This window comes from Lutjanus erythropterus, chromosome 6 (assembly GCF_056507025.1).
Source record: "Lutjanus erythropterus isolate fLutEry1 chromosome 6, fLutEry1.hap2, whole genome shotgun sequence".
In the NCBI taxonomy this organism is placed as follows: Eukaryota; Metazoa; Chordata; class Actinopteri; order Lutjaniformes; family Lutjanidae; genus Lutjanus; species Lutjanus erythropterus.
In genome coordinates, this window is record NC_139322.1 from 40,401,416 (window position 1) to 40,544,677 (window position 143,262).

Here is a 143,262-nt window from a genome sequence, read left to right on the forward strand (position 1 = left end):
GACAAATGAACTGTGTGAACCTGACTGGTGCACGGCTCACAGATCTTGTGTAATGATCCCGGTGTTGTGTTCAGAGGCAGCAGCAGCAGAAGCAGACCCGTCCTCCTCCGCCCTGTGCCAGAGGCCCGGGGCGCTGTCCGCTGTGCTGAAAGCCAGCACGCCGTAGTGCTGAAGAACAAAGAACCATGCATACATTGCATGCAGCCCCCCCCCTTGCCAATACACACACCAGCCGCACCCCCCCACCACCACCCCCCGTCCACATGCATGGCTATACCCAACTGCCTACTGTCAAAGCTTGTTATGCAGCGAGCCAGTGTGAGGAGAAAGAGGAGAAATGTATTTATAGATGAATCAGATGAACTTATTAATAGATATCCTCTACACTGCGGGGAGATGGACCGCAGACTTACCCGTCCATGCAGGCACACACACACATATACACACACACACACACACACGTCTTGATGAAAAGCTTTGTTGCTGATTTTATCTTTCGCTCTTCTTATCTTTAACTGTTCCACACCATCTCCCAGAGGCACATACAAGAAAAAATCTGACATACTTTCTTTGTGGATGAGCACTAATCTGTTTTATTATTTCTGCAAATACACACAAAAAATCTCCTCCTTCTTTCAAACACCTCATCTGGAAAAAAAAGTGTAATTTTCTAAGAATAGGATTTCTGACTGATAAACAGCCATATCATAAATTATTATATTGTACCAGTAGAAGAGACATTAGGCCCATTTTGTCACTGTACTTAAAGTGGAACTTGAAGATTAAATTTCTCAATGAAATTTATATGTAACCTTGTGTAAAATTTTAAAACTTAATTTAAGACTTTTTGGACACAAGGACAAAAATTCAGAGGAAACAGTGGTCTGTTTGAGCAAGGCTCTTAAAAACACTTTTTTTTTTTCAAATGTTGCATCATATTACGTAGGAAGAGGAAGTGGTTGTGCCTGAATCTGCCTCTGACCAACGTGCAAAAGTAGGCAGTGTTGAGTCTGAGTCTATCTTAGTCTATCTAGTCTAGTCTATCTTATTGTGTAGCTACAGGTGCACAAACTCCTGCCTGTCAGGACATCAGGTGTTCCTGACAGGAGAAGAGCGGGCACTGGCTCTCGCTCCTGGGTGTGTTACGTGCAGGTGAAGAGGCAGGACATCACTGCTGCCTCCGTAACTAAAATGGCGGTCTGACTGCCTGCTGACACCGACCACACAAGCACCTAACAAACAAAATGCTTATCAGGGAACTGTTGTTCTGCAAGTTACACTTTAAGTACAGTTTTCAGGTATCAGTTTACTTGAGTTTTTATTTTTTGGTGTATCCATTAGTGCATATCACACATGACGGATGTAACGATGAAAAGCAAGAAAAGATACTTAAAACACTCTTTCCATTTTTCTCATTCGCTTTAGTTCTATTCTCAAATGACAGTTACATTTTCCAAAACTGTCAGTTCAATTCTCTGAACAAGTAGTTTTTTGTTCACAGCAGATTGGAGTTTCTCCTTCGTTCAAGCACACGTCTCACTCGTGTGCAAAAGAATCAGCACAGTTTTCTACAATTTTGCGCTTGCACACGGCTCCTTGATCAAACCTGATGAGGTGATTCTCAGAGAAACTGCCAAACTCTTCACAACTTCTAAACATTCTTTCATCGTTTGAGTTGTCACATGCAAAATATTCCAATTCCATAAATATAAATTCTGCAAATTCAGCCAATCCTCGTGAATTCTGCACGACTTTGCAATTTCGTCAAATTACCACAACTTTTCCACAAATTTGACCAATCATTGTAGTTTCCTGCGAGTTCCAGCAATCATAGCAGTTCCCACAATAAAATTATACATGAATGAACCGACGCAGTTTTTTATTATTTACTGTTTTATTGTATTATTTTATTTTTTCACGGCTACTGAAGAGATTTATCGTTGTTACTGACATTTATCAACATTCTGTGGTCTTTTATATTTTTTCTGGTTTTGTTCTGATTTTGAGTTTGAGCTCTAAATAGATTTTACACGTGCTGATGAGGATAGGCTGAAATGTCTGCATCCTTTTTCTTTGTATAACTACAGAGTCTAACAAACTCAGTGTGATACACAACAGCTTAACAAATCTTGAGTTGAATGCTGTTGTGTATCAGTCAGTGTTGACAAAGAAGTAAAAGAAAAACAGAGATTTGTGTCTATAAAACATTTGCAGGGTTGACTGTCACGGTGAAAAAAAGAACATTCTGAGCAGCTCACATGGTGAGAAAACAACTTTTCATTTTGGTGCCACTGGCCAATTTACCGATACAAAAACTCGGTTACATACATATATATATATATATATATATATGTATGTATATATATATATATATATATATATATATATATATATATATATATATATATATATATATATATATAAATATATATATATATATATATATATATATATATACATATGAGAAAACCTGTAAGAAGCAGCAGTTTGTGTTAACTGGACTCACACAAAGTGAAACTGCTTTCACACCCCCACCTTAGAATCATTCAGGACTTCCTTGATTGGTACTGATCCATAACGTCCATTCAAACTCAGTCTGATTTTCATATATTCAGAATTCAGTCTGGAAACGTCAAAACCCCATCAGATTAACTTGTATCTTCATGCAGCATGGAAATCCCTTCTGTGCTTCTATAATTCATTCAATCCAACAAGTATGGAATTAAAATAATGATAAATAGACACAACCAGCTGTGTGGATTTGACTTGACTTGACAAAATTCAAAAAAGACTTGCAACTCAACTTGAACTTTAACACTGGTGACTTCACTTTGACTTGAAAATACTTGATACCTTCCTGTAAGCACAGAAATTAAAAGCCCTGTTCAGTATTTAAAAAGTGTGAATCCATGAATCAGTTAATTCTCTTCATTTCCTGACTCACACAACACTATTCATTCTCAGCAAGTCGACTCGTAATAATCCCCTTGAATCAATCCCACCGATCTAGAGAACTACTAAGAACTAACGTTACGTTACTGAGCTCCAGTTGTAAAAAAAAACAAAAAAAAAAATGATAATGTCGTTAGCATACAAAAACTGTGAGCTGATCAACAAAAATGACTTGGAATATCCAAGACAAAAAAACTATCCAGATATAACAACACTAAAAACTATGTTAAGATGTAACAAAGTGAAGGCAGTGTACCATGATGTTCCAGTAATATGTAGTTTCAGTTAACTAATTTTCCGTTGTGGATAGGAGCCCCAAAGTGATTTCATAAGTTAGTTAGCTACCTCACGTGATTGAGCGATGATTCATGGTGGCAGTGGTTAGCTTTCTGTCAGTGTTGTAAATTGAATGTTTAGGGTTTGGTTGTTTTTTTGTTTTGTTTTTTTGTTTGTTTTTACAAATAAGTGAATTTGTCTTTGCTAATAATGTGATAGTTTGATAGATTCATGTTGTGTTCAGACATTTGAATAAAAAAAAAAACTGTCAACGAACGATCAAACAATAATTTTGCGTCTCCCCTGCAGTAACTGTGAGGATGCACTGAGGATGCTGAAGACAGCGAACGTCTGCACAAAATGTAATGACAATCCGTCTAATAATTGTTGAGATGTTTCCCCAAAAGTCAACCTCATGCTGGCACTAACACAAAAATAAAAGGACCAGCAAAATATATAGCCTGCATCATCTGTAAATTATGAGTGTCGGCACCAAAATTTGTGCCAGTCCATCCAACTGATGTTGATATATTTCACAGGAAGAGTCAATACTATATATACATGTAGTTAAAAACATACACTATATTTCTGGCCCCAGTCTGACAAAGTCTGCAGTCTGAGTGTGACCTCAGCCTGAGACCAACACCCGTATCATTTTAGACTCTGTTTCATGCGTGCTGGCATAACACACACACACACACACTTCTGAGAGGTAAATTGTATAATATGTATGTGTAAAATTTATAATTTAATCAATATAACAATGTTTCATACAGTGTGCTGCATATACAGGCACAATGAAAGTACAGAGGTTAACTGAGCCGGAGTCTGAGTCCGTCCTGAATCGACTCAGCATGTCGGGTCACGAGAATGATGATCGTCCCCACTGAGCACCATCCACAGGTACAATATGCATAAATCTCACATCTGACATTGTTATCAGTATAACTCCAAATGGGAGAGAAACAGTTCTCATAGCCCATCACAAACCTCTTATCTCTTAGTCTGTATGTAACCTGTTCATACTGTATGAAGCCATTTTACACATCAGTTCAGTTCTTTACTTGGGGTCAACAAGGAACGTTTCCTATTATGATAATTAGGATTATGCTTATTTTTAAGATTATCAAAAGCTCTTCATCCTATTGATCAAAGCTGGGACTGGGACCTGTGCAGAACTGAGAAATGCAAGCCAGCACCCAGGAGACACAGACGCAGTCAGCACGGTTCCACAGCTGATTGTTTTTAACAAGTTAATGTTAATTTATAACCTGTCAAAATAAAAACTGTGTCTTACCTCATGTCATGTTTAGCAGCCCTCTTCCCTGTGCCTGGCTGTGGCACGTAGAATCCATCCTCCTGCCAAGAAAGTTGGTCAAGTCCATCCAGGTTTTCTGTGATTCCACACATGGTACTTCCATCATGATCTGATCATAGTTCGGTCTTCCACTCAGGTATTACACAGACCCAAAACCCAACCTGGACCTGACTGACTGCATAAAACAGGGATCTGAACCCACACAGGAGAAGTAAGGGACTTAACATCAGACTTAAGCTACAAATTTAAGGACTTGGGACTTGTTTGATTAACTCTGATGAAAGACTCGACTTGGCATTCATGTCTTGAGACTAGAGTTAAGTAAAATTACAAAGTGTCTCAAAAACTGAGTATTAGTTAATTTTTAACCATTGATAAGTACATCATCAATAGCAGCAATATCCTTAATCAGCAGTAAATTTTAACAATTGATTAATCATTAATAATCTGATTTTTTTTTTTTTTCATTTGTTTTTCTTCCCCCTTATTTAAAGTTTAAATTTCTTTCATCAACAAATGGCTCCACCAGACAAAACTATTTAAAATGAGGTGCAATTACTGCCATTTCTAAACTATTGATTAATTATCTACGATATTGGTTAAATTCATATCATCTGTTCTCCAAACCTCTGCTGCTGCAGTGTTTAGTTTTTCATCCATATCTCCTGGTTTTGATTGGCCTGTTTAAATTAATATCCAAACTTTTTCTCTGCATTGTAGCCAGTAAGGTGATCTGATCACAAATTGTACTCAGCACTAAATGATGATTTTAAAAGTAACTAAGTAGATTACATTGTGTAATGTATACTTAAGTAGAGACTTGAAAATCTGCTCATAAAAGTACAAGAATCAAAAAAACTATTTAATAAACAGTAATTTGAGTATTTGTAGTTAATTACTTCCACCTCTGCAGACCAGCAGAGGCCAGCACATGATAGGAGAGCTCATCAGAATTTCTTATGACTTGACTTGTTTGTCCTGAGCGATGACTCGACTTGACTTGCTTGATTCGCAGCACAGTAACTTGGGAGTTGCTTTAGACTTACAAGGTAAGACTTCACACCTTTTTAATCTGTGAAACAAGAGAAGAAAAACATCATTTTTGCAAATATCTGTAATAATAATGATGCTGAAGTGCACCTTTACAGAACAGAGAACAAGTTAGATCAGAATGTCTCACTTGCCTCTTGGGCTTCCGTACATAGAAGATATAATGTAGAATAACAAACAACAACCTTCATTTTGGACATCAGTGCTGCTGATGCTTTACTTTCATCTTAGTCATGATAAATTCACAGCATAACAATTTTAAATACCTGAAAATAGAGGAGGCTCTTACAGCATAGAATATTCTCTCTGAAGTAGCCAATCAGAGCGAAGCTTTTTTCATTGTGCCACTCCACCTGACATCACTCTTGACCTCACTAAGGCAGCCGTACAGTGCTCAGTGCTAGGAACTACTTTCTCTATGCAGTAGAATCTACCAGAACTATTTTCTTTCGACTAGAAAGAAAGAGTCAAACCGTGCTCCTCCAATTTACATCCATGACCACTTTTAACACACAGAGAGAGTCCAGAGTCCAGAGTTGAAGCCAAGATGGATCGTCTCTGGAGTGATCCTAAAGTGAGACCAAACCCACCTCCAAGTTTTTTAAGTTTCTCTTCAGTGACACCATGGTTAAAGGGATAGTTCACATAAAAATGATAATTCAGTCATTATCTACTCACTTTCATGCTGATTGAAGGTTAATTTCTGTTTTTTAATCCACAAAACACTGCTGGAGTTTCACAGGAAAACAGTGTTGCACAATCTCCCAAACAATGGAAGTGAATGGAGACCAGTTTTCAAATGTAAAAAACAACCAAAGAAAAATATAAAATGCCTCTTTACTGCTCATCTGGTGTAATCCAAGTCTCCTAAAGTCCCAACATGCTGTTCTCTTTTGCATGCACACCACACACACTCGGTTCAGACAGTATGCATGTGTGGCTCCAAGCTAAGGCTCTACAGTGAAGATTCAGGCCAATAACATGGTGTAAATGACGTCTTTCAAGTCAACTTGGCATGTAAGTTACTTCCACAGAGAACAAAACCGCACTCTGTGCTGAACGGTTTAAGTAACCTCACTAAAAAGGCTCAGGATTATAAAAGTCTATTATTCTAAAAAGTGCACAGGGCATTAATAAATGTCAATAACAGACCTGTGCAAAATGTGGCCTGGGGGCCAGATACGGCCCTCTGAAAGGTTTCATGTGGCCTGCAAAGTCATCATGGAAATACAAAAAAATTTAAAATCTGGCAAAGACAGTCCAAAGCATTTTTCTTACCATTAAACTGACTTCAGACCTTTATTTTGAAAGGGGTCAGTGCTGTGTTCAATGGTAATGATAATGAACTGCATCTTTTATGTTAAACTGTAACTTTATTCACTCAGTGCTGCACATCCATGTTGTTTATGTTCCTCTTCTACTTTTGCTGTTACTATTGTTGCAGCCTGTACGCAGCCTGCATGCTTCACTGTGAAACATCAAATTCTGGACATTGCCAACAAAATATTAGCCAACAATTCACATTGCAATTCAGAAAGGTTGACGAACAGTAGAAGAACACTTCTGACCATTCCACTGTTAGAGCTCTGGACATTATTAGGAGCTTATAACATCTGTGTCGGGCCCACAGCAGTCTGATCAATTTCTCATGTGGCCCCACATGAAAAATAATTACCCACCCCTGGTCAGTAACAATGACAAATCTTTTGTTCTTTGTAGTAAAAAATAAAAAATAAGTAACAATAAAACATAAACCTACGACTTGTGTGGAGCCACCATGATTGTTTAAATTTGCAAAACATTTGCAGAGTTTGGACAAAATTGCAAGGTCATGCAGAATTCAGAGGGATCTGTTGAATTTGCGTGAATTATCGTGTTTGCAACATCGCAACGTCCTGGAGGAACATACAGTCACGTTACAGTGAAACTAGTTTTTTCTGGGCTTTAACAGTCAGTGTTTGCATTAATGTTTCCAGTAACAAAGTTGCATCAGGAAAGGTCTTGACAGACTTCTGACTGCTGCTCTGATGGCTTCGTCTGTCTGCTGACCCATCCATCTTTTCATCTCTCTGTTTACACGGACGATGAATCATGCAGACTGTTCACACACATACACACACACTCGCTCCCTTAAATCTATTGTCTATGCATTAGGCATTTAGAGTGTTTAGGAGTGCTCGCTTGATGTCTAATAGGTCTGAGGCTGAAGGCTGCAGAGCTTTTATCAGTTCAAGGGCACTCAGCTCGCTGGCTGCCGGCCTGATGTAACATTAACATCCCAAACTGTCATTTGGATATAAACACACATGCACACGGAGACGTACACACACACAGCCGCTCATGTGTGTGTGACCTCCTGACTTCCCCTCCGGCCCCGTGTAAAGGCTGAAGTGATGTGTAAGCAGATCAGAGGCGTGCGGCGGAGAGGACCAACGTGTTGAAGTGTGATCCAAAGGCAAGCTCGCCGTTTTCCCCTCTCCTCACCTCTTCCTCCTCTCATCCATCCATGTCACTCTCTTTTTCCCTACTCCTCGGACTCCTTCCCTCAGTACTCCTTCCCATCTGATGGTTAATTCATGAAGTCTGGCTGAACATGCACCCTCTCCATTATTAATATAACATTAGGGAGACAGAGGGAGGAGGAGAAGGGGTTGGATGGAAGAAGAGAGAGGAAAGATGTGGGAGAGACAAGGAAGAGTGTGAGAAGTAAAGGAGAGGAGGGAGGATGAGGAAATTCAGGAGATGGAGAGAAAGGAGAAAAAAAAAGGTGGAGAAGGGACGACGGGAATGGAGCGAAGTGAAGAGCCGGGTGGAGAAATACAGGCAGATTTTTCCCCCAGCAGCTTACATGAGGGAGTTGGAGGAGAGTGACAGATGAGGAAGGAGAGAATGTGTCAGGAAGAGGAATATCGTGTGACACGTGACGTGATCGGGATGCACGCAATGTCTCTTGTCCCGTGAAGAGAGGCAGAACACACGAGGAAGAGAGCAAGAAGGCAGAGGGCAAAAGACAGAAAGGCTCAGATGTGTCAGAGTTGATCATGTGACTATGACTCCTCCATCCTGGACACACACACACACACACAAGTCAGACAAATATGAAAAGGTAAGAAAGCACTCTTCTTCTACAGATATCCAGCATGAGATGTTTTGCACAATAAAGATAGGGAAATTAAAGGGACAATTCACCCTAAAATCAAAAATACATATTTTCCCCTGGCCTGTAGTGCTATTAATCCATTTAGTTTTTTGGGGTTTTTTGGTGTGAGTTACAGAGTTTTGGAGACAGAGGTGGCTAAAGCTCTGATTTAACTTCTTTACTCAAGTAAAAGTGAAAAGGTGCAGGCTCTGAAATGTACTCAGAGTATCAAAATAAAAAGTAACTAACTGAATCTCACCCTTTTCCCTTCCGAGCCTCCCATTTTTGTTGCATCTTCTTACATCATTTTCATCTTGATACATTGCTTTTGTCTTGGTAGATGTTTTACGTAGTTTTCAGTGTCGTTACATCTTTTTTTGTCTCATTAAGTCTTGTGATGTTTCATCTTATGTCTTCTTACATACTTTACGTTGTTTTCCTTCCTGTTCCGTATTTTTTGTGTTGTCATACCACACAGATCATTTTTAGTCATTATGTCTTGTCTTTTTACATCTCTCACGCTGTTTTTGTCTTGTTATGTCTTTCTTTTACATTGTTTTCTGTCTTGCTACATCTTTTTCATCTTGTCACATCATTTTCATCTTTTTATGTCTGTGGTGCTTGATATGCACTGATGGGTAACACCAAGAAATTCCCCTGAAATGCATTCAAAATAGAGTAGAAAGTACAGATATTTGTGTTTAAATGTAGGGAGTAATAGTAAAACATCTAAAAAAAAAACAAAACAAAAAAAAACACTCAAGTAAAGTACAGATACCTGAAAAGTCTACTGAAGTGCAGTATTTGTACTTACGTCCCACCTCTGTCTGTAGAGATGTCTGCCTTCTGTCCAGTATAATGTAATTAGATGTCACTCAGTTTGTGGTGCTCAAAACACACACAAAACAATACATTTGAAAATATCAAATCCTGTCTCTCTTCCCAAAAATCATGACCCAGTTACCTGGTTACTTTATAATACGTTATATTAGATCCAGTAGATTCTTTTGCAGAAACAAAGTAGTTCCTACATTAAACTGCTCACAACAGGGTCTGTGGATTATCTTGAGTAACCAGGTCATGATTTTTGGAGACACTGGCTTTGAATTTTTCAAATGAGAAGACAGACATCTCTATGGCCAATATCTCCAAAACTCTGCAACTCACACCAAGAAATTATCTAGAAGGAGAAATAGCACTACAGGCCAGGGGGACAATGTGTATTTTTTGGGTGAACTGTCCCTTTAAAGTACCCTTTTCTGTGGACAAAACAGCACGAACAGCAGTGCGTGCTGACGTTTCACCACTCATCCAGCTGGCAGTGTTACATATCTCTGTTTCTTAACATTCCCCCCAAACATTAAAAAATCAGGGCAGCGTGTCCTCAGGTTACCTCAGCACTCACTTTGTATTCACACTCCACTTCAGCCAATCATACGACAGGGCCGGGGCTACCTCTCGGGCTTTTACCCTTGGGCTGTCACACTGGTGTGTTCACAGATGGGCTAATTCTGAGTCAACCTCAAACTGATTCTACATTTTTCATACTGCCAACACGTCACACGCTTTAGAGCAGTGCCTCCCAAGCTTTCCTTAAAGCACCCACAAGGAGCATTCATATTATGTTGATTTTGGAGCCCCCTGTGGACAAAAGCGGTAGTGTTCCCTCATATATAACAAGAATGTGAAACCTCAAAACTAGAAAGAGAGACATTTTTGGCCACAGAAGAAGGGAAAAATCAGTCTGGAGCTGCAACTATTACATTCTCCATTTTCCTCAGAAACTTCTCTCTTTTTTAGGATTTGGCTTGCATATCAAGCCGAAGGGGACTCAAAACTAACCATTGGCAAAATTTAGAGGAAAAGGTGCAGAGCCGTAGCCATCAGCTATGATGCACATTTTACTTCACAACATATATATATATATATATATATTTAAAATTTAGTGTACAGTAGAGTGTGACACAGGAGTGGATTTTACCTCCTGTCCAATCCCATTCCTGTCGATCCAGAGTCCACACACATTATGCAATGGTCAAGTGCCTGCAAAAAATGAACTTATTGTTGTTATGATTCCAACCAGCTCCCACTGACTTTTTTCCTGTCCTGGGATGAATAGTGAAGTTGACTCCTGTCCACTGAGAATACCAGGGGAATCAGGTGTCCTGCGGGACTCCCAAAGAACGTCAGCCTCTGCATTTTTACAACTGGAGAATAAAAGAATCACTTTAGGCAGTGAGTGAGTTGTTGTCTTCATTGTTAAATAAACACAATTGCAGATGACAATCTATTTGATGAGACTTGAACTCTGCAACTGACACTAAAAAAAAATCTAGATGAACAAACAGCACTACATGCCATACATACTACATTTTTGATTTTATTGTGAACTGTCCCTTTAAAGCAGTGGTTCAGTGGAAAGTCAGGGTGGTGTTTCTGGAGCTTGGTGGGAGGAGTTTTTTTGTGTGTTTAGAGTAGGTGGTTTATGTTGGTAATGATCATTTTTGTGCTGGTTTATAGTTTGAAGCATTAGTGAGGTGACATTACTTGACTCCAGCTGTATTTTGCATATTTTTAAACGCTTGTCACTTATGTTGACTGTCATTCAGGGACTGATGTCGCCGAGAGCTGTTTCCTGGCTCTCATTCTGTGTTTCTTGTCATAATATTTTATTTTATTCACCATAACTGACCCCCAGAAGAGGCCCTAGATAAGAGCAAGTGTTTGGTTTGTCCGCTCTGGGCTACCGTAGAAACCTCCAGCCTCCAAGGAAGATATAAAGGGCTCATTCTAAGGTAAGGAAAACACAATGATTTTTAATTTTAGCTGATTACGCACAAATGAAAACATACTTATGAATATTATAATCATTTCTGCCAATAAATCCCTGCACATCTTGCACACTGGACCTTTAGGTTACACACAAGAGGAAATATACCATGTTAACTTAAAGGAGGATCATAGTGAACAATACAAGAAACACAAAACACAAGTTTCTTTTTCCATAAATATTTGATAACCTTTTGGCCTGCCTAAAAACCCTAAAATGTATAAAATTATTAATACCAACACTCTAATTCCAATTTTTTGAAGTGAAAATGTATTCTTTAAGGATTTATATATAAATATGAAATATATGTAATTTATGAAATGTTTTGGTTTGCTTTAATTTTTTTAATTTCTAAACTTGTGTCAGAAAACAACCTTCAAACAATTTAAAAATGTTGTCAAACCCTTCTAAATCTAAAACTAACAATACCTACTGATAACATACATATAAAAAAAATATTATAATCGTTTTTATTTTAAAATCAATGTTTTATGAAAAATGTCCCTTTAATCAGGCATAAAAAAGGGTCAGCTATAGCCTTAGGACCCCGTCTCACTTCCTGGTTTAAAAAGGCAGGAATACTGTTCAAGTGCTGATAAACTTTCCATTTTTAGACAAATTCATTAAATAATATTTCTATCAGTTGTGTCTCAACCATAACATGTTGACTCTGTAGTCCTTCTAAATCTAAGATAAATAAGAATTATGGTTTAAAAATGTGTATTTTGATTAACATTAAGAGAACTCTGAGACACTTTAAAAAATAAATGGTGTGAAATGAAAAAATGGAACATTTTGTCAAATCTGTTAAATTTTCTGACAGTTGATGCCCACATTTAACAAAAAATTTTAGCACTATGAGGTTGGCCTGTTACAAAGTTTAATAACCAACAGTTAGATCTTTTAAAATATAGCATAATTGAAGAGTAAAAGTCAAAATCCCTTCAAAATCTATTTTTGTCCCAATTCACAAAAATGAGTGATGTATTTTATGTTTTGGAGAAAAAAAGGCTCAGTATTTTCTGAAAACTTCACTGGGAGCTCTTGTGAGTATTTGTGGCAGCAGGACTGTGTATATGGGATTGAGTCAAAGTAAACTACAATGTGTGTGTTCATTGTTCAACACTGGAACTCCACAGCACACAAGAATGAGATACATCAGACTTTGATACACAAACCAAATCTGTAAGTATTTTTAATTCACTGTTTGTTTTGGTTTTTCATACAATTTAGTGAAAGAAAATACAGGATATCACCAGACATGTCCTTGAAACAGGATCGAGAAGGCTTTATAGCGTTCATTTTGAACAATACAGTCCCAATTAATTTTAACAGCAGCAACATTCACCTACAACATGCAGCAGATCACATCCCCACGTGTTTTTATCTGCTTGGTCCTCTGCCAAATATGACAAATTGTCTTTTAAGTAATTAATGAAAAGATGTGTGGGAATGGCAGCACTGCAAAAACACACAAGACAACATTTAATAAACCAAGAGGCACTGGAGCTGCCACTATAATCACCATAATACATACACACTTATGATGAAAAAGTCATTAAGTCTTTTATAGAATCATATCAGCACCAAGATGAGTTCTACGTCTTAAAAATTGAGGACATACATTAATATCTAGCACAGGAAGTCAAATGTTCCTTGTTGAATGCAGATTCATGGAGCATGGTGGTTTGGATGTATGGAAGTCCATTTCCAACCACTTGATGAAAAACAAAAAGAAAATCCTCTAAGGCATTATAATGATGAAATGGAAATAACTTAATATCTCAAAAAAGTATGTAGTATCAAAGTCATTATTTTGAGATACGAGGAGCTATTTGGACGATCTATAGCGGACAGTCTAAGGTACATGACATGTGCATTTAGAGCACGTCTAACTTTACTTCATTATTTAAATGGCGTATAATCTAGGTGTAAAGTAAGGCACATGGCACAAAGGGTTTACATTTAGTCTCTTAATTAATCACGGGTGTGTTTTTGGTGTAACATGAATGAAACCAATCAGAGTTTCATCTCACATCTCCTGTCAGAGCCTGGTGCGCCTGCCTGTGCTACTTAAATGACAGATCCATCAGGTAGGAGAAGTAAACAGAAATGTTGAAAGGACCCACATGTAGTTACTGGGGCACTGTGCTTAATCTGCGGGTCGGGTGGGCTGGGTCATAAAAATCATAATCATAATTAACAATGAATGGGCTGCAGGTGGATGAAAGAGGCTTAATTGTTTTTCCCTGTACTAACTGTGTGTGCACTTTACAAAGCACAGAGGAATGATTGTTGTGACAGCACAGCACACATTAAAATGTTACTACAGTAGGTTAATTACTGGAAGCAGCCTCTGTGATTATTAGAATAAATCATTAAAATAAACACTCATATATCAATACTACAGAATTGGCTGAAAAGCTCAAACTGCTCAACATCAATTAAAATATGATTTAGTGATCAGAGGCTGCTTTCAGTTTTGTTTCCATGTGCGCAATAATGTCACTGCAGCAAATATTGTTAATATTTAAGCAGCAAAACTAAAAACGTGGCTGTGTGTGAGACCTTCTGCATGTGTAGAACACAGAACATTAATGATCAGATCCTGATGATTCTGTCAGGTTTAAACAATCAATAAAGTTACAGCTGCTGTACGTAAATGGAACAGTGTCTCTTATGCGCACACACCATCTTATTTCACCCACGTGCAATTATCTGCTACTAATCAGAATGTTCATTTTTATGATCCGTGGATTGACTGCAGTTAGCAGAGTGTGAACTTGTCTATGTAGGCGCATCGCTATCTGATTAATGCATTCTTTAAATAGCAGGAAAATACTGCGTTGTTGACTGTACACCAGGATTTTCTTGGTCAATGGCATAGTCTTTTTCTGCTGCCTCAAGATAGCAAAACGCCAGCAATGTGCCTGACTACACCTCACCAACACTCACATGGACGCACCGATGAGCGCAAGTACAACTGCTGCTTACACAATGTGGGCACCGGGTGAGACAATTACAACTATGTCAATCAGAGAGAAAGTCTTTCATTTGAGATACTAAATCATTATTTTGAAGAATTTAAGTAATCAAATTGAAGAATGACGTCATTAATTTGAGATACTAAGTCATTAAGAATGATACTAAATCATTATTTTTAGATACTAACACTTTGTCTCGAGAGCGTCTTCTTTTTTTCATCATATTAGCAGAAATGTATACTTAGAGTCATCTACATATTTGTTACTAGGATTCCTGTCCAGAAATGTGTCAGGATAATGGCACTCAATAATAAGTATCTCATTGCAGTCACCATTCCCATGCATGGATTTGGATATGGAATTATTAACTTGAATCCTCTATAATGACAAGGTGATGAACATTGAATCCACACAGTGGTCTTTGTTCTTATTTAATATGTCATGTGTGGAGTGTGGAGGAATTTGTGGTGCTGAGGGCTGGGATGTTTTGTTGCTGATGATATATTCCAGAGCACATCAGTATTCTGCAGGCCTGACACATCTGAGACCAGAAAGCAAGAAATGTCTCCCCACGGTGGCAGGAATCAGTAGTGCAGGTGTGTTTTTGTCACAGCTCACAGACTAACTGGGGCAATACAGAGTGTTCCTCTCTCTCACACACAGACACATGAATGCAGACGCACCTGAACCCTGACACTTACAAGCAGAAAATAACATACACACACACACACACACACATATTCATACCGCACAGACACACACACACACACAACAGCTCTCGTGTGTCTCCCATGTGTGGCTCTTGTAGGCGTGTCCTTCAGATACACTTGGCCTCCATGTCGTAGAGCTGAAGAAGGTCTGAGATCACAGCGTCGATGTCTGCTTTGGTCACGTCCTCACACAGCACCTACACACACACAGACACACAAACACACAGACTTGAGCTCCACACCTGGCCTCAATAAACAGTGGACATCAAAGGTCCACACAGTGTTTCAAACGACCCACATTTTATTGCCTCGAGGACTGAAGTGGAAAAGCAGAACAAATCCTGACTCTTTCCATTTGCATTTAGATAAAGTGACTTATAAAATCAAAGCTCCAACAAAAAAAGGCATCTCATTTGTAGAATTGTTTGACAATGGAAAACTGTAATTGACACCACCCTTCAACTAATACTTAACAGTTACAAGAAGGACTTGTGCTTTGAAGACTGGCTGGAGCTGGATGGTCGGGTGCTAATGTCACTTTGGTTAAAGTGCACAGTGATACAAAGCTGGAGGGCTGCTGTCAGCATGACCCTATAAGCAGGGGACACCTGCACAAGACTACAGCTCCTGTTTACCCTCATGCAGTGCTGGACTCGGGCTGTGTGGGGGGTGGGGCCGAAAACAATAAAAAGGGCACCACCTTATCAGTGTGGCAAAAATTGTTGTGCACTGAAGGTGAAACAGTTCTAATTCCTGGTTTAGATTAAAACTGTTTTATTATATAACAGCTACTACAATTGTAATAAAAACATACAGGGGACAATTTTAATATTTAAAGGCAGATAGAGGCAAAAAAATGTTCTAGTATGTAGTGCAGCCGATACACTGCATTTTGTTTTTTCCACTAGAAGGTCCACTTTAGTGGACACTTCACCACTTTTTGTCTGCTAGAATGACATTTATTACATTTTGTCCAAAAGGAGGACACCCTGGAGGGCACTTTATCGTGGTTTGTCCACTAGAGGGAGACTTTAGAGGTCATGTTTCCACATTTTGTCCACTAGAAGAGCATCCTTGATGGCACTTTATCATGTTTTGTCCACTAGAAGAGCAGTTTAGAGGCTACCTCGCCACATTCTGTCCACTAGAAGGGAGCGTTACTACATTTTGTCCAGTAGACAGGCACCCTAGAGGGCACTTTAACACGTTTTATCCACTAGAAGGCCACTTTATATGGCACCTTAATCATGCTTTGTCCATTCAAAGGGCACTTCAGAGGGCACTTTACCACAGTTTATCTACCATAAGGGCATCCAACAGGGCACATTTGGGTTGTGATTTTGAACATGGGGATACCAGGGGTCCACCAGTGTCCTTTTGGACTGAATTTCAGTCCAGTTCTGCCCTATTTCATGTAGGAACTATTTTCTTTTTAGTAGAAAGAAAGTAGTTGCAGTAGATTCTAATGCAGAAGGAAAGTAGTTCCTACATGAAACTGCTCACGACAAGGTCTGTGGATTATCTTCAGTAACAAGGTCATGATTTTGGAAAGAGACACTGGTTTTGAATTTTTCAAATGTATTTTTTGTGCTTTGAGCACCACAAGGTGAGTGCCATTTAGTCCCATTATAATGAGGTGAAGGCAGACATCTAGATGGCAAAACTATCTAGATGGATAAATGCCACTACAGGCCAGAGGAAAAATACACATTTTTGATTTCTTTAAATGACCAATTAATTCCCTTTTCTCTTACACTTAAAACTGCTTTCCATGCGTACAAATTACATTCAGCTGAGTGAATTTTGGAATTGCTTTCATGAAAATGAATGGTAATGTTGCACCATATATTATAAGGTGATAATAATGTGTCACATTTATACACTAATTAATAATTCCATAAACACACTTTTACACACACTCTCTCTCACTCTCACATGTGCAGTCAGTGTGTAATTATGAACACACACCTGCCACCACTCCTTCTCCCCGACTGGCAGCTCCACTCCATAGCTGTTTAGAGCCAGGTACAGTGTTGCTATGGCAATGTGTTGGGGTATGTGGTGGATGCACATGGCTCCATGGTAACAGTCTCTAAGCAGCGCCCAGGAAGTCTCAGCGACGGGGGTTCGAGACCAAGCATGGCGGTTGATGAGCAACTTCACAGACAGCAGGTAGTGGAGTAAATACTGCAGAGACAAAAATGAAATATCATCCCGTTTGTTACCATTTATGCAACAAATTCATGTGTGCAAAGTGATCAGCCAATCACGGAGTGACTTCAGAATCACTTCAACCAAGATCGTAGAGCAGCTGTACACACAAACACATCGGGACAACCATGACAGCATCAGACAGTAACAGCAAGAGACAAGCAGACTCAACACTGAACAGGGGGGACAGAAATACACACACACACACACACACACACACACACACACACACACACATACATACATACACACACACATACACACACACACATACATACATACACACACACACACACGCACCTTGTGAGGGTGTTCAAAGGAGACATGGAAGTTGAGCTGTCGGAGGATGAGGAGCTCACACTGCACCACGCTGTCCCTCAGGTCCCAGAACTCCTTGTCACATTCTAGAGGAGCACTGCCACTGTTGAAATACCTATGAGGGAGGTGGAGGTGGAGAGCACTCAAGGTGACCACTTTGAACGATGACGAAAAAAGTGATTCTTTTCAAAACACCCTGTGGTAAAACTCTCGACTCACTGTTCCAGGTACTCTGAGCCGCTTGACTGTATTTAACTGTATTGCCATGTCCAGTGTCCAACAATGTGAGAAATGTCCATCACAACTTCCCAAGATCCAATATGACATGTTAAATATCCTCATTTAGACATCAGCCCAAAACCCAAAAGATAATCAAATTACAATTACAACCCTTAGATCAAAAAAAAGTTGGGATGTTGTGTAAATGTAAATAAAAACAGAGTGCAAAGATTTGAAAAAAAGTTCTGACCTATATTCAGTTGAATACAGTCCGAAGATATTTAATGTTCAAACTGATAAACTTAACTGATTTTGTAAATAAACACTCATTCTGAATTTGATGTCTGCAACATGTTCCAAACGGTTGTGACAGGATCATGTTTACCACTGTGATACATCATCTTTTCTTTCAGCAACACTCAGTCAGTGTTTGTGAACTGAGGACACTGATAGTTGAAGTTTTAAAAGTAAAATTCTTTCTCATTCTTGTTTGATATATGACTTCAGCTGCTCAACAGTCCGGGGTCTCTGTTGTCTATCTTGTGCTTCATAATGCACCACAAATTTTTAATAGGAGACAGGTCTGGACTGCAGGCAGGTGAGTCTAGTACCTGAACTCTTTTACTACGAAGACACACTGTTGGATCACGTGTCTCGTTGTTGTCTCACTGAAAAAAGCAGGGACGTCTCTGAATAAGACATCGTCTGGATGGCAGCGTATTTTCAGTCTTTTGAAGTTAGCGCTGGTAACTATATCTGGATGGCCCTTTTCCTCTTTAGCCCGCAGGACACGACGTCTATGATTTCTGAAAACAATCATTGCGTCAGTCCATCTCAGATGAGCTCGGGCTCAGAGAAGTCTGCAGTGTTTCTGGATGTTGATGTTGATATATGTCTTTCTCTTTGCATGGTAGAGTCTTAACTTGTATTTTCAGATGCAGAGACAAACTGTGTTTACTGACAACAGTTTTCCAAAGTGTTCCTGAGTCCATGTAGTATCCTTTATACAATGATGATGTGTGACTGAGCCTTTCGAGGACGCCACTTTAACCAAATCACGGTACTGTCACCTGTTACCAACTCACCTGTTTATGTGTGAAATGTTCCAAACAGGTGTTTTGTGACCACTTCACAACTTTCATAGTCTTTTGTTACCTCTGTCCAAATTGTTTTGGAACATGATGCAGTCATCAAATTCAGAATGAGTGTATGTTTACAAAAAACAAAGTTTGTTAGTTTGAACATTAAATATCTTGTCTTTGTACAGTATTCAATAGAATACAAGTTGAAAAGAATTTGCAAATCATTGCATTAATTTTACACAGCAAGCTGACTTTTTTCCCCTGACTCTTTAGAAGGTTTTCAGGACAGGGCAGTGTGCACACTGTAAAGATTGTAAAGCCCCCTGAGGCAAATTGTAATTTGTGATTTTGGCTACATAAATAAAATTTGATTGACTGACTGATCAAAAGAATGTGAAACTGCTTTTATGATGTGCACAAGTGACTAGATGATGAGGTCAAACAAGTAGTTTTGAGAATTTAAATTCTGACCTGAGAACCAAGACAATGGAGAAAAACTGTAATATACAACAGTTATGATTCTGTACAAATGCCAGAAAAACTTCACTGGCTCCAGCTTCTCCAATGTGAATATCTGCTGCTTTTCTTTGTCTTCGGTGACATCAAATTGAATATATTTGGATTTGAGAGTGCTGGTTGAACAAGACACATATTTTGAAAAAGTCAACTCAGCTCAGGAAAACTGTGATAGATATTTTTCACTATTTTCTGACAATAACATTCTACAGACTAATCAATAATAAAAATCTATTTGTTAGTTCTATGTGATGAAAAGGAATTCTTTTGTTGGTTTTAATGAAATGTCCGCACTGCTGACAGAAGAGTTCAGAAAGAAAATGTTTTACTCTCAGCAGAATGATTTCAATGTGGCTTCTTTTGACTGAGCTCATTACCTGTGGCTTACGTTGATGATGTCACGGGTCCTGATGTGCTGCTCCTCCACTTTTCCAGCCAGGTACACACAGCTCATGGCCACCAGGTAGGGTTCATACGCATGCATGCTGACGCGTTCAAAGAAGCGGTGGTACAACACACACGCTGTGGCCACGGGCACAGAGCGCATACCCAGCTTCACTCCTGTGGAAGGAAGGAAGAGTACACTCATCTCTGACAGATTCATTTATGGGAATTAAATTAATACTTATTTAACAAGTTTGATAACCATACTTAATGGCCATTTCATCTGATATCTGGCCAATTCAGAGTTGTAGGCTATGGCTAGAATGATTACAACTCAAAGTGGGAATTTCTAACTTGCTTGATATGATCACAATCTTCTTCCACCAAAATACTATTAATTAATCAATCAAATCATTTGATCTGTTTCCCAAAGCCCATGGTGACGTCCTCAAATGTTTTCTCCACAACCTAAAGATGTTCAGTTTACTGTCAGAGAGGAGTAAAGAAACCAGAAAATATTCACATTTGAGAAGCTAAAAACAGACTCAAACCCATTAATCAGTTATCAAAATAATTGCTAATCAATTTAAAAGTCAATTAATAATCCGCTAACTGATCAGTTGCTGCAATAGTGTAGAGGTAAAAGCTAAAGGCAGAATAACTGCTGAGTGGTGGATCAGATGAGTGGTGAATTTAAAGGGGTAATTCACCAAAAATGAAAATTCAGTCATTATTTCCTCTCCCTCATACTGATTGAAGGTCAGGTTTAGTTTTTTAGTCCACAAAACACTGCTGGAGTTTCACAGGAAAACAGTGTTGCAGAATCTCCCAAACAATGGAAGTGAATGGTGACCAGTTTTCAAATGTAATCCAAGTCTCCTAAAGTCCTGACATGCGGTTTGCACACTGTCACACCACACACATACCCAGTTCATACAGTGTGCATGTGAACGCGGCTCCAAGCTTAATATCTACAGTGAAGATTCAGGGCTAAAAACAAGGTGTAAATAACATGTTTTTAGTTAACGTGGCATATTTGGATTACACCAGATGAGCAGTATGGAGGCATTTTATGTTCTTATTCTGTTGTTTTTTTCCGTTTGAAAACTGGTCACGATTCACTTCCATTGTCAAAGCATTTAATCTGAATTTTTAGGCAAAATGATCTTTTAAAGTCAAAGAATTTTTGTGAAGTTTTTAAATGAACTTTATTAGAAAAAACTGAACATTTGAAGATTCAGAACTGTGTCAGTTAGATTTGATTCAGTCAGAGATGTGGAATATTAAGCCATCCATCTTTATTCTCTGCATGTTGGCCTTTCTTACCTTCAGGTGTGCATAAATGAAAAGTTCTGAGCTTCTTCTTAGGGCTGGGCCATATGTCAATATTATTTCATATCATGATATGAGATTAGATATTCTGATAGATTTTGGATTCAATTACATCATGATATGGCACATGTGTTGTCTTTTCTTGTTTTTAAAGGCTACATTACAATAAACTGATGTATCTGATTTTATCAGACTGTTCCAGCTGTTCTATTATTTGCCTTTACCTTCTCAGTCTTCATAGTCAATAATTATCAAAAAATATCATTGGGTTAATATTTTGGGAGAGCACCGATAATCATCCCTATAACACTGCCGTAATATCAAGGTATGTGATCAAAACATTGTGATTTTTACTAATTTTATCATTTCAGACACTTCTACTCCTTGGAATACAAAACATGCAGCCAGTCTCAACCTACACGATCAATAATTATTGATATCAACTGATATGAAACTTCACAATCGGGATAGGTTTTTTTCATCTATATTGCCCGGGCCTACTTCTCTTAGAACAGAATAGAAAATGTGAAAGTTATCTGTATCCGCCATGAAAAAAGATAAATATCAGTTATTATATCAGCTGAAAAGAAATCGTGCATCGTTGCAATCTCATTTTTAATTCAGAATTTTACTGTTTATTATTGTTATTATTTTAAATCCTGGATAACTTTTCATCTTTGTCTTCTATTCCTGGCAAAAACTGTCTTCCACGGTGCACTACTCCAGAGAAGATGAACTGTTGACACAGACACACAGAGACACAGCTCCATGTTACCTGTCTCCATAATGAAGCGACAGACCCGAAAGTGTGTCTTTATGTCCCGGGCAGGGTCAGTCTCTCCAGCCCCGTCGGAGTCTCTCCTTGCCGCAAGCCACGACGGTCCGTCTGCACTGACGGGGGAACGAGAGGACGGACCCTCCATGGCTCATGGACCATCAGGAGGAGAATCAAATGAAGCTATCTGATACCAGAACAGGGTACGACGGTCTACGAGGGTCGACAAGCGGGCAACTTTCTACTGATATGACTACCTGACAGTTTAGTTGTAACTTAACGTAAACTCAATCACCCGGAGCTGCAAAATTATGCCTCGGTAGGGCTGGTGTATGTTTGTAAAAAAAAGTGGTGGAATGCTCAAGTTAGCTTCTATCTAATGTGCTAGTAACATGGTGGCTAACAAACGAGTAACACCGGAAGAAAAACAGATGGACTTCCGATCAAGGATATCAAAATAAAGGTCATATCTAAATGAGAGCCCAGAAAAACTGCAAACTGCAAATTGCAAACCTCGCGATATTTAATCATTTTTCAATTGCGCACATTGAGCGAGCTAATTATGTTTTATGACGTGGCAACGCTGTCAATGAAATCTGGATATGTTAGAGACAAAAATCGCTCGGCTGGGGTTAGGGAGAGATCGTGGTTTGAGTTAAATGATCACTCTCGCGAGATCTTTCGCCACTCTGGGGTTCCCATCCAGACACGACCTTCAAAATAAAAGCCGCTTACGAATCTCACCTTTCAAGAGTAGACTACATGCAAGGTGCAGAAACAAACAGAAGTTGAGCTGTGTAATAAAAATGAGAGAATACTTATATTCGATGTCTAAACACGATATTGTTTTTCCTAACATAGTCTGTCAAATTAAAACTTTTACATTTTTTCCAAAGTCAAAGTCTAATTAGAGGACATATGAAGCAAATAGAAGGCAATAAACGCAGTCTGTTGGTAGGAATTACAAAAAACACAGATTCGATGTGGCCTTGAACAACATGTATCAGTTTACAAACTAATTTCATTAGTTTTTTCCCATTAGTATTTAAATTATTTCATTTCAATTGGCTTTACTGGCATTATCGTAATTAGCAAGAATAAACAAAAGAATCAACAAACAATAATAATACAAATACATTTTCTGTCGAGGAAAAGTCTAGAAAGACGTCAGCTGGATTGTGTTGCTATGCAACGAGTCAACAAACCAGACGGGAAGGCTGAAGACAGATGCAGAAATGTCGTCTAGTTACTCAGCAAACCAGGTAACTTAAACATGATAAACATGAGACATGTTGCTCTCCTGTTTTACTCATTTACACGGTGACATAACCTGGTGTCCTCTGTCTGTCCGCAGTATGACAGCGCCTTCAGGTCTCACCGGCTGCAGAACTGGTGTGAGACTAAACACTTCAAACAGGTGGGTGACGTTACATCAGCACTGCTGCCATGTTGGATCATACTGCTGTAGTTTCACTGAACAGGGCCTTGTAGTTTCAAGAGGAGCACTGTCATCTGAAAATATGATGAATGAGCTCAGCTCAGTGTGTGTGTGTGTGTGTGTGTGTGTGTGTGTGTGTGTGTGTGTGTGTGTGTAGAGACCCAGTGCACAGCAAGGTCAAACCACCTTCATTGCCAATGATAGAGGACACCTGCTTCCAGGAGTGATGAAGGTGAGAGCATATCAACATCTATCTCTCTTCATTACACTCTTAGGTATAAAAGTGCGAACAAGAACCATTAGATGTTCTTGAGGTTCTTGTCCCCATAGTAGGAGAACCTTGTTTGGTTCTTGTTAGAATTTTTAATAAAGTTTCCACTTAGAACCCTTTCAGAGAGTTCTACCTAGAACCCAAAGTAAAGGATTATACCTCAAAACATCTGTGAATGGTTCTATCTGTAGGTTCTATTGAGAACCTTTCCACCTTCTAAGGGTCCCAACAAGAACCCACCCTTTGCATTCTACTGAGAACCTTTTTATATTCCAAGGGTTTAATCCAGGGCCCACCCATGGGGGTTCTATTGAGATAACTTTTTAATTTTCTAAGGGTCTAGTCTAGAACCCACCCAGAGGGCTCTACAGACAACCTTTTTATGTTCCAGGGATTTTATCTAGAACACTCCTGAGGGTTCACTGAGAACCCATTTATATTATGAGAGCTTTATCTAGAAAACACTCAGGGGGTTCTACCAAGAACCTTTATATATTCTGGGGGTTTTATCTACAGCCCTTTCAGGGGGTTCTCCAGAGAACCTTTTTATATTCTATTGGTTTTTATCCAGAACCCTCCCTGGGAGTTCAACAGAGAACCTTTTAATATTCTGATGGTTTCATCTAGAACCCAACCTGGGAGGCTTTATTGACAACATTTTAGGGTTTTATTCAGAACCCACCAGGGAGTTTTACAGAGAACCCTTATATATTCTAAGGGTTTTATCTAGAACACACCCAGGAGGTTCTACAGAGAACATTTTTATATTATTTTTATATTTTATATTGATGAATCTTTGATGAAAGAGTTTAAGTATTTCGACAGTCCTCGAAGAATGGTTCTTTGGTTGAAAAGGGTTCTTTATGGAACCCTCAGTCTTGCAAAGAACACATGAAAAAGACTTTCTTCCAAAAAGGGTTCTTCAGAAGCAAATGGTTCTGGGTAGAACTTTTGGAACCCTTATTTCTGAGTGTGCAAAAATAGTGTTTCAGTCAATGTGAATCAATGTATGACTCCACTCCCTTGCGTCTGTGTGTCTCTCTGTGTGTGTGCGTGTGTGTGTGTGTGTGTGTGTGTGTGTGTGTGCGTGCATTTTTGTGTTTCTCTGTGTGTGTCTATCTGTGTTTCTCTGTGTGTGTCTGTGTGTGTTTCTGTGTGTTTCTCTGTGTGTGTCTGTGTGTGTATTTTTGTGTTTGTCTCTGTGTCTATCTGTGTTTCTCTGTGTGTGTCTGTGTGTGTTTCTGTGTGTTTCTCTGTGTGTGTCTGTGTGTGTATTTTTGTGTTTCTCTGTGTGTCTATCTGTGTTTCTCTGTGTGTGTCTGTGTGTGTTTCTGTGTGTTTCTCTGTGTGTGTCTGTGTGTGTCAATCTGTGTGTTTCTCTGTGTGTGTGTGTCTGTGTGTGTCTATCTGTGTGTTTCTCTGTGTGTGTCTGTGTGTGTTTCTGCGTGTTTCTCTGTGTGTGTCTGTGTGTGTGTTTCTGTGTTTCTCTGTGTGTGTCTGTGTGTTTCTCTGTGTGTGTGATGATAACAGAGGGGCAGTGCGTGGCCAGACTTTAAGGGCACCTGGGATCTACCTGCTCGTATCCCGGCCCGGAGCATCAACCCTACGGGCCGTTCTGTGGCGGGCCTCAGCAGGCTGATGTCCTGGGGCTTTGACCTTCAGCACACTGACGCGTCTCTGCCGCACGGAGGCAGCAGAGACACACACAGGCTGCAGGATGGTAGAGAGCAGGTCTGTTCACAAACACACATGCATGACTGGTACTCAGTGAGCTCCTTAATGATATAAGATAAGTGTCTCCAACCTGTCTAGGACTGTATTCACCTTTTACAGCGTCCATATAACAACCTACTGTTTTCACAGGGTGTGTCCCAGTCAGTTTCCATGTAAAGCCAAACAACAGCGACCTTTCAGCTGAATCTTGGCAGTGATCAACACTCTGCAGAGAGCAGAGCAAACAGTCAAACCGTCTCTGCTCAAATAGTACAATTATAGCTTCAGAACAAATGTAGTTTCCTAAGAATAAAAAAATTGCTGTGGTTACTTACATCAGCAACTGTTAGGCTGGGATGCAACAAAAATTAGCTTAGAACTCACACTTGAGGATGGTTAAGTTTTAAATGGCTGCCTTTTTGAGATGCCAAACCAAATTTATTTTTTGGCTCCTCTTTCTTTTGCTCAAGTTGATCTGTTAAATCAGTCTGCCAGTTGTTGCCAGGCGGAGTCTTTTTTTCATTATTGTGCTGAAGTCTGTTTTTAGTCTTCTGTTATTTGGCTACATTGGTCCATTAATTCAGCCAACAGATTTTAGTCAAAAAGACAAATCAGAGCATCTCTGCTGAGTCATCATGAGTTGAATAACTAACTATTTAGGTGTAGACAGCCTTTAAGTGGTTTTATCCCTCTTTCATACTTATTAGGACCCGACTGCACTCAGATTTATTTTCTTATTTATTTATTTTGATTTTGGTAAGTGAGCTTCTCTATATTGATATATCTGGTCTGGATACGGATCTGGATACATCTGGCTAGCTATCTACTATCTCATATCTGTCTACTATCTAATATCTATCTACTATCTAATCTGGCTTTACATCAATGAACTTGGATTTACTAAGTGGAGATGAGCTTTTAATTGTACAACAGAGCTCTGCTTAATTGTAAATCTGGATTTACTCATTTTAACCTTAGTCTTGCTAAACTCTGATTGCAACTAATCTTAATTTAAACTTTGTGCAATAATAACAAATGAACAAAAAGTTTTTCAGGCCAATTCATTATCATGATTTCTTCACTCCTCTCTGACAGTAAACTGAATATTTTTGAGTTGTGGACAAAACAAGATATTTGAGGTCGTCATCTTGAGCCTTGAATTTTCTGACACTTCATGGACCAAACAACTAATCATTTAACTGAGAAAATAATCAAACAGTTAATTGATGATGAAAATATTTGTCAGTTGCAGCCCTAGAAACACTATATTAGGCTTAACAATTGTACCGTGTTATGCTGAGGTAATCCAAAAGTAACAGAAAGTAATCAAGTTACATTACTTTAATATTGTGATACTTTACTTTGTTAATGACTACATTTTTTAACAGGTAATTAGTAACTGTATCAGGTGCTTCCATCTAATTTTCATCAGGCAAATTAGATGGAAGCACCAGCTCAAAAAACTCTTGTATTTTAAACTAAGTGGAGTGAATGCAGACCAGGCTCATGTCTCTGTAGAGAGCGGGTGGAAATGCTCTCTGTGATGCCTCAGGAAATTACTAACAATAAAAGCTTTCTCTGATCTCTGTGCATGGAACCATATGCAAAACATCTGTGGCGCATATCAGTCTGTCTGTTGCTTTCTATTCAAGTTACTGTAGCACGCTGTCTAATTCTACAACTCTGAAAATTGGAGACTACATTCAATATGTTTAGGTTATCAATGTCAGTCACACAAATGTGTATTGTTTTAAAAAAGGTAATTTGGTTCAAATAAATTATGATCAAACTAGTAAACCAAACATGAATTTACACTTTTAAAGTATAGGTTAAAGCAAGATCAAGGAAACGGTGACCTCACTAAACACATTTTTTTCCATAACTCAAGATTTCATACGCTAATTATGACAAAATTACACACACTCTGTTGTTCCCTATCAGTCCTCTAAGTGAAGACAGCATGTTTCTATCTGGAAATTATTCACTGGAATCACACATGTAGAGTGACAACTTCTATTTTTGCCAAAAAGTACACTTAAAACTTTTTAAAAATTCCGTCAAGGTTACAGATGAATATAGTGATAAGTTCCATATGAAAATCCTTAAAATCCTTGACTGGCTGGTGGAGACAAACAACTGTGACGTTCTACAAGACCAAGTGACTATAGCAGCTAAACTCCTGAGCTCACTGAAGCGAACGAGGGTGTGTTTTATCACCTCCGCCACGGAGGTTATGTTTTTAGTGTCGTTAGTGTTTATCAGCAGGATTACAGAAACCCTTCTGGCCCAAAACTTGGTGAAAGGGTTTCATTCTTGTCTTACTTTTATTTTATTTTATTGTCGAAACATGTTTTGTGCAATTTATTACACTGCACCAAGATTGTACCAAATTTTCCAAACAGGGCTCCACCCTGAAAGGTCTTTATTGTGAATCCACACCAAACAGCTTACTAACTGTGTATTTTTAAACTAAATTTGAAAAATAAATTTATGTTACTGTTTAATTCATGCATATTAGATGCTAGGATTCAAAGCTGACATATCAGCTGCTATTTATCTGCAAAATTAGCAAAAATGCCATTTCCATAGCAGGTTTATGTGTTGCTGTAGAGACGATTTCAAGTCAAACAAATGGTATCTTCAGTGTTACATATAATTTCACTTGCTCTTCTGTCAAAGTGACTAACAGGAACAACAGTTGTGGAAATTGGTCCAGTACTGAGAGAGACTGCGGTGTGATCCAATAAAAACAGAAAAAAAAAAAACAGAAAAAAAAAACAGTATCTTATTGTTCAAGGGTACATTATTAATAATTTTCCATTTATTAATATGAGTTTTATTTGCAAATATTATTTAAACAGGACATGTATGAACACAATTGACATCTAAGGTCACTGTCTAAATTTCCCTTTGGGTAGAGAAATCATGAAACCCCCTATTTTTTAAAATTATTTTAGTATTTACAATGGCGCATAAAGCTTTATTAACATATCTGTACATGTATTCATATTTTCTGGAAATCACAAAGTAAAAAGCAGAAGTTTTCTTCCAGTTAAAAGTTATCATCAATAAATGTAGATGTTTTGGTTCTAAAACTGAGCTCTGCTGGATACAGATGTAGCATTGCGTGTTCTTACTCTTTTCAGACGAATGTGGATGTAGAGCAGGACGGTGCAGCCCCGCACTCTGCAGCATCTCAGCACTGCCCCATCAGTGGAGGCGAGAGACCCGCCAGCCGAAACCTGGACTTGCAGGCAACTGTGGTTGGATCCGTTGGTCAGCCTGCTGAAGAAAAACAGGCTACTCGGACAGACAGGACACTGAGCCAGTGCTCTGCAGCTGATGAGGAGCCAGCTCTGAGGCCTGCTGCTGCTGCTGCTGCTGCTGCTGCTGCTGGAGGAGAAGAAGCCAACAGCAGGCTCAATACTGGCAGGGGGAGCACGGCGAGCAATGTGGCAGAGAAAGCAGCCAGCCAAAGAGCTTCATCATCCTCCAAACAAAGAATCCTCCACAGAGATGCACAGACAGACCAGTGAACAGCTTCATTTAATTCTTACTGGAAGAGAAAATACATACAAAAATAAATGCCCTGTACCAAACTGTATGAGTTCTAAATTATTTTGGCATGGCTGATTGTACTGAGGTAGACTCCAACTTATGAATCATGAAAAGTCATCAGGGACAAAAATATGACAAGCTTTTCTTAAAATATGTTTTTCTTGACTATTCCACCCCCCATTAAACTACGTATCCACCCATCTCCTCCCTCTGTGGAATCTACCTCTGTTGTGGTTATGGTGTGTTATGGTTTTTAATCAGTTGTCCCTGCAGAATGCATTGTTCAGCTGACCAGCATCATTAAGCAATGAAAAACTATAAGCTATTGTTCTATTGTGTCTGGTCTGTGGAAGCAGAAGTTGACCAGAGCTTTCTGTCAGTTAATTTGATTTGAATCTTAAACTCTGGAACAGGTTTAGCAACATTTTGCAGCATGATGGGGAACACATAAAAAAGAAAATGTGATTCTCTATACTGCCTGGCAGGAAACAAAGGAGAACGAAGACTATAAAATTAACACAAAATATGTAGCTGATAAAATAGCACTGTCGTTCTTCAATTTTATGTGTCATAAAATTGTAGTTTACAATCAAAGTGGCTGGACTTTGTTCATACCTGTGAACAAAACCTGAACACTGTAAGCCTGTTGGTGTGGTCATACTCATTTTTGCATTATGATTAAGATCTTTGCATGTTAAAGTCCAACATGTTATTCCATACTGAAACAAAAAACAAAACAAAACAAAACAAAAATCCCACAGTGGACTCAGCAGAATGGTCCTGTGACTGTCCCCATGACTCATGACTCAACATTTAAAAACAATGGACAATTCAAACACCACCTCTTGTGTGAGTGTGTCCTAAGCTGTCAGTCTAATACATAATGCCCTTACACAGTGTCTATTTGCACCCAGGTGAGAATAGTCATATGGCAGCTATTCATCTAGTTACACCCTGCTCCCTTGTTCAGCTATGATGGAGGACAAAGCCTCCATAGAGAGCAGGTGGTGGGTGAATGCACTAAACACAGGAGTGTCCCCCAGGAGATCAGAAGGGTCTGACTCTCATCCTGGGAGACTGTTCGAATCCTGTGTAAAAATAGAAGTCAGCATTGATTGTCAGTCACAGTTTGCTTAAGTTTAGACAACAAAACTATTTTGTTAGGATTAAGAAAAGATCATGGTTTGTCTCTGACGGGCAGGTGTGAATAGCCACATTAGCTATGTACAAATAGCATTGTTGGCTACAGACACCTAGGTGCTTCTCCCTGCCATTCTAGACTATATATACCTGGGTGTAAATAGTGACATAAGCTATTTCACCTTGTGTTCAGATAGCATTGCTGGCTATAGACACTTGGGAGCTAACAGTATCGGCCATATTTTTATGCATTTAGATAATGGAGTGCCTATTTACACCCAAGTGAGAATAGTCACACGGCAGCTATTCAACTATTTACACCCGGCCCCTATTTTAGCTACAAAGGCGAGAAGATTGTAGGAAAAGATCACAGTTTGTCTCTGCCAGGCCAATGCAAACAGTCACACTAGCTATGTGAAAATGGCATTGTTGGCTACAGACCCCTAGGTACTTTTCTCTGCTAAGCTATGTTCACCTGGGTGTAAATAGCCACATAAGCTTTTCCACTCTGGGTGCAAACAGCATCGCTGGCTATGGACACCAGGAGCCAAGTGCACCAGCGGGGCATAAAAAAGAAGGTCGTAACTCTTACGCCAGACTTAACTATGTCTGATGTTGTGATTAGAATTTACACTGAGTGCACTAAGCCTGACTGACAATCGTTGTAGCTGTGCCTGGTCTTAAAATGCATGTCCATGTGAGTACACATGAATTGATGATTGTTGCCAAGCAACACACTTCCACGTAAAGCATTATCATGTATTTATCATGTCCCCCATAGTATTTTGACAGGCTCCGTTAGCATAAAACTGAGCGTAATCAGCACCTGCAGGGTGGGGGACAGCACCAAGTTTCTGTCCAACAGATACTGCAGTTGAGGGGAGAGCACCTTAATTTTCAAAAAGTGCTTGTCTGCTAAAATTAAACTTCTCCATCACTTTCTAAATATATCTTGAGCGGGTTTATCCTGTCATGGATGACTCTTTCTCTTCTGAATGCCCTCTTGTTAATCATCCTGTGAACAAGATGCGCTGCTATTCTTTTTTCTCTTTTCTGGCTGTGTGATTCCATTAAAATGACCACGGATACAAGTCTGAGTTTTCAACTTACACCTGCTTTACACTGGGCATAAAAGTTACACCCAGGCGGAACACACACAGGGCTTAAGTCTAACTGGTGCACTCATCTCAACCTTAAACTGGTCGTAACTTTCTGTTCAAAGTCGGATGTAACGTTACATGCAGGCGCAAACCCAGCTGGTGCACTCGGCTTCTGGCCCCTAGTAGCATCTTCTTTTATTTAAATGCATAAAAATATAAATAACACATGGAATTGCTTGCTTGTATCTGATATGATTTTTTTTTATCATTGCAAATCTCATTATGTTGAAGGGACACATTATCACAGAGTTTGGTCAAACAGTCTTCATATTCATAATATGTCTTCATATATTAACAGTAGCACAGTTTCATGGAGGATAACTGGATTGTTGTTTCATCAATGAAACAGTTCAACAAGGCACAAAGGTCACGTTTAGCCTTCATACAAAGTCTGGCAATTCAACACAATGAACACCCAGGAGGGCATAAAGAGCATTGCTGGGGAGAGGGATGTCTGGAATACCCTGCATAGCCTGCTGCCAAGGTGACCCAACCCTGATAAGCGGAATCGAAATTGATGGAGGAAGAAAAAGTCCCTCTTATGCTTGATGTGGAGGTGTACTCGGTTTTGTTGAGATCCTGATTTTCCTAATGATCACCCAATCCTTCTGAGCAGCTGTAACAAGTATTCTCAGGCAGGAAGAGGCCGAGCTGAACTTTTTGTCAATCTGTTGCATCTCAAACCTGCCATTCTCTAATGTGCCCACTGACTGAAACTCTTTACAACTCTTCTCCTGCTTCTCTGTAGTAACCACGTCGTGGCCTATCTCCACCTGAGCTGACTCCAGGAGGTCTTTGCCCCCTGACCCTGATTCTACAAATATCCCTGTCACTATGGTTGGGTCACTGAACACTGCAGTCAAGTAGTTTCCTTTTTCTGGAGAGCGTCCCCAGAAGAATCCCTCCCCGCCGTCCCAGGCCAGTTTGGGGAAGTGTTTCTGGTAGGTGGACATATCAGAGTAAACCTCAGATGAAGGATTGGTGTAAACCCCCTCCTCAAAGTCCTTGTCCTTCAGCTTGTTGTAATTCCCCTGGAAAGAGGAGAAAGTCCCCATGTGTTGGAACAGTGAGGGTTTGAAGAGGATTGGCTCTTTTTGAGTCAGCAGCTCTCGGAAGTGAGACATGAGCCAGTCACAGGGCATTTCCTGGTAGAAGAGGAAGAGGAAGCGGGCCAGGAGAGGAAGATGGGCTGATTTGTAGAGTTTGCCAATGTAGCCGAGGGCTGAGAATTCCAGCATTGCCCAGGAGCCTTTCTTCGCGTTTTGCTCCTCAACTCGCCTCTTGATGGTGGTAAGGAAGTTTTTTGCAGAGGAGACGTCGTCCTCCAGCTGGAGGTAGTATTGGCTGAGACCAGCACTGTAGTGGATCAGGAAGGAGTAATCCACATTCTGCTTGGAACGGAATGATACCCTTTCTGGAGCATCATTGAAGTTCCTCTTTAGACCTGCAGGAGAATCAGTATCACAGAATCACACTCATGACATGGAAGTCAATGAATCTGTATGCTAGTAGACTCACACATGCACTGTACCTGTAAGAGGAGGGTACCAATCTTGAGAAACATGGAGGACCACCAGCTGGCCTTGCTCCAGCTCAGAGGCAAATGCAGTTTTGATCTCCCTCACTGTAGCAACCCTCCAGCTCACATCAAAGTCTGCTAGAAGCACTACTACCACCAAGGAGGAGCGCTCATCAGGAGAAGACTGGGAGAAGAGCGACTGTAATGTGGGGACTAGGTAGCTGCCCTTCAGCCTCTTCACCGATGACAATCCAACTGATAAATACCCTGAAACATGTTGGGATAGAAAAAAGAATGTGTGAGAGCTTATAACATTCAAAACCATCAGGGCTGGGTCGATGGGCACTGGCATTGTCTTTTGCGATGGCTGACAGTGGTCGACCTCTGAGCTCTCTACTATCATAACATCATGATTTTTTTTTTTTCTTTAAAGATTATTTTTTGGGCTTTTTTGCCTTTATTAGGGTAGGACAGCTGAAGACATGACAGGAAAGGGGGAGAGAGAGGGGATGACACACAGCAAACGCGCCGCAGATGGGAATCAAACCGGCAGCCGCCACAGAGGACCAACAGCCCCAACACATGGTGCGCACGCACTACCAACCAAGGCACAGGGGCACCCCAATAACATCATGAATTAAAGACTTTTTTTGTTGTCTATACCATCAGAGTTGCCATGAGGCAGGAGTTTTGCTCAACTTTTGACATCTGGGATCAAAAATACAAAGAAGCTGTTGCTGCTGGTCATTGTACTACTGTTACGTCTTTATGTCCCGTTGATTATTTTCTTAGTAACCTGTCCAGTGAGGGGAATCAAGCTACTCAGTTACATTGGTAGCAGTGGTGTTCTGCAGGCCACTATCAAGGGCTTTTCACACTACATATTTTTACCCCTGGGCTATCCTTAACCCTGGCCTGAGAGTACTTTGGCCTAACTTAGCCCCTTTTCACACACATATTGCTAAGTCAGGGTTAAGCTAAGCACAAGGCTACATGATTCACATTGCACCTCTAGTAGCCTTGGGTTACGCATCTGTTGACACATCAACTGATGTGAACATTTATTTATTTTATTTAGTTTATTTTTGATTAATGAAAGGACAGTGTGCAATGACAATGATCATTTACAAGAAATGAAAATATGGTTGCACCAGATTTAGCAAAACACAACTTTCCATAGTAGTCCTACACATAACAAGTAGACTACAGACAGACTTCAGCAGACAGACTACAGCAGACTACAGTAAATCCATATCCCTAACATAATAAAAGTGGGACAAGATCATGGCATTCAGATATGACTTAGTGGCCTCAGTCGATAACAAATTTCTGATGTGATTAAAGTTTGCAATGTTATACTTCAGGACATGGCATGTCTTTTTAATATGTTTTTAAAGGTCAGAGAGGAGTCTAGGATTACACCTAGATATTTGTACTCTTCAACATTTGTATCGCTCGACCACCAACAGAGATGTTAGGACATTCACTTTGATTTTGTTTGAGAAGTACATGGTCACTGTTTTCTCTGTGTTCAGTGTAAGGCAGGATAGTCTGAGCCACTCTGTTACCTTCTCCATTTTTGTGGACAATTTGGCCATGACTGCATCAGCATCTTTACCATGTGTAAAAATAACTGCATCATCAGTGTATATCAAGTTATCTACTCCATTACAGGTGGAAGGGAGGTCACTGATATACATACTGATCCCAGGATTGACCCTTGTGGCACTCCTAAAGTGCAGGCTCTCAGGGGAGATGTTTTATCTTTGATCCTTACACATTGAAAGCAATCAGTAAGGTATGATTGAAACTACCTTAGAACACTGGAAGAGAATTTAAAATTTGATAGTTTAGACAGAAGCACAGAGTGGTTAACAGTATGAAAAGCCTTACGAAGGTCCAAGAAAACCACATCTACCACCCCTCCTCTGTCAAACCTGGCTTTGATAACCTCAAGGAAGTAGCAGCATGCAGTTTCGGGGAAGAGGTTTGCCCTGAAACCAAATTGCATGGGGTGTGGCAGATTTATGTTGTCGAGGTATGTAATCACCTGCTCAGTGGCAACTTTTTAGGTGGCAGGGAGTATACTGATGGGCCTGTACCTGCTAGATCCCTGTTGGCCACCTGATGGCTGTCTTCAGGGAGGACGAAAAAATACATTCATCAATGGTTCATGGTTAAAATTCCTTGTTTTTTTTCCCCCAGATATCCTTTGCTCTTGAGTTTGACAGTAGTGACAGGATTTTGTTTACTTTTGTCTTATTTATATGTGCAAAACTTAGTGAGGAGACTTAATTTGTTAAAACCATAGAGGACTGGGTTTTTGTAAAGGGGCAGCTTAATTCTAAAACAGAAATGATAAAATAATCATTAAAAATATTAGCAACTGCTGAGCTATCCTTCTGTATGGCCCATGTTCCTGAGGTGGTGACTGAGCTGTTTAACTAGAGCTCTATGGGTCCACTTTTAGCTTGTTCCCTTTCTGATAGTTGATCAATGCACTTCCATAACACTTTGGTATTCCCTTTGGCCTGCTTTACTACATCTAGAAAGAAGTTTGCTTTTGTCTTCCTAAGCTGTCCTGTTACTTTGTTACTTTCTGAGACTTTTAAAAATCAGCCGATCAGTTTCCAGTCCTGTTTTTAAGGATTTTTTGTGAGTGGCATCTCTTTCTTTTGTTAGTGGCTATAAACCCTCGTTGAACCACAGCAAATTCTGCCTGTTTCTGAGGTGCTGATTTAAAAAAAAGCTGGTCACAGTGAGCTATGAACCTAATTTGTCACACTCTTTGTGTGCCTGAAAATTAATTCAATTGAAAATATGAAAATATTAACTATTATTCACTTCACTTACTCAATAATTCCTGAAATGCATGTCTTGGTGTTTCTAAAACTCGAAGATTCAAGTAAAGAAGAACAGTAAACAACATTTCAACAAAGATGATCAGATTATTTCTTGGTAACCCTTTTTAAAGTTTGAGTTGGTCTCAAAACTAAAAAAAAATCTATTGCAGTAAGTTGCCTTAAAATTTAGAGTTTTCTCAACTTTTTCCTCTTTACAATGTAGTGTCTTATCTACTGGGCCATCTGATGGGTGACACCATTCTGTAACACTGATGTTTTTAATGTATGTATATTCCAATCAATCAATCAGTCAAAGAGGGACCTACAACTAAACTAATTTTAGAACACTGTTATAAATGATAAATAAATCACCTTGTATCTTTGAACTGTCCATGAGTCCTGCTGTCAGTCACACTCAACTGCTTAATCAGGCCTTATATCTACACTGTATTTGTTTAGAAGGCATTCAGACCAATGTCACGTCTGGGTTAAAATAACAGTACTTCTGTGGTTGACGGTGCGTTGCTTGCAAACCTTGAGCCACATTTAACTTTTGCCAGAGCCCCCTGTGTCAGCACCCTTGCTGCAACACTAGACTGCCCCCAATCAAATGAATAAGCTGGCTGCATTCTTTCATGCAGAGCCAAAGTCACTGGCTTTGATAGACAGTTTCGTCTAAATGGCTTACTCAGTATTCAACCACCATCTCTGCTCATCTATTTCTAGTAATACTGCAAACAGCTTAGCCCTCCACACCCACACCTACACGCACACACTGAGCACAGGAGAGACAGGAAGATAACATTACTCGACTTGACATGATACTGTAAGTGCAATAGCATAAAATATACTGAGTTTACTGATTAACATTAATTGCACTGGTTGGTGTAGTTTTATCATGAAGGTTGGCTTCCGAGACTTAGCTGGCTGAAATGGCTGGAGCTAAATGTTGTTAGTTATTTTTGTTTTCAGTTAAGCTAGCTGGCCACAAAGTCTGATGAGATGAGAAGACGAAAATGAGAAATGTTTTGCAGGGAAAGTAAATTAAATATGTGTTAAGATCAAATAAATAGGAGTGAAAGAGTACAAAAAAATTAAGAGTTAATAATAAATTCAGATTAGAACTTAGGAAAAACTTAATTTTTATACTTTAATTTTTAATCATTTTGAATATTTAACTAACAGTATTATTTGTTATATAGTTATTATATAGTTAGTATAGTTTTATCTTCACTTGTCTGGTGACCTTTTATTACATTATGTCAGTTTTTGGGCTCCACAGACTTGTCTAGACAGTAAAGCCTCTAAAATATTGAAATTAAATTAATATAAAATTGATAAAATGGCAAATTCTCACATTTTGTGAAGTATAGATGTGGGAAGACTTGTAAAATATGATTCCTTTGACTGTTTGTTTGTTCAGGTACAAATGTGCTGTAATACTGACATTATTCCCCCAAAAGCAGTCAACCTTGGGGGAACAATGATGGCTATACTACCATACAGACTGAGAATTCCAAAAATTAAAAAAAAAACAAACACTAATTAGGAAAAGAAATACATATATAGATAATAATAAAAAGATAATATATAAATACATATAGTAGTGAGCAATTTTTTAAGCATGACACAAATGACGTACATCAGCCATAAGGCAAACTACAGCCCAAATTCCCAAAAAGTTGGGATGCTGTGCAAAACATAAATACAAACAGAATTCTATCATTTACAGTGATAATTGTTATAATTATATACATAGTTATAATTGGGTAGGACATACCAATATCCAGGGGCGTCTGAACTGTCCCCAGCAACAATTGTGATCAAAAAGAAAAAAAAAAATAAATAAATAAATAAAATTAAAATATAATTACTGTTCTGATTTGGCCCACTGCCTACCTATAGCCACAGGTCTAGCTTTTTACTGCCAAATTATTTAACATATGAATAAAGCGACTAGTGACACAAATATATACAACTCTATCATCTTGGTCAGCACCCCTCTGCAGGCCTTAGTGACAAGGACTGCCCACTTACCTGGGGCAAGTAAATTGCCCCCTTGTGGCTCGTAAGTCACAACTGTCCGATCGGGCAAGCGGTGAAAAAAGAATTAAACACGTCGTTTCACAAGTTAACGAGTTCATCTCTGAGGAGGAGGGAGGACTGTCATACCATTATGGAGGAATGCTCCTTTGCATCTATTGCACTTATGACACAGCAGGCCTCATGCAACAACATCTTAAACTGTCTCATATTTTTTCTAAATTTTTTGTGAAGAGAAAAATAAGGGAAGTCAACTCCAGATGCATCAAACATTCTTACACAAACAGATAACTTGCAGCCTGGTAAGATGAATTCTCTTGTGATTTTGTGAATCCAGCTGCATTGCGAGGTAAATTTTAGTTGGCATGTATTCTTAATTAAAAGTGTTTTAAAACCCACAAGTGCATTTCAGATAGAATTCTACAGTGTCACACATATCCCTCCCTCCTCGACTGCCTCTCCACATACATATGGTGTGCCCTCAAAGCAATGATGCACATCTCTCTGACCTGCATCCTTCACTGGTGACAGTCACCCAGGTAATAATTGTATTTGCCCTGAACCTCAGCTTTGTTTTTCACTGACGTGAAAATAAAACACAATTAGAACTTCTTCCAAAGAAAACACTTTGACATGTCAGAGCAGAAAACTTACAGGTATGTTGATGACTGCTGCATTCCACTTTGGGGAGGTCCTGCTATTGTGTAAGCTGGCGCATTGTCACTGTTACTGGGACACTTAATGAAACTGAACTGTCATCACTCTTTTTAAATCCACCTGAGGTTTTCCTGCTCTGACAAGTCAAAATGTCTGCTGTGCAACCAGTCCATACAGCCACACTAACATAGGCAACAGTGCAGCGTTAATCTTAACAAGACAGTCTGGTGTAAAATTGCACCGCCAATTAAAAAGAGTGAACTCAGGTTTGTGTCAGTCATTATGCAGTGTATTCACTCTAGTAATATTTGAGGCCACTGTTTGTATTTTTCTATGAGAGACAGAGGGAGAGATAAAGGAGCAGCTGTGATCACCATGGATCTGAGCAGTGATGGAGGAGACTTATGGCTGGCTCACACTACATGTTGACCAACATGTATGCATGGTGTTAACTGGTGTTTTTCATTTCAGCACCTATATTAACAGGTTAGAGCGTCCACACAGCCCGCATGTGCAGTGCTGCTGGAAAGTGTCAGGAACGTTTGCAACCATGCTTCATGCTCCTATTTTTTCCCGCATGGTGCATGGGGTTCTTTGAAAAAATACACATATCGACATTATATCAGCAACATTTTTTTCCTTTCTCTTCTGTTTTTCATCTGTCCATTCATCCCTCCCTCTCTGAACGAGCAAGACATCACTGATTATGTTCAGCTTTCACTTTAATATAACAGAGGATAGTCAAAGTGTGTCACTCACTCTGTTGAGTAGATGGTGCTCCAGCAAGCAGCTGATAGGACACATTGAAAGGCAGGTAGTCTCCCTGCTCCACCCAAGACTCCTTACTCACCAACCTCTCTGCTTGCCAAGTTAACTCATTGGAAATTGGTTCATGTAACTTTGTCCTGCCCTGAAAAACAAGAGCACACATTCAAAAATGCTTTGTTATTCAGAGTTATGAAGCACTGTTTCCCACAGACTGAAGTGCCAACTGTGATGTATTGCAAGTACAGTTCAAGTGTTGCTTTCTTTTAACAGCCTCACTTTCAAGTTTCTCTGAATTTGATATTTTGTACTGGTCATTGTGTGTTTCTGGGTGTGTGGGCGTTTGTACTCACAGCAATGAGGAAGTCTGAATGGTTGATCAAGTACAATCCTCCAATGAGAAGCAGCACGGCCAAAGCAACATTCTTCTTCTTTGAATGACGTCGCATTTCTTATCATTTACCCATGCATGCACACAGAGAAACACACACAGAACCCATTATGTTAGTGTGTAACTCAGTCAGCACAACAGTAAATAATTCAGCAAATAGTTAATAAATGATTCAGAAGGCTCAGACACAGCAACAGGTAGACTGGGCTATGTTTGTGTATTGAGGGGCTTAATTTGGCCTAAACAAGCAGCTCTGTGAGCAGCTATGCATTAGATACTGCAGACAGTAAGGCTGCTCAATTATGGCACAAATCATAATCCCAGTTATTTTGGTCAATATTCAGATATTTTTTTAACAAAAGTACTAACTGACTTTGGAAACATCATGCATTTATTGATCTTTTTTTAAAAAAAAAATATGTACAGCAGTATCATGGGCTTCACTGTGACCATTTATTCAGTTCTCTCTATGTGACATATCTGAGTTTTCCTCTTCAGTCCTGAACATGCTTAGTGACCAGTGACACACTGTCAGGTCAGGACAGGTCATGAACACAGTCATCACTGTTGACTGATATACAGCTCTGGAACAAATTAAGAGATCACTCTCACAAATGTTTCTTAAATCAGCATCTCATCTATCATCTACATGCATAGCAGCCAGTCCATTCCAGTGTTTATTGGATTCCAACACACGCCTCCTCATTCTACTGAATGAGACACTGATTAGGTGATCACCTGAACCAAATCTTATTTTATGAGGAAGATTATAAATACCACTGCTGTGATTAAAGATTGAGATTGTCCCACCAATATCGATTTCTAAACTCCTCCTAAGTTAAAATATTAGTGTTGTGTTGTTTAAAAATGAATATGAACATGTTTCCTTTGCATTATTCGAGGTCTGAAAACACTGCATCTTTTTTGTAATTTTGACTAGTTGTCATTTTCTGCCAATAAATGCACTAAATGGCAATATTTTAATTTCCAATTCGAGACAAATGATGTCAGCAGTTTATAGAATAAAACAAAAATGTTCATTTTACTCAAACAAGTAAACTACAATATAAAAATATATACCAAAATATGAAAAAATACAGATCTGAGTTTACATCATAGTAAAATCACAATTAGGCTAAGGACAGCTGATTTGTTGGTTGCCCAGCACTGCTCTTTTTTAAACAACAGCTTCAAAAAAAAAAAAAAAAAGGACAACCTGCTAGAAGTGCTTTGTGTGACTGTGGCCTTTGGAGGCACTATCTTTCTACACTGAGAGAGAGGAGAGAGGAAGAGAGCATTAATTAATTGCCCAACCCTAGTAGATGGTAAGATCTAGTGAAAGACCTCAGAACTGTTGAATATACATATGTGAGACTCTGAGTTGTGGGGTCCCTCCACATTGCATTCTATTTTGCATCTGTTGAATGTTATCATTTGACCAAATCAATAGGCTTTAATCAGACTCTAGTGTCTGGCTGATGTCAAGGCTGTCTCACACTGTCAAGAGACAATTTGTGCCTTTATCACTTCCTGAACTGATTGCTGTGTTAAACAGATCAGGACATGAACTTTCCTCTGAATCAGTGATAATGCCTGTTCTCAACATCATATATAATATAATAATAATATCACCAAAGTTAATGTTTCAGCTTGTTGGCACTTGTTGATACACCTGGGTTTATATATATATATAAACCCAGCTGTATGCTTGGATTGCATTGTGTACAAATAATTTCCAAATTATTATTTGCATTGTGTACAAATAATATGTAGAGAGAGTTACTTAAATATACAGTTTTACCATTTGTTGATATTTGCTTATTGGGATGGGCCAATCCAGTATAATGATATATATAATAATATATACAGTATAATGGTATAATTTGATACGATCCAACAGTATAATCCGACACAATCCATTATCTTAACTAAACTTTGAGCAACATGTTGTAAGGAGAAATGTATCACAGTAACACAGATGAGCAGCATGTATCATGTCAGCAACAGCTAGGAGTAACATGAGTGAGAGCTATCAGCAGTGCTGGTATCATGTCAGCGATGTGGAGTTATTTTAAGTACAAAGAACAAACAACATAACAGAATGTATGCATTTATTTCATCCTTCATGGCCACAGGATATTAGTTTTTTACTTTGAATATGATGTTTTTTAGATGGCTAGATTAAGGAAAGTGCATCTATGAATGTATTAAAGAGCTGCAACGATTAGTCAATCCAAAGAAAATTAGTTGCCAACTTATTTGATAATCTATTAATCATTTCAGTAATTTTTTAACTGAACATATCAATCATTTGCTGTTTCAGCTTGCTGCTTTTCTTCGTCATGTATTTAGTAAATGAAAACTGTGTTTTGGACTTGGTTGAACAAAAGATGCATTTTGTAGATGTCACTTTGAGTTCTGGGAAATTGTGATGGGCATTTTTCATATTTTTTTTGACATTATAGCGAAAAATAATCATCAGATTAATCAATATTGAAAATAATCATTAGTTGGAGGCCTAATGTATTATTTTTAACAGCTTAGCTGTTTAAGAGAGTGAAAAAGACAGTATTGGAATAAGCAGATATGTGAACAGCATTATGTTACACTCTGCAGTCTTTCACTGACTTTATTTGTGTGGACACCCAAGTATATTCTGTGACCAAAGTTGGCATTTTTTATTTTTTTTTAAGTAGTCTGAGAGGATGACAGCATCTGCGAGTTTTGTTTTTGGGCAACTTCATAAAACATCCTGCTGATGAATGAAGTCAACAGATCAGACACAGACAGGACAGAGAAAGTCACGCATGTATGAAAGAGATGTGCAGGCGCAGAGAGGAGAGACACTGCAGCCATGTGATAATAAATCACATCAGAACTTAAATGTTGGAGCTTATCAGTGTTCTAGTTTTTAATTATTCAGCTTAGTTTGTTTGAGACAAGTCACTTGAAGTCTGGTAAGATGTGCGATCTTATGAATCCAGCTGCCTCGTTGAAAAGACAAAACATGTTTTCTTGCATCTGGAGAACAAGATTCACAGGCCAGAGCATCTCTGCAATACTACAGTAGTTGATTATAGTGCTGTTTGGTCACACATTTTCTTTTTTCAAAAATTTGCAATTTGAATATTGCACTTGGCCATATTGCAATTTTGTTTTATTCTTTCTGAGCTTGTTATTTTTCATGTTATTACTATGTTTTATTTACTATCTTACAGCTAAACTACATTGTACTCATTTCACACATAATTGGATAAATGAGAAATGACTATAATCAAATCAGGTTCACAATGTAGAAATATATTGACTACAGCCATTATACAATGCAGACTGTCTCTCAGCTCTCCATTACTACTGAGCACTGTGTTCTGCACTTCTCTAATATTATCTAGTTACACTGCGTTTATGGCTTTGTTGCCAAAATAATCTTAAACAGACAACAGAGCACTGAATGGTAGGCAGTTTACATTGAGTGAAAATGGGGAAGGAACATAACTGTGTAAACACTGTACAGATTTGTATTTAACTAAGACAGGCTACTCCCCTCTGCTCGGTTCTCACACACAAAAAAAACTTGCTTAGTTTGAAATCTTGTTCTGTTGACTTCTAAGTAGCATGTTTAGCATGTGTCTGGGTCAGTGTATCTAGCTAGCAAATGATGTTCTGTCATGGCTGAACTTTCACTTAAAACCTAAGCTGACTATATTTTGTTTGATATTAGTTGTCTAATGTTAATTTCGCCACATTTCTGTTAAGTCAGCTGTGGGTTTTCAAGTGTTTTATTGTCAGTAAAAATATCCCCTGAGCACTGCTAGCTAAAAGTAACCTATACATCTTTCCAGAGAGTATGCACTGGCTGTTGTCCACAAGTGATGATGACTTTGCTCTATCATCCTTTGTCTTGACTGCAGATGGAATAAACCTGAACTGCTGCCAACCCAGACCAGCTCTAATAGGTTAATTTAGAGAAGGCATCTCACACAGAGGTCATATATGTATTCTATATTTTGTATATTATATTTTGTGCACAGAATATCATCTGATATATCAATATCAGAATATTGGTATCATCCCAAAAATCCAGTAATGGTTGAATAGTTCATCCAAATACAAGTGTATATGCTTAATAAAAGCTTGGCCATTCTTCATTCAAGGTAGGTCTATGTTCTATGCATAAAACAAACAAAACTCAACAACTGTTATTTGATAAATATTTCTACAACAACAGTGCATAGTCTCAGAATGATATCCTCACTGAGACAAAACAAAAAGCTAATTAGTGAAATTTAATGTATTTTTAATATGTTGCAATTATCCCCTGATCACGTTGCAATGATATCCAGGGTTGGGGTCAGTTGCAACATCTGACTTTTTCCCCATTCATATAAATATGGTAAATCATATGTCATGTCTAAAAATCTTTAAATGGTACAGGTAATTAGCAGACAGATTTAAGTTTGATGTATAACATATAAAGATTTGGTTGGGCTAGTCCCAATAGTTTCTGAGTAACTGAGAGAAATGCAAGAAGTGTTGCAACCGTCCCCAGTCTCCCCTACACTAAGGTAGAGCAATAGTCTCGAGATAAGCACCGACCATTTAAATAAAAGTAACGTTACCATGGTTACTATCGTGGAAGGGCATAAGGTTTTGACTACATTGTTGGATATTATTGAGAAAGAGTCTCTATATGTATAGGCAATTAGACAAGAACATAAAAAAGAATTATAGACAATAATATTAAAGCTACAATACAAGAAGTGTTGCAACCGTCCCCAGCCTCGCCTACACTGCCTTTGTTTTCAGCCATATAGAGGGTACTGAGGCTCCACTGGCACTAATTATAGATCAGACTAGATGAGGGGTCATCTAGAATTAGCAGCACATCCTTCAAATTCTCAGAATGAAAACAACTGTTAACCGTGAACGCATGAACAGCAGAACGTTAAACCTCACTGACAGGACAGGTGTGTCTGTGTCTCTGAGTTTGACAGACTTAGTTAAACGGGGGTTTAAACGGTACTAGCCATAGTAACGTTACTTATAGAAACTGTCGGTGCTTATCTCGAGACTGTCCCTTCACCCTACTCTTTATGGGACTAGCTACTGTTGTCTTTAAGATATATAAAGTTATCACCTCATGTTGGTTATTACAAAGAAACAGAATATATTTATAAAAGGAGCAGACAAGAATATAAAAAACAATTTCGGTTTAAAGTTATTGTGATTTTATTAAGCTGAAACACGGTTCCGACTGTTAACTAGCTACGTCGGCTCTACTGCGCACCTCGTAAACTAGTTAACGCTGATAAATGACCTTTAAAACGTTGAGTGACGTTTCCACCGAAAAGTATCCGTACTAGCGATTTGCTGCGATTATAAAACGCAGTAATAAGGTAAGAAAATAATAATGATTAAACAAACCGGTAGCAATAGGCACATAGCGGTTACATCTTCCACAAAAAGCAAAAGAAAAATACAAAGTTAGCTAAATGCTTCGTACACAAGCTAATACAGTCAGTGTATGTCGAAAAGTGGCTCAGATATCGTTAAGATAACGTTAAAATAGTTGTTCACTCACCTCCCTGAGTCCACCGCCTGTCCGCCTGTTACACTCTGCTCCTCGATACTGGACTTATAAGGCACGGAAACTCAGAGAAGGTAACGGAGAGGGAAAAAATGACTCTGCTGTTGACGCTACTGCATATAATAACCAGCGTTTCCACCACACTCACTTCTCATTTCATGTCACCTCACAGGACCCTTCTGCTGCTTCCACGCCAGACTAATAACATGCGCGAGGAGAAGTCACCAGGTGTCCGTCAGGTGTGTCGTCACTGGTGAATGATGTATCCGACCGCCTGCAGCACTGCTATCAAAACCGACCGAGTCACTGTGGAGTCTGCAGCTTCAGCTGACTCATTAAAACACACACCAACTCATAACAATACAAGAGTAATGATTTATGATTTGTTTGATGTGTTAGTGGTTAATTTACCAGTCACACTGCTTGTACAGCAGACATTTAACAAATTAAATTAATTAATTAAATGCACAAAAATAGTATTCAAATAAATCATTTAATGAAATGTCAGATAATTTTCTATCTCTGTTTTAATTTGCTTCTGTAAATTGTGATGACCCCTCCCTCTTTGGGGATTTCTCCTGCTTTCTTTGTGCTCCTCTGCAGGGGGCGGGCAGACTGGCAGAGGTGTAGCTGGGGGATGAGCCACACCTAATTGTGCCTCTACAGAGCAGTCATTACCAAAGACTGGGTTGGGGCCCAGAGGTGGGTCACAGGAGATTTTATTTGGGTCACCAAATAAATAAAAGACTATGGAAGAAATTCAAAATTTTAAATGTGTGGAGTGTTTTACTGATGAGAGGACAAAATGAGAGTCTGTTAATTCTGCAAAAATACACTTATTTTGTCTCATTTATGAAACAGGCTAAAATGTTCTATTTTTTTTCTTGATGAGAGGAAATAAAAATAAAAAGATGGCCAGTTAACCCAGCCTAAATAAACTTATTTCTCATTTGTGAAGCATTTAAAATGTGTATGATTTCAATAAAATGTGTCAAGATGATACAAACTCATTCGATAATGACAGTAAATGTTTATTTATGCATAAATTAACTTCTAAGTCAGTCCTCAGAAAAAAAAAAGTTTGGGGAAACATTGCTACAGAGGGTTGGAGGTCAGTTGCTGTGTTATGTTTGTTTGATTTGTTTTTCCACCTCATCCTCCTCAATTATTGGTTAAATAAATTCATTTTTACTTTAACCAGAATAACCTCTGTGGTCTCCCTTGCGTTGTCTGAACTTTGAACTGGTTCATGACAAAATTGACTCATAAATAAATGTCCCAATAAATTCACCAAAAATAATATTAAACATAGATTGATTTATTAAATGTAAGACACATTTATGTTTGTTTTAATCTGCTTCTGTAAATTGACCGAATAAATAAAACATTCCATTATATGTATATAAAATGTAATCTCTAGGAGGGTGGCTCGCTACAAGGTCAAACACCCAAGAGTTTGATCTTTTAAATCAGGGGTCCCTAACAGGCGGACCGCGGTCCGCGTCCGGACCCACACGCCGTCCTATACGGACCCGGACCTATAACCAATAAATTATTAAGAGGTTTTACATTTTGACGGGACGCTTCAATTTTAACTGGCGCACCTTTTCTAGTCTTTCCGGCGCTGGTTTATCTGATCAGGAAACACACAGACCAACTGCAGAGAAGCTGCGTGTGGAGGAGACTGTTGTTAATGACGGAGTTTATTACAGCAGAAACTAACATGATGGTTAATGACATCATCACCAACCAGATGCACTTATAAAATTAAACAACTGTATAAAGAGGCCTGTATGTAAAACAGGAGAGTCTGTGTTTCTCTGTGAGAAACTTTCAGATCTTCTCACAGCAGAGTGAACAGGTGAGGGAGGAGAGGAGGGCAGATTGATCACTAATCAATAACTGATACCGTCGTCATCTCGGACTGATTAAAAAATAGAAATGCCAAAATTGGTGACAAACCAAACCTGGATGTCCACGAAAATAAAGTCTTTGTGTGAAACACTGCAGAGTTTAACACCGTGCTGTTGAAAGACAGTCTGCTGTCATTAGTTTGACAGAGACAGAGGGTCGTGTCTAGAAGGGAACCCTAGACCCGCGAAGGATCGCGCGAGTTTCATAATTTTAGTAGAAATAACGGAAACAAATCTCGCGAGAGTTGTGCAAATAAAGAGTTACCTTCTAGACACGACAGAAAAAGGTGCGCAGCTCCAAAAATAGAAAAATCATATCATGGTGTCGATGTTTTTAATGTGGCGGGCCGCCATAAATAAAACACTATTCACTGATCCACAGAGAGTCACTGAAACACTGATCACTGACCTGCTGTGATGGAAAAATACTCACATTCTTTATTTAAGTAAAAACACTAATACCACAATGTTAAAATACCTAATTACAATTTAAAAATCTTTTATGTTATTGTTTCCTTTTTTGAAAAATCAACATTTTTATTGCTGTTGTTGTACTTTAATGGTATTCTTGTCGTTATTTTTTGATGACTAAATACAGACGTGCAAACTCATAAGAGGAGAAAAAGGTGGCATGTTGGTAAACCAGTCCCCTGTCCTCTGTCCTCTGTCCCCTGTCCTCTGGGGGTCTGGGAGTGTCTGTCCTGCTCCAGAAGAAAAATGTTGTGATTTTAACATGTGAATAAAACATTCTGGTGACTGTTTCAGTTAAAAGAGTTAGTTCACTCTTCTGTTTGTGGTTTCTGCAGACATTACTACCTTTACTTTTACCTTTGTACTTGGAAAAAAAAGTAAAAAGTAAAAGTAAAGTTACTTCACTGAGTATTTTTGTTCTTAAATAAAACAAAAGTAATGTAAAAGAAAAAAATGTAGAACATGCAATATTTCTTATCTGATTACTCGATTAATCACCAGAATAATCGATAGATTATACTTTAATTTTACTGGTCCGGCCCACTTGAGATCAAATTGGTCTGTATGTGGCCCCTGAACCAAAATGAGTTTGACACCCCTGATGTAGACGTTGATACAACTACTACACTACTTCAGTATATATCACTCTAAATCATAACACAAATGACACATTATGATGTTTTGGACCTTTGCTTTAGGAAATTTTCTCCCCCAGCAGCAGCCACTGTGTTATTCAAACCCTCAATAAAATAATCAGGATTTCCTCTTGCAACTAATTGTACCCTACAAATATAGCATTAAGAGAATCAAAGTGTAAAGATTCACACATTGCATTGTATCATATTGCATCATGACAGGGCTGAATCATAGCTATTTAAAAGTTTCTAAGATGCATCATATTGTTGGACATGTATCAAGATGCAGATCGAATCGGTCTCGGTCAGTGAGATGCACACCCCTAATGGGTTTATTATTCTAATTACATTATAACTTCTTGAAACTCATTTACTAAAAAGGAAAAAACAGCTCATTATATCAAACTATTTACTGCCTTAGCAAAAGCATGTTTTAATTTAGACACATACATAAATTTTTTTGGCTTTATTGCAAAAGAACGTAACAGAAATACAAAAACGTCATTGTCCATCATTGTGTTTTACTGTGGACATCGTTGTATGCCAGTTGAGCCTCCACTACGCCCCACCTCCAGCGGCAACTGTCCAATCGTAGCTTAGCAACCGTATCTAGAGCTAACAAGCCTTCCATTTCTCTACAAGTTGATGCGGTGTGCAGGAGGGTCTGAGAAGAGCGATACTCCTGAGTCTGCATGATGACGTCTTTTCTGTAGTATCTCAAAAACATGAAACATGAGAGCACACGTTTTTGAATGGATTAAACTCTGTCTTCACCTGCTCTAACATAAGCTGCAAACATTAGCACGTCCAGCTAACAAACACTAGTGTACTAGCTGCAGTAACTTTCCTTTCAGACAAACTTGTTAGATACCACTGCATCTGTGTTTGTTACGTGGGGCTTTGAGGAAGGGGATGTGGGCTGATGCAAAATCAAAGTGGGTCGACGACGATGCATCTCTCTGGCTCAGTGTTTCAGGTCTAATCTAATAGATAGCTTAGGTCCTCCGGCTATCGCCCATGATTGCAGTCCGGCTGGTCTTGCTGGGTGACCTGTCTCCTAGTCCCCTACACCAGGGGTATTCAACAAAAATTCAAAGAGGTCCAGTTAGAGAAAATTAACACTAACCGACTCCCTGCGCTTCCTCTTCCCATGTTAATGAGTGCATTTCTGTCATCTATCATGTAGCTAGCAGTAACGCTTTCAGCCAGCTACACTTATGAAATCTGCTTGAGTCATAATTTTAGCCGACAAAATCCACCGTTGTCAGCTAGAAATGAGAAGCTGCTTTTGTTTACATTTCTGACATCGTGTTTCAACAATTACTCACAAATTCAATGTTATATCTGCCACCATTATCACTGTAAACTGCATAAATGCAGCACGAGAATGGAAAGTTTGGCAGGCTTAGCCACAACAACTAAGAAGCATGAGATTAGCGAAGGGTCAATTTTGTAGATATTGCCTGACCCCAGGCAATAACACATGTCTGTGTATGGTGAGCATACTGATCCTGAGCAGTTAAATTTCAGTCTGCAGCAGGAAGCACTGCTGTGCTTGAACTTCAGAAAAGGTTGTGACCTTTTGATCACTAGAAAAGGAAAAGAGAGTACCACAATCTTGCTGGAAAATGTGGCAGAACTAGTAATGCCACTGCTGCTCGACACGGCTGGAGAATCTTTTTGAGCGCAGCAACTCAGAGTGAAATAAAGAGAGGGCACTGTTGTCAGGGCTTCCTCCTGCAGAGGCCCTCTCTACAGTCATGGTCAGGGAATGACTCTGGTCAGTGAGCATTTGTACAGTCACTACAATACTGTCTGTTTGTATGTGTCTGTTTAATTTGTCTCTGAGGACAATGTGTGCAGGACAGTGGTGAGGATGGAGAGAAAGCCCTTCAGAGCTTCCTCATCTCTTGGTCGCTGCTTCAGAGTCACTTTCACTCCCTCCCCTTCTCCCTCTTTTCTCAGCGACTCTCCCCGACTCATCCCATCAACTGTGGCTTCTTCTCCCTCTGTCACCTGCTCTTCCTCTCTGTTCTCTACCACCACCTCTCTGTCACACATGCCTTTCTTTACTGCAACTCTGTGATGGGCCTCTCCGGTGTACAGCAGCTCCCCCAGTATGAGTGTGCTGGTGGGTGTGTCTCCAGATTGTGCGCGCTGGGTGTGTGTGTACAAGTAGACCTTCCAGGGGAGAGTGTGTGGCGGCGTGAAGGCCAGTGTCTGAATATTGACGAGCTGCATAGCAGCCTGGAGGCTCTGTGGTGAACAGTGAGGCACTGCAGTGCTCTGGACCCGTTCTTCAATGCACACATAATCCTCCTCCTTCTCCTCCTCCTTCTCCTCCTCCTCCTCCTCCTCCTCCTCCTCCTCCTCCGCTTTCTCAGCACCTGGTCACAACAAAGTCAGAGAAACTGATGTCAGACAAACAAAATGAAATAGAGGTATTAAAGGAGCAATATGTAGCCATTGCACATGCAAAAATGAGTTGGAGCCAAAGACTACATTAAATAAGTTATACTCCTGTTTAATACAGAATCTATGGTTGAAGTGAGTTGTTTCCTCCACCCCCTCCTCCCTCGACTCAGCAGACACAGACAGGCTGCAGGAGCCTCACAGGAGTGCAGGATGTGTGCAACCTTGTGAACTGACTATAACAGGTAAGGACCAGTCCTCCACTGTAAATTGACAATAAACTTAATATATTTGAGTTGGGGGCAAAAAAAGACATTTGAGGAAGTCACCTTGGATTGTGATCAACATTTTTCACTATTTTCTGACATTTCATGGAACAAATAACTACTTGATTAATTGAGAAAATATTCAAACAACTGATCAATTATGATAATTGGTAGTTGCAGCCCTAAAAACATTATATTCAGCTAAACAATTTCACCATATTTTATACAGAGGTAATCCAAAACTAACAGAAAGTAATCAAGCTACATTACTTTAATATAGTCATACTTGGATTAGGTTACTTTTTTAACAAGTGATTAGTAACTGTATTGGAATACAGTGAAGTACAGTGTTTATGTAAATGAATACCACCAGACAATTACAGGTTTTAAGACAAGCCCATCTGTTCCTGTCAGCTACAATTCCTGTCCCATGAAGAGGAAACTTTTGGTATGAAAAGAATCTCCTTCCATTCAATTACCTTGCTCAGCATGCAGAGCCTGTTGCCGCAGCCAAAGGCGCTCAAACTCCTCTGGGCTCAGAGCCGGGGAGAGACACAAACTGAGGGGGGCCGCGATATCAGCAGAGGAATCTGCACACCGACTGGTGCTGTCCAAGCCTGGAGAGGATGTGGAGGGACGGGGAGACGAAGGAGGACGCAGGGAGAAAGGGAAGAGAAGAAGGGGGGAGAAGAGAGGTAAAGGATGCAGTAACAAGAAGCCGAATGGTGGACAGAGGGAGGGAAAGGTTGAAGTGGGAGGGAGGTGAGGAGTTTGAATCAGTGCCAGAGGAAGAGATTTGTGATTAAAAATGGAACTGCATTCCCAGAAATGGACCTTAACCTTGGGGGAAAAAACATTCTCAGTCTTTGGCCAGAATAACTTAGTATTGATCCATGGGGGCCCATTAACAAGAGCATGAAGATAAATGTGACCCTCTCAGTGGTATCGCAGTACAGATGACTAAGCTACATTGGCTTCAGAAAGTATTGAAACCCATTTACTTATCACACATTACTGTGTTGCAGCTTATTTTTAAACAAATTTCACTTATTCTTGAGAATTAGGACAACTGTATATTATGGCCGCCGCTGTGCCCCCCTCCACCATGATTTTTATGCTGAAAAATATATTGTAAAAAATCTAAGTCTTTGCTATTCAGCTGTGTATTACACCAACCTCCTAATGGTTAAATTTTATATTAAATGTGTTCCATCTGACAGAGTTGACATTTTAGAGTTCTCTTTTTTTCATTTCATAAGAATGAGTGAAATACTGTACAACCTCTACACTGAAGGACCTACCTGATTGAACCTTTTCAACATGGCTACAGTCCAGTGTTTCTGAGAGGTCAGTGTTCGGCTTGGGGTCAAAGATCACATGTTCAGGGCTTCCTCTGCTGGCTGACTCTGTTTCTATGACGCCCTGCCTCAGAGGCTGTAGAGTGTTAAAGCTGCCAGCCCATTGGTTGACGGGTTCTGCGGGGCGGCCAATCAGAACCCCCAGGGAAGGGTCTGACCTCCGACCCTGGAGGACCTTTCGTGTCTCTTCTATCCCACAATGCAACAGGCGGTAGTAGAGGAGCGCCTGGTCACGTACGCACATGTCTGTCTCCTCCTCTGGAAAACACAAGTTGGCTGACAATGTCATCTTATTAATTTTACACACACACACACACACCAGACAGAGAGAGACACACACACACACACACACACATAGTCATGTGTCCATCACTTCAGTGGACGTCACATTGACTTACAATAATTTCTCGGAGACCTACCCTAACACTTAACCAAATCTTCACTCTTAAATTTGATGATTTATGTTATGGGGATTTGCGTTTGGTCCTCATAAGGCGCATGAGTCCCCACAATGTGCATGTAAATAGATTTACGTCCACACAACATGAGTCATACATGTGCACACACACACACACACACACACACACACACACACACACACACACACAGTCCTGTTCCCATCACTTCAGAGGACATTACGTTGACTAACATTAATTTCCTGGGGACTTACCCTAACAATTACCCGAACCTTACCATAACCCAAGGATCTGCAACCTGCCGCTCCAGAGCCGCATGTGGCTCTTCTGGCCCTCTCCAGTGGCTCCCTGTGCATGTTATTAGATTTTAATTTTCATTTATCACTGCTGTAGGCCTAAAGTGATTCTTCAACTGTAAAAGTTGACAAAAACCAGAACTTCAAAGCATCTGCCTTCACTAGAATTTCGTGTTTTTAATCAAACTCAGACTCTCAAGTTTTGAAATAAACAAAATTTTGCTGACCTATAATCTTTTGTTGAGATAATTTACTTGATGTATTTCAAAATATGTGATTTGTCATTATTTGGGTGCTTTAAAATTAAACTGTTGTAACTGAAACTAGTAAATTATTAACCATTATTTACTTTCACTACAGTGATGTTAATTTATATATTTTTTTTATTTTGCTGGTGGCTAGTCTTTACTCAAGGCTTACGATGGATGCCAAATCCACAAAAAAGACACATCTCTGAGAATTTAGTGGCTCCAGACCAGGGGTTGCGTTAACCAAATATTTTTTGTCGTTGACCGGTTTTTTAAAACAGTGACGGAAAAATCTGTCATTTTAACAGATTGCAATTCACACCCCTGACCACTTGGTGGCGAGTGAGCATATTAATTAGCTATTGTCTCTCTTGATGCATGACCTCGTTGGCTTCACTCGGAAAAATGTCACGGCAGCTGAGTGTCCAAAGTTTCTTCAAAAAGCCCAATAACGATGATGGTGTTGATAAAAGAGGTGAAAAAAGAGGGACTGATGCAGTGGAAGATGAAGGACAAACAAGTAATCAGCCCTCGGCAACTATGGAGCAAACAAGTGGCATTCATTTTTAATTAATATTCAGTCCGAATCAGACTGACGACGGGATTTTTATGACCCTGTCAGTCAAAATGACAGACAACGAAAAAAAACTAGCGCAACCTCTGCTCCAGACAGATTTTTTCCCCCCTTTTTTGTCTTTTTTTTGTTGTTGTTGGGACAAAATTGTCTCTTTTGAGAATAAAGGTTGCAGATCTCTGGCTTATCCCAAGTCCTCATCCTAAAATCCTCTGCATAAGGCAGGTGAGCCTCCGCAATGTGAGTGTGTAACACCTGTGTGTGTGTAACACACCTATGCAGTAGTGCAGCAGTCGTCCGAGCATGTCTTGTGTCTCAGCAGGCCGGCAAAGAAATAGTCTCATGGTGGTTGTCAGCAGCTCCATCTTGACTCCCAGAGAGGCCTCGCTCCTCACACCATCAATGAATGTCTCCAAGGTGTACGGGGCATTGGACACTCGCTCCCCGTACACACCCAGCAACCACAGCAAGGCCTGCCTGCCCTGATAGAGGATGAGGGGAATAAACAGAAGATTAAGACTCAGTTTAAAGGTCCTGCACGGTCACAGTGATGTTCTGAGTTATTCAGGCTGTTCATGGTACCCTGTACACTTTTTGATGATGAGTGGAAAGTGTGGTGACACGTCATGGCGATGGTTTCATGTTTTTATCTTCTCTTTGCATATGTTTTATGAGGAAAGCATGACATACAGCATGTTTACTAATCCTTATGGATACGCACAGTGTGCTGTGGTGAGAAAAGTTGAATGTAAACACGACTTTGGGAGAACTGATCAGCATGCTTTATCTGCAGAAGGCCCCAGAGATGGGAAGTAACTAAGTACAAATACTTAGTTACTGTACTTAAGTAAATTTTCCAGGTGTCTGTACATTATGTGAGTATATATTCTTCTGACAACTTGTTACTTTTACTCCCTGCATTTTAACACTAATACCTGTACTTTCTACACCATATATTTTTAAAACAGGCTCATTACTTTAGTTTCAACACATTTGAGGGGAATTATTGCTTATTTTTATTTTGCTGCACTATGCACCACCTTCCTAACATCAAAACTGATTTCAACCGAAATGGAAGGACAATAACATACAGAAAAGACGATTTCTTGGTGTACTCATTAGTGCATATCATGTTCAACAGATGTAACAAGACATAACAAGATGATAAAGACACAAAAAAAGCAAAAACAATGCAACAAGATGATAAAGATGCAATAAGACAAAAACAACAGTGTAGAAGCTAGCCTATTACTTAGCCCCTGAGACGTTTAACCCCGGAGTGACCTGGCTAACGCGCTCGACTCTTTGTTGATAACCATACGCCGTGCCATTCCTTGAATTAATCCACGGGTCGTTCTTCATTGCAGCAAACAACCAACATATTTGGCTCCTACAAACAGTATTTCCCCTTGCTTTTTTGCTTTGGCAGGGCGAGGGGGTTGGTGGTGGTGCCTGGGCTGGAATGAGCGTGGACCCTCTCACCAAAGGACACCATTGCCGCGCGCTCTCTCTCCTGTTAAAAGTCATTGTAGCTCACCCATTATTCTGATTGCTTTGTTTCTCTCTCTCCTTACAATCAATTTAAAGAGTAATCCAGCCAGATCAAATGAAAATGCAGTTTTCTTAATGAACTGATATACAGATCTACTTGATCCATAGTGAAAACATAGATAAGGAGATATCCTGTGCTATTTGAAATAAATATAAACTGCAGACTGAAACTGTTCAAAAGATTTTAAAAGTGTCATTATCAACTGGAAGTGCTGGTGGCCATCCACAGTATGATTTTGTTAAAGTGAGATTACCAGTTGGAAACAGTGTTAACCTTTGTAATTAAAAGGCCCAACCGAAGTTACCGTGGCCCACCCAAAATTAAAATCCTGGCGCAAATTTATTCAACTTTTAAATCCCATTCATTCCCTCTCTCCCAGTTTTACAACAACAAGAGACCCCCTCAACGTCTCTTAATTAACAATAATTCATGATTTTCAACGAAAGCTAGATAAAACGTGCCTTCAAGAAAAGTTAGCCTGAAAACACAATGACTGGCAACATGCACATGCAGAGGCCACCACGTCTGTTCTGTTGTTCGCCTCTTTCCAAAATAAAACCGATGTTAAAAGTGTGAAAGCAGATAGGATCTAAGGGGGAACTTTCTAGGATGAACTTCCAAAATATCCAGTGTTTGTGTTGCAGGCAACAAAATATTTGGCACAGCAGTGTGATAGCGACTTTTTGGTCTGCACCAACATCAACCCTTTAATCACAAATTTTTGTACAAGATATGTGCATGAAATTAAACAGAGGGATTGTCTTTAATCCAAAAAGACAAAAAATGGAATCTAAACACAGCCTTTATTGTACAGTGTGATTCTTATTAAGTGAAAATATAAATTTTACATAATAAAACACTATACACCACCACTACATATTTTATTCCCCAGTTTGCTAAAAAATCATCATATTTGGTCTTGCTCTAAGATTTGAGAATGCTACAGAACATTGGTACTAAAATGTGGTCTGTGTACAAGACATTTTAACTGCTGGACTTTAGCACTAGAATCACAGCAGAGGAAATTTTAAAAAACTGTTTCACCAAAATAATAAAGAAATAAATTCTCCTTAGGGAGGCAATGCAGTTTAGCTCCCAGACATTATTCATATTTCTTCAGTTGCTTCTTCATAAAAAGTTAAGCGAGCAATGCATCTTTGCTCCCAGCTTACAATATAATTTGGTTTCAGTTTAACTCCTGGCTCACACTATACTTTGCATCATTCATCTCTTTCACTGTTTTCCAGCAGTTTACACTCCCTTGTACACTGTCAACTCGTATCATACTTTAAGTTGGGAACTTCGTTTAAACCTTACAATCTTTCACATATTTCGGGTATTATTCAACTTCAAAAGCCAGCGATGCAGTTTATTGTCTGCTTTTCAACATTCAGCATTCAAACCGGAATTTTCGGAGAGATGGTCTTCTCTAGTTAATTATAGAATTAAGCAATAATGTACAAGAGGCTGTGGTATATCTACAATAAACCATTGTTGAATTGCTTTGTTATTATTACATGTAATTTCAAATGAGCACAGTCATTTCACCGCTGTGCTCTTTACTCAACACATTCACAACACATTTATTTTTGGTAGGGTTAGAATAATAAGTTATAGAATTAAGCAATAAGGTATGAAAGGTCGTGGTATATCATCATTATAAAAAACATGGTTGTGTTCTGCATTTTTTGATACATTTATTGAAATTCTCTTTACAGCCCAACACCAACAAAAAAATTGTTTAAATTAATACAAGCCCATCCAATCATTTTTTTGGCCTAAATAGCTAAAGTTATAGTAAGCTTGCTGCACAAGAATGGGGAAGTGCAGGTAGAATTTCCTGATTCTAACATGCTTGACAACTAACGGCAGCCATGTTGTTTGATCATGTTCATTGTGATAATGTTTGGTGTTTTCTTTCATGTGAATGAGACATGAGCTGGTTAGATACGGTTAGCAACTCGTCCTGCAGCTGTAGTCAGGCAGTGTGCATTCACGTGTTCACACTTTGGAGGGAAACCTGAATAGAAGGCATGGGATTTTTTTAGGCTGCATTGTCTACTCAGCCTTGCTGGTTCTTCCAGTGTTACCAGCTCTAGACTTTAAAAACAAAATGCAAAACACTCAAGCCTTTACTTCATACCCTACAGATCCGGCTGTTGTCACAACAAACATCTAACTACTATGAAACAGTCTTTGGGCTCCCTCCTAGACACAACCAGCAGATTCCGAGGGCGACGGACACGACGAACACGACGTGCCACCGTAGCAATGGTGGCACCACAAAATCGCTGGATTTGTCTATAGGGGGTCTAAATGGGCTTGTGTTGATCAAAGTACCAAAAACAAAAATTGAAAAATTTAACAGTAATGCCTCTTTCTACAAATCATGACCCAGTTACTGAGGATAATCCACAGTTAGTTGTTATGAGCAGTTTCATGCAGAAACTACTTTCTTTCTGCAGTAGAATCTACCTGAACTTCCTAACCGGAAGTTCCTATATGAAACTGCTCACAACAAGGTCTGCAGATTACACTGAATAACAAGGTCATGATTATTGGAGAGACACAATGGTTTAGAATTTTTCAAAAGTATTTTTGATGCTCTGAGCACCACTAGCTGAGTGCCATTTACATTATATTGGAGAGAATGCAGACATCTCGTATCGCCAAAACTCAAAAAAAAAAAATAGCACTACAGGCCAGGGGAAAGGTATGTATTTTTGATTTTGGGGTGAACTGTATCTTTACATACAGGCTCTCAATGCTTCTTTCACCACTGCTGACTGAGACAGACAGACACACACTGTTACAATTACATTATAACCATATTTTAAGGCCATGCTTGGATGTAAACATCCTAACTGAGTTTTCTCTGTGCAATTACTGTCAGAATCAGAGGGAGACTAACAGCATTACCAGACATATTTTGCTCGCGCAGTCTTACGACACACCTCTGGCTTTTCTGGTTTTCCTCTGGTTTTGCTTACGTAAAGCAGTCAAGCAAAGTGGTGCCTCCACATATGAACAAAGGCGTGGTTAGTGGTGGAGGACAAAATATATGATGTTTAGTTTACAGGAAAACAGCATCTGTGTTACAGGAAACACAACTAATGTTTAGTTGATCTTTTCATTCATCAACATAAAAAAACAACTCAACCAATCAACTCTGTTTTTTGTTTTTTTTTAACTATAGTCTGACTTCTTTATAAGCCTGTTTCTCCCTAAAAATGCATATAATCATGGAAGAATTACCAGTCCATTGAATTGAGGCACAGGCCCAGTGGCCCAAGGAGCTGTGGTGAACAGTAGCTAAGTACATTTACTCAAGTACTGTACCTAAAGCTACTACAAGGAGTATTTTAACTGGTTATGAAACTGTCTCACTTTAATACTGATGCCTCTACAGTGTATCAGTCATTTCCAGAGATTGGGTTGTGACCCACAGGTGGGTCATGGTGAGATTTTATTTGGGTTCCAAAATACATATAGAAGACATTCTGCAAACGTAAGATTTCTATCTGCAGTACAGGTCTTATACAGCATTTAAAATGTGTATATACTTATTGATGAGATGAAAAAATGAGAGCCTGTTAATTCTGCCTATATGCACTTATTTTGTTTCATTTATGTGAAAATCAACTGGCCCCGACATGCCAAGCTGACAAAAAATGTTATTTACTGCATGTTTTTAGCCTTAACCAGTTTTCATACTGGTCACCATTCACTTCACACTCTTTGGGAGATTCTGAAACACTGTTTTCCTGTGAAACTCCAGCAGTGTTTTGTGGACTAACAAAATAAACCCAACCATCAATCAGCATGAGGATGAGTAGATAATGACTGAATTTTAATTTTTGTAAGAACTATCTCTTTAAGTGTGTGGTGAACTGGTCACGATGGTTTGTCATTTTTTAAAAGGGGATCCCTAGAAAAAAAGTTTGGGAAACACAGCTCTATATGGCCTATATAAGGAAAAAAGTATGTTAGCCAGATAAAATGAAGGAGGAGATTTTTATTTCCATTAATTTACTTTTGACATTATCATTTGTGGTTATTGCAGTGGAAACACTACCATTTTTGTCCACATGAGCCTCCAAAATCAACACAATACAAAAGCTCCTTTTTGTAGCTTTAGGTGCACCGTTGAGGCACTGTGGAATTAGTCATTTCACCTCGGCCTGGCGTTTGCAACCTGCGGCTCCAGAGCCACATGTGGCTCAACTGGCTCCCTGTTGTTTTGACAAAAAACTGTGTGGAAATAAGTAATTTTTTTTCTTCTTTTTTTACATTTTAATTTTTTCATTGTTGTAGGCCTTGAGTATTTTTCAATTGTAAAAGGTTAAGAAAGCTAAAGATATTTGAGTTTTAATCAAACTCAGACTCTCAAGTTTTGAAATAAACTTAACTAAACTAAATGAAAAAAATTTTGCTGGCCAATAATATTTTGTTGAGATCATTTACTTTTCTTAAAACCTGAACTTGGAAAAAAAGAAGAATTTGTTCCTCAAAGTATGTGATTTGTCATTATTTGGGTGTTTGAAAATCAAATGATTGCAAATGAAAATATTAAATTATTAACCATTATTTACTCTCACTTCAGTGAGGTCACTCTACAATAAGGAAAAAACTCACAAAATCTATTGAAGTAAGTTGGCCTGAAATTTTGAGCTTTCACAACTTTTTCTGTTTTATAGTGAATACCAAAAATATCTCATCAACTAAAATCTACAATTCAGTGCCTTTTCCTCTACATTTTGACTAGTCTCAAGTCTCCCTCAGCTTGCAATGGAGGCAAAATCCAAAAGAAAAAAACCCTATCTCTGAGAATTTAACAGTTGTGACTCCATACAGATTTTTGTCTTTTTTTTTGGCTCTTTTGTGAGTAAAGGTTAGAGACAGCTGACCTAAAGGATGTGAATGTTTTATGACATGTTTTACATCCAGGCTTAATGTGGGTATGGCAGCAGTGTCAGCTGGCATCTTACCTGACTGTCCTGCAGCGTCTCCTCGCAGCCCTCAAGAGCCAAACACACAGTGTCGCTACACTGAGGACACACCCAGACCAGGTCACGCATCGTCTGCACCACCGCTGACGAGTTTGGGGGTGGAAGAGAGAGAGAATACACAGTAGGTGTGAGACTTGTTGCCAAAATTAAGCTCTAATCTCTCTCTGACAGAATGACTGTTTTGACTGACAAATCCCAGTATGTACTGTGAGCATTGCTTACAATAATATGTTCTGTTCTGTTGTTTATGTGTTGGGGAACAAGTTTTACCTGATGTAATGTGCTCCTGTTTGAGAGCGAGCAGCCCAGTAAGGATCTCTAAACATCTGTCGCTGTAGCTCCGTCCAATACGACCTGCACCCAGTCCACACAGGACAACACAGGATATGAGTGAGACTCTGACTGTAAGCATAGACAGTCTAACAGACACACCACTGAGAGACATTTTAAAAATGTTACTCTGATTGTAACATATATTCATATCTTGCCTTCAAAACCCCCGTGTTCCAAAAAAGACAAACAGACTTTGCCTGGGTTGCACCAACAGGGATTAACTTTTAAACCTGATACATGATGTTGCACCAAAATAAAAAATTAGAAAGATTAATTCAAACCTCTCTTTCAACTTCAGTTTAGTTTTCACTTTAAACGTAGAATAAAATGAATTCCAATTAAAATGTGATCCAATATTAACTTTAAACTTGAGGAGGTTTAACTTTTAAGACTGCTGCCTTTTTGAGATGCTTCTATTATTTGGCCATATTAACCCATTAATTCAGCCAACAAGTTTTTCTCAAAGAGGAAAAACTAAGGCTTCTCTATCGAGCCATCATGATCAAGCTGACTGGACTAACTATTTGTTTTTAGCTAGCTAGCAAACAATGTAACATTATGTTAACTTTGATAGCTAGCAAACAATGGCTGTCTTTTAAATCACTTATTCATTCACTACTTGTTTCTCACTCTCTAGGAATTTCAGTGTTAAGATCTATATAGTGAGCTCACTAAACAGTGACACTACTCATTTTCTCTGTGCTGTTCATGACCTCATTCCTGTCATTTTTCTTTCAGCATTTACAGATCATTGGCTGTACAAACTTTTCACGATGCATCATGGGATACTTTGAGTCCACTATACAGGGTATAACAATTCTCACTATATCACTCATTATATAGTGGACTATCGTGAGCAGTGAGCAATTTTGGGCACAGTTAGTGTAAAGTTTTGTCAAGTTTTTAGCTAGCTAGCAAACAATGTAAAGTTTTCAGGTTGCTAAACAATGTAGCATGTTGTTAAGGAATATAGAGCATCTGAAAATTACTAGAAGAAAGTTACAGAAACTTCATAGGTCCAGATGGCATGCAAATCTATTTCTTATTTATTTATTTTAATTTGGGTAAGCAAGCATCTCCATATTGATTAAAATTAAATTAATCTTTAATTTCGATTAATACAGATAAACTAAGACTTACTAAACATAGATTAGTTTTTAGTGTTGCTTAACTCTAATAGTATCCATTCTTGGATCAAATTAACCTTTGTTGTTGTAATCCAGTTTGTGTGTTAAAACTGAGGCTGCTGAATGTTCCCCTTATCATCTTCTAGTTACTGTTCAACAAGGGTGATAAGGATAAAGCTCACATTTGCATTACAGGGAAGCAGAGTCTAAAAGGAAATTAATGGACAAACATGCAGAGTCAACAGAGCCAGGTAATATCGCCATAGAAACATGGAGTGTGACTCATAATCTGCCTGACCTTCGCTGGTTCTGATAAACAAAATATGATATTACCACAGATGTCTATGAGTATGAAGCTGTGTTGCTTTGAGCTAGAAGAACAGACAACATGAAAAAGTGACTGGAAGTGTGTTATGTGGTCATGCACTACACTGCTACAATAGTATGAGTGTGTGTTTACCTATGGCTGAAATTGCAGCCTGGGCGGTGTCTGTGTTGACATCAGTGCAGTATCCTTTCAGCTCATCCAGTAACATCACTACATTCTCATCATTGACCAGCTCCACCAGCACCTGCACATACAACAATTATACCAGCTTTACTTTTAACAAAGCACTGGACTGCTGCTAACTCTTCGGTATTACAGAGTGAAGTACTACCCTGCCTTTCTTTGTGATTACTCTTTAGGCAGTTAAAGAGTAACTTCTGTATTTTTCCTCTTATATATTTACTCATGTTTTTGTCACTAAGGGCCTGATTTACTAAAGGTTTGCGTGTGTAAAAATGTGTGCAAACCTGCAAACAAAAGTGCAAGCTGATCTACTAGGCCTTAATGAATATGCAATGTGGGGTATTTCTACCCTAGTGTGCAAAATACTGAGAGAAGAAAATGCAAACAGGTTAATTTAGCACACGCACTGAGATTTAGCAAACCTGACAATAATTTGAGGCGACTGTGACTACATCTGTATTTAATACATTTGAAAGGAAGGAGCCAATTGGCAGTGCGCACAGGTGGCTGCTGTTACTGTGGCAAGGGAAGACAATATGATTTAAAGTCATTTCTCATGACCTGTTTGTGGGATGCATTTATTTTTGTTTTGATAAAATAATCCGCAAAGCAGAAACTGAGCATTCACAGCCACTGTAGCTTAAAGAAAATGAACACTGACCTTTATTGTGTCTTCCTATTTCCTTATTTGGGATCCTAGTAAATCAGGTCCTGTGTGTCTAGTTTTGAAATTGTTCCAATATTGAGAGAGAGCACTGCACTGTCAAAGTACGTCTATGTTTTTGTTTTTTTTGGCCACTGACAGGCTCAGATTACTATTGTTGATCTCTACAGAGATAGATCTTTTTTTCAAAGAGTAAGATTCTCTTTGTGTAACCAGAGATGACCGCTATATCACTCTGTTTGAAGCAACCGGACTCCATTTACAGAAATAGTAATTTTTTATCATCGTCACCTTTATTCAATGAAAAGCTATAGTCTATATTTCCAGAAAAAACAACAGGAGAGGAAATGTTTCGGGTCACATCAGAATATCTTGAACAAGGAGGACTTAAGTGGGAAAACTGCATGAGTGTCTGCACTGATGGAGCAGCAGCCGTGGTCGGGCGCACCAAAGGCTTTGTTAGCAGAGTGAAAGAGAGACACCCAGATGTAATCGTTTCACACCGTTTTTTGCACCGCGAGGCACTCATTGCCAAGACTGTACCAGCAGACCTAGCTCCTGTGTTGGATGATGTTGTGCGCATGGTAAACTTTGTAAAGACAAGACCATCTTTACGTGAGGAAATGGGAGCGGAGCATAAAGTCTTATTGCTCTATACGGAGGTCCGATGGTTGTCGCGCAGCAAAGCGCTGGCCTGGCTGGATCTGTCTCAAAATCTGTCTTTGTGCTGCAGTAATGAGTGAATTTCTCCGGTGTGGGATCAATAAAAATCATCTTATTTTATCTTAAAAAAGTTACCCTTTAATAAGTTAATCCATTGTTGGATTTTAAATGAAAGTTTGCTGTTACATACAATGCAGTAAAGAAGGGAGTTTATGGCGTCATTTGTATTTGGTAGAAAAGTTTGACATGATGAAGAAGAAAAAATAAAAAGGGAGTTTTCCTTTTTGACTTATGAAATACAAAACTGAGTGTAACAGACATCACCTGCATCTTCCTTTGCTTGATGTAGGCTGGCTCAGCATAGCCACAGAAGAATCGTTTGTAGTGCGCCCCCATCAGGCCAGGGAGAGAACGCAACAGTAACTAGAGGAGGACAAAGACAGAGTTTTATTTCTCAGACTATCCACACAAACATCTGACAATTCTGACGATTCTCCACTAACAAAGAAAGCATTCATCTGATGAAAATAGAGATGCAGAAACTGACACCCACTGAGAACACTAACACACAGGCACGCTTTCCCATGCAAACAATGTTGCCTGTCAGACAAACAAAATATGTTTAAAATTTGCATCTGACCTTTCAACATCTCCTCCTCATCATCAATGATATCACTGTATTATATGATATAACATAATGACAATCAATAAAATAATATAATATGCAGTAAGTGTTTCCGGCTACAAAGATACAGTGGACGGATCAATAATAAATACTCATTGTAAACTTAAAAGGCCTTAAAAGCTCCGAGCCGTTCAGACTGACTTCTGAAGTATGGAGGCTGATGTGGAGTTAGCTGATGGAAGGTCTTCCTGACTCAGGAGCTACTAAGATGTGCTCCACCTGGTTTTCCTTTTCTTCTTCTCTTTTAACACCCATCCACATCATGTATTAGAACACTGTGACTTTATTGTTCTAGAAAGTACTTGTAAAAATCATCACAGAAATAACAGAGTATTGCTTTATTGCAATTATTGTTGTCATGAAACTGGAATTTCATGATGCCTTGAAAAATATATTTAGAATAATTTTCCATACCACCAAGAAAAGGTTTATTCAACACTGAGGGCAAAAACTAGGTAGATATAAAGAGACTATAATGTGGCAACAGATCAAGCAAATGTGAGGTAAGAGAGAGGAGGCAGGACTATGTTGGCCGTGCAGCTGTGTGTGTGTCAGCTCGCTGTCAAAAAGACAGGAGAGCGAGAGAGTGTTCGATCTGAAAACGTTGTGCAGTGTTTTGTTATGGGTTCTGGATTGAATGACACATTTTCTTAAAATGCAAAGGCGTGCAACAGACTGTGGGATATTATTTCTTACATTTGGTGTGTTACCCAATCAGCAGCAATGTGTATATAAATAACTTCAGGCTAAAAAGGGCGCTGCAGTGCAGCATGCTTGTGTGCATAACAGAGTGGTCAACGCAGCGTAGTTTCTGTTTTTCTATTTTACAACAGCCAATCACAAGACAGGTGGGCTTTACAAGAGCTAATCATAGTGCAGGGGGATTGCTGAAGTTTAAAGCTGTAATTTTTATTTACTTTGCTTTTTGTAGTACTGTAACTGTTGGGTTTGGTTTTATTTATTCTGCGACTTTGTTATGTGGTAAGTATTTATTCACATTTATATATTTAAGTATACTTCAAACTGTTAACAGTTAGTATATTGCTTAATTTCATATTCAAATTTACAGTACAGCAATGAAAAATGCTGTTCTTTCATGTCATCAACCATCATTTTGTGCTTCATTTTTAAAAACTATCAGTTCAGGCACTCTTTAGGCACTGGTACCATTTTCAAAGTATTGTTTTAGCACTGATATTGAAGAAAACCCGAACAATATCCAAACCTTAATACAGGGGGATTTTTCAAGAGCTAATCATAAAAACAAGATGGGTGAATATCATTAGAATTTCATCAACACTACTACTCTTATGGATACTGTTCATTGATACAATGCTGTGACCCAGAGAAAATGTGCACAAGATTTAGACTTTTCCTTAAGAATACACATTAGAGTCTATAGTATCAATTAAATGCTGCATGAATGTAAATGTACATGTACTGAAAAAGACATATATTTTCACACCCTCTACGTCCAAACTTGAATGATTCACACTGACCTGTATGTGGCAGAGGGCAGTGAACCTCATCTCTCTGGACATGCTCCCGCAGGCGGCCAGCAGGGGCCCACGTACTCGCTCCAGAGCCGCCAGGCTGACGGCAGGCAGGCCGGGGCAGAGGCAGAGGAAGAGGCTCAGGGTGGCTGCCATGACTTGGGGGTGTGGGCTGACCAGGGACGTGTCCAGTAGGGACAGGATGTCAAAGAGCTCATCCTCTGACTGTGGCCGGTAACGCTGGAGGATCCTCAGTACCTCACACTGACCCCAAACATCACACTCCTTAAGCCTGAGAGGACAAACACACACAGACTTCACTGGCAGCGTGGATGCTACTGAAAGTGTCTTCAATAAATACACTGTTTCCTTACATTCCCTCCTGTTTCCTCCTGTTTCCTCCTGTTCTCTCCTGTTTCCTGTCATTCCCTCCTTTTTCTTCCCATTTCCTACCATTCCCTCTACTTCCTCCTGTTCCCTACTGAGCCTTTTAAGCCATGTTAGCACTGTGATCCAATGGATGTCTGTCTGTCTGTTGGTTGACCTTTTTTGTCCAGTCTCAAATATCTTAATTATTGATCCCCTGACTTTTCCTCTAGTGCCAACATGAAGTTCACATCTGTGGTTTTGGATTGAGATGATTTCCATAAAATTTGGCTCACGCATTCACGTCCACCTGACAGCCAACGGTGTCACCCTTTTAAATGTCCATTCTGGACCAGAATAAAGTTTTGCACATCCATTTCACATTAATCACAGTTCAAATTAATGCTGCATGTCTAAGTGTTTGTTTATGAGTTCATAAGAAATCATTAATAATTTTGTAGAAGGTGTAGATGTTCCTGACTCTGATCCTCTGACTTTTCATAGCGCCATCATCAGGTCAACAGTTTAATGTGTCCAATAGTGATGACCAGTGGTCACATGACTTGGACTCAAGTCAGACTTGAATCACAAATTTGATGACTTTAAACTCGTCTTGACAGAATGAAAAATGACTTGCAACTTGACTTGGACTACATAACTTAACATCAGTGAATTGTGACTTCACTTAGACTTGAGATTTTACATTTGAAAATACTCAATACCTTCCCTCAAGCCTAAAGATGAAAAAGTCTGTTATTTGAAAGGTGTGAATCAACCAATACATTAATTTCCTTTCATTTATTTACATTATTTTTTGGCTTCTGAACTGGGGCGCGGCAGAAAAAGTTTGGGAACCACTGACATAATCAAATTGTGTTTTTCATATTAACTCTGGTATGAAGTCATACTAGAAAATAGTTCTTTTGGAAATGTTGGGGGAAAAATATGTGGAAAGGGAGGAAACCACCTGGAAAGTTACAGCCTGCAGCAGTTGTAAACTTGTGATTCAATGTGAAGCTTCTAGACAGCTTAAATCCAGTAACACATTCCAACCCTAAAGCTGAGCCAAACAACAAGTTTTTAACAAGCGTCACTGACACTGTCACTCTGGTCCAACCTGTTGAGCAGGTGATGCGTGATGGGTTTGTTGATAGCAACCCCTCCCTCCTCCTTCAGGATCTCCTCCAGAGCTCGGAGGCAGTTCACCATCACCACGGGGTCCGGGTCCCTCAGCAGGCTGTACAGCTCGTTCACCACTGCAGCATCTGGATGGATGCATGGAAACATATTTAGACATGTACACAACAACTGTTTACAGAGGTGTGGAGAAAATTAGTTCATTCCTGTCTGAAGCTGGACCTGGACCTTAGAAAACACAAATCAGTCCAGCACTATTGTTGTACAAAAATCGGCAGGCACAAGTATCATGTCCAGGTCTACAAAAAGGTCTCTTGAAGCTGAACCCTAAATCCAACAGGAAGGAAGCTATTTTGAATCTACTGTGCCATTTTTGCACGTTGTTTTGCCAGGCACTGTACTTTAAAAACTCCTCCAAGACAACTGATCAGATTGACTTCAAAATCACATGTTCAGTCTAGAGACGTTTACGAAGAATAGTTCTTAAAAGCTTGACTTTTAGTCAAATGGCGTGGTCATGGCCTGGCACTGAATTTTGACGATGTTGAGGAAGAGGAAGTTGTTGTCACTTTAATATCCGTTGTCCAAACCTACATGCCAATTAGGAGTCGCAGTCATAGTGCCACCTACTGGCAACAGAAAGTAAACCTCCTCATCATGTGATTTGCATGACATTTTCACAGCGTGGACTACATTTAATATACTGGAACGTAACGTATAATTAGTGGGTGTTCTGTAGCGCCACCTAACTGCCACTTAACCTACTTACAAATTTTTTGTTGAGATAATTAACTTTTCTTCTTTAGATAAACTGAAATCCTTGACTTTCAGAAACCTAATACAGTTGTATTAAAGAAATCATTGAGTAAATTCACTGAAATGAAAGTGAATGATGGTTAATATTTTAATTTAAAACCATTTAATTTTCGGGCCCCAATTTCAACTAATGATTATTTCTCATCAAAACTTTTTAAAATTTATTTCAAAGCTCAATAATTTAAGTTGAGCTCAAAACTCATAATAATAATATAAAAATAATAATATATATATAGTATTGCAGTACCTTGCCTTGAAATGTTGAGTTGTCTCAACTATTTTTTTACAGTGTGAAATGATTCTTACATTCTTTAACTGTACAAAAAAAAAGTAGCCTACCAAAAAATATTTTGTCAACTAATATGTGTGACAAAGCTTACATCTATGGCTCAAGCCTTTCCCTCTAAATTTGAGGGTGGCTCATCTTGTTGAGACTCCAGAAGCTAGTTATACCAAGTCTTCAGGGAAAAGAGAAAACTTTATAGTGGTAATTTTTTTTTCTTTCAATCAAAAAGGTTGCAGACCTCTGGGCTGGTGAAATTTCAGGAAAGGACTAAAAGATGTTCACACCTTCAGACTGAAAAATAGTTTCCTCCCCAGAACCACAGTGGCTCTGAGTCAGTCCATCAAGCACCCTGACAAACTGTCTAATAGCTGACTTCCGACTGAGTGCACACACTTAACTGCAGCAAGCCAGCAATTATGTTCACTCTGAGCTACTGAGAATCTATTCTGTTCTCAAATCTCAAGGAGTACTTCATTCATTCATATTGTGTTCTATGAGGAAACTGTATCTACATCCACTCAACTGATTTTTCTGCAACACATCAGAGCTGTTGCATTACATTATTATACTGGTGGATATTGTTCATACTATTTACACTGCTCTTTATTTAATATTATTTTTTTTGCTTTTTAAAGCAGAAGCGCTGCCTTGAGATGAATATGATTTTGTATGTCCTATGTTGGTGACATTCAGTTTCTCTTCTGGGGGATTAGTTTTCATTGATCTGTCAATTATTTTGTCAATAACTGATTTGGTGTTTGGTCTATAAAATGTCATTAAGAACTGAAAAATGTCGATCGGTGTTCCCCGAAGTCCAAGATGACATCCTCAAATATCTCAAATGTCTTAAATGATATTCAGTTTACTGTCGGAGAGGAGTAAAGAAACCAGAAAATATTCAAATTTGAGGAGGTGAAATCAGAGAATTTGGATTTTTTTTCTAAAAGAAAAAAAAAAAAAAAAAAAAAAAAAAAAAGGACTCAGACTGATTAATCGATTATCAACATAGTTGGTGATTAATTTAACAACTGAATCGTTGCAGTTCTAGTTGTCTGGTGAACTTGACACAGTTCACAAGTTTAGTGACATAAACAGACAGACTGATTGACAGTGGGCCATGGGACAGGAGATTAATAAAGTATCTCATATCAGATTTTATTTTGTCTGTGCTTTTATTCTTATCCTGTTCATTGTTTTCATAGCACTGAGGAAGGCAGAAGATGCAAATGTAATCTTGTTGCACTTGTCCAATTTTATTCTACTCTATTCTAGTTTAGTCCTGTCTATTCTGTCATAAAAACATGACACTACTTGTTCTGTAAAGCTTGGACAGATATGATGTTGCTGCTGTGCCATTAGCTCAGCTGTGCTTTGAGGTTTCAACTTCCGTACACCATGTAGTCAGGACTGGATCGAGCTGTTACAGCCTCATATGAATAAATGAAAGATTCAATGTCAAAATGTACTAAAATGTGGGGTAGTTTCCTCAGATTTATCAAAGGTGGGGACCATTAAGTATTATGTGAAAAAGTCTGTGTGTATATCATGTGGGGTCTTTTGTGTTGTGAGGGGTTTTCAGTTTTTATTTGTCTGAGCTTGTGTTCTTTGTTACCTGTAGACCATTAGGTGAAAGTACATTTGGTATTGTAATAGCAGAGGATGTTAAAATTTTAAATGGAAAAAAAAGATGGGTTTAAAATTCACATGGTTACTTCAGACCCCATTACTACTGCACCTGAAGTCTGGTCCAACCACTGGTTGAAAATGGCGCTCCCACTTAATGGCTGCAGAGCGCCATCTAGTGGCAGTGCCAATGCTCAGGTTAAAACTAAAGATTTTAGGGGGGTAATTTACAAAGCTAGTTACTTTTATGTCTTAATGTGCTCAAGAATTCATGTTGAACAAATAATAATAATAATAATAACAATAACAATAACAACAATAATTTCAATGATCAGTTGAATATCACAGCACGAGTCACAACACATCATCAGGTAGAGTCAAACATGTTTTGCTGACAGTCCCTGGGCTGTAGGGTCATAAAACTGATCGGAAACAAAATGTAAATGATAATTGGTTATCACATGACTTATCTGGTTAGATAAAAGTAAAGAAAAGTTGGCTGGTGAATTTTCAAATTCTACCAGACACTCAGTAGATTACCATTGTTTTTTTGGTCTGGTGAAGGAAGAAAATCTACCAGCCACTTGCATATTTTATCAGTATCTGGCTGGTGGCTGGTGCTAATTAGACTGACTGACTGACAGTGAGTCATGGGACGGAAATGAGAAATCCAACCATCCAGCCTACCAATCTCAGAGCTGGGTTGGAGGTTGTGTAGTTTGGCCCAGCCGAGTACAGCCACTCGTCTCACACACGCTGCTCTGTCCCTCAGTCCTGCTGTCAGAGGCTGCTCCACATACTCCACCAGACTGGGTAATCTGGGACACACAGACACAAATAAATATCATTACTGCAGCAGTTCCAGTCTGATGTGATGGCTCATACCGAGGTCGGCGTGTGTGTGTGTGTGTGTGTGTGTGCAGCGACTCACCTGAGGTTGGTCATGTTCCTCAGGGCCAGGCTGCGGACCATGGGGTTTGGATCCTGACAGTCTTTCCTCAGCGTGTTGATGACAAGCAGAGACAGCTCCGGGTTCAAAGCTGCGTAGGAACACAGGAAGACGTAGACCAGTTTCTTCTGGACTATGTCTACTGTGGCGCACGCTTTGACCATCTCACTGAACAGGCCTGAGACGTCCACACCTTGAGACATCGCTCTGAGACACAGAGAGAAGTGTAGATGGGAGAGAAGTGGAATGGGAGCAGATAAAGTTAAAGGGATGTCCTGGTGGTGTTGTGTGTCAAACACATGTGCAGCATGAAATCAGACTGCAGTTAAACACTGTTTTAACAAATGTTTTATTTATTTGGTGACCCAAATAAAATGTCATGTGACCCACCTGTGGGCCCCGACCCAGTCTTTGGGAATGCCTGACATAAGTACATTGTGCTGATAATCCTAATATACTTTTACTTAAGTAAAGGATATGAATACTTTCTCCGCCTCCGAGTAGGGCAGGACAGAGAGCAGAGTGTGTGTGTCTGTCTATGTCTCTGTGTGTGCGTGTGTGTGTGTACCTGATGACTTTGAGGATGGTGTTCCTGTACCGCAGCTGGTCAGACTGGATGTTGGGGTTGGACAGAGCTCTCCTCAGCTCCCTCACCGTGTCCTCACTGCCCAGATAAGGCATGATGGCGGCTCACTGACACAGCAGAAGGCTCCTTCTCACATTACAGTGCACACACACATGCTTTATTAGACCACCTGTCATAAAAATGAGAAAACATAAATACTTTAGAAATCTTTCAAAATCCTGTTCAAAACTAAAAATGCTATTGTTATTTATTTGGCAAATAACAAACTGAAACAACTAAATAGTCCTTCTTTCACACTTTATACATTATAATTATATATTATAATATAATAATAATAATTAATTATACAATATTTTGTACCGCCTCCTTTGGCCTTGATAACAGCTTGCATTCTTGCTGGCATTGTTTTTATGCACTTTACGACAGTCTCTTTTGTTATTACGTTGCAAATAGTTTCTAGGTGTTCCCACAGACTTGCTTTTAGATTAAACTTTTGTGTGATCGATCTTTGAACATACTAAATCCCAAATTTGTTCAATAGGATTCAAATCTGGACTTTGACTTAGCCAGTCCATCAGTTCCAGTCCTCCAGATTCCTTCTTCTTGGTCAAATAGTCTCTGCACAGCTTTGAAGTTTGCTTGGGGTCATTGTCTTGTTGGTAATATGAACCCACGACCAATCAGATTCAGTCCAGAAGGGATTCCATCATGCACTAAGATGTTGCGGTAGATGTTCCTGTTCATGATATGCATCCGGCATCAAAAACGTTCTCCAGCTGTTCTGCGGACATAAACACGATGATGCTGACCGAAGAGTTCAAATTTGGACTCGTCCGTCCAGAGTGCCTTCTTCCAGTCATCAACAGTCCAGTGTTTGTGCTCCCTGGCAAATCTGAGGCATTTCTGGATGTTTGCAGGCCTCAGTAATGTCTTCTTAGCAGCTAGTCTTCCCTTTAAACCTTGTTCCGTCAGCTTGTGGTTATTCTGGAGACTTTCTCAGACTCTGATCTAGAAGCATTTGTCTCTGCCTGAAGATCAGCAGTGGTTTTCCTTCTGTTCCTAGTACTTCAAATCTTGAGGCGTCTGACATCTGCTTCAGTTAACTTTTGTTGCCTCTTCCTTGGTGCATTTTGTAAGTACCAGTCTTGGTGACTGACTCCAACGCAGACTTGTCCATACTGTGAGACACTCTATGTCTTTTCCTGTTTGTCTCAGAGACCATCGAGCATCATGAAGTGCTTTAATGTGTACTCTTTCATTTTCAGTGAGCTCTCCACGTTTCACCATTTTGAACAGGAATGAGGAATTTCAAACTGAATTCACTGTTTTATACCCAAATTTGAGCTCACTGGGCTTCTCTCAGAAGTAAGTCAGACATTAATCAATCATTCAACCACTAAAACTAATTTCTCTGTTCAGGAATGCAGGTAAATAATTATAATTTGACATCTTAATCAATAAAAATGACAATTCATGGATAACAATAACAATTATATTTTAACATTAAAAATATAATTTCAGTTAAAGAGCTTCTACATACTGGTGTATTAACCATTACAGAAACATAAAAAATTATTTTGATAATTACCAATGCTTTGCTTTAGGGCAGCTGTGGGATAAACCTTACATTGGGTGGTATTCTAATAAATTTATTAAGCACTGCAGACACACACACACGACGGTAAAAATGAGCTTGCTAATAAAAAACAGCTGTATGGTCTAGTTGGACAGAAATAGAGAGGAAAAACGTCCAACCGGCGAGTAGAAAATGAAGAGAAATTAATTTTATTCACTAACACACAAACGTCTCAACGTTGTCAATGTTAAAAATGACACGCTACACTGTAACACATGGATTGGTTACTTATAAAACCAGTAACGTTACCGTTTACACTTCAAATGCAGGGTTTCATTGGTAACTCTACCACTGTGACTCGACTGTTTACACCGCGCTCACTTCCGCATTTCTTCTTCTGCTGCTGCTTTTAGCTGCGCTGTTAAATCAAATGCTGCCCTCTGCGGGCAGGATGGGAACACTTTACGACCTGAAGTTTCAAACTTGAGTTAAATATTTTCCCTAAGGTTCAGGCTGTCTCCTTACCTCGGCATGTAGCTTTCATAGTAGTTACTGTCATAATAATAATTTCTTAAACTTTCCTCTACCTCCAAAAGTATTTAATGATCAGGGTTTCTGATAAAGTTATTAATTTCCTGTTAATAAAGTGGTATGATTATTTGGGTGGATGGATTTTTCTTACTTGAGTGGGAGGCAGGGGTGGAAGTAACTAATTACAAATACTCAAATTATTGTAATTAAATGTTTTTTGAGCACTTGTACTTTTATGAATAGATTTTCAAGTGCTGTTAAGAATTTAAATGTGTTCACTGATATTTAATCAATAGTCATGGCAGTAATTGCATCTCATTTGACATTGTTTTGCCTGATGCAACCATTTGTTGAATAAGAAAAAAAAATAATAAAATAATTGAAAATGAGGGGGGGAATGTGTTTTGTAACTCATAAACACTAATAACCAATTCATCATTAATGATGAATCAGTTATTAGTGTTTTCAACTATTGGTGAAGGAAAATGCACGAAGTTTGCAAACCTAATTTGGAGAGGTGACATCAATGGTTAAAAGTAACTAATACTCTGAGTAGTTTACTGTGATCAATACTTTGTATCTTTACTCAAGTATATTTCTGACACCAGTATCATGACTTGTAGTTCAGTAGTATTTTAGCAATGTAACAGTACTTGTACTGAGGTGGAGATTTTCAGTACTCTTTCCACCACTGGTGGGAGGACATTTTAATTTTTTTCCTAAGCATTTTATTTTTCCTCTATTACATATTTTGTCTGTATGTTTTTTCCTTCTGATACTCCTTTTCATATTCCCCATCTGTGTGAGAGCTTTGCTATAACAAACAGGTGTTTAGTTCCTGAATCTTAGAGACTCAAAATTGTAATCAGTAATTGTAACTGCATGTTGATTTGCTCAATTTTAACACCAGGGTTGGGAGGGTTACTTTAAAAATGTATTCCGGTACAGTTACTGATTACTCGTTTCTAGTCTGTAACATAATCCAAGTTTCACAATATTAAAGTAATGTAACTTGATAACTTACTTTTGGACTACCTCAATCTAAAATATGGAGAAACTGTGGAGCTTAATGTAGTGTTTTTAGTTCTGCAACTGACAAATACTTTCATAATTTAATCAGTTAGTTGTTTGGTCCATGAATTGCCAGAAAATGGTGAAAAATGTTGATCAAAGCTCAAGATGACGTCTTCAGATGTTTTGTCCGCAAAACGACTCAAACTGATAAATCAATGAATTAATCCTGTCACAATCTTGTCAGTTGAAAAATAGATCCAAACATGTGGAGCACGTGGACATTCATCTAACCTGATCTTTTTTAACAGGTAGTTAATAACTGAAAGAGAAACTGGTTTTGACTTTTCCAAATATATTTGTTTTGGTGCCATTTAGTCCCATTATATTGGAGAGAAGGCAGACATCTCTACAGCTGAGATTTCCAAAACTCCACAACTCACACCAAAGCTATTGATTTTTTGAGGTGAACTCTTCCTTTAAGTTTTAAACTATCAACAAATACCTCTGGATTTTTTGATTGAAAGTTTAACTTTGATTCTTCCTCATTTAGTCACGAGTCAGTTAGGAAACACAGACGGTGATGATCCTGCAGCAGGGTGCTCGATGTGATCACTGCACAGACAGACAGGATTACTGCTGCCAGCAGAGTCTGGGTGTGGTGTTAACTAAACTGATGGGATGGGATTTTTCTTCTTATCATGCAGGAAACAGTTTTATTTAGGCTGCATTTAAAATCCAGGTAGGAAGACAGAAACTAGAGCTGCTCGATCATATCGGTACATCATCAGTATCGGCCTGGAATGATCATTTCTGCTGATATAACAGGCTGGTAAGATGACACACTAATTATGCACGTGCAGTGTGAATGTCTGTGGTGTGGAGGTTTCCTGAAGTGTTTGAGTTGCTATGTCAAATCACATTCCTTCAACACACAAATTAAATTTTTCATCTTAAGAGCCATAACTATGATGGAATAGTGAAGAACAAAGAAGAAACCTGTCAGCAGTTTCTTTAACCTGCTCAGTGTGTCCACTTTGAAAAGCTTTGTATTCTGTCTGCAGCTGACAGTGGACCATCACTGTGAGAGTAAAGAGAAAATGCTAATTCAATTACAAGTGAAACCTAATGTGTACATAAGTATACAAATCATTTTTCTTTTAAAATTGGTGCTTTTATGAAACTGTTGCCCCCTTAAAGTTGTGTCCAAGATTTTTGTGTCCATCAGATTTTTACAAAAACATGGTTTAATCAGGCATAAAAAGGGTTAGCTATACCCTAAGGACCCCTGTCTCACTTCCTCGTTTAAAAAAAGGCAGGAATACTGCTCAAACACTGGTGAACTTTCTATTTTTAGACAAATTAGATCTAGCTAAATAAGAATTATGGTTTAAAAATGTATATTTTGATTAACATTAAGAGAACTCTGAGACACTTTTTGTCATCTCTGTAAGTTGTTTACTCTGTCAGATTTTCTATCTGAAGGAGTTAACATTAATGTTTAATTAAAAATTTAATAATTAGGAGGTTGGCCTGTTTAGTTTAATAGCCAAGAGTTTGATCTTTTAAAAAACATTTTCCAGCATGACTGAAGAAAAATCAAAATGCCCTCAAAATAAAGACAGAAAACTCAGAAAACTGAGTTCTGCTGAAAAAGTTAGGGCCCATTCAATCTGAAAATGATGTGTATCACTTTGCTAGTTTCCAGACGTTTCCTTATACTAGTACAAAACGGTGTGTAATGGGCTTCCAGGTACATTTTCTCATTTGGTGGCAGCATTGGAGGCGTTACCCAATCAGCAATAATATTTTTATAAACACAGCTGTGATAAAAAAAAAAAAGGCCAGTGATGTCACTAAAAGCAGGAAAAACTACAGGCTATTTCAGCTTGGATTTCCAGTCGCCTCCTCTGGGTAACCAGGTGGCGTGCTAAATGAGTATTTTGTCACCTCACGCTACGTTTTTGCCAACAAAGTAATAGCTATAGGCTAGGGTGGTGATAACATGACAACATGGGCGGGGTAGTCACAAGCTCACCTGCAAAGCATCCTGGTACATGTAGGCACTGCCATATGGCTCTGTGAGCAGGAAAACTTGAGTTTTCTTGGTCAATATAGCAGCACTGACAAAGTGAAATGACATTTACCATCAACACTGACTGGACATTCACCTGAAAAGTACTGAGGGTTCCCTTTAAAGGGACAGTTCACCCCAAGACACTGGTTTTGAGCTTTTTTAAAAACTATTATTATTTATTTATTTTATTTTATTTTTTTTTTTTTTTTTGGTGCTTTGACCACCTCAAGCTGATTTAGTCCCATTATACTGGAGAGAAGGCAGACGTCTCTACAGTCGATGTCTCCAAAACTCACACCAAGAGTGGAAATGGATAAATAGTACTACAGGTCAAATCTTGTTTTTGTGGTGAACTGCCCCTTTAATGACTGCTAATGACGTTGACATTTGTTCACACCGTACTCCTATAAACCAACAGTATTTCACTGAGTTGATGATGGTTTTATTGATTGTGAAAAGCAGGAAATCTACAGAGACAGACAGCTTCAGACCTCCAGCAGTCCAAGTCCGACCCCGATCCAAAGGCAGACATCCGCTCTGCCCGGCCCGTCAGCTGGGGTTTGAAGGGCAGAGCTTCATAAAAAGGAAAGGTGGGAGGGACTTGGTGCTGGACAGCCAATCAGCTGACAGAGAAGGACATTCTGAACCCCACCCAGCCTGTCCAAAGGAAGCTGCTCAAGCCTTCCTGTTGGGCTGTGTGGGCAGAGCCAGGTGCCAGGACTGAAGAATTATGTCATTTCCACGTGATACATTCACATTAACACCATCCACATCCAAAAAAAAAAAAAAAAAAGTAGACAAAAACCGCTCAGCAAAGCACCCCAGTCAAATGATAAAATACTCATACACACACACACACACACACACTCTCAATTTGTTTTGCTGGGAAGAATGATTTGGAATGTGTTTTCTTTAGAATTGAATAATTTTTCCCAGAAACTTTTTTGCATTCAGACTCATATGTCATCTGTCTAAATGAATTAAGAAAGGGCAGACTACCCTGAATTTTAATTTAATAACAAAGTGGTGAAAAGTGAGCCTCGTTTCAGCAGCTTTCCACCTTCTTTCCAAAGATGGATAAATAATAATCATGTCTGCTGTCCATTCCCTCTCCCACTGGAAAAGATGGTGGTTTTCAACTGTGTGCTCTCCGCAGCCGGGCTGAACAACGGGATGAGACAGACAGCAACATAACACACATACCAACACACACACACACATCATCATCACACTCACACAAGACCAGTGTCAGGGGCAGGGGCAGTGTCTATGACAGATTGAGGCTGGGAGCCGGGCTGCTCGAGCTGTTGTCCTGATTCGCCGCCTGGCTTCCTCGTGGTGGAACCTCAATGATGCGGGGCTTGTCGATGATGCGGGCACGACGGTCGCCTTTCTCCACTATTCCGATTATCCACGCTCCGCCCGCTGCCGCCTGACCTCCAGCTCCAGAGCCCTGGCTCTTCATCTCTGAGCAAAACTTCTGCGCCTGCTCTCTGGGAAGACACACCAGCAGCCCGCCTGAAGGGAAGGAGAGGAGAGGAGTCAACACAGTGATTATAATAATCATTTCATTTATTTAGCACATATTAAAGACCATAAAAAAACCAAAACAATATAAATGATAACAAGAATATATAACAGAGGCTAAAAGCCTACAAGCTCTCCCCCATTTATAAACAAGCTTGGGGAGTAACAGATTACATGTAACAGGATTACATAATCTGGATACAAAAAAGGTAACTGCATTCCATTACAGTTACAGATAAAAAAAAGACTTAATCAGTAGGGGTGTGTATCTCACTGACTGAGACGATACAATACGTATCTTGATACATGTTCAACAATACGATATATATTTCAGAAATCTTTAAGTGGCCAACAGTTCAGTTCTATACAATTCAGCTCTGTCACGATATAATATGATGCAATACAAGACAATGCAGTGTGTCAGTCTTTACATTTTGATTCAATAATGCTACATTTATAGAGTGCTGCTAGTTGCAAAAGAAAATCCTGATAGTTTTACTAAATGTAGTAACAGTAGAGACAGAGAGAAGGAGACATTACAGTGGTGTTTATATCTTATTATGAGTCTCATGTGTAAATGAGATGAGATAAATGAGAAAATTTAAAACATTTTAAAATATCAGTATTTCTGCAGTAAGATGATGTGCTGCTCTGTTTCATATGAAGAGTGCTGTGGTTTGGATCAGTGTAGAGGAACAGTGAAGTGTTTCCTGCTCTCACAGTGACATGACGTCTCTGTGGGTCAGACTCGTGTCTCTGTTCTCTGCTGTCAGACATCTTTTACATAAATGATCTTCAGCAGCGTTTCTCATCTTTCTACACTTAAGTGTTATGAAAGTTTGGTGGTGCAACGCGGTACAATGTCACTTGTGTCGCTGTTTTCAGTGCCATCTGTTTAGAGCAAATGAAGAAGAGACACAGGAGAGGGAGGAGGGAGCGCTTGTTTTTGTGAGCGTGGCAGCGGGCGTCCAGTGAGAGCGGAGCAGGCAGAGACAGCGGGAGAGAGAAAACGGAGGAAAGTTAACAGTGGCAGCTCCCTGATCCCAAAATTTAACGTATGCAGATCCTAATGAGATGTATTGATACGCTAGTTCTGCATCGATTTGTTTCTGATTCATGTTCAGCTTTTTACTGATGCAGGACCGTCTGAACCGTATCTTACACATTAAAGTCTGATGCATCGGACTTATGAGTGAATCGTTACACCCCTATTAATCAGATTAGAGATACATTTAGTAAAAATGAGGATTATTAGTAGGATTATGATTAATTCATTATCATGGCTTCTAATGGAAAAAGATGCTTCACTGGATGGAAATTTCCCATTTTTTGTTTTTAAATCAATCAATCAGTCACACACATCAAAGGAAGGACCAGCTGGACAAACTAACAAAGAGTGTCTTAAAAAGTGACAGATCAGAATCACTTAAGTGAGTTCAGTAAGATATTTTTATATATGTCAGGATATACCACCTCTGACCACTTGGTGGAGTCGTTCTTCCACTTTGATGGAGGCAGACACTCACCAACACCTATTTCTTTTTTTTCCCCTCTATATAATGGCACCGATTGTTGATTGATCACCTGAGTGACCAGAGGATTTGGGCCCCCGATAGCTAAAAAGTGGTGCCCTCTTCTTGTTGTGTGCGTTTAAACTGGCGAGGAGCTGGGCATGTGTATTGACTGGCAGTCAAATAAGAGTAGCTGTTTTCACACAAAAAGGGGCTGAAGCTTGATGCAGGAGCAAAGTACCAGGAGGGGTTGTTCTTATGTATGATTTATCAGTAACAGAAATATGTCCTGTTTTGATCTGCTCCAATCTGCCCAATTTAAGTTACTCAATTGAATCCAACAATTCCTGTATCTATTTCAAACTAAAAACTCTTCCGTGGATAGAAACCCTTAATTTCCTAACAAGGCTTTTATTGTGAAACTTCTGCTCAGGAGTGTTTGATTCAGCTAGAGCTGTGGTTCCCAAACTTTTTCCCTTGGAGCCCCCTGTTCTTGAATGTAATGAAAGCTGACCCCTGCAGCCTGCACACATGCTCACACACATACAAACACACACAGACACGCACACCAAAAGAATGAAGTGATTTCTTCCAAAGCTTCACTGTCCAAAATAAAGATCAATTAATTTGTTTTCACTTTTAGAACTTTTACCTTTGGAAAATGTCTCTTTTCTGGTGTAAGCTTGACTTTTTTTTTTAAAACAAACTAACAAAGTAGCATATACACACTCATCCTCACCAAAAGAACAATAATGATTCATTATCACAGAGTTGTCGTCAACTAAGTATCCACTAGTTTTGAGTGAGGACAAAGAAATGTATCTTTTTAAATAGTTTTGTGTACAGATGTGATCCTAGCTGACACGTACAAATCTAATTTTGACGACCTCAGAGCAGACAAACCTTTGGGGACCCACTGTGCTTTCTGGCACCCCTCAAAGGGGGGCCTGGACCTCAGGTTGGGAACCAATGACCTACAGGTAAAATTTAGTCTGACCGGTTCCTCCACCGGCACCTATAATACTGCTATACCATTTGTTATAACAAAAGAAAAAAATGTTAGATATCAGCTGATATGGCTCTTAGATTATTGGCATTGTATAGGTGGCAAAAAAAGTTGAGGCATCCCTTCCATTTAAACAAAAAACAAAAACTAAGTTAGCGTGTTCATTCAAAGATAAACAGAAAGCATTTATTGTGTGTTAATCTCAGCTTTCATACCAGAAGTCTCTGCTGATGTGCCCTGAATCAGGTTGAACAGGTTTCCACAAGCTTTACTGATGGCAGCCATCTTGGCTAGGATTGGTAGGTTGTGGATGACAAAAGCCACCTCGTTTCGCTGCTGTGCTGCCAGGTTGTTGGCATGGCCTAACAACCCAAAACCTGTCACGTCCGTGGCAGCGTGGGCCTGGAACTTGTGCATTAGGCCGGCCGCTGGAGACAAACAGAACAGAGAAACTTTATCAACTTAAATCACAACTATAAAAAAAAAATCACACTAAGTCTTCAGCTGGACAAAAACAGTCTAAAAAACAGAACCGAGCCAAGTGCAGGGTACCTGTGCGGTTTAGTGTCGCCATGGAGAACATGGCTTCCTGATAGGCCTCTTTAACTTCCTCTTTGGTGACGACTAGCTTGATCTTGTTCCACCTTTCAGGCTGGTGACATAAGAAGACAGAGATGGGGGAGGGTGAGGAGCGTGAACACAGAACATGACAACACTACCAACACTGTTTGTGTGAACAGAGCAGAGCAGCTGACCTGATCGAGCCACTGGTGAGCGTTCACTGCCACCTGCGTCCCCAGAGGTTTAGTCAGAACCAGGACGTCTCCCGGTACAGCACCATCCGGCCTGGGAAAAAACGCAAAACGCACAGATAACTGCTGTTTAGTGAAACCTTAAGTTTAAATTATCATTTATCTGTAAAATGAAGCACATTAGATTTGTCATTAAAATGTACTTTATTTCTTTTTGTGACTTCTGAGGTTTCTTTGAGTCATTTATGTTTTTACTTGCTTTCTATGTATTAAAAGCTGGGAAATGTGATGGCAGGTGGAAACTGGAAAAACATGATAAGATATGAATCTGCATTGAAATTCTATTGCACTCTACAAGATGTTGAAATTAAAATAAAATACAGGTTAAAAAAAGACCAAAAAAAGCGTCATTAAAAAAAAAAAAAAAATCAGTGCTGCTTTTCTTAAAAAATTCCAAAGCAGCTTCCTTCAAAGAAGTCAAATGATTTATGCAACATTGTAATGACAGGAAATGTGTCACATTTGTACAAAGAAAAATTATTTCAACACACTTTTTTTGTGTTTTAACACAGCTACCGATGATGGGTTTATTTTGTTGCTTTGTGTATTTTGTATTATTCATCCATCATTCATATTTAGAACTGGGAAAAAGGGTGAACCCCGCCTCTCGCCCAATGTCAGCTGGGATAGGCTCCAGCAGCCCGCGACCCTTACGGAATAAGCGGTTACAGAAAATGATTAAATTTTTTCATTTCTAAACAGAAAACATCCATGTTACAGACAAGAATTCACAACTTTAAAACAATTTTAAAATGTGTTAAAAGCCTTCAAAATCTAAAAAGATTATAAATGGCACTCAGCTTCTGGTGCTCAAAGGACCAAAAAATCTATTTGAAAAATTTAACAACAGTGTCTCCTTTCAAACATTACCTGATTACTCAAGATATTCCACAGACCTTGTTGTAAACAGTTTCATGTAGGAACTACTTTCTCTCTAGTAGAAAATAAAGTAGTTCCAGAAGATTCTACCGCACAAAGAAACTAGTTCCTACATAAAACTGCTGACAACAAGGTCTGTGGATTATCTTGAGTAACCAGGTCATGATTGTTGGAAGGAGACAATGGTTTTTAATGCTTTAAATTTATTTTTCAAGTCGACAATAGAAGGTGCTGGAACTGCTTTCTTTCTAGTAGAAAGAAAGTTGTTTCTATATGAAACTGCTCACAACAAGGTCTTTGAATTATCGTCAGTAATCAGGTAATGATGTTTAAATGGAGACACTAGTTTTGAATTTTTCAAATGTATTTTTTGATGCTTTGTGCTCCACAAGCCACGTGCCATTTAGTCCCATTATACTGGAGGCAGCGGATATCTCAAAACTCTGCAACTCACAGCAAAAAACTCTAGATAGATAAACAGCACTACAGGCCAGAGGAAAAATGTGTATTTCTGAGGTGAACTGTCCCTTTCAGACAGTATAAGAATAACTCTAATCCACAACATATGTATGCTGTCAGTAAAGATGCAGAGCCACAGCAACAGTTCCCACTGACTCACATGATGAATTCATTAGGCTGGCAGACGACTGATGCGACTCCTCCCACGATGATCCAGGGGTTGATCACCGTCTGGCCTCCAGTCACTGAAGTCCCTCCCTCCTCCGCCGCATCGCGAAATCCTCGAATTATCAGTGGCATCACCCGCTCACGATCCTGTGTAATAAAAAGCACATGCGGACGATACTAAATCATAAAAAGAAGACCTTAGTTCACCTTTAAGAGACTGACCTACAGTATAGGTACACTATGTAAAAGTCACAAGTCAAAGTTCTATTAAAAAGATATACTGCAGTCACTGGAACATAAAAAATGAGATTAGTAGAGGGTTCATTCTGTGTGGTGTTTTTAAAGAAAAGTCAACACCTAACACTACCTTGTCATTCATCTTCTGGCTGACACTCAGTAGCATTAGCATGTTGTCACACTCTGTGATGCCCATGGCGTAGAGATCACTGAGGACGTTAGCACACGCTATCCTGCCCTGAGACAGACAGAAAGACAGAGTGAGAGAAGACAAAAACTAGTCAAGACAGGCAAGACATTAAAATCATTTTGAACAAAGGAGATTCAGGCTGGGAGGAACCAACTTTTACAACATCACCTGAATAATATTCAGCTACAAAATGGCTGCTGCTTCCCTTTAACTACTGTTTTTGTAACTATTATACGTGTAACGAACAAAGAACACAAAAACGAAAACAAACATAAATAGGATGTGTGGGTCCAAGGTCCATCCAATCAATTATTTCATTCAGTCTGGAAAACAAAAACAGACAAACTGATGCAATTATTAGTTTTTCATAGGATTTTAAAAAGGAAAACCACTGATTTCCTGTTTTCGTCTTGAGGTAGAAAATTTACTAAACAAGAAAACCAAAACAAGTCTTATTTGCATTTTTTGGATTTCAGTTCCTTCACCATGTGCAGTCCTGAACTATAAAATGCATCAAACCCACAGGACCACATAGACTCAAAAGTAGGGTTGGGCATCGAGAACCGACTCCAAATAAGAAACGATTCCAAAAGTGATTCCATAATGATGTCTCCTAAAATAACACTAAAAAATAATAGCATAAATTGTGAGTCTTGTCACCTCAATTTAGTAAATGCTATGCTACAAAACGCTGTACAAGGAGAGAGCTCTCTATCATTACAGTAAAGTAGCCCCAATAAATCCCAAAATAGTTGTAATTGTTTCACAAGACTCTGCTGTGAAGAATACAGGAGGACGCTCACAGAATCAGAATTAAGAATCATTAAAAACCTAAATCGATTCGTAGAATCCAAATTGAAATCAGATTTGTTAAAATCCAAACCCTACTCAGAGGAAAACATTTTATGGTAATTGTAATTGAAAATTAAGGCAAAATTTCAGGCATTTGAAAAAAATCTTAGGAAAGGTTCAGTTAATAAGAGACACCAACCTTCACTGTCAGGTTAATCAATAATGAGACAGATAAAGATAAAGTAACCAGATCTATAAATGTGAGAGTGACCCAGTGCAATTTAAGACTCGCATAAACTGTGACCCTACAAAGCCTGTGAAACCTATAAAGAGGAATGTGCAAAGTTCCTGAATTAACTCCCTCAGTAATCTGTTGGACGTGGCCTTATACACATGTACAGTTCACTTCACAAAAATTTAGGCCTGTTTTTTTCATATTTAAAAGGCAGAGTTTAAAAGAAGATTGGAATCAGAATAAAACATGTACCCATTCTTGAGAATCAGAACAAATCATGTCCTAATGAAAAAACAAACTTAATCATAATCTTAATCAATAAACACATTACCAACACTCTAATTCCAACTTTTTGGTGAAAATGTATTTATATTTATAAAATTATGTAATTTATGAAATGTTTTGCTTTGCTTTATTTTTTTTAATTTCTAAATTTGCTCTGTGCCAGAAAACAGCCATGTCCCAGAAAAGATTTCACAACTTCAGGCAACTGTCCAAAAACATGATTTAATCGGGCATAAAAATGGTCAGCTATACCCTAAGGATCCCTGTTTCACTTCCTGGTTTTAAAAAGGCAGGAATACTGCTCAAGCACTGGTAAAAAAAAATTGTTTTACAAATTCATTAAATAATATTTCTATCAAATGCGTCTCAACCATAACATGTCGACTCTGTAGTCCTTCTAAATCAAAGCTAAATAAGAATTATAGCTTAAAAATGTGTAATTTGATTAACATTAAGAGAACTCTGAGACACTTGAAAAAATAAAATGGCTGCTCACTAAGACTATGCTGTCAAATGAAAATATGAAACATTTTGTCAACTTTGAAAGACGTCAACACTGTCAGATTTTCCATGTGACTGAACTGACATCTACATTTAATAAAAAATATAATCACTTGCAGGTTGGTCTCAGTATTTTCACATTTGCTTGTCTGTAATAGGAGGGTAGATGTCATCCTTGTTCAAAGTGAGCACATCATTAACAGCGTTTAAAAAGCCACATGTTAAATGAAGTCAGTATTTGGTTATAGAACAACTTCAGGATTTTAACAGTAAATGCATCATGAAACACACACTGACTATGCCACAGTAAACACGACCTGTACCACACACACTTACTGAAGCAGATGAGAATATCACCATAAATATTTCTGTGTTTGAACAGCTTGGCTTCCTGCATAGTTTGCCAGTGAACAGTGGCAGGGTGCCCATGTGGTGCATGTGGGTGCTCGTTCACAGGCAGAAACACCTGCCGGTAACTCACCATCATGTAGGGATCCTCCACCAGAGGGTAGAAGAAGTCTGTGGTCTGGACCAGTGAGAGCCCTCCGTGTCTCAGGGGAATCACACAGCAGTCCATCCCTACACCTGGAAGCACACAACACCACAGAGAGGAGGCAGGCTTACACAGGTTTTCAATGTAATACCATAGGCCTTAGAGCTTCAACTAACAATTATTTTCATTGTTGATTAATCCATCAGCCATTTTCGATTAATTGATGAGTTGTTTGGTTCACATGTCATAAAATTGTGAAAAATGTTGACCAGTGTTTTCCACAGCCCAAGATGAAGATGTCTCGTTTTGTCCACCAATATATTCAGTAGGGCTGCAACTAACCTTAATTTTCTTATAGATTAATCTGTTTATTATTTTCTAAATTAACTAATTAGGTGTTTGATCCATAAAATATCAGAAAGTGGTTTAAAGTGGTTTCCCCCAAAACAATTAATCAAATATTGAAATAGTTGGTGATTAATTAAATGGTTGATCAATTGATTGTAAAGAAACCAGAATATATTCACACTTGACAAACTCAAATCAGACAATTTGGACATTTTATTCTTTAAAAATAAAGCAAAACAACAATTAATCAATTATCAATTAGTGTAATTAATTTAATAGTTGATTAGCAATCAATTAATTGTTACAACTCTAATCTTCAGTTTACTGTAAGAGAGGAGTAAAGAAACCAGAAAATATTCATATTTATGAAGCTGAAATCAGATCATTTTACTTAAGAAAAAAAGAAGAAGAAAGAAATCAAGTGATTAATCACTTATCAAAAATAGTTGGCAATTAATTTAATAGTTGACAACTAATCAATTGCAACTCTACATGAATTACTTAAAGTGCTGCATTTTTGTTGAGAGTGAGAATACATTAGTGGTTTGTGTGTACTTGTGGCAATGATGTAATATACGTATGTTAGTATTTATTACCAGACTGTTTCATGGGATTGCATTACAGTGTATCCAGTGGTGGGGGACTTAACTTTGTACCCATGACCTGAGACTTGACTCAAAACTTGAGACAGATGACTCAAACTGACTTTTGAAATGAAACATTTGCATTTGTATAGATACTGAGAGGAGCCATGTTTTATTTTTAAACATGAATGATTTCTAGTGCAGCGTGTGCAAACCTAGGACCTACAAGGACGTGGAAGACATGCAGAGACTACTCTCAACTGTCGTTCATGTAGAAGGCTTGTTACTGATTGCCACAAAATGTCAAATATAAGATTTATAAGGTGTAATCTTGAAAATAATACTCAACCTTTCACAACCACGGGGGCAAAACAGAGCCAGATAATAAGGATTTTATATGACTTGAATTGTGATTTGCTTGACCTGAGGCTGCAACTAATTATTATTTTCACTTTTAATCTGACAATTATTGTCTCAATTAATGAATTAGTTGTGTGTGGTCTTTAAAATGTCAGAAAATGGTGATAAATAGGGCTGCAACAAACAATTATTTTCATGGTCGATTAATAGGTGTTACAAAATGTAGCAAAGAAACCAGAAAATATTCACATTTGATTAACTGATTAATCACTTAATTGCTGCAGCTCTGGTCTTGTCTTCCTTGACTCAACTTGCTTGATTCTCTGCACACTTGGGACAATTATTTTCATTGTTAATGATTTTCTCCATCAATCTATTAGTTGTTTGGTCCATAAAGTGTGTCGAATTACAGCATTTTGGCTTTATCTTTCCAAAAAGAAAAAGAAAAAAAAAATCACTCAAACCGCTCAATCTGTTAGGAATGTAAACTTCTCGACTAATCGTTGCAGCTCTACTGCCATGTCTGTTCTTTATTTGTGATCACTCAGTGAACCAACATACTGCACAATGCTTTCCACATGCTGGAAGTTGCTCCACCTCTGCAGTCAGTAAACCAAGTAACATTGCTGCACTTTCTCTAAAAGTTGCGAAACTCTTTTACTAGAAGAAATATTTGACCAAGAGCAGGAACTTTGCACCAACAGCATCAAAGATATTTCTGCTGAATCACTCCTAGTTTACTGTCTGCTGGCTAATCTGTCAACTCACGTAACTTGTGTCCTCTTGTTGAACACTCAGCTAAATACTGTCTGTTTTATGTGTTTAGGACGTAGCCAGTCAGAACTTAGGACTGTGAGTACGTTAGAGCAAATTCAATAGCTAGTCTAAAGACTATTAAAAACATACTGTGTTCATTCGCCCACATGTGTCCATCTGTCAAACGAACTACCAGATGAGTTAACACAGGCTAGCATGGTTAGCACCGCTGAGGTTAGCTAACTGACGTTACCCAGCAGGATGTGACAGTCTGGGGCATGAAGGCTAGCTGTGCTAGTTGCGAATGTGTTTCTTACCGAGTCGGGGGCCGGGCAACTGTTGGCCGAAGTCCGTCTGTTGGTCTCCGGCCTTCCCGGTCCCGTCGGCCCGGTCCGCCTCCAGTCCCGCCAGGAGTTTGAGCAGAGCCTCCTGCGGGACCTTGCAGCCTCATCCTTTCAGGTCCGAGAAGGCTGTGAGACGGAACCCGCGCTCCAGGCCGTGCTCCTCGGGTTTGAAAGGCTTGTATCCAGGGGGGAAACAGCCCTCAGTTCCCACTGCCTCTGCCGAGGGAGGCGGGGGAGGTGAGCCCGACATGCCTGCTGCCTCAAGACCGCTTCAAACACACGACGGCGGCCGCGTCCACCTGGAAATAAAGACGGAAGGATGAATGGGGCTGAGCGTGTGTCCGACGAGCGCCGCTGAAACAAGAGAGGACTATCAAGTTAGACAAAGTAACACCAGTGACACTTCCTCTCAGGACTTTCACCGTAAAGGTACATAGTGTGCATGCCTATGCAGTATTCACAGATCTTGAAGTACACACTTATACCAGATGACTTCGAAATTGAAATTGGATGACTGCACCGTTAGAAAAAAGTCATTTAAACAAATAATAAAAGCACAGTCGTCAGAGATATTGGGGCAGATATCTTATTTTGAAAGTGGAATATAGGACTTCCAGTCCCTCTCTGTGTGTCGCTGTCTAATTTGACGCAGTACAGAGTCTTGAACAGACCGGTTGTAAAATACCGTCTGGCGCGTTGTCAGGTGATTCATTGTAATTTATTTGTCAGTTGACAATCTGTTGTTATCTATTCTTGGTTTATTTCTTTAAACATTAAACACATTTTTATGGCACCGTATCACGGCAACGTATTATTGCCACTGCAGGAAAAATGGACCAGTATCACACTGTAACTTGAAAAAAGTTTGTTACAAGAAGGCAACTTGTTATAACAATACAAGTTATCATGTTACAACATGAAACATTTCAAGTTATGTCAAGATAAAGTATATTGTTATACACGAAAACCCACCAAGCACCTGACGTCGTTTCAACATAGTCTTTTGTGCTAAATCTGGTCGGTCCTTGTATCACAAACAAAATCAGAGAATTACACTTAAAAATACTACACAACATATATCCATCTAACACATATATTTCAAGATTCCATGACATTGATAACAAATGTACCTTTTGTAAAACTGAACCTGAAAGTGTAACTCACTTGTTTTATGGTTGCTCATATAGTAATACATTTTGGAAAGAACTTGAGAACTATATACTGTGCAAAATAACATATAAAATCAACATAGAAGGGAAGAACCTTACTTATTTTGAATTCAAAGAAGAAGAAAAAAGCACTATTGTCAATCTTTCTATTTTATTAGGAAAATTCCACATCCATAAAAGTAAATTTCAAAACTCAACTCCATTATTTAAATTGTTTTTGATTGAAGTTGATTATTATTTTAAGTCTCTTAAATTGATTACAAATAAGAAATGTATATAAATGATTGATATTCAATCAGAGGTTTTCAACTAATAAGTTGTCACAAATACAATTCTCATTATATACAGAATATTATGAAGTCTGTCACATCAGATTTTTTCTCTCCTTTTTTCTCTTTCTTTTTTCCTTTATATGCATACTGTATATTGTTATACTGATATAAAGCTAATAATCCTTATTATGCTTATATATATATTTTATATATATATATAAAATCTGGTCGGTCCATCGTGGTCTTTATTTAGCCCAAAAATAGACGTTGAAAACTGGGCTGTGCTTAGTCCATCCAACTTTGTCCAAATATAAGCCCTAAATAGACAATTAAATTTGGAGCGTATTTAAATAAAGGTTGAAAATTGATCTGTTTTTTAGACGTTTAAATTTGGAACAAGTTTAGTCTGTCTGATTTGGTCCAAATATAATTCAAAATTAGACGCAATAAATGTTGAAATTTGGTCCGTGTTTAGTTCATCTGATTGTTTTTTCAACATCATGAAAAACACAGCTTTTCACCTTCACTTTTAACTACATCCGAATGTAGATTGTTGTCCTTAAATAATTTTCAACAACATGAATAATTTGTCTTTTCACAAAGACAGTGGAGTGGAAGTGCTGCTGGGTCTTTCAGTTTGTCACATAGGTGTGCAAAGTCCTCTTGTCTGACCCTGATGAAGACCTGTGTTGGTCAATACCTGTTGGTCATTTTTAAACTCTTTTTGACTCTTTTTATTGTGTAAAATAAAGGTATCATCATTTTATACAAGCCCTACAGTGTGCCTTTGTGTGTTTTTGCATTTCTGATTTTTTACTGAGACTTTACTTTACTTTTTATCTTCCTAGTTATAGTACAAACCCCAATTCCAAAAACACTGGGATATTGAGTAAAACAGAAAGAAAACAGAATGCAATGATTTGCAAATGCTTGAATACAGTACAAAGACAGGTTTTTTATATTCAAACTGATAAACCTTATTGTCTTTTGTAAATACACACTCATTCTGAATTTGATGCCTGCAACATGTTCTAAAAAGTTTGGACAGAATCATGTTTACCACTGTGAGTCATCAGCTTTTCTGATAACAACACTCAGTCAGAGTTTGTGAACTGAAATTTTGAAAGTGAAATTCTTTCTCATTCTTTCTCGATATACGACTTCCAGTGCTAATCAGTCAGTGCTGTACAATGGTGTTGTTGTATTTTGTATTTCATAAAGCACCACACATTTTCAACTGAACTCTTTAACTATAAAGCCACGCTGTTGGAACATGGACAACATGGTCTTGACATTGTCTTACTGAACTAGGCAGGGACGTCTCTGCTTTGTCTGTATGACAGCAGATGTTGCTGCCAAGTTGACTTCAAAGACGTCATTTACAGCATGTTTTTAGCCTAAATCTTCACAGTAGATCATTAGTTTGAAGCCACCTTCATGCGTGTGCACACTGTCTGAATTGTGTGTGTGTGTGGTGTGACGGTGTGTGAGTGCAAGTGAACTACATGTCGGGGCTTTAGGAGACTTGGATTACACCAGACGAACAACATGGAGGCATTTTATTTTATTTTATTTTTTGCAGTTGTTTTTTTTTCCTGTTTGAAGACTAATCACCATTCACTTCCACTGTTTGGGAAATTCTGCAATAGTTTTCCTGTGACACTCCAGCAATGTTTTGTGGACTACGAACTCACAAGTTTTCATTTTTGGGTGAACTACCCCTTTAAATATGTACCGCTGTACTACTTCCAACTAAATATAGGTTGAAAAGAATTGCAAATCAATGCACTCCTTTGTCATTTGTGTATTAAACAGCATCCAAACTTTTTTTTGGAACTGGGGTGGGACTGCAACTAACAATTATTTTTCGTAGTTGATTTACTGGTTGATTATTTACTTGATTAATTGATTATTTGTTGTCTGTTTTAAAATGTCAGAAAAAAAGTTAAACATGTTGATCAATGTTTCCTAAAGCCCAAGGTGACCTCCTAGAATATCTGTTTTACTCAAAGATATTCAGTTTACTTTCAAAGAGGAGTAATGAAACCAGAAAATAATCACATTTAAGAAGCTGAAATAAAAAAAAAAAAAGTAAATAACCAATAAATTGATTAAGCGATTAATTTCATAATTGATTAATCCATGCAGCTCTAAACTGGGGTTTGTACACCCAGGGTGTATACAACAAAAAACACACAAATGTTAATGAATAACTGATTTTATTTCAGAAATCTTCAACAGTTTGAAACAATATTCTTTGCACCGAATGATCTAGAATTACAGACAATAGTCACACAAACTGTGAAGGGACCCTCGATGTGCTAACCTTCAGATAGATAAATAGCCACAGGTAAAGGAGAGTGTAAGGGGCACAGAAAGGGCGATGTGGGGTTAAGGGTCAGCTAGCATTAGAGATAAAGCAGTGGTGCAGTCAGATGTGTACACAGGCACAGAACACAGAGAATGGCTACTTTTTTCAATAAGAGTAAATCCATCTCTAATACATAATAATAATACATGTTTTGAGGTAATGCAGACAGCAACATTTATGACCAAAACATATTTGAATATTCTATATTATTTAAAGCTCACAAGGTTATTCACATTGTCATATGTTTTCTCCTTTGAGGGGAACAGCACCCCTCTCAACTTTTCTCCTTAGGCCCATTGATTATTGATATATGATGAAGTATACACACTTGCTCCTCTGTTGCCACTACGGCACTTCAAGTGAAGTCAAGAGATCAGGGATCGTGTACAAATACTGACAGACATGTGCATTGGTGTGCCGTCTCAGAGGCGAGGCGAAATAAAAGAGCAGGTGGTGGGAGGAAAAAGGAAGGCAAGAAGAGGATGAATGGAAAAGCTACAGCAGAATCTGGATCCATGGAGCGGTTTTCGCTGATTATGTGGCTGTCTTCATACTGTCATCTGATTGCCACTTCCGACATATTTGATTTTTAAAATGGTACAATCTGCCGTGTGTGTTCAGATTTCTGTGTTTTCATGGCAGATAATAAGGTGCAACTACCAAACAGGTCTTCCCGCGGTGTGCCTGGAGCTGGGAGCACACACACTGAATGTCAACAACGTAAATATACTGCATACTGTATCTATGTGTGTGTGTCTGTATGTGTTTGTTGGTGTCATGGTGTGTTGAACCATGCTCATGTTACTGTATACAGTCCATGACGTGTATCTGCAGGGTGTCCATATCTGGAGCCTGGTACTGGCACTTGGGACAACATAAATCTGGCACCTCCTCAGCTCCGGCTGCTCCTTGATCTGGTACCAAACCTTGATTGCGGAACGAGGGGGCGGGGGGCGCCGTGTTGAACGCTGTGCCAGGGAAGACACCTGAGGCCAAGGAGGAAGAGAACGTGTTTAAACAACCTGAGAAAATACATTTAAAGGTTGTGTAAAGCAACAATAGATGTGTTCAGAGTTTGTCAGAGATGTGTCTTCATTTACAAAAAACATATGATGAGTTTTTAAAATTACAGTTCAAAGAATTATCTAGTACTTTAAGTAGTATGAGGAGATTTTTTTGGGTTGCGTTAGGGCAGCAGAACAAGTGTAAAGACAACATATGACAAGCAGATGTAGCATAGCTAACGTGTTAGCAAACAGTTGCCTATTTACACTCCCAGCAGAGCAATTCAAAGTTGTGTTTCTGGTCACCTGGTCTGCACTTTACCTGCTCAAATCTCAAATCTCAAGAGAGACATTTTTGTCCAAACAAACAAAAACAAGAAGAAAAACCTGTCTGGAGCTGCGGCTATTAACTTCTGAGAGATGTTTCTTTTTTTTTTCATTTGGCTTCCAGAGGGAGACTCTGGACTAGCAGCAAAATTTAGAAGACACTTTCACATTTTAGTTGACAGAATATTAAAATAGTTTTGGTATACACTAGAAAAAGTTGAGAAAACTAAATTTCAAGGCAACTTGCTTAAATACATTTTTTGAGTTTTGAGCCCAACTCAAACTTTTAAGTTTTGAAAAAGTTTTACTAAGTAATAATGTTTTGTTGAGATAATTTACTTTTCCTCTGCAGGTTTACATGAATCCAGGTTCAAGTTTATCCAAAGGAGAAAAGTAAATTATCTCTACAGAAGATTATAGGTTCACAACATTTTGCTTATTTCAAAACTTGAGAGTCTGAGTTTGATTAAAAACTCAAAAAAAAATTTCATTCAATTTCCCAACTTTAAACAATTGAAGAATCACTTTAGGCCTACAACATTGATAAGTGGAAATTAAAACATAAAAAAATAAAATAGCTGTTAAATATATACATCAAAATTTGATGCCACACCACAATGATAACGGAATTTTTCTCGACAGTTGTCTAATTCACATGCACCAATTTAAAAGTCAGTCTGATTAATTCTGTAGGAGGAGTTTGTTAAAATAACAACACAGGAAATCATCAAAAATGACGACTAAATTCAAAATGGCCAAATTTCTGTTTAGATCAAAGTATGCATGACAGCTTAATACTCCACTGAATGTGTGTGTGCTAACCTTGTGGAGGGGGAATGTGTGGGGGCCGTGCTGGAAAGTCTTCCAGGTGTCTCAGCTTCATTTGCTCCATACGTGCACTGAAACACAGGCGAACACAGACACCATTCATGTTTGATCAGGCTTTACTAAGAGCACAGTCATATCAGTATGCAGAGGACAAACGTGGACACAGCTCGGACTTCAGATATGAAGCGTCAGTGTTGACGATGTGCCAACAGACAGCTCTTTGATGACAGCTGCAGTAAAGCTGATGCAGCATCTGATTAGCAATTGAGATTGAGAGCAGGGAGAGAAATTCAGCACACAGCAGGGACTGTGTAACCCTGGATAACCACTGACGTAAACAGATTTGAATGTCCTGAAAAACAGCCAATTGGAGCACACAGCAGGATCAGCCGAGTGCGACCGTCCAGTGCATAAACCTCTCCATGCCCACATTCAGGACACAAATAATGATCTTGATGGATTAAACCTGCATTATGCTTTTGTTTTGGTTTTTTTTACCGTGATGTGGCTTCCTGTTTGAGCCTGTCGATCTCAGCCAGGGCCTGAGTCAGCTGATCCTGCAGCTCCTCCTTCTTCTGGTTCAGCTTCTCTCTCGCTTCTCGCTCTGCTAAGAAATCTGCTTTGTAGATCTCAGCCTGAACAGACACAGAGACAGAGAAGAGGACTTCAGTCTACAACAGATATTTTGGTTGTCTTCAGTGTGCCTGTATGACGGAGCTGCAGGTTGATACAGGCTGGTTTGTGTCGAACTGACAGGTGACTCAGAGGAGAGGCAGAACCAACTAACATGATGTTCAGACTGGCTTTTTACCTTAAATACAAGTTATACTGCTTGTTAGTAGAGCCAGATAGATATATCAGCTGGGACTTTCTTGGCATAATGGACAAACACCACTATATTAGTTTATGGTCTTATGACAGTAAAAAACCCCTCAATATACTGTTTTGTTTCTCAATTCTTAAGAATGAGTCCTATAGATGAAATTTGAACAAACAAAGTGGTAGTGTAGGTGTAGGTCTACCTGTGCAGTGAGGACAGGAACAGTCTCCAGCGAGCCTTTCTGCTGCTCCACCTCCTCCTTCAGTTTATCGATCAGGTCCTGCTTCAGGGCCAGCGCTCTCTCTGCCTCCTCCAGTCGGCTGCACAGGTCTCCTCCCTGCCACACAAACACACACACACACACAGATGAAGATAAATGTTAGGACATGAACCTGTGAGTTACTGAGGCTAAACGGATGTTTAAATGTGCTTTTACCTCAGTCTTCAGTTTGGAATCATAGTCTCTAAAGAGACATGTGTAGGCATGCTGCAGCTGTGTCAGCTTTTTCCTGCGAGGAGAAAAGGGAAGCTGAATTTTACCACACAGTACAGTATGACAGAACTCCAGCAGCATCGCAGAATTTTGAGCAAAGTCCAGTAGTGATTACCAGAGTGAAACGGCTAAATAAAAATCCAGTCATTATCTACTGAGCCTCATGCTGATTAAAGGTTGCGTGTAGTTTTAGTTTGGGGGGAAGAGTCGATCCAACAATCGCTGCAGAGGACTCGCAGCCTCTATGAGGGATGCTCTACTAACTGAGCTACCAGGCCACCAACAATTTGTTTTTTTTTCCCACTTCAGTGCACCACAATCAATACCTATATCAGCCCACATGAGTATGTTTTACCAGTAAGACTCATGTTTTAATGCCTGATGTGAAAACATCGGATTTACTCACAGTCAGAGAAAGTAAAAGTGTCTGTTCTCTTGCTCTTAGTACGGCAACAAAATCCCAGCACACTGCAGAGTGTGCAGCACAGCTATCACCTGCCCTGCACGCTCTGCAGTGCACTGGGGTGAAGTGGCTGGTCGGGTCTTATTTCTCACGTTTCAAGGGCTGACTTGGAGTTTGGGCTATATTCTATTATTTTCCCCAATTCTCCCCAATTTTGCCACTTCCAATGGCCCCATGGATTGTCTTTGTCAATCCTACTGTTTGGTCTAATTATTATTATTTTGTATTGTGCCCGTTCACTATAAGCAAAGTATCGTCTCAGTCAGGTTGGTTGCAGTCTTGCAGGGAAGGCACAGCACAGCAGTGAGTTTTGGAGATATCACCCACAGAGATGCCTGCCTTCTCTTCAGCATAATGGCAGTAGAATCTATTGGAACTACTTTCTTTCTAACGGAAAGAAAATAGTTCCTAGATAAAACTGCTCACAAGAAGGTCTGTGGATTATCTTGAGTAACCACGTCACGATTTTTGGAAAGACTAGTGCCATCTAGTCCCATTATACTGGAGAGAACTGAGACATCTCTACGACCGATATCTCCAGAACTCTGCAACTCACACAAAAAAATCTAGATATATATAATGCACTGCAGGCCAAGGAAGAAAAATGTATTTTTGATTTTGAGGTGAACTGTTCCTTTAATGTGCAATTTTGTAGTCATTTATTTTCAATTCTTGAGCGCTCAAAAATTGTTATATTTTGCCCCAAATTTGTATAATAAATGGTATCTTTAAATCTTTTATAACATAATAGTGGAGAACTTTAATAAGTACTTGTGTTTGTTTGTGCATATGTGTGTTGAACCCACTTCTCCTCTGTGACCACGTGTCTCTCTGTCTTCAGTGCCTGCTCCAGGCTCTGGGTCTGCAGCAGCAGTTTGTCCATGGCCACATGATGCTGCTTCCTCTGCTGCTCCAGCTCGCGCTCTGCCGCCTGCAGGGCCTTCATCTTACTGCACAGCCTGGAACACAGGCAGAGCACACATCAGCACACATGCACACCTTCGGATGAGAAGGAGAAGTCTCTGCGTACACTACACATGCATGCTGACGTTACGTCTTACTTTTCTTCCAACATTTTGCGTTCGTGCTCGCTTTTCTCCAGGCAGCTCTGCCTCTCGTTCAGTTCTCCTAACAGGGACGTCGCCTGAGCTTTCAGAGCCTCACAGTCCTTCGCCAGCTGCAAAATACATCAAGCATCAGTCGATATTTTAATGCTGCTTTCTACAACATCACCTTCCGTAAATGTGGAACTTCAGTCGCAGGAAGATGTGAAAACTTTGGATTCTGGTGTTAGGAATGCAAATCCCAGCTGTTCACAGTTCTTCATACCTGGGCACAGTCCTTGTCCTTCTGTTTGAGGAGAGCTTCAGTTCTGTCCCGCTGAGCTGAACTCTTCTGCAGGTAGTCGAGCTTCTCCTCCAGGTCACGATACCTACACACACAACACATTCTCACTAAACTGGGGTTTTAAACAATGCAATGAATTTAATCTATTTTTTCTTTTCTTTTTGTTTTTACTTTTTGTACTTTTCTTTTTCTTATTTTGTTTATTTATTTTTTTCCTTTTCCTCCATATTTTTTCTCCTTACCTTTTGCCCCATCCCTTGTTTTGTTTTGATGATGTATCACTTGGTGTTTGACCAATAGGCTTACATCTTGACAGGGAACTACCCTCCCACTCATGGGATACTACAACCTGTGATGCTTCGCATTGATAATTTTTAATGCTTTTTGCCATGTAAAATAAAGGCATTTTAATTCTATACAACCTTACATGTGGCATGGAGTGCTGTCAAAGGAGACTTAAATTTTGGATTTTTACTGTGACTTCACTTTACTTGAATAAAAAGCGAATTTTACTCTGAATTCCAACGTATAACACTGTGACACTTTGGCAATCAGAGGAGGTTCAGACTGTTGACTCAAGTCTTAATTTCTGAAAATCTCTTGTTGTAAAACCAGTTCTGGTTGGATTTTAGTGTTTAGAGAAGAAGACGGTTAGCTAAGAAAATTCTTGTCATACGATCTTGTTCCATGAGTGTATCTGGGCTCCTGGTCAGGCTGATACTGCTGTATTTTCATGTGTGAGGTGATCAGATTCAAAGTGAAGACATGCTAAGCTGGTTTGTCCTGAAGCATTTAAAATTCACTCCTACTGATTAAAAAGGCTCAGCAGGCGGCAGTGAGGTAGGGGGCAGATTCTCAAGATTTCTTTTATGACATCTTCTGATAGCAAATTCATTAAGTTTGCCTTGATATTGGTTTAGGAAAAAACAATCGTCGATCACGCCAGATCAAACCAGCACCTTTTAAACATACTGCATGCTCTTAAATCAGTTCTGATTACAGATTCTCTCCCCACCTCCCTTCACTTGCATTTTAATTGTATGCCGAATTAATTTGCAAAAGAACAGACAAAACACACAATAAACAAAGTCAAAGATGAATTTGACTGATGGGATTTTTTTTCAAATTTTCTATTCAGAATTTGGTCTCAACAATCGTTTCATGAAAACCTGATATTGTAAAAGCTCGAAATGGTATATATCATACATGTGACAGAAAACAATGGATGAAAAACAATCTAAAAGTGCCTTATTTCCTTGTTAACGACAGATCATAAAAACATACAGTGAGTGACACATAAAGATGAGAGGCAGGCAGGTAGCAGTAACAGATACTCAGCGGTGAAAGGACAGGATTGTTGAGAGCAGACATGCACCCAGAGAAAGCCTCACAGAGCTGTGGGCTCACCTGCCCTGTGTGGCCTGAAGCTGCTCTGTGAGTTTAGCCAGGCTAGAGCTGGAAGAGGAAACAGAGAGACAGAGAGGGAGGAAGACATCTCAAAGGTGAGCAGAGGAAATTATACTTAGTCTACTGGAAATTTCTTGGACCCAATAACTGTGTTTTCTTATGAACTTTTCTAACTGAAATGTCATCTGTAGAGCTAGGGGATGAAATTAAACTCAGGTGCTAAGAGTTGTGTGCTGGGCAATTTGCATAATTAGTAAATTATCAAGTAAAATAAATAAGAAAATAAAAAAATAAGACTTCACAGAGTAAGGTTATTTTAATGTTAATACCCTGCATAGTTCATATAACATATGTATGGGATAATGTACAGGGAGCAGGTCATTATTGCAAAATAAACAGCGATGCAGGTGATGCAGGATCCCGACTCGAAGTGGAGGGGTCTTGAATCACCCTGAAGAAGTTTACTAATTAACATAATAATGACGTGCTCACTGTACATTATCCCACTTACTACATGGTTAACTAGCTCAAAAAAATGAAGAGTTTGACACAAAATATTAATTTTAAAATGACTATGGATTTAATAGTAATTTTATTGCTCTTCCGGAGTCTATGATTAGACCTGCACCAACAGGAACAGTCCGCTATAAAGAAATATCAGACCTTATGTTGTAATTGACCAATCAGAAACAAGGACAGGCTCATATTTTTTTTCATCAGCGCTCACTTATGACCCAGAAGTGTGTGATGGTGGCTTTGGCTGTACTCACGACATTTTGCCAACCCAAAACATTAGTATTTGAGGTCCTAATGCGTTTAGGAACAGCTCGGACAAATCCTATCGACTCTACCATTGACTAAAAAAAGGGGAAAAAAATAAGAGTAAAATTAAATTAATAAAATTACAAAAAATTTTAGGCTAATTATTCAAATTGCCCAACATGCAACCAATCTTAATCTCATCTGTCGAGCGTACAGACAACATTTTACATTTATAAAGGTTCATTGGAAACAACATTGTTGGGTTTCATACAAACTATGGTACTGGCACCACTGATGGTGTTCAAACTCTCTCTAATGGTGCAATGAGGAACGTCCTAAAATTTAAAAAATGAAATAAATAATGTAAAAACACACAATTTTTTTTATGAATAAATAAATTTAGTCTTTCCCGTTGTTCATGTACATAGCATACATGTCTAAACTATGATGGCAGTGTGTCTGACAACAGTCAACAATAAATAATCTTCTCATTAGGTATAACTCTGTCTCTTGTAGGCTCACATTACATTTAACAAGGGTTCCTACAAAGTCAAATTCAAGCACTTTTCAGGCTTTTCAAAGGTGCATTTTTAAGCTCTTCCAGCACCTTATTAATTACATATCTATATACAATAGTATCATGTTATTATTTCACTTCTTCATCACATTAAAACAGTTATTCTATTATTCTATCATGCTATTGTGCTGCAAACAACCAAAATTATGTTTTGCGACAGCATTCTTCCGAAGGAAAATAAAATCAAAGGAAACAAAGCAACAAAGTTTAATGTTTCAAAATGTGTGAGGCTCCTCCCACTTATACCTCTGTATCTAAAAAGGGAACTATTCAGTCAGATAGTGAATTATGAAAGTAACGTAATTACAGTTTTAAGCAGTTTCAAGCACTTTACTCCTAAATCCAAAACGTTGAAAGCACTACATTAAAATTCAACTGATTTCCAGCACCCATATGACCTGTGTTTAACATCAGTTAATAATGGTGGTACTTAGAGAGCCTAATATTTTCTGAGGTGGTACATGGTGTAAAAATCTTGAGCAATACTGATACAGGCCATAAAGGAGTTTCCAGTAGACTAAGTGTCCATAGAGGAGAAATGTCTGCAGATGCGCAGCATAGTTGAGATTAATTAAAGATCACTCAGTCCAAAAGATGCTAATAACAACTGCTTAAACAGTCAGAAAGTTTAGTGCTGTTAGTTTCAAACAATGCACAGCAGTCTGTTGTATTAGGAGGGAGAATGCGTCCTACCAGTCAGAGGAGTGCTGAGCCTCAGAGCGATGTTGAACAGCCTCCTCAGTAACATTGGTGGCCTGAAAAAACATTCAGAAAAGTATTTTAGATAACAGATGAGGCACACATCATCATTTCTGTGTCTATCCACATCCATAACACGGAGACACCATTAACAAGCAGTTGAACGTCCTTTATATAATTAATTCAATTCAATAGGCTTTATTAGCATCACGTTTCACATGTCACCAAAGCACTTTTGCAATAAGAAAGACAGTTACAAAAATAATTTAAAAAAACAATAATGAAATATATAAATGGGGGGAAAAGGTCCAAGGACAAGACAACCACTAATGTAATAACAGGAATAAACAAATGGAGACGGTGATGCTATAGGTTATAATTTCTATTTATAAAAAACCTGCAGGCTATATCCATGTCCCACTAGAAAATGACCTGTTTGGCAGCCAACATTGCACATTCATTCCTTTCCCCAAGAAGGAAGGGTAATTTCTTCTTTTTTGTTAAACATTGGGGCAAATTTTTTCAAATGTGGAGAAAAAAATCCTCTAATATTCATGTATTTGTGATATTGATATGTATTGTAAAGGATATTTCCAAGTGTCACACAAGATGGAACAGAGGGACACTGTAGCCATGATATGATTAGTTCTCCATACAGTTCTTTATGTCAGTGTTACCTGTGCCTGGGCCAGTTTGGCTCGTAGCTGGTCGATGCAGCGCCGCATTCGCTCTCTCTCCTCCTCCCCCTCGTCCCTCTCCCTCTCCAGCTCTTCGTTCTTCCTCCTCAGCTCTCTCATCCCTTCCTCCAGCTTTTCTTTGTGGCTCTTCAGCAGCTGCAGGAATTCATTTGCGCCTTCCACGGGCTGCGGAGCGAGACACAACAGCAAAAGAAGCTGGGGTGAATGGACATGGGGAGGCGTGGTGGGAGGGAGGAGAAATGGACAGAGACGGGCCATGATCACCCCCGAGGCCCGACCTGAGGACCGCCACCAAGCAAAAAGCAGGGATACACCCGGATGTTAGGGAATATAAACTGAGGAGGGATTTTAAATGGTGATCAACTGCTGGATCAAAGCTGGTGTTAAAGCTGTGCTCCATTCACAGACATTTCTGTGTCCAACTACCATTCAATCCAGTGTTCCTGCCCGGAAGAATATGGAAACCACATGGACGACCTCTAGATTTATACACAGTTCTCCTTAACAGAGCTGGTGCCAAACATTCTGTAAATACTGCATGATGATTCAGCAGTACCAAGATGAAAAAGTGGCTGATGGAACGTCACAGCTGCTTCAGTAGTGATCTGTAGAGTGCTGTTTAGTGCTGCTCATTCAGTGGCATACACCAGTGTCTGTAACAGTATGCTGCTCATTTGACAGAGTGATGCCACTGGTTCAGTAGCATATGCTGGCGTCACCAGTGGTGGTATGTCACTCATGGCACATGTTGTTTCATGACGGCGGTGCCTCTTCAAAGTCAGGTCGCTGTCAGACTGTCACCTCAATGCATATGCAAATTAATCTCATATATCCTGAGTGATGTACCCAAAGCTAATATTGGAGCTAGTCTTATCTAACATGGCTAAAAGATTAGCCTAGCCACCGGAGCCGGTCCTGACTAATCAATAATAGAAATTTAGAGCCAACTAACCAAATAATATTGGGATCATACACTGCCTGACCAAGAAAAAATTATTTATGGATTTAACTAATCAAATAGTTCAGATGCTTCCACTGGATAATCACTGCAGTGATTAATGTTTCATCTTGTAACAAGTTATTGAACTCTAACTGATGCAGTGAGCAGCTTCTCATTTCTTTAACAACCATGTCAGAAGACAAATATCCTGTGGTCATGGAAAAGATGTTCCTCTGTTTCAGAAGAGAGAGAAACTATTGTCCTGCATCAAGCAAAGAAAACAACTAAGGAGATTGATGAAACTACTAAAACTGTGTTAAGAACTGTCCGACACATTATTAAAACCTGGAAGGATAGTGATGAACCATCATCTTCAGGGAAAAATGTGGCCCGAAAAAAATATTGAATGATTGTGATTGTAGATCACTTCAACATTTGGTAAAATCAAATCATAAAAAATCAACAGCAGAACTCACAGCTATGTTTAAAAGTGAAAGTAAGAACATTTCCACACAGTGTGAAGAGAATTCAAGGGATTGGGACTAAACATCTGTGTAACTTTGACTCTCCCATCATCAATACAAGATCTTGATCTGGACAGAAATAAACATTGTGACATTGCATAAGCTTACTGAAATGATGCCATGATGAATGCGGGCTGTAATCAAACCTAAATGCGGTCCAACAAAATATTAGAGTGTGTGCCTTTTTTTTTTTGGCCAGGCAGTGTATCTGGCACGTTTCATTTATTAGTGTAGCACAATAACAGATGACATCAGATTATATTCTACAGCATGGAACATTAACCAGCCGATCGTGTGGCATATTTTGTATTATTCAGCATAACTACACTGAATGAGTAATTGGTTGATAACATTGTGGCATAAGCAGATTCTACTAGCACATATGATGATTTACTATAAATTTCAACCTTGGTGTGAATCTACAGTGGCAGCTTCCCATGTGCCAGGAGGGGACACTTAGACATATATCATTATTGATATATGAAATAAATACAGATAGAAAACAGCTTATGCCACAGTGTTATGAACTGATTACATACTATTTATGTTGAATAATAAATAATATACGTATGGCTGATTAATGTTTTGCCACTTATGATGCGAACATGATGTAATATCATGTGTCACTGTGTTCTACTAATAAATTAAACATGAAAAAACAACAGGCCTAAATCTACAGTTATTATTTTGTCAGCTCATCATTTAGTCAGTCTGGTTATAATGGCTAGGCTAACGTTAGCCATGTTATTGTCCAGGATATATGAAATTTTTTGTCTATGCATTGGAGGGACAGTCTGACCATCAGAGCGGCACCTGCCATCAGGAAACGACATGTGCCAGTGGTACACGTGTCACATAAACCACAGTAGAACGAGTGACATACCGCTCTACTAGTGTCATACCATCAGTCACTTCTCGATCTTAGCGTCACTCTGGTGATCAGCGCCAGGTTGTGTCATCCCATATCATTTATCCGAGTAGAAAGTCAGGATTTCCAACCTCTGCCTGAGTGTTATCACAGAAAGGTGGGGTGTAGGGCTGCAACTGTTGATTATTTTCATTACCGATTAATCTGCCGATTATTTTCACGATTAATCGTTTAGTCTATAATATGTCAATGGTTGTGAAAAAAGCTCATCACAATTTCCCAGACTGTCTTCTTTTGTCCAGCCAACAGTCCAAAACCCAAAGACTCTTCATTTCCTGTCATAAATGACAAAGAAAAGCAGCAAATGTTTGACATTTTAGCTTGAAAAATGACTTAAACGATTAATCGAATATCAAAATAGTTGGCAACTTTTTTTTTTTTTTTAAATCAACTGATCAATTAATCGACTACTCGCTGTAGCTCTAGTGGAGTGAAGCATTAAACGGGAGGTGTGACGGCCACAGAGGACGTGCCAACACTCTGATTGGTGGAAAAGCGGGATGCAGTGAGCAGGCTCACCTGGCTATTCTCCCTGCCCATTATCTCCCCCCACACCTCAGAGAATGAGATGGGGGGAGAAGGGAGGGCACTACTCAAGGAGCTAGTGACATCATCCTAAACACACAGACACACAAGTTAGGCAGAACATGAACGAATGTGTCAAAACTTAAATCAGAGAACAGCCTGGGCGCACAACTGCAGAGGTCTTACCAGGCTGCGAGGGGGCGTGGTCTGCGTGTGCTGATCCGCCTCCTCAACTCTCTTCCTGTCCCGCTGATCTAGAGTCTGACAGACACAAAAGAAAGCTTCTAATGTCCACTGGAGGCATTTTAGAGGCACAACATCTACCGTTCAGCAGGCAGTTCTAATGTTTCCAGTTGTTTTAACACATTCTGTTTTTACAAGAATACAAAATGAACATTTGCTCATTTAGCTGCAGCAAGTTCACAGTCCCAAAAATGAACTAATTCATCTTTCTTTCTTCTGTTTTTTTTTTTTTTTAAAGTTCAAATAATAATAATTCTGTAACATCTGACATGAAATTTAGATTTCACTATTGTCCTTATTGGTGAAAATATATCAATTGTATTATTAATTAGTGCACAAGTGTGTCTTATATGTAAAGATGAAATGTATTTTAAAGTGATAGTTCACCCTGAAATGAAATTTCACTCAATATCTACTCACCCCTGTGCTGATGTGAGGATGGGTGAAGTTCATGAAACACTCCCGGAGCTTCAGCGGAAAACAGAGTTGCAGCCAAATCCAGTACAATTGAAGTGAATGGTGACCAGTTTTAAAATGTAAAAAAAGAACACAAAAAACCCACCAAATGTCTCCATACTGCTCGTGTGGTGTAATCCAAGTGTCTGTAAGCCGCAACATTAAAATTTGACCCAAAAAGACACCATTTACACCATGATTTTAACCTAAATGTCAACTGTAGTCTCTCAGACTTGATCCTCGTGCACACGTCTGAAGCGGGTACACAAGCTCTCGCCCAGGCAGCGCGACACGAGATATATGAGATCCCGCGATACCTTCACATCAGTGTTTACATGCTACCTGGAAGCGACTCAGACAACAGAGAGAGATGTGCTCAGAAATAGTGACTTGTTATGCAGACAGTTGACTTCACAAACTTTCAACAAAGAAGAAAATGTCAGAGGACTTCGACATAGAAGAAGAACATCACTTCTTTGCTGCAGTTGCGCCGCTTGAGCGAGAACCTGTGTACCTGCTTCAGTCGTGTGCACGGGGATCAGGTCTGAGAGACTACAGTTGACATTTAGGCTAAAAACATGGTGTAAATGGCATCTTTTCCCATCTTACAGATACTTGGATTACACCACACAACAAGTATGGAGACATTTTGTTTTTTTGTGTTCTTTTTTTACATTTTAAAACTGGTCACCATTCACTTCAGTTGTACTGGATTTGGCTGCAACGCTGTTTTCCACTGAAGCTCCAGGAGTGTTTTGTGGACTGGAGATCTTCATCCTCACATCAGCACAGGGGTGAGGAGATATTGAGTGAAATTTCATTTTTGGGTGAAATATCACTTTAAGTAGTCTGAGAGTTATGAACTGCCCCCGCTCTCCCCTATCTTAGATTTTGAGTTAATATCTCAAAATAAGCAGAAAGTTTAAGAAAATAATGACTTAGTATCTCAAAAGGATCTAACAATGCCCCTATGCGGTTTTAATATCACTGTAATCCACGGCCTCTTGAGGACTGCAGGATTATTTTATACTTGTTACGAAGAAACAAAGAATATGTAAATGACTGTGCAGCTATTTTTGTACAGGTGATCACAGAGGACGGGACACAACAAACATTTAATGGGCTGAGACTCAGCACAGAGACTGGGATATGTCTCTACCATCAGACGTTGGCAGTGATGCTCAGTTATGTTGTTCTGAAAAGGATGAAGAAGAAGACGAGATCCAGCAGCAGGAGAGCAATTTGTCTCAATTACTCTCTTGCTTTTTTCTTCTTTTTTGCCCTCATTATCTCACTCTCTCTCTTTCTCTTGCTTCCTCTAATTGCATTAATAAAAATCTCATTATGTGCAGACAAAAAAATGTTTTGCAGTGTAAATGTGAAGTGTAGTGAGGAAAAGAACCCCTGGAGAAACGCTGTGCTCACAGGCCTGCTGAGTCTGACACACTGGCTCACTGGCTACAGTGGCAGCAGATCCTGCAGCTGCGACATTGGACATTACCTTCTACACTCGTGTCTGTCCATAGGTTATGGACTTGAAATAAAAATGCCTATTTCATTTTAAAAGTCTATCCAGTCTATCCAATCCACTCTATGAATGTGATTCCCAATATGGAGAAATTACAGTAAGTATTACAGAAGCAACACAACTCAGCATGTAAATGGAATAAGAGCACATTAACACCCATACTAGGGCTGCTAGGGTCAGATTGCAATTATTTTGACTGAAATTCCAATATGAGATATGATTTATTGATATGGGAATAATATTTCTGCATCACATTTTCCACTTTTACTGAAAACAAAAACAGTATCATGTGATATTTGTTGACGCCTGTACCAAGTAAACATGTTTAGAGGGGCAACAATCAATCAATTATTAAATTAATCGCCTATAACCTTTGGAACAGTGATCAGCATTTTCTGACAATTTATAAAAACAACTAACCAATGAAAAAGAGGTGAAATAATAAACAATCTCGGCACACACACACACACACACACACACAGGATTATAAAACAGTGGAATTTGTCAACTGGTGGAACTAATATGTTGAAACATAAAAACACCTGACAGTGTGTGAATGTGTGGAAGCAGATGTGTGACACTGTGCCAGCTAACCTGTGGTCCATCCAGTGGACCATTCCTGGCCGGGCGGCCCTGCAGGTCTTCAGTCTGGCTGGAGCTGCAGCAGTTGTTGGAGGAGGTGGCCGGTCCACTCACCAAGCCCTGCAGGGAGTGGTTCTCCTGGGCCAGCCTCTCCACCAGGGCCCTGGCCTCCTGGAAACGACAGCTGAGAAACTCTCGCTCCTCTCTCGTCCTGCGCTGCCATCCCTCCATCTCCTCGCAGCGTTGACGCAGGGTCAGGTTGCTCCGCCGCAGGGCCTCTGGAGGACGGGGGGGTGGGTGTTAGACTAATATGTGACAGATTAAACCAATTCTGGACAAGATCTTAAAAGACTTATGAAAGATCAAAGATGAAATAACACCTTCTTCTTCTTACAGATAAAATGTTAAATTCATGAGCAATAAAAACCCACATTTGCTCAGTTACTGTAAATACACTCTATAGGGCTCTTCACACTGCATATTCTTCACCCATAATGTTAGCTAACTTGAGAAGACAGTAGGGTTGAGTTGTTGGACGATTCCATCACAACACTGGGACTGAAAAGCCTTCTGTGTTTGAGGCAGTGTGTCCCCTCAGAGTTGCCATATAGCTGTTCTATTTTTGACATGTGGAAGAGAGGATGTTTCATGAGTGTTTCATGAGGGCGCCAGAAATCACAGGGGGTCCCCAACACTTTGTCAATTAGTTTCAGGGTTCATACATATTTTCCAAAATCAAATTCAAGCTCCTTTCCAGCATTTTCAATCTTCATTTTCAAAGCTTTTCCAGCTGGTACAGCTGGTAAATCACATATTTACATACAAAATGATTATTTCTCCTCTTTATCACATTAAATCACATGTTATTGTGCTGTTATCAACCAATTATGTTTAGTGACAGAAACTTTCATGTCAAAATGTGTCATTTGTTTGTAAGTAGACTTGGCTTCCTATTAGGGTTACACATTTTGTGCACTTTCTTTAGCTGAAAATGCTAACAACTGTTTATTTGTGTGAATCATTAATAATTAATAAGATATTAAAAACATTTTTTTTTTCATTTTCTTTTTTTGTTTTTCTTTGTTTTTTTTATCTATTTTTTGGGAGCCACTGCTCTCTGCTGTTGCAGCAGGCTGTGAGGTGGCAGACGCCAACAGACACAACAAACTGATCCACAAGGCCAGTGACGTTATGGGGGTGGAGTTTGACTCTGACCGTGGTGTAAGAGAGCAGGATGCTGTCAAAGCTGCTTACAATCTTGGACAATGTCTCACACCCACTCCATGATGAGCTGGTCAGGCACAAAGAGTACCTTCAGTGACAGACCCACCGAAATGCAGCACAGAGCGCCACAGGAAGTCATACCTGCCTGTGGCCATCAAACTGTGCAACTCCTCCCCCTCATTATTTATTCCACATTTATACTTCAGCTGCACACTACTGACTGTCAAAAGGGATCTTACACCATTATATAATGATTATAATTTGATGCACAGTTTTGTAGAGAATAATTACATCCATTCTTATATTTTATCTTTTATTTTCTACAAACTGCAGTTTCATATTTTTATACTTCTAATATAGTATATTGTAGATGAGGCACCTTTACACACTCATTATTGGAGATATTTGTGAATATTGTTATTATTGCATTATCTCTTTACATATTGTAGTAGAATGTATATATTTTTACATACTTACTTATTTTCTATTGTAATAATTCTCTATGCTTATGTATTTCTTGAACAGGAGCATCTGTAATGTCAGCAATTTCCCCACAGGAATAATAAAGTTTTTCGAATTCTGAAAATAAAAAAAAGTTGCTGCGGTTCATTGCACTACATCTCCATATCCTATTTTTTTTCATTTATTTTACTTATTTAATACAGCTAAGTGACAGAAATATGATGCATAGTGTGGTTAGTAGCAGAAAGAAAGTAGTTCCAGTAGATTCTACTGCAGAAAGAAAGTAGTTCCTACATGAAACTGCTCACAACAAGGTGTGTGGATTATCTTGATCTTCAACTCACACCAAAACTATCTAGATGGATAAATAGCACTAAAGGCCAATGTTTTGTAGTTTTGATTTAGGGGGTGAACTCTCCCTTTAAGAACATAGGGCACACACACCATATTCTATACTAGCATTCTGCTAAAAATGTGCTGTTTGATTTCACCAATATCTCCCAACTCTAGCATCAAACGCAAATCTTTGAGAGTAAATATTGCTTTATTCCATTAAATTATGGGAATACCTCTCAGCTGCTGGTTGTCACCCAGCAACCTGGTGACCACTTCATTGGCAGCCAGCTCTGGTGGGACCCTCAGGGCCCCTCCACTGTCCTCTCCTGACATATCCCACTGCATGGGCCCATCAGGTTGGGGCTGCACCATCCCTGTAGAGAAAAATGCAGATTATTATCTACACATAAATACATTATTAGACCAATGCACAAATCACAATGTTGTGTTTACCCTTTACCTGACCTCAATCTTATCTTAAACCTAATAAGTAATCACTCTGCCTGACCCCAGCCGCTGGGGAGGTGGTATATCGAGGGACATCAGAAAGGAATGCAGACACTATTTGAGGGGGAAACAGACAGCAGCCGCATTCATCATCGCATCCTGACACATGGTACACCACGCCTCATCACCGTCAGGCGGCCTGATCTCTAACTTTCACTTTCAATTTCATCCCTCGACAGAATCCTGGTCCATTTTCCGTCTGGCAACCAGGCTGCTGAAAGGCTTCAGTTTAATGACTCACTGGTCAAGTGTCAGCGCTGTGCTTTGTGCCGTGTAACCTACACACAGGTAACATCGGTGATCGGGAGGAAAACATTACGTCATCCCCAACACCATGAGGCAAAGAGCTCCACTGACACACGCAGATTGTGTTATAGATTTGTTTACAACATAAACCACCAGTGTTAAATTTCAACTTCTGATGTGATCACAAGCACATGATCAGTTCAGATTTATTACAGCTAGCGTTCAACCATGTTGTTTACTCCCCCACAACTGAGACAGGATCTAACCTGCCTACACTGTCGTTATAATGCTAACATAACGCTATGTACATCACAGGTAGTTCTTACCCTTTTTTGTTTTTCAGTTGTTCAGTCCGGAATAAGAAGCAGCCAAGCTCAGACTGTCAGCCACATACAACCTGTTAGAAAGCGGAGCTGTTTAGCCAAGGAAGCTGGCTAATGCTAAACAGCTAGCGATTTAGCTTAGAAGCTAACTGGGATAATTTAGCAAACCAGGCTCCTTCAGACTGACATGAAAACCGACCTACATCAACCAACTGTATGTCTTCCCAAAGACATTCTGCCCTGTTGTATAACGTTATCCTAACACACAGCGCGTGTTTCAAACGGGTTGAGCTTATTATCTGTCAGAGCCGAGGCGACTGTTGTTAGCTCAGGAAATACATTGAGCCAGTTTACCCTGAGTTAAGACTGGCAGACAGCACTGCCTCTCAGGCTCCAAAGTACTCTTCTTCATGTCTGCTGGATTTTTTTTTTTCCTCTTTGGAAATTTGATTTAATTTGCTGCTCACGTGAAAATATTTGGAAACTATAAGATTTCTGTCATTCTTTCTATTTTACTTGATAAAATACCCATTCTTGAAGACGGGGACAAACCATGTCCTGCAAAAAACAAACAAACAAACAAACAACAACAAATTAACATTTTGGGGGGTAGAGGGCATTCATTCTTTAAGGCCTAAAGCTAATATAGCCTGCTGCTAATATGGGTATAAAAATGAAAAAATATGGAATTATAATCATCTTTGTTTTAAATTATTTTATTATGAAAAAGTTGGCACTGGAAGTTGTGTCCAAGATTTCCATCATCTCCATCAAATTTTTACAAAAACATAATTTAATCCAGCATATAAAGGGTTAGCTATACCCTAATGACCCTAACCTAACCGTAACCCAAATCTTAACCCCAAGGACCCCTGTCTCACTTCCTGGTTTAAAAAAGGCTCAAGTGCAGGCAAGTCTTCTATTTTTACACAGATTCATTAAATAATATTTCTATCAGATGTGTCTTAACCATAGCATGTCAACTCTGTAGTCCTTCTAAATTAAAGCTAAATAAGAATTATGGTTTAAAATATATATATATATATTGTTTAGCATTAAGAGAACTCTGAGCAAATTAAAAAAAAGGTTGCTCATTATGACTATGTTGTGGAAAATTATAATAAATAAATAAATAATTAATGTAACATTTTGTCAAGATTCCAACTCAACAACATTTTTAATTATGAGAAGTATCCCCACACATTTTTACTGCTAGGTTATTCCAACAATCACCCATAAACCAAAAAGACGGGTTTACGACTTCTTCATTTGTTACAATGAATATATTTCCCCATAAGAATGATCATATTAATCATGTCAGAAATAGATGAATTTAAATCGTCCATATAAAAATATGAGAAATGACAATCTTAATCTTTTATATCTGACAAAAATCTTTAAGATACAGGGCAAGACACAAACACATGTTCTAATGTTCCATCAAGGCACAAAGGTAAAGGTAAAAAAAAATGCAACCAGGTAAACATGAATTATTTTCAAATAAGTTTCCTTGTCTTTTGGTGAAATAGGCCATTTCATACATTTAGAATGTGCTTTGTCCATAACAGACAAGGTATATCAGGAATGTGTGTACACCCCTGTCATCATGAAACTCTTTGGATTTGAGGACAGCAGTAAAACATTTGTTAGGCCACCTGTAAAATCATTTTTTTTATTGATGCTTCTTTTTATTTTTGCTATCCACTTTGCTGCTTTTACTCCGTAAATTTCCCTGTTGTGGGACTAATAAGAGAATATCTTATCTCATGGTATCTCTTATCTTAATGTAGATTTTTGGAAACATCAAACATCATCATCATCAGACATCGCAGTCTCACAGTATACATTAAATAAGACCTTTTTTGTAATTTTATTAAATTTTTTTTTTTTTTTTTTTTTTAGATTATTTTAGTTGTGTAATCACACAATAATGTTTCAGTTAGTTTTCACTTCTTCATAAGCCTAATTTTGTTTTATTTTATTTCAGGTAGCTGAAATGTGTTTCACATTTAGTTTTCAGTTAAATACAGTGTAATAACCTCGGATGCTGCCTGAAAGGCTGAGCTCTGGGTCATATAGTCCCGCTGAATCAGGAAATCCCCGTCCTTCTTCCGCAGTGGGTGATGACGTCAGCTCGCTGCAACAGCATCATACTCACCACAGCTTCTTCTTCTCCTGCTGCTGATGTGCGCAAAGTGCAACAAGCTACATGATGCTGTGTGTCCCTGCTGCTGGACTTCTCCTCACATTAGCTTGGATTTATCCGAGCTCCGCGCTGTACTTCCACATAGGAGAGACGGAGAAGAAATGCTTCATTGAAGAAATCCCGGATGAGACCATGGTTATCGGTAAGAGAACATATAGTGTGCTGGCTAGCTTGGCGGAGCTAACCTGTTAGCACTGCCCACGAACAGCTGGCTCGAGCGAAGATGCTGCGGTGAATATGGCAGAAGTACCGACACAAAGACCGAGCAGCTCGAATACACGTTTAGTCCACAACATTCAGACTGAATTCAAGAATTAAAATCACAAACGGAAGTTTTGTGTAGCTGCTGGTTAGCTTCTTTACATTTCGCTGAGATTCTCTCAGCGACAGCATTACACCTGAGCTTATGTTTTACATTCACAATGATGAATGTAGTATTGGAAACAAGGCACTAATTTTAGTAGTGGACTTATATAATATTATATTTATGAAGTAGCCATAACTATATAATGAAAAATAACAATTTTATTGTTAACTGTCCTTTTCTTCATGACAGCTGTTGGCGATGGCAGGAATTCGATTCAAAATCTGTAAAAAAAATAAGTCGTATTTTCAATCTTAAACAGAAGTCGACTTAAATTTTATTTGTATTTATGACAATAATATTGTGATTAGGAACAATTTTTAATACAAAGCTTAGTTACCATGACACATATGAAGTGTAGAACCGCCCACATCCTGTTTGTCTGTAACACGTGACCTGCATAGTACAGATAAACATTCATACATATATATATTTATATTATATTTCTATGTTAATGCTACCAGTGTTTACATGTAAATACCAGGGATAAACAGAAAATACAGCACATGCTAAGGTCATGACTGGATACTTTTATTTAATTTTATGTGTGTGTTGGGGTGGGGGGGTCAGAAAAGATTTAATGAAAGGCATATATCCAAGTAATTATTTTTCTTTTTTTAAACCTCATTAGATGTGTGGAACTGTTGGTGCAGAGAGTGTAGAGTGTGATGGTGTGTCACAAAATGTCCAGTTTTCAGAGAAAGGATGTCCTGATTTCAGTTGAAGATGAGAAACTCCAGAATGTTTTGCTGCCATCATTTCAGTACACCTCGACTGATTCTGGAGACTTTGGAGGATGATACAGATATATTGATAATTAACAGTTGATGGAAAAAAGAATTGTCACAAGCAGGGAGACAGACACAAAAGGAGAAAAATGTAACATATTGGCTGTAATAAATCAGAAAATGACCATGATGTGTCATCAGAGATCAAGAAAATATTTAAAGTTGAAATACTCTCTTCAGTTTACATGAACGCTACACCCACTGTGTCACCCTTTGAAATTTCATTTCCAGAACTGAATAACTGTTTTGTATGTCTGTTTCACATTAATCAGTTCAAATTAATGCCGAATATTTGCTGAATGAGTAGGTGTCTGTTTAAGAGTCATAACAAATCATTAATAATCTTTTAGGAGGCTTAGATGTTTATAGCTGTTAAATTTAGCAAAATGTTAATGGAGTTTGGCAGCAGTGAGACGGAGTCACTGAACTCATCATCCAGAGTGTGTTATTTCAGAGCAGTGTGCTTTTGATTTCAGGATAACAAGCTGAACTTTACACTGACAGACAACTGACAGTTATAAACAGCTGATCAACGTACAGTGGAGGACTCGTCCTCGCTTGTTATTGTCAGTTTATGAGGTTGTGTGTTTCCTGCACCCCTGCAGAGCTCCTGCTGCCAGCCTGTCTCTGTCATGTGTGGGGAGGAGGGGGTTGGGGGAAATAACTTGCTTCAGCCAGAGATCAAATGTATAGATCATATATATTACAACCTATTTAATATACAGTCTATGGCTTTAATTCACTATTTGGACATTTGTACTAACTTTTTCACACACAGCAGCAACATATTGCTCCTTTAAATTGTTGTAACAAATGTATATAATTGCTGAGTCATTTTAGTTAAAAAATAAACTTCAGTGCTCACTGATGGACAATTTATGTAATAAGTAACCTACCATTACATCAGTCTGGCAGAGTTCCTCTCCTTTGACTGATTTGTGGATGAGCTGTGTCTTCTTGCTTTGTCTGTGTGACAGGAAAGTACAGGACTCAACTGTGGGACAAGCAGACAAGTTCCTTCCTCCCGTCCACCCCCGGCCTGGGGATGCATGTCGAGATCAAGGATCCAGATACAAAGGTAAGGACATATGAGGTGGTGTTCTAAAAAACATACACACACACACAAATAGAATGTAAAGATTTTTTCCTCTTTCATCTCTCCCAGATTATTCTCTCTCGTCAATATGGGTCAGACGGTCGGTTCACCTTCACCTCCCACACTCCTGGAGAACATCAGATCTGCCTGCACTCTAACTCCACCAAGATGGCGCTCTTTGCAGGAGGGAAACTGGTATGAGCGTGGTCACTGCTTTAATTTTAAGCAGTTATGACTAATAGATCCTTCATGCTTATTTCTATAGTAAGTTGACACAAGTATGAATAGTTCCCTTGACTTGTAACCGTGAAATACAGCGCCTCCTCAGGTATTACCATTTCATTACTTTGCCCTCAACACTTTTTTTTTTTCTGTATAACTTTTGTCACCATTGCAAGCGATTACAAAAATCTGAGTGTTTCTGGAAGAGCTGTCTGGATTGGGACCTCCAAAGAAAATTCACATTACATACACTTTTGCCTTTGTGTGTCTGTTTTTTAATCGCTGTGATCACATCTTAAACCAGATTAGACTCAGTCTGATCATAGTCGGCTTTATGAAACTGTTTAATCGTGGTTCAGTTTTTTTAGGCTGATTTAAGACAGTTTTCCCAATAAATCCCACTTTTCTGGGCCTTTTTTTTAGGGTTGTTCTGATACTAATATCAGTATCATAAATGCCTCTAATACAGCCTTAAGTGCTGGATCAGGTATCGGTGCAAGTCACTGGACTGATTCAATATCACATAATTTATTAGCCCCAAAACATAACCCTGCTACTTTCCAGCAGCAGGCTGGGAAGTAGGAAGAGGGGAAGTAGCAGGGTTACGCCAAATTTTGTAAATCTAAGCAAGACCATACAACAATGATAGCAATCATATCACCTCCATACAGGGTTAGTCGCCTATAACAGTTGAAAAAAAATGTATACAATGATGCGCTGGTATGGAATTAATATTCAGTATTGGCTCACATGTGAAGATGAGCATTTCTATGGGGGGATATGGAGGGGCACTGGCCAGCTTTAATTTTTGCTTTTAATTTAGCCTACTTAATAAATAAATAATAATTTTAATAATAAATCATAAAAATAAAAGTGTTTTTGACAATAGAGTATGGAGGATGAATTTAGGAGTCTCACAGCATGAGGAAAGATGTCTAGTGGAAGTGGGATTTCCTGTTGAGGACTTAAAGAATATTAGAATATTAGTATTATTTTGTATAATTTGTATGGTGTTACTCTGTGGTGCTGTGAAGAGTTGGACTATTTAGCTTTAAAATACAATTTTAAATGTGTTTTTTAATGTAAATTTTAATGTTAATAATGGAAACACTTCATCACATTTAAGTTCAGGTATTGGTCTCAGAAAGGAAGAAATTGTACGTTTTATGAAACACCTTTATCAGATAATACTAATTTCTTTAAATACTCACAGAAGATAATCATGGAGATTTCACCCTGTCTGTTTTCTTGATGTTACAGAGAGTGCATCTAGATATTCAGGTGGGAGAACACACCAACAACTATCCTGAAATCGCAGCGAAGGACAAACTCACCGAGCTGCAGCTGCGAGTCCGACAGCTACTGGATCAAGTGGAACAGATCCAGAAGGAGCAAAACTACCAGAGGGTCAGTGAAAAATACAGATACACCAAGTCATGTGTGAGATGACGGGTTTACTCCCAAATTTACTAGATACAGCTGCTGTCTATGTTACTGAAGCCTCACCACAAAGACTTTCATGTTATAATGTGAAAAGTTTGTTATAACAAGATTATAACAAGATATTTTCATGTTGTAGTGAGATATTTTCATGCTATTACAACATGCAAAGTAACCATGTTATAACAAGAAACTTGTTCTTACAGAACATGAAAAGTTTCATGTGATAATGAAATCAAAATATAACAATATAAGTTATTACCTTATAACATAAAACATTTAATGTTACAATGTGAAAACATTGTTATAACAAGAAACATTTCACTCCCATGGGAGAAAACTTTTTGGTTCTTGGTAGGACCTTTTGTAAAGGTTCCACTTGGAATTCTTTCAGATTTATACCTAGAACCCAGAATGAAGGGGTAAACCTAGAACCATCTGTGAAAGGTTTCACTCGGAACCCCCTAAAAGGTTCTACAGAGAACCCCTCCATAGCATAGGAGGTTCTACCAAGAATCCTTTTTATATAACAAGGGTTTAATCTTGAACCCACCCAGGGGGTTCTGCTCTATTTCAAGGATTTTGTCTTAAACTGGATTCTACTAAGAACCCTTAGTAGGGTTTTATCTTTATCCACCTAGGTGGTTCTACCGTGAATCCTTTTATATTTCAGGGGCTTTATCTAGAACCCACTCAGGGGATTCTACCAAGAACCCTTTTATATTACAGGACAAAGAATGCTTGATGAAAAAGATCTTCTGAGATCCTCCTTCTCTTTCTACCAGACAGGGCTGTTTGGATGAAAAGGGTTCTTAATGGAACCCCAACTCTGACAAAGAACCCTTCATGAACCCTGTCTTCAAAAAGGGGTTCTTCACAAGCAAAGGGTTCTGAGTAGAGCCTCAGCACATCAGGAAGAACCTTTCTGGAACCCTTATCATATGTATGCCATTACTCCACTGTAAACACTCGATTGTGTGTCATGTCTCCTACAGTATCGCGAGGAACGGTTCCGCATGACGAGCGAGAGCACCAACCAGCGCGTTCTCTGGTGGTCCATCGCTCAGACGCTTATCCTCATCGTCACCGGCATCTGGCAGATGAAGCACCTCAAAAGTTTCTTTGAGGCCAAGAAACTTGTGTAACATGTTGGTGAGCAGCCGTTAGGAAGCACCGTGAGCAGAAGTAGACGGACTGGTCTGACTGGACTGGAGAGACGGCCACACACAGCGCAGAAACATCCAGGAGGAGACATGTGGCATTAATATCAGCCATAAATGGTACAAACAGATTCCCAGAGGCACTTATCAATCCTGGGCAGTGTGTTTCCCTTCTAAATGTTTTAGGCTATTGTTATTTTTCCTTTAGCAACAGGACAGTAGCACAACGTTCCAACTGCCTTTCTTGTTGTGTTGTGTTGTTTCCTGACAACACTGGATGTGATTTTTCTATCTTCCTGTGCTAGAAGAAGCAGAGATTGTTTTTAGTGGTCACAGAGGATCGACTGACCGCTGCAATAGATATGAAGAATGAGAATGTTAGAGCTCTTTCAAGTAATAACCCCGTAGTTTACTGAGGACTTTTTTTTCATTGTTAGTGTTGCACATAGTTTTATTTCCAGGTTTAATAACTTTTGACCACATGCTTTCAGCTGTGTCCATCATGTTGTCACAGTGCAAATATCATCCTGGCTTTGATTCCTTCCCTGTCCATTTGATAACACCTTTACCTTAAACCCCATATTTAGCATTTCTAAGCAATATGTAAGCCTTTAATAAATGCTTTATAACACATTAATATAGTTGTAAGCAGCATTGAGGACATTTTGTTGTGTTTATTATATCTTTGTTAGGATTTTCCATGAAGTATTAGGGCCTGGCAGAAGGGAAAAAACTTTTTGCATTTTAAGAATAAAGTTGAAATGTTGAGAATTGAAATACTATTTTAATTCTTGACATTTCGACTTTGTTCTCGACATAATTCTCGACATTTCAACTCAATGCTAGAAATGTCAACTTAATTCTCGACATCTTGGCATAATTCTCAGTGTAATTCTTGACATTTTGTCTTAATACTTGATACTTCAACTTAATTCTCAGCGTATTGATTTAATTTTCGATATTTCTACTTAATTCTTGGCATTTTGACTCTATTTGCGACTTTTTGTGTTAATCTTTGATGTTGCTTCTTAATTCTTTACATTTTGACTTATTTTTTGGTGCTTCCTCTTTATTCTTGATATTTCGACTTCATTCTTGACATTTCATCTTAATTATCAATATTCCTATTTAATTCCCGACATATCGACTGAATTCTATATTTCTGCTTAATTCTTGGCACTTTGATTTTATTCCTGCCATTTTGTCTTAATTCCTGATATTTCTACTTAATTCTCTACATTTTTTGCTTCCTCTTTATTCTCAGCATTTCAATTGCTTAACATAATTCTTGACATTTTGACTTAATGCTCAACATCTCATCTTAATTCTTGATATTTCTACTTAATTCTCCACATTTTTACTTACTTTTTGACACTTCCACTATTCTTTACATTCAGACTTAAGTTTTAACATTAACAACTTAATTCTCACCATGTTGACTTTATTCTTAAAATGCAAAATAAATTTTAAAAATCCTCCTCCTCTCTTTTTCTCCCCTGGATGTGGCCCTACTATACTATACTTCATCCTAGCAATGATCTATGAATAAACACATGAACAAACCCACTCTCTGCTTCTTATCATTAAATTTTAATGCCCAGTGGGGATACGTGTTATCCCTGCTTAATCCAGTTCCATTATTGTCCCTGTCACTGTCAAGTTAGCTCTTACTATAACAACCACATATTTAAGTGTTGACATTGACTAGCTATGGAAAGTGAATATGGGTCTGAAATGGCGTCTAAAAGTTTTTGCACTGAAAAATGCACAGAAAAAGTCACAAAAAGCCTGTGTCTATATTATAACAATAAAAATTTTAGTGAGGAATAAACACTTCAAAATGTCCTCATATCTTCTTAGAACCTTGTTTGAAGTGTTAACATGTTGCTTCTAGATGTGAAAAGGAGGGTGAGAATCAAGTGTCACTATCCTTCTACTGACTGTATATAGTTTCTAGCTGAAGTACAGTTTCCTGTACTTTTTATCAGAGCTAGGTCTGTAGGTAGTTTGTGATACTCATCTATTAATAACATGACTCTACTGTTTGTTGTAAATACCAGGTTTAGCTTATTGACTGTCTTGTTCATTTTCTAATGCTTTTTACACTGAATGTACAATTGTGTCACCGTTTTTTTTGTTTGTTTCATCAGTGTTATAAAACTTATTTATTGAGCAGTTGTAGGCTGTGTTTTACTGCTGAGCTGAAGCCAAATTTACTCTAATGTGCTGTCCTTTTTATAAGCTAGTTTGGGTTCCATTTATCATCAGCTGTTTAATACTTTCACAAATTGTGTTAATTCAGACTCATAATGAAGGAAGAAGTTGTCATCATTAGAAACGAATACAGTGAGTCACTGGGTTAACAGGGTTATTTTTTACTTGTAAAGTTTAGATTTGAGTGCTGTTCTTAAGATGAAACATACTGGGTGTTCACTTCTTTCTAAAGTTGTTAAATTATCTTATCTCTTAAAATATTCTTAAAATTTTTACTGTGGTCCAGATGTCACCTCCATGTGCTTAATAAAGAAACTTTGGCCAGACTGCTGTCTTGTTTCTGCCTCTGATATTATTTGTCATTTTGCTCGATTTGCTTCATTGTCAGTCCAATACTGGTCAGAATCACTGGGCCAGATACCAGGGGAAAAAGAGAAGTATAATCTGGCTGGGATACAACAACCAGAAGGATTAATTTAAACCTCAGTTTAGCTCTTTATTTGGCCCAGGCTTTAGAGTCAGACTTGAGGAGGTGTATTTCTTAAAACGGCTGTCTTTGTGAGATGGACTGAGCAAAATAATCAAGTTTCTCAAGGAAGTTAAGGGACAAACTCAGCCAAATGTAGTTTTATGATGCATCTCTTCTTTCTTTGACTCTAGTTGATCCACTGTATTAGTCTGACAGTTGCTGCTCTTTTCCCTCACTGTGCTGTTGTCCATTTTTAAAATCTTCTATTATTTGGCCCATATTAATCCATTAATTTATTTAGGTACCTAGAGAAAAACATGTAACACAAACAGTGTAATTTTTTTTTGTTCACTTTTTGGCAACCAATGTGACACTGTTAACTTTTTTTTAGCTGGGTAGCAACCAATGTAATATTTTTAACTTTTTAGCAAACAATGTAATGTTTTTTTTACTTTTTAGCAAACAATGTAATGTTTTGTTTACTTTTTAGCAAACAATGTAGCTTTTTTAAAAAACATTTTAGCAAACAATGTAACATTTTTTAAACTTTTTTAGCAAACAATGTAATGTCTTGTTAACTTTTAAGCATATAGTGTATCATTAACTATTGCAATGTAACATTTTGTTTACTTTTTAGCAAACAATGTAACATTTACTTTTTAGCATACAATGTAGCGTTAACTTTATAGCAAAGTAAGATTTTGTTAACCTTTTAGAAAACAATGTAATGTTTTGTTAACTTTTTAGTCAACAATGTAGTGTTTTGTTTTTTTTTTACTTAAAAAAAAAACTTTTTAGCAAACAGGGCAGTGTTATGTTAACTTGTTAGGTGGCTAGCAAACAATGGAACATTTTGTAAACTTTTTAGCAAACAATGTAGCATTTCATTAACTTTTTAGCAAACAATGCAATGTTCTATAAACTTTTTATGTAGCTAGCAAACAATGTAGCATTTTGTTAAGGAACACAGAGCAGTAAAGTAACTGAAAGTAAGTAATTTCAGTTTGGATTTAATAAACATAGATTAACTGTGCAATAGCGCTCTGCTTAATTTTATACCGGGATTTACTCATTTTAAATCTAGTTTTGCTTAAATTTGAGTAGAACTAATCCCAGATTAGATTCATCTTTAATAAATGAATTCATCTTTGTTGGTGCAGCCCAGTCTAAGAGAGGGAAAAAAGATGATCAGAGTGATCGGGACACTGGTGGACACTCATGATTGCTGTATCAGACATGAAAAAGTGCTATCAAGCTGTCCCTACTTTGCACTAACTGGAAGAAATACACAAATGGCATTTTATATTTTCAACAAGAAAATTTATTGCTTGGCTTCGCCTTGCCTCATTCCAAACCAAACAATGCTGAAACGCCTCGTTATGACAGCAACCACGTCTAACCACAACTTTTGTTAAATCACTGACAATGAAAGCACTTTTCATGGAGACAGAACACACTGACCTTGTGACATCGTTGAAGAAACCACTGCGACACTGTGACAGCTGCAGTGTAAAAATCTACTCGGAAACAAAAACCACCACTTTGCATAGATTCACTCCCTCTCATGTCGGACAGTGCACCACACCAAAGACTGTTACACACAAACTGAACACTTTTCCTCAGGGTTACTCTCGGATCTGTTAATATCAAGAATAGAGATCTGACACATTTGGCACACCATACGAAACAATATCAAACACAATACTATGTGTCATTATAAAGGGATAAATTATTTATTAAATCAAGTCTTTGTTTCATCTGTACAACAAAAACGGTACATCGTACTGTGTGGACTTCCGCTCTGTGGGACACTGTACACAGGCAAGCACATTTCAGCACTGTCACATGTTGGGTTGGAAAGGTAGAAAATATCACATCAGCACAACAAATCCAAACAAATCTTCACTATCTGGTAACTCATGTGAAATCATTTTCCATACGTCACCATGTTGTCAGTAGTTGTATATTAGTCTTGTATCCAGTAATCTTGTAGGAGAGATTTCCATGAGAAGGAAGTCAGAGCACTAAAGGTTACTAACACACTACTGTTAAAAAAGGTAAAACTAGTTCTGTACCGAATGCCACTTTTTAATGCTTAAAAGAGCAAGAAGGGCACACAAAAAAGTGAAGAGGATTAAGCAAATACACTTTAAAATTATTCAAGAATTTTGCAATCCTAGCTCCACATGGCTCTGTGGAAATGATCTGCTTCACTGCTCTGCACGTGAAGACTGTTTTTATTCTTTTTATTTTTTCTTAAAGGTAATTCAGAGGAGGAGAAGCTCTCGTTTAGTGTCCGGACACGGTGAGATGCTGCATCTTCTTGGCGGCTTCTTCTGACACCATCTTGGAGGTTTTCTCCGGGCTGGGGGCCGGGCTCGGGGCCGGACTGGGGTTCGGAGTGTTGGCGGCGCTGTTGGGATACTCCCTGTTGCCGAATATGATGCTGCCCACTCGCACGTTGGTGGCGCCAACCTCAATCTGCAACACATGGGAGGAGACATGGAAGCAAAAAAAAAAATAAAAAATACTTCAGTGAACAAGTTAGACAGCAGGAGTCGTAATTAGTATGATTTATGGCAAACCCTTGATAGAAATCTACAATTCATTTGTCAGTGGACCTGTCCATTGTAGATATGTGTAACTTAAAGGAGAAATCTGTAACATTTTTATTGTAATAAATCTTAAAATGACCCCAATGTGTCATCAGAGATCAAGGAAACATATTAAGTTGAAATACTCACTTCTCTGACATCAACGCTGCAGCTCTATTCTGGGCCAGAATAATGGTTTTTGTTTGCCTGTTTCATTTTAATTAGAGTTCAGATTGATGCAGAATGTTAGCTGGATGAGTTAGTGTCTGTTTGTGAGCTGTAAAAAAATCATTAATAATGTTTTAGAAGGTGAAGATGTTTATAACTGTTAAATTAAGCAAAATGTCAATGGAGTTTGGCAGCAGTGAGACAGGCAGCCACAATTTTCAGAACAGTGGGGCTTTTGTTTTCAGAACACATCATCATAAATTGACAATAACAAGCGAGGACAAGTCTTCAACTGTACGATCAGCTGTTTATAACTGTCAGTTGTCTATCAGTGTAAAGTTCAGCCTGTTATCCTGAAAACAAAAGCACACTGCTCTGAAATAACACACTCTGGATGATGAGTCATCCTGCCTGCCAAACTCCATTAACATTTTGCTCAATTTAACAGTTATAAACATCTGCACCTTCTAAAAGGTTATTAATGATTTCATTTAGCAAAAAAATTGCATGAATCTTAACTCTGATTAATGTGAAATCATGGTCATTTTATAATTTATTGATGTTAATATATTACAGATTACTCCTTTAAGTCCCAGCTATTATTTGCTTCTGTTTGTGCTCAGAAAGCATCTCTAAATGGTGATGTGGAGTGATACTCACCGCATGTTCAAAGTCTGTGGACATCCCCATGCTGAGCTCCACCTCCTCCAGAGGCAGCTTCAGACTGTCACACACCTCCTGCCTCCGACTCAGCAGCATCTACAACACCACACGTTTTTTGTTTTTTTTTTAATCAGTGAAAAAGTGTGACAAAAAAAGTGACATTAACAGAATATAGATACAGAGAACAACACAGAGGTGTTTCAGAGGTGTATATGATGATATGGGTGGGAGTCCAGGAGTAGAGATCTGTTTTAGATTGTGTGCGTGCGCGTGTGTGTGTGCGTGCGTGTGTGTGTGTGTGTGTGTGTGTGTGTGTGTGTGTGTGTGTGTGTGTGTGTGTGTGTGTGTGCAGTAAAAAGAATAAAAAAAAAACAAAAAAAACCAAAACAAAACAAGACATGTTTGTTAAAGAGATAGTTCACCCAAAAATGAAAATTCACTCATTATCTACTCATCTTCATGCTGACCGAAGGTCAGGTTTAGTCTTTTTTTAGTCCACTGCTGGACTTTCAGAGGAAAACTGTGTTGCAGAATCTTGGATTACACCAAACAAGCAGTATAGAGGCATTTTGTGTTTTTATTCTGTTGTTTTTTAATGTTTGAAAGCTGGTCACCATTCACTTCCATTGTTTGGGAGATTCTGCAGCTCTGTTTGCAGCAACTCAACCTTCAATCAGCATAAGGGTGAGTAGATTTTCATTTTTGGGTGAACTATCCCTTTAAGATTACAGCCTTTCTCATAGTGTTCAGGCTGAAACGGAAACCCTAATATGGGAGTTTAAAAACTCTGACAACATTTATCACCTGTTATTGAGAATTGGGACAAATCATATCCTACCAAAAAAAAAAAACCCCAAAAAAAACCACTCTAATTATATATATATATATATATTTTAAATATGTGAAAATGTATTCTTTAATGATTTATATACATGAAATTTATGTAATTTATGAAATGTTTAGTTTAATTTTTTTTTTTTTAATTTTTAAACTTGTTCTATGCCAGAAAACACCTTTATCCCAGACAAGAATTCACAACTTCAAACATCTTGGTACGAATCCTTCAGATTTTTAAAATTGTCATCTAGATATATAATTGCTTAATTTAGTTTAGTTAATAACTTTTTAATTGAAGTAGGATGTTACAGTGCAACGTTCAACTCTTCAGCGCTCTCTGCTGGATAAACTATGTAATGCTGACCCTGTTTCTAAATGACCTCAAACTTATTTTAGCAAGATGCATTTTTCTGGCTTTCTCATTCAATTCAGCAGTTTCTTATGTATCAGCTGATATACAGTATACACTGATACAGACATGTCTGCAATAAGCCTGGCTATATTTATCTACCTCTAACTGAGAAATGCATCTGTTAAGTCTCAGTTTTCTACATGGTTTTAAAGGTTTAGATCAGTTTGGTTTGTCAGAAATGTGAATCTATAATTTCATTGAGTTTTAGTTGCAGTGATTTGACTGTCATGTATTGGAACAATCTGCCCCCGGTTGATGGTTGATGGTCTGAAAGAACAGCAAGAAATAAGAACTATAACTCTAACTATGATAATACTCATATCTTTTTAAAAAATTATCAAACTCAAGTGGATGGCAGGTTTACAGTTGTGGTGTGGATTAGAGCAGCATGATAAAGGCAATATTATTGAAATCACAATGTGGTCAAGTGTGATATCCAGATTGTAGAACCAGAAAAGGAAAAATATGTGTCATAACAGAATTATATAGTACTGTAGAGCTGCAGAGATACTCTGGTCTATGAATCCTGTTCTAAAGATAGAAGAAAACATGTTTGTTCCTTCAGATCCAAACAAATGTCACATCATAGTCAAAATGAAAACTAAATGTATCGCATATTGAAATCAAAATTTCAGTCAAAATAATCACATTATGACTTTTTTGCCATATCATGCAGCTCAAGTATGGACTCCACCACCCACTTGAATTAGAATGATTTTTAAAATGTTTATAGTTGGAGTTGTGGCTGTGAACAGCTCTTATAGTTAACTGTAGAAATACAGCAGACATCTTCTTTACACCAGCCTTCATTTGTCAGATTCAGACTGAGAATATTTAGCTTTTAGAGACATTCAGACTCAGTTTAGTTTTATTTTTTAAACATACTCTGATTTTCATCTAATGTAAAGGTTACTACAGTATTATTAGTGCATTATATAGCACTTCTCTACTAAAACAGACAAAGCTCTTTACAATACTGTTTCTCATCTCACACACTCATATCACTTTAGATTTTAGATGTCATCATATTTTGATATGACATAAGCATTTTCCTTTCCTGGTTTTAAAGGCTGAGTACAGTAAAGTGATGTCGTCCTCTGAACTCACCAGACTGTTCCAGATGTTCCAGGGGTTTCCCTGCCTGTCTAACTCAGCAGTGGTACTGTCACCTTTGTTGAAAATTACAATACAATACACACTAAATACAAAGGCTGTTTTTAAATGCATATACATTTGTGCTGACTTTCCCATCTTAGTAAAAATTATAATTTAACTAAACTGCTGTCATGTAGCACACGAATTTTGACTGCTAGTGTGTAATTAAATTATTTTACATAAATATAAGTAATATACATATAATAAATACCAAACATTATTAGGCACTACACTGGACAAATAAGACATGTCTCTTTTATGGGATTTTCATGCTTCTTCTGTTTTAGATTTTTTTTTTTTTTTAATCAAAATTCAGCTTTTGTTGACCCACTTGTTGGTACCTGTTCACTGGGCACGTTGAAAAGTTTTTTTCCTTCATCATTCTTGTCTTAAAAAAAAAAAAAATAGAACCAGGAGAGTAAAATGTGCACAGAAAGATTGTTGAATCTGTAACTGAATTAGCTTTACATTGATTCCTGTGCCAAAATAAATCCTGTCATTTGCCACAAACTTTAATATTTATCTTTGTATTCCATCTTGCTGTAAAATGTAAACACCTACAGACACTTTGTCTGTCAAATTGTGATTTTGTCACTTAAGAGCTCTGTGTATGCGCCCAACATGTTCCTCTGCCTTTGTCTCATAAACATCCAGGGAAAACACTGTGTTCTATTATTTGCCTTTACCCACTTAGTCATTATGTCCACATTACTGATGGTTATTTATCAAAAATCTCATTGTGTTCACAGTTTGTGAAAGCACCAACAGTCCTCCCTGCAAAATTATCACAATATCAATAACAAGTTATTTGGTAAAAAATTTGATATTTGAGTTTGTTTGTATTACCCAGCCCTAATCTAAAGCATATGTTTGCATTATTTACAAATTAACAATATGTTACTTGAGAGAAAAGCTGTATGTAGCCTAAAACCTATGACGTGCAGATATTATCATACATCCCTAATTCAAATACAAAATTCGAAAACACATGGCTCTCAAAGCCACGTCATTTAGATGGGTTAAGTTTAGGCTTTTATACCTGAAAATCCGGGTTGGGGCCCAATGTGAGGTCGTAGCCATAGCGCCCGATGGTCATGAGTCCTGAGAAGAGCAGGGCGGGGCACTGAGACACAATGTGTTTCACTGTGTTCACCGTCTCCTCTGGTGGCAGCCCGTGTTTACCTGCAACACACATGTGACACGATGTTTGTTCACACAGCACATGTCTGTGATCAGCTCACAAAACCAGATGTAATCAGTACTAACTCTGTTCTCCGCTGGTGTTGATCTGCACCATGATCTTTAACCTCTGTGTGCTGGCTCCTCTGATGCGCTGCCAGGAGCTGTTCACCTTATCGGCCAGTTTTGCTGAATCCACGGTCTCCACGAGGAACAGGTTTGGCACTCCTGGAAGAGAAAGACAAGAGAAGACTCAGTGCAAGGTATTTGTTAAAGGTCGTGTAAAGGAAAGAAGGAGTTTTTCTTTCTTAACACATTACACATGTTTGAACATAATTAAAGAAAACACTTAGAACTATGTAGCACTGAACTGACCGATTTTTCAGGCGGACATGAAACATGGCTCGGTGACATGTCGGAGCAAAGGTCCCCCAATAATATATAATCCCCACAAACTAACACCGCCTTCCCCTGCCCTCACCCTCCCTAATGATCAGTTATGAATGTACCATCAGTGACTCTCTCAGTCTAAATCAGCCCAGCAGTTCACTTCAGCTCACCTCAGTTCCAACAGCCCGACACAGAAGAAAAAACAGACCATCCTGTTACCGTCCTCTGGCTCTGGTGGCTCAAACATGTCTGGACATGTCCAATAAAGCTGCTAGACAGAATGATTATGTTTCAGGTTGTTTCCAGGGCATAGTGGCATTTTAGAGCAGAAAAAATGCTCTTTTTTTTCATGATTCTGAGACCTAATTTATATACATAGCAGCTTTTTTTAATTGTTCAAATTTGGTTAGGTGTATGCTTTGCAGTATCTTTAAAACATTTCGCTAAATATATAAAATTAGGACTGAAAATCATGAAAAAATTATGCTCTGAAATGCTGGGGGCGTGTCCACTCCACTGTCTCAGAGTCAAACAGCCACCAGAACCAGAGGACGGTGACAGGGTGGTATTTATTTGTTCTGTGTCGGGCTGTTGGAACTGAAGTGAGCTGAAGTTAACTGCTGGGCTGATTTGGACTGAGAGTGTCACTGAAGGTACATTCATAACTGATCATTAGGGGGGTGAGGGCAGGGGAAGGCGGTGTTAGTTCGTGGGGCTTATATATTGTTGGGGGACCAAGGCTCCGGCACGTCATTGATCCATGTTTCAGGTCCGCCCAAAAAATCCTGAACAACAGTTTAATGGTCTAACTCCACAATTCAGTACTACATAGTTCTCAGTCTTTTTACGTTTTCAGCAACTATTTTCTAACATGTCTAATGTGTTTTAGAAGAGAAGCCTTTCTCCTTTACAGTGACTTTAAAATACAGCTTGAGCAGGAGGCTTGACATCACTCACCCAAAAGTTTGTTGACATTATTCTTCTGTAGATGACCGATAAAGTGCCACTTGATATCTGGACATGAGTTTAAAATCTGGACACGAGAAGATAAAAACGCTGTAAAGACTGCTCAGAGACTGGGTGGAAGAAAAACAAGTCTACCTTAGGCAATTTTAAACCTACCAGAGGATCTGAAGCTTTGTCCACGAGTTCATTAACCTAGTGTGGAGACAAAGGATGAGGTCAGTCCCTCCTTCATTCCTCTCAGGATTTGATGTGTATGCAGTGTTCTATACTCACATAATTTTCTCCAAAGTTACGCTGCCCTTGCCTGTAGGCCTCCACAACCATATCTGGGGGTTTGGTCTTGCTGACGGCGACGAGGCGGGGCGACACAGCTGGTAGTGCCTGAGGATGAGGAAGGACAGGACAGGCTCATTTTTCATCTCTATCAGAGAATGAAGGAGTGGAGGAGCTCAGGGTGTGATGCAGCATGAGGGCTCAGTGACTCACTGACTCAGGATCCTGCAAAACAGTGACTCTGACTGCTGCTGCGTTCAGATGATGTTTTACCCATCATGCAGTCTGCTCTACTCATTATTTAGATTTTAAGCAACCAGCCACTGAGACATGTGGATAACATTGGACAGAAGGTGTGCACACCCCGCATGCTTTGACCTGGATGACCTAATGAAATGACATCTTCAGTAGTGGACACCTCTCACAGAGCTGTAGTGTGAGGACAGGTTGATCAAAAGCATGCTGGTGGAAATGATCAGCCTGTAAACATGCCAAATGTCAACCATCAAATCACCACAGCAGGCAGTGTTTGTGTGCATGCAGATATTCTACACTGTAAGCAGAACCATCCTGCTCGGTGCCACTAATAGACCCTGGTGTTATGAAAGTGCTGCCACAAGCCCGCCTGTCTGCCTCCATCCAAAGGTTGAGGTGTTTGGCAGCCTTACATAACGACTCGTGCTGCCGCAGCACGACATTTTCGGACCCCGACAGTGGAGCTCCGGCAGCGGGGCTCCAGAACAGGAGCGTCCCGAGCTGCAGTTACCTTGGGCCGCCGTGCCGCCGCCTGGTTCACCCGCTCCACTACCGACTGTAGCGCCTTCCCAACCTCCTCCGACATTGCTACTTTCCACATACCGTCAAACGGCTACGACACGCGACGTAAAGAAACGTGTCTGCGATGACGACAATCGGCTTTCAAAATAAAGGTCCACCTGAGGAGGAAGTGCGTCCTTCAGACAGCGCCCCCTGTTGTTCCTGCTTCAGCGGTGCAGGTCATTTACACTCGTCACGGAAGTAAGGACGTCTGCTGACGTTACTAACACTACATCATGTTTATAACCCTCCTCTGATCCCTACAGTTCAACTTCATGTCAAAGATTACCTTTAATATAATTTGAAGTTGTACTTTTTCAACATCAAGTGCGATAATACCTTCAATAGCATGTTAGTATTACTTTTTCAACACCTTGTGCAATATCTCTATCACATATCACGGGTAATATTACTCCCACATGTGAAATGTGTCTTTTTCAACATCATGTGCACTATTATTATTTCAACATGACATGCAATATTACTGTCAAATATGGCCAAATCACTTTTGATCACATTATATACATTAATTTAAATATCATGTGCAACATTACTAACTCTCATGCGATATTACTTTCAATATTATGTGCAATATTGTTTTTAAATATTATGTGCAATGACACTTGATCTATGGTGTGTGATCTTGCTTTCAATATCGCATGCAATATAACTTTTAATACCATGTGCGGTATTACTTCCAACATCATATGCAACATTATTTTCAATAATACATAATATGTATTATTACTTTAAATATATATATAAACATATAATATTGCTTTCAAATATCACACGTAATATTTTTTTCAACATGACGTGCAACATTACTTTCAGTATCATGTGCAATATTACTTATTAGTTTTAAATATCACTACCAATTTTACTTTCAATGTTATACTGCTTTCTATATCACATCTAATATTACTCCTTTGTATCATTGCCAGTATTTTTCTATATTAATTTATTTTATTACTGAAGTTATCTTACTTTTATTCTTCTATTCAGCACTAGATTTTGCATTCACTCCCTGTACACTTAATATTTATTACGCTATTGTTCCAATTCTTTTGTCACTGGGATATTTTGAGCAATTTCTGGCACCAAAACTTTCTTTAGGATCAATAAAGTTCTCTTACCTTAATATATCCAGGCTGATTGAAGTCACAAGTTTACCCACTCAAATGTTATCACAATAACTTGGCTACTGAATTGCTAAATTAGTGTTTAAAGGACAAACTGAGCTGCAAAAACAGCCCAGTTTTCAGTTTTACTCTGCACTCATCATAATGTTGTGACTGTGCCCTCAAATCATCTATGAACATTTAAACTATATATATGCATGTGTTCCACAAGGTCTTGGTCTCTTAATGTGTTATTTTACAGGGATTTTTGGCCTTTTTTTAAAATCAATTCTCATGTGGTCAAAATGGTTACATTTTCCAACAAATCTCTAGTAAGTAATAAGCCCAAAAACTGCTGCAACAACTTCAGATATAAGAATTGTCATCGTATACATCCAGCAATATGCCTTTATACACTCCAAACTTTCAAACAGGCACAGCAAGAAAACAATATTACAGATTTATGACTAGAAAAACCTGACAGTGCTGAGCTCTGATATATACACTATTTCTCTTTATCTGCCTGTTACAAAAACACAGCCACAGGCTACAGTAACATGTTAAACAGAACTTCTGTCAGTAATTTCAGGCAATAATCCATGGTGGGTCACTGCACACTAAACTGAACACACACACACACACAAAATACAAAGAGAAACAGATTTATTCACAACATCACACAATTCAAAACATGTCCAAACTAAACATCTCTCTCTGTGGAACTCACATGAAAATGTGTTACAATTCAAAGACACAATTGCTTTGCTGCTTTGAAATAAACAACTAAAATGGATAACAGAATGTAAAAAGGTGGGGATCAGCCGCCTCCTCTCGTCTCATACTCGCTCCAAAGCCTCCAACATGATGATGCTGTTTCCTCTGATCACCTGGGAGGAATAACACCACACACAGTTAACAACAACACACTTCCTAAAGGTTTCAGTTTAAAAATGAAGATGATGAAATTCAAACTGATAAGACTTCAGATTAGTCAGAATAGAACTATCCATTAAAGTCATTTAAAATCCCATTAGTGTATTAACCTCCCGAATTCGGTTTCCCTGCAAAATAATGTCTGAAGAACTTGTTTCCGTGGAACATTTACACATGATGAGGCCAAACCCTGGCATTAAAATGTCTACATCCCCACAAAACAAAGGCTAACAGCTAATAGCTTCTTTACCATTTGTACCATTAGTGCTCCAGGTGCTTAAATGCCATTTTCGGTACATAGATCACTATCTCTGAGAATGTTGTTTCCCAGTGACTTTGAAAATGTACACAGTGATGCTGTGATACAGTTGGGCTCTTTTTAGCTCCATGTCATAACCAGTTTTAACTCAAAATACTGATTGTCCAGTTCAGTGAAGGGTTGACAGTGATTAAATTGAAGCATCACAGCTCCTTTTGAATTTGTGGTCCAGTATTTTTCTGATCAGGCATCTGCCATGGGGTTTATTAACTAGGGTGGAAATTAGACTAACTTTAAAATATGCCACTGTTATCAGTATTGTAAAGTGCTTTATGGGTCTATAATTCAGGATTATTATTATATTGAATAAAATATTGAATATTAATGACGTGAAGTTCTTATATTCATTTTAGGCTAATTAATTGTTATATAATTTGAAAATAGAAAATAATTGAGACTAATTGTTTTGTTAATTGTTTAATTTGTAAAATAATTGTTATATTAATTGAATTGAAGATTAACTGTTTTGTTAATTGTTTAATTTGTAAAATAATTGTTAGACGCAGCCGTACTTCAGTTACAACATGTTGAGAAGCTCTGGTGTACACAACATGCTCTCAACTATTGTCATTCAACTATGAGTTTGTAAGAGTGCAATTTGGAGCATATTTTTCAAACTCATCTCATCAAAGTCATTAGATCATCAAAACAACAGAGGGTACATACAGAACATGAGATAGTACATGGGTAGTGATTTCAGACAGCCCTGCACTTTAAATGGAATTTACAGACAAAAAGAAAAATACAGCCAAGGTACTGACCACCATGCCGATGCTGTTCTGTTGTCCTCCGGGGCCCATCTCCAGAGAGTCATCCACCACCAGGTTCATGAAGGGGTCAAAACCTCGCAGGATGCCCTGCACGTGTCTGCCTCCATTCAATTTCACTGAAGGACAAAAAGGGATTTACTCTTGTGTTGCGTTATGTTATATTAGTATGAGACCACTGGCATTGATTCCTAACCATCCAAGCAGTATCACTTATTATTTCCTGTCTTGATCAGATTAACTGCCTTCATCTTCTATGAATTATGCTGGAATTGAGTTGGAAAAAGCATCACATTGGACTGCAAGCCCATACTCAGGGTTCTTACACACTTTAAGTTTCATGACTCAATACTTTTCTCAACAATCACCATTCTCCAAAAGCCCACTGCTATTGACCACTGAGCCCTCCACCATCATAGCAATGTGACTTAAAAGCCTTCTGTATTTGAGGTAGCGAGTCCCTCAGAGTTGCACTACGACAGGAGTTTTATTCCGTTTTTGACACACGAGAGAGAAAACAAACAGAAGCTGCTGCTCGTCATTTCTCTAACCAATGTTGTGCCTTCATGTCCTGCTTACTGGTTTCTTATTGAACCTGCCCAATCAACCAAATCCAAAAGGTTTGGTTGGCAGCGGTGTTTCTTCTCTATTCTGACTTTATGTATCGAATAAATATTAGACTATATTACTACTCACTCCATATTTTCTCCTTAGACCAACTGACATTGAAAATAAGAACTGAAAATGGATTAAAAAATATTTACGGTACAATAAGTAGTAGGATCATTTGTCAGGTATTGTTTGTAAATACACCAGAAAGATAGTTGTCTGCTGAGTCTACGCCAAGTTATTGTGATAACATTTGAGTGGGTAAACTTGTGACTTCAATTAGCCTGGAAGTATTAAGATAAGATAGAACTTTATTGATCCTAAAGAAAACCTATGGGCGGAGGGTGTTGCAGGTGCCACCACACACGTCTGGTGGGTGTGGGTGATTATTTTTGTATGAGTGAAGGGACTGTTTTGGGGAAAATCCTCCTATAGTATGAACTTAATTAACTGTATTTTTTTGTTGGTGCAGAACTGCTTATTCACTGTGTCCATGGAAAAGACAATGAACGCAGCAAGGTTTCCTTCCACAGAAATTTAGTCTGTTTAATTTTCTGAAAACTACACCACTCATAAATGTTTCAACAAGCTTAATGAGGTTAGATGCAATTCAAAGATATTGCTGCATTTCCTGTCAAACTAATTTCAGTCTTGAACGCAGGTAGCATATCTGTGACTGGGAATAACCAGAAAATTATGTCTCATTATTTCTGCCATAAGTCCATCTTCCAAACAAACAACAAACAAAATCCTATCTGGAAACATGTCCAGACTCACTGGTTTGGAGTATCATGCCTTCACACTGTACTCCACAAACAGGATGTAACTTGGCTACAAGCTAATGCATGTTTTCATTTATGATTTCACATCTTTGCAGAGTGTTGCGCGACAACATATGACAGGAATATATATATATATATATATATATATATATATATATATATATATATATATATATATATATATATATATATGTTATGTGTTCTATGCTCAGTGTTGCTTCAGGACCAGTTTAACAGAACATTAAAGGAGGTGTGGTTAGAGGTCTCAGACAAACAACAATACACCCGAATCAACAGGCTCATGTTGCTTTAAATGCAGGTCAGTTTCAGCTGAGTAGGTTTGAATATTAGGTTATAGTTATACTCACACGAAAGCTTCTTGTCCATGAATCTGAAAAAGGAAAAATAACATGAGCTTACGTTACAGATGACATGGTACATAGAATAACCCAGTTCACTGTGAACTGGGTTATTCTATGTACTAATGCTAATGTTAGCTTGTTTCCATTGCAAACAATGTAGCGCGGGAGCTGTGCGGAAAGATTTCATTAAATTAGACCACAAACATGTAAAAATTAACTTCATTGAAACAGCACAGACACTTACTTCTTCAGCTCGGGTGGGTGTGCTTTGCTCATTTTGTCTGTTTTTTGTTAATAGCGACAAAGATGCTGTTCGAATGGTTTTCGTTTCACAAACCCGCGTAGGGAAGGGGAACATGCGCGAGGGACCGGAACTTAACGGACCAATTTCCGTCTTCCTGCTGCAATATGTGTGCACGCGCACAGCGCCGCCATGAGGCCAGGAGGAGGCAGAGCAGAGCTGGTGACTTCATTCTTTTTTGTACCAAAATAAAACTTTGAGCTGGCATGTTTTCTGCGCATAAATGGGACAAGAAATTATGGATACAAGAATAAGATAGCTGTTTAATTTTTTGACACAAGAAAGAACATTTTTGCAACATGGACAGACTTCTCTTAGGGCAGCCATATTTAAATGAAATAGTAAGGTAAACACAGGTGTTACCAATGATATTAATTAATGTCTCATTCCATTTAGCTACTGTACAACACCCTGACTCTGTTTGACCTGAATGGAACCTTAAATATCATTGGAAGCATTTGTTAATGTCAAAATGGCTGCTGTAAAAAAGATCTATTTATGTTTTATTACATATGTTCTTCTCTCCACACAAAAACAGTAAAATACAGCCAATATTTAAAAAAAATAATAAGGCTGGAAATAACTTTAGTTCCATGAGTCAGTCACAGAAGTGTAATGTAAATAGTACATTTACTCAAGTACTGTTCGGTGCAATTTTGATGTGTACTTCACTTAACTATCTCCACTTTATGCTACTTCTATTCAGCTACATCTCTGGTAAATATTGTATTTTTCACTTCACTACATGTAATTTACATGTACAATTACTAGTTGCCTTTTACTTGAAAAATATGGTAGGCTTATATGAAGTACTATAGTACTATGATGCAGTACTATATTATTACTCTACACAATACTATACAAAGCCTCTGAAAATGGCTCCACATTGACAAACTACATTAAAATGCTCTTACATATATTCCTGATTGATGAAAACATAATATAACAAATAATAATCAGTGTCAAAGGAGACATTATAAATAATGAGTATTTTTTACTTTTGATATGTTGGTGATTTTTTGCTGATAAAACTCATATACTTTTACTTCACCCCAAAATCAAAAATATGTATTTTCCCTCTGGCCTGTAATGCTACTTATCCATCTGTTTTGGTGTGAGCTGCAGAGTTTTGGAGATAAAGGCAGTAGAGATGTATGCATTCTCTCTGATATAATTGGACTAAATGGCACTCGGCTTGTGGTGCTCAAAGCAACAACAACATAATTGAAAAATTCACCATCTTTCAAGAAATCCTAACCAAGTTGTTCAGTAATCCACAGACCTTGTTGTGAGCAGTTTCATGTGGGAACTACTAGGGAAAAATATGCTTTTTTGATTTTGGGAACTTTCACCTTTAAGTAACATTCAACCTGCAAAAGAGTGTTTTAGACTATGATAATTCTACTTTTAATTAAGTCAGGTAAATCATCTAAGTACTTCTTCCAACAATGGTCAGTCTTCACTGACATTCTGCTACACCACTGCTGTAGAGTTGCAAACATGCTAGCATAGTAAGTAAGTAAACCATAATTTACAGAAAGATATTTCATTTAGAGTTTACCAGTAAGATTTGGCCTCATTCACACTTTCAGTAAAAAGAAAACAGTCCAAACACCTCATGAGAATTGATAAGTTTTAATTATGTCATCTATAAAGAACCATAAACTGATTTTTTACAAAAGACCTCAAAAAAGTGGAAGCTCCAAAACCTATTAAATAATTTCCTACATTTTCACAGTAGATTCTTTAAGAAAAAACAAAACAAAACAAAACAGAACTCATGTTGATCCTAGTTGATTTACCAAAGCGCACTTATCAAGCATCACAGACACACTGAAGGGCTGCCATCAGTCCATCTGTTTGCATAGCTAATATCACCCGAGAACACGCCAGCTGTAAAGATAGACCATAATAAAAGGCATTGTATTGGGTAGAAGTATCCATGACAGCAATTAGCAGTTTGTTCATCCTATAGATTATGGCATTAACAATTACTGTATATTGGAACCTTCAAAGAGCACATACAAATGCTCAAAACATGGTAACATTTCACACTTGGTGATTTCATTCATTGATTTATACCTTGGGACAGCAGTACTACGAATTTAATGCAAATTACCCAACAGGTCCAACACGTGGCAGTGAGAGTCCTGAAAGTGACACACTAGAGGTCTCATCAATGTGACTAATTATTGCCAAAATTGTAAGAAAAATAACTAAAATACAGCAGAAGACATATTTGACCTCAATTAGCTAAAGCATTCTAGATGTCTGATGTAAAAATAAGACTGTAGCCAACAAGATATCTCTGGCAACGCTTCAGCTACAACGTACCATGGTTATGTTTCCAAAAAGCACCTCAAAGGCACGATGATCTTAGTCCCATTGAAAGTCTGTGGGCTAAGATTATCTTCACTTAAAAGATGTTTTTTGGAAAAAGCATCTGTATGAAATCGTCACGTCAGTGATGCCAACCCCTATTTAAGAAGCATTCAGGTATTTTTGCAGGTTTGTTCCCTTTTTCAGGCGGCCCTAGGTTGTAATGTATTTCATTAAATTATGAAAATCAACATATAGACTTCAGGGCCTAACAATAAGGATTGCCTGATGGCAGTAAAATGTTACATTGGGACAGTAAAGGCAATCAGCCAGTTGTCTGATCCTGCCAGTGCTTAAAAAAAAAAAAAAAGTTAAATAAAAATCATAACACTTAAATCATTTTACGTACATTGCTTGGTTAGTGACCTTTAAGATTTCATTCTGGTCTGCCTGTCAGTCTGTTCCTGTGTGGATTTCAGAAAAGTGCCACACAAAGACAGACACAGGCAGGATTATTTACTTCATAGATTAAATCGTGGTCAGCCCTAAAACAACATCGGACTCTTGGAGAAAAACAAGCGACTGTGGTTTCAGAATGATGACTCAATATGTGTATCTAGTAGGGCTGCACAATTAATCAAAATTTTATTGAAATCGCAATATAGCTTTCTGTATCACTGTACCCTGGACTGCTTTTCAGTCAAAATGATGTTGTTGTCTTTATATTGTAATAAAGCTGAAATTATTAATTTGAAAAGTTCATCATTGGTGCCCAAACGCTTGTGTGACACTCAAATTTATTTCTAACAAGTGTCCACATTTTCTTCTTGTCTTGTTTAATTTAATAACAACACAGCTTGTTAATGCACTGCTGCTCTGTAAGTGACTCTGAGATGGTGCAATGTAATTTGTTTTGTATTATAGTTAATGTTTACACAAACTGATTTACAATAACGTGTTGAAAAATAAATAAGTGGACACCTAGAATGTAAAAAACATCTGAAAATTTGAAAGACTTATGATATGCTTTAGAAAATGTGTGGTAACTAAAACATGCAAAAACCCTGGTATGTTCTCTTAACAATCCATTCTCTTATACCCTGGATATGCTGCTATGGATCCCATTTAACCAACAGCGTAGGAGTAAAAGATGTTCTGAATGCTTAATCAATGAGCTGGTTGATCAACAAGAATTTCATAGACATTTCATCACTATCTGCGCTCTACTCCATCAAGGCAAAAAGGCAACCGCTGATGACATTCAAACTGAGTCTCAGGCTTTGCTGGCCTGTTGTGTGTAGCCCTCTGTGATGCTGTCCTGCTCCACCCGGACTCGCAGGTGCTCCTGACAGTGTTCTAGGAAAGAGTCAAGCGCTGAGAAGCCCTGCTGGCAGGGCACGCAGTGGTACAGCCTCTGCCTCTTTGAGCCCGGCCACTTGCATGTGTCCATCTCGTTTGTGCACACGCTGCACTGTCTCCTCTTCACCGATGACTGGTGGAGTTCCACGTGCTCCCTCAGCTGTGACTGCACAGAGAAAACCTCTGCACAGGAGGGACATGGGAACTCTGTCTCAACCTCCTCCTCCTCCTCCTCCTCCTCCTCCTCCTCCTCCTCCTCTTCCTCCTCCTCATCATCTGTAACCTCCTCCTCCACCACCACCTTCTCCACTTCAGGCACTTCTCTGCATCTCTCTGGTTCAGTAACTTTGTTCTCTACTCTGGGCACTTTCCTGGGCCTCCCTGGACCAGCTCTGACAGTCTTGTTATCTGCTGGGCAGGGTTTTACATTATTTGGTCTGTTTTCTGGTAACCTGGAGTCTTTGGTGGGACATTCTGCAGACTGGTTTTTACTTTTGATTGTGTTGAAGCTTGAGGCTGTATGCCGTCTGTAATGTGCCCTAAGTGACAAATGATGGAAGAAGACTTTCCCACAGACCTGACAAGGATACGCATCCCGTCTCCTGCGCTTGCTTATGGCTGGTCTTGGTTCTCTCCTGATATTTTTCTCTCTGCTGTGCTTCTCTTTTCTGTGCAGGTATAGCTTAGAGGTGCTCCTAAAAACCATGTCGCAAGAGCGACAGATCAGAGATTTTTTTTTGGATTTTGGGATTTTAACTGGATCTCCATTCACCTTGGAATTCACTCCTCTCCTCGTTTCTCCACCTTCTCCTTTGGTTTTTTGCCGCTGTGGAGCCATCAGCTGCTCATCTGCATGGCTGGTTTGTTCATGGCGTTGCAGTCCAGCTTCGGTGCGGAAGCTTCTAGGACAGAATTGGCACATACAGAGAGCCCTGCTGCTGGACCCTGGGGTGTCTGAAGAATCAGAACGGGTCGAGTCTCCCTCAGAAACTGGTGGAGAATCATCTGGAAGGCTGCTGGCATCAGCTATATCCGATGGGGACGGTGGCTCACTGCAGCCAGCCTGCTGATGGTGCAGCAGAGCCTGCTTTTGACTGAAGCCCCTCCCACATGGGGCACATGCGTAAGGGCTGCTGTCCAGGAGGTGAGGCTGGCGGTGAGGTGATTTGTCCTGCGGCCTGCCAGGATCTGAGGTCCGAGTCGTACATGCAGGACATGGAGAACTGAGCCGTGACTCTCCACGGCAACGCTCACATGGGGAGGAGTCACGACTGCACTTATGTAACTGTAAGGACGACCTCAGGGAGAACTCCTGCCCACAGGAGGGACAGCGGTGAGGCTTGGGTAATGTGTGCTTCACTTCCTGGTGGTGCAACAGATCTGCTGCGTAAGGGAACCCCTTACCACATTCTTGACACACATATGTGGACAGGTGGGACGGTTGCTGCCTCTGGTTTCGTGTGTGTTGTTTTGGGTCAGCCCGTGCAATGAAGTTGGCGAGCTTAGACAGAGTGTCTGCTGCCGTCCTGGAGCGGCTAAACGACTCCTGGGCCCTTGTGGCGCTCCAGCTGACTCCATCCATCCTCCTTCACCAAGCTTCTCCTGCTTTAGTGGAAACAGGAGAAGTTTGAGTCATTGCACTAGAAATCACATAAATACAAGAACCAAAGTGTAAGGCATTTAGCAGCAGGGTACCTCCATGGACTTTTTAATACCACTTGGAATTAAAATTAATGCCAACTTTACAACCATACCAAGTGAATTTAGTAAAGCATTAAAATATTCACATTAATATTGCTTAGAATAGGCTTAACCCACTCAAATTTTGGATTCTGCTGCCACTTAAAAAACGGCATTTTAGGTTCTTCTTCATTACTAAATAATTGCTTTAAAAATGTTAATTACAGCAAATATTAATTCAGAATAGGATTAGAATTGAAAAGTCTATAAAACTAAATGTTTCTAGAGCAGCAAAGTAATGTTTACTACAGCAAAGTTACTGTATAAACTCAATAATACCTCACTGGAAACAAATCTAAAATGCCAATAAAATAAGTTATAATCATGACATCAAATACTGAGTGAAGTGCACAGGCATCAGTCAGTATCTTCATCCTGTCATCTGTCCACCTCTGATTCACTGCCTTACAAGAACCTGCCAAATTGTACTTTACTGAGTGCATTCTTCTAGTTTACAAAATTCACAACTTTGTAAATTAAATTCATCTTGATAGTTTTGGTGTGAGTTGCCAAGTACACTCAACAGCAATGTCTCTTTCCAGAAGTTATTCAAGATCATGCACAGACCTGGAGCAGTGTCATGTAAGAACAAGGGTTAGGTACTGAAACCCAGTGGAAATATAGCAGCACTTCCAGTATGACCAGTCCCTACAGGACTGAATCAGTCTGCATTTCAGTGCTACATGCCTGAACAGTCAAATGAAATAGTTGCCCTCTGGTGCAGACATTATTGGAAACAGAAGCATCACTGCACCATTGCTAGTTAACATAACAGAAGCACTCTCTCTACTTTCTCTCTAGCAGCAGGGAGCCTACTGGTAGCTACGTCACAACTTGTGTGAAGGGATGAAGCATCTAGTGACACATGGGACATGCTTGAAGGCAATGGGATGCATCATGCTCATCTGCTTGTGTGACCCCATGCTGAGCACATCAGCCGGTCAGCTAGCCTGCTTGTCCATGACTGCAGAGACGGGGCACATAGATATTAAACACTTGATGTGACAGATCAAAATGACTTGACATTTCTATCTATGATGGGGAGACCACTGATGATGGTTCCACAGATTTACAAATATGATCACATTTCTGCAAAAGAGTTGAGGTATAACCTCTTGCCCATGAGTAGATGCACACTTCCTTCCACATGCTGATATGTTTGACGAGTGTATGTTTGACCCACTTCTCAGGACAAGGTCTGTGGATTTCTAGAAAGAGACATTGCCATTGATTTTTTCAAATGCATTTGTTCCATCTAGTCCTATTACATTGAAAACATCTCTCCACACTCAACAATTCACATCAAAACTACTCAAATGCATGAATAGCACTACAGGCCAGAAGAAAGATGTGGATTTTGGGGTCCCTTTAAAGGCTATTTGGGTCGAATCACCGAGCTGCTGTTGCCTGTTAGTGAAGTCAGTCAACAGCTCGTCAAGTTGTGATAGGGAAAGGGAAAGAGGAAGCGTGCCTTGTTGTTAGCTGGTTCCTCCTTTCTTGCTGCTAACGTTATCAATAATTGGTAGTTAGATTTAACTTCACAGCAGCACAGACACCCAGTTAAATAATAACTGAGCAGCGGGAGGTCCGTTTATCGACAAGTCAAAGCTACCATGACAGTAAGATTACTGTACTAACCTCACAGCGCGAGACCCCAGGCTAGCTTGGTGTTTGCTAACATTAGCTCGTAGCTAGCTGCGCTAACATTTATAAAAGCACAGTTCCCAGTCCAGCAGCTGACCTTGGCGCTCGGACAGACTCGGTGCGGCGGGTTTATGTCCAGCTGGTTAACTTCGCACGGTGTGTCCCGTTCGCACTTCGTTCGGCTAACACAAACCACAGTAGCATGGCTGCAGAAGTGAAACCTACTGGAAGTTTGTGAGGGGGGCGGGGTTAGCTTCGACGAGCTGTCCCCGCATCACATCCGTCACGTGACCTGTCCACTTCAAAACAGCGTTTGACTGAGACACTTGAAACCAATGTAATGCTATGAAAATGTTTAGGCAGGCCTAAAATTACCTTAAAATATGAAAATAGTGACAATATAATGTCTCTCCCACATGTGCACACACACCAAGGTTATAACTAAAACTAAAAGTAGGTGTGGAAAAACACTTTAGTTACCTAAAATAAAGATAAACTTAAGGGATAAAACAGTAATAAATCTAACTGAACTGATTGTGTGCTCAGAAAACTAGCTTAAATAAATAAATTAAATACAGGAAATATTAGTCAGACTATGAGTCAGACCTTTTTCACAGCAGCCACCTTGATATGAAAAGTTCTGTTCTATTCAGGGTGTTGCTGTTGTGCATGTTGGCTCACTGGAAATGTTCCGCTACACTAAGGGAACTTCATGGTATCATTGGTAACACTTGTGTTTTACCCTACTATGGATGAGAGCAACCCAAAATACCCTGGGTACTTTGCTCCGGTGTCATGCCCCAGCTTCTTTTGGCAACCACTCTAAATTTATCTAGTGGTAAAAAAAAATTTCAAGGCCTTTGTCAGATTAAATGCTTAAAATAAGAAAACCGTATTGCTGTTTAGCTTTCTTGAGCCCAGATCCTCTGACTTGTCAGGTGAGCAGTTGTGTTGTGTTTGTGGATAATGATCATATATCATATAATGATCAGTGTTGTTGTATAGACCTTTCAGTCTGCCTCCATGAAAGTGGATGAACCTGACATTGAACTACCTTATTAAATCTTCAGGTCATGTATATCTGTCACTTTTCAGGTGGTTAAGACACTTTATTTTGCTGTTTTGGTGCTGTTGAACCAAAGCTGTTTTATGGTAGGGCCATATTTTTTCACAGTAAAAACTTAAGTTCCACTGTCACCAAGACACTTTTCGGATTCACTTTGATCAACAGACACAAACAGCATATGTAATTTACTCAGTGACATCATTAACTAAGCTGTG

The 143,262-nt window shown here is 38.8% G+C and overlaps 10 protein-coding genes across 19 annotated transcripts; 2 read left to right on the plus strand and 8 right to left on the minus strand.

The window, feature by feature from the left end:
* Window positions 1-14,117: 14,117 nt before the first annotated feature.
* On the minus strand, window positions 14,118-22,552 carry ccnq (cyclin Q). The gene is made up of 5 exons (XM_084721908.1): window positions 22,097-22,552; window positions 19,983-20,166; window positions 17,771-17,903; window positions 17,228-17,446; window positions 14,118-15,456 (listed from the first exon to the last, which is right to left on the minus strand). Exons 1-5 carry the CDS (start codon window positions 22,242-22,244, stop codon window positions 15,367-15,369), a joined length of 774 nt encoding a protein of 257 aa, XP_084578034.1. The 5' UTR covers window positions 22,245-22,552; the 3' UTR covers window positions 14,118-15,366.
* A 568-nt stretch (window positions 22,553-23,120) lies between these two features.
* Window positions 23,121-29,276, plus strand: cfap126 (cilia and flagella associated protein 126). The gene is made up of 5 exons (XM_084721909.1): window positions 23,121-23,358; window positions 23,451-23,513; window positions 23,692-23,766; window positions 25,336-25,536; window positions 28,665-29,276. The coding sequence occupies exons 1-5, from the start codon at window positions 23,332-23,334 to the stop codon at window positions 29,052-29,054; spliced, it is 756 nt and encodes a 251-aa protein (XP_084578035.1). The 5' UTR covers window positions 23,121-23,331; the 3' UTR covers window positions 29,055-29,276.
* A 2,210-nt stretch (window positions 29,277-31,486) lies between these two features.
* LOC146325757 (alpha-1,3-mannosyl-glycoprotein 4-beta-N-acetylglucosaminyltransferase C-like) lies at window positions 31,487-45,489 on the minus strand. Of its 2 annotated transcripts, XM_084721911.1 has the most exons (6): window positions 45,176-45,489; window positions 40,811-40,858; window positions 39,557-39,654; window positions 39,198-39,348; window positions 32,908-33,162; window positions 31,487-32,820 (listed from the first exon to the last, which is right to left on the minus strand). In XM_084721911.1, the coding sequence occupies exons 3-6, from the start codon at window positions 39,650-39,652 to the stop codon at window positions 31,916-31,918; spliced, it is 1,407 nt and encodes a 468-aa protein (XP_084578037.1). In that variant the 5' UTR covers window positions 39,653-39,654; window positions 40,811-40,858; window positions 45,176-45,489; the 3' UTR covers window positions 31,487-31,915. The 2 variants fall into 2 exon arrangements, with proteins under 2 accessions (XP_084578037.1, XP_084578036.1); XM_084721910.1 differs by lacking the exon at window positions 40,811-40,858 and having other exon boundaries at window positions 45,176-45,488.
* Window positions 45,490-50,033: 4,544 nt separating this feature from the next.
* Window positions 50,034-71,730, minus strand: ap4b1 (adaptor related protein complex 4 subunit beta 1). 2 transcript variants are annotated; one of them, XM_084721912.1, is made up of 13 exons: window positions 71,553-71,730; window positions 70,967-71,191; window positions 70,723-70,853; window positions 67,291-67,438; window positions 65,814-66,099; window positions 63,954-64,052; window positions 62,252-62,363; window positions 60,602-60,685; window positions 60,311-60,414; window positions 54,045-54,252; window positions 52,180-52,494; window positions 51,358-51,495; window positions 50,034-50,587 (listed from the first exon to the last, which is right to left on the minus strand). In XM_084721912.1, the coding sequence occupies exons 1-13, from the start codon at window positions 71,663-71,665 to the stop codon at window positions 50,034-50,036; spliced, it is 2,517 nt and encodes an 838-aa protein (XP_084578038.1). In that variant the 5' UTR covers window positions 71,666-71,730. The 2 variants fall into 2 exon arrangements, with proteins under 2 accessions (XP_084578038.1, XP_084578039.1); XM_084721913.1 differs by lacking the exon at window positions 60,602-60,685.
* Window positions 71,731-77,185: 5,455 nt separating this feature from the next.
* sephs3 (selenophosphate synthetase 3) lies at window positions 77,186-88,625 on the minus strand. Its single transcript, XM_084721915.1, has 8 exons — window positions 88,226-88,625; window positions 85,849-85,952; window positions 83,495-83,602; window positions 83,120-83,274; window positions 81,565-81,655; window positions 81,362-81,461; window positions 81,025-81,237; window positions 77,186-78,283 (listed from the first exon to the last, which is right to left on the minus strand). The coding sequence occupies exons 1-8, from the start codon at window positions 88,500-88,502 to the stop codon at window positions 78,033-78,035; spliced, it is 1,299 nt and encodes a 432-aa protein (XP_084578041.1). The 5' UTR covers window positions 88,503-88,625; the 3' UTR covers window positions 77,186-78,032.
* A 3,270-nt stretch (window positions 88,626-91,895) lies between these two features.
* Window positions 91,896-110,663, minus strand: ikbkg (inhibitor of nuclear factor kappa B kinase regulatory subunit gamma). Of its 5 annotated transcripts, XM_084721916.1 has the most exons (16): window positions 110,317-110,663; window positions 109,471-109,611; window positions 107,228-107,493; window positions 104,593-104,667; window positions 104,401-104,496; window positions 101,469-101,654; window positions 100,786-100,847; window positions 98,754-98,801; window positions 97,329-97,431; window positions 97,061-97,176; window positions 96,806-96,958; window positions 95,480-95,552; window positions 95,246-95,380; window positions 94,722-94,858; window positions 94,218-94,294; window positions 91,896-93,050 (listed from the first exon to the last, which is right to left on the minus strand). In XM_084721916.1, the coding sequence occupies exons 2-16, from the start codon at window positions 109,607-109,609 to the stop codon at window positions 92,866-92,868; spliced, it is 1,851 nt and encodes a 616-aa protein (XP_084578042.1). In that variant the 5' UTR covers window positions 109,610-109,611; window positions 110,317-110,663; the 3' UTR covers window positions 91,896-92,865. The 5 variants fall into 5 exon arrangements, with proteins under 5 accessions (XP_084578042.1, XP_084578044.1, XP_084578043.1 ...); XM_084721918.1 differs by lacking the exon at window positions 104,401-104,496; XM_084721917.1 differs by lacking the exon at window positions 98,754-98,801.
* A 1,798-nt stretch (window positions 110,664-112,461) lies between these two features.
* On the plus strand, window positions 112,462-118,293 carry tmed4 (transmembrane p24 trafficking protein 4). Its single transcript, XM_084721921.1, has 5 exons — window positions 112,462-112,661; window positions 114,649-114,749; window positions 114,837-114,962; window positions 116,250-116,396; window positions 117,425-118,293. The coding sequence occupies exons 1-5, from the start codon at window positions 112,523-112,525 to the stop codon at window positions 117,572-117,574; spliced, it is 663 nt and encodes a 220-aa protein (XP_084578047.1). The 5' UTR covers window positions 112,462-112,522; the 3' UTR covers window positions 117,575-118,293.
* A 3,688-nt stretch (window positions 118,294-121,981) lies between these two features.
* Window positions 121,982-129,846, minus strand: plpbp (pyridoxal phosphate binding protein). The gene is made up of 8 exons (XM_084721922.1): window positions 129,676-129,846; window positions 128,910-129,017; window positions 128,793-128,828; window positions 128,628-128,703; window positions 127,368-127,508; window positions 127,141-127,283; window positions 123,695-123,793; window positions 121,982-122,753 (listed from the first exon to the last, which is right to left on the minus strand). The coding sequence occupies exons 1-8, from the start codon at window positions 129,763-129,765 to the stop codon at window positions 122,562-122,564; spliced, it is 885 nt and encodes a 294-aa protein (XP_084578048.1). The 5' UTR covers window positions 129,766-129,846; the 3' UTR covers window positions 121,982-122,561.
* A 1,646-nt stretch (window positions 129,847-131,492) lies between these two features.
* On the minus strand, window positions 131,493-135,008 carry snrpg (small nuclear ribonucleoprotein polypeptide G). The gene is made up of 4 exons (XM_084721923.1): window positions 134,863-135,008; window positions 134,625-134,647; window positions 132,860-132,984; window positions 131,493-131,733 (listed from the first exon to the last, which is right to left on the minus strand). Exons 1-4 carry the CDS (start codon window positions 134,892-134,894, stop codon window positions 131,683-131,685), a joined length of 231 nt encoding a protein of 76 aa, XP_084578049.1. The 5' UTR covers window positions 134,895-135,008; the 3' UTR covers window positions 131,493-131,682.
* Window positions 135,009-136,538: 1,530 nt separating this feature from the next.
* Window positions 136,539-142,229, minus strand: LOC146325764 (uncharacterized). 4 transcript variants are annotated; one of them, XM_084721927.1, is made up of 2 exons: window positions 142,079-142,229; window positions 136,539-140,199 (listed from the first exon to the last, which is right to left on the minus strand). In XM_084721927.1, exon 2 carries the CDS (start codon window positions 140,177-140,179, stop codon window positions 138,512-138,514), a length of 1,668 nt encoding a protein of 555 aa, XP_084578053.1. In that variant the 5' UTR covers window positions 140,180-140,199; window positions 142,079-142,229; the 3' UTR covers window positions 136,539-138,511. The 4 variants fall into 4 exon arrangements, with proteins under 4 accessions (XP_084578053.1, XP_084578051.1, XP_084578052.1 ...); XM_084721925.1 differs by having other exon boundaries at window positions 136,539-140,202; XM_084721926.1 differs by having other exon boundaries at window positions 141,976-142,226.
* Between the last annotated feature and the right edge of the window lie 1,033 nt (window positions 142,230-143,262).

What these genes read in the sequence shown, in the direction of transcription:
- ccnq (XM_084721908.1), bottom strand. Translation starts at nt 22,244, where the DNA reads ATGGAGGGTCCGTCCTCTCGTTCCCCCGTCAGTGCAGACGGACCGTCG. An exon ending in TCGCTTCATTATGGAGACAG is followed by an intron (nt 20,167 to 22,096) that starts GTAACATGGAGC and finishes TTCCTTCCACAG; the next exon opens with GAGTGAAGCTGGGTATGCGC. An exon ending in CCTTTGAACACCCTCACAAG is followed by an intron (nt 17,447 to 17,770) that starts GTGCGTGTGTGT and finishes TTGTCTCTGCAG; the next exon opens with TATTTACTCCACTACCTGCT.
- cfap126 (XM_084721909.1), top strand. Translation starts at nt 23,332, where the DNA reads ATGTCGTCTAGTTACTCAGCAAACCAG. An exon ending in CTAGTTACTCAGCAAACCAG is followed by an intron (nt 23,359 to 23,450) that starts GTAACTTAAACA and finishes GTCTGTCCGCAG; the next exon opens with TATGACAGCGCCTTCAGGTC. An exon ending in TGCAGGATGGTAGAGAGCAG is followed by an intron (nt 25,537 to 28,664) that starts GTCTGTTCACAA and finishes TACTCTTTTCAG; the next exon opens with ACGAATGTGGATGTAGAGCA.
- LOC146325757 (XM_084721911.1), bottom strand. Translation starts at nt 39,652, where the DNA reads ATGCGACGTCATTCAAAGAAGAAGAATGTTGCTTTGGCCGTGCTGCTT. An exon ending in AGCACCATCTACTCAACAGA is followed by an intron (nt 33,163 to 39,197) that starts GTGAGTGACACA and finishes AACATGTTTCAG; the next exon opens with GGTATTTATCAGTTGGATTG. An exon ending in TTGGTACCCTCCTCTTACAG is followed by an intron (nt 32,821 to 32,907) that starts GTACAGTGCATG and finishes ATTCTCCTGCAG; the next exon opens with GTCTAAAGAGGAACTTCAAT.
- ap4b1 (XM_084721912.1), bottom strand. Translation starts at nt 71,665, where the DNA reads ATGCCTTATCTGGGCAGTGAGGACACGGTGAGGGAGCTGAGGAGAGCT. An exon ending in CCAACCCAGCTCTGAGATTG is followed by an intron (nt 67,439 to 70,722) that starts GTAGGCTGGATG and finishes GCATCCATCCAG; the next exon opens with ATGCTGCAGTGGTGAACGAG. An exon ending in ACGCATCACCTGCTCAACAG is followed by an intron (nt 66,100 to 67,290) that starts GTTGGACCAGAG and finishes TTGTCCTCTCAG; the next exon opens with GCTTAAGGAGTGTGATGTTT.
- ikbkg (XM_084721916.1), bottom strand. Translation starts at nt 109,609, where the DNA reads ATGGTGCAGCCCCAACCTGATGGGCCCATGCAGTGGGATATGTCAGGA. An exon ending in AGGACAAGGACTGTGCCCAG is followed by an intron (nt 97,177 to 97,328) that starts GTATGAAGAACT and finishes TGTATTTTGCAG; the next exon opens with CTGGCGAAGGACTGTGAGGC. An exon ending in ACACATTCCCCCTCCACAAG is followed by an intron (nt 93,051 to 94,217) that starts GTTAGCACACAC and finishes CCTTGGCCTCAG; the next exon opens with GTGTCTTCCCTGGCACAGCG.
- tmed4 (XM_084721921.1), top strand. Translation starts at nt 112,523, where the DNA reads ATGATGCTGTGTGTCCCTGCTGCTGGACTTCTCCTCACATTAGCTTGG. An exon ending in GGATGAGACCATGGTTATCG is followed by an intron (nt 112,662 to 114,648) that starts GTAAGAGAACAT and finishes TCTGTGTGACAG; the next exon opens with GAAAGTACAGGACTCAACTG. An exon ending in TCTTTGCAGGAGGGAAACTG is followed by an intron (nt 114,963 to 116,249) that starts GTATGAGCGTGG and finishes TTGATGTTACAG; the next exon opens with AGAGTGCATCTAGATATTCA.
- plpbp (XM_084721922.1), bottom strand. Translation starts at nt 129,765, where the DNA reads ATGTGGAAAGTAGCAATGTCGGAGGAGGTTGGGAAGGCGCTACAGTCG. An exon ending in ACAAAGCTTCAGATCCTCTG is followed by an intron (nt 128,704 to 128,792) that starts GTAGGTTTAAAA and finishes TCTCGTGTCCAG; the next exon opens with ATTTTAAACTCATGTCCAGA. An exon ending in TAATGTCAACAAACTTTTGG is followed by an intron (nt 127,509 to 128,627) that starts GTGAGTGATGTC and finishes TTTCTCTTCCAG; the next exon opens with GAGTGCCAAACCTGTTCCTC.
- snrpg (XM_084721923.1), bottom strand. Translation starts at nt 134,894, where the DNA reads ATGAGCAAAGCACACCCACCCGAGCTGAAGAA. An exon ending in CACCCACCCGAGCTGAAGAA is followed by an intron (nt 134,648 to 134,862) that starts GTAAGTGTCTGT and finishes TTCCTTTTTCAG; the next exon opens with ATTCATGGACAAGAAGCTTT. An exon ending in CATGGACAAGAAGCTTTCGT is followed by an intron (nt 132,985 to 134,624) that starts GTGAGTATAACT and finishes TTTGTCCTTCAG; the next exon opens with TGAAATTGAATGGAGGCAGA.
- LOC146325764 (XM_084721927.1), bottom strand. Translation starts at nt 140,179, where the DNA reads ATGGATGGAGTCAGCTGGAGCGCCACAAGGGCCCAGGAGTCGTTTAGC.